The 105,837-nt window shown below is 34.2% G+C and overlaps 11 protein-coding genes, 1 long non-coding RNA gene and 3 pseudogenes across 17 annotated transcripts; 6 read left to right on the top strand and 9 right to left on the bottom strand.

The window, feature by feature from the left end:
* Positions 1–9,731: 9,731 nt before the first annotated feature.
* Positions 9,732–11,040, bottom strand: LOC129884680 (cyclin-P3-1). The gene is made up of 2 exons (XM_055958965.1): positions 10,430–11,040; positions 9,732–10,238 (listed from the first exon to the last, which is right to left on the bottom strand). Exons 1-2 carry the CDS (start codon positions 10,834–10,836, stop codon positions 9,965–9,967), a joined length of 681 nt encoding a protein of 226 aa, XP_055814940.1. The 5' UTR covers positions 10,837–11,040; the 3' UTR covers positions 9,732–9,964.
* An 8,785-nt stretch (positions 11,041–19,825) lies between these two features.
* LOC129884679 (probable pectinesterase/pectinesterase inhibitor 25) lies at positions 19,826–25,449 on the bottom strand. Of its 2 annotated transcripts, none has more exons than XM_055958963.1 (3): positions 24,708–25,449; positions 21,180–21,519; positions 19,826–20,887 (listed from the first exon to the last, which is right to left on the bottom strand). In XM_055958963.1, exons 1-3 carry the CDS (start codon positions 25,359–25,361, stop codon positions 20,190–20,192), a joined length of 1,692 nt encoding a protein of 563 aa, XP_055814938.1. In that variant the 5' UTR covers positions 25,362–25,449; the 3' UTR covers positions 19,826–20,189. The 2 variants fall into 2 exon arrangements, with proteins under 2 accessions (XP_055814938.1, XP_055814939.1); XM_055958964.1 differs by lacking the exon at positions 24,708–25,449 and adding an exon at positions 21,641–21,719.
* A 3,565-nt stretch (positions 25,450–29,014) lies between these two features.
* On the top strand, positions 29,015–30,608 carry LOC129884677 (putative UDP-glucuronate:xylan alpha-glucuronosyltransferase 5; annotated as a pseudogene).
* A 2,712-nt stretch (positions 30,609–33,320) lies between these two features.
* Positions 33,321–35,812, top strand: LOC129884676 (putative UDP-glucuronate:xylan alpha-glucuronosyltransferase 4). The gene is made up of 2 exons (XM_055958962.1): positions 33,321–34,314; positions 34,598–35,812. Exons 1-2 carry the CDS (start codon positions 33,558–33,560, stop codon positions 35,512–35,514), a joined length of 1,674 nt encoding a protein of 557 aa, XP_055814937.1. The 5' UTR covers positions 33,321–33,557; the 3' UTR covers positions 35,515–35,812.
* A 4,261-nt stretch (positions 35,813–40,073) lies between these two features.
* LOC129883988 (putative UDP-glucuronate:xylan alpha-glucuronosyltransferase 4) lies at positions 40,074–43,581 on the top strand. Its single transcript, XM_055958378.1, has 2 exons — positions 40,074–40,812; positions 42,653–43,581. Exons 1-2 carry the CDS (start codon positions 40,074–40,076, stop codon positions 43,579–43,581), a joined length of 1,668 nt encoding a protein of 555 aa, XP_055814353.1.
* Positions 43,582–44,150: 569 nt separating this feature from the next.
* On the bottom strand, positions 44,151–53,831 carry LOC129886205 (mitogen-activated protein kinase kinase kinase 2). Of its 3 annotated transcripts, none has more exons than XM_055960784.1 (17): positions 53,335–53,831; positions 53,180–53,221; positions 52,552–52,617; positions 52,366–52,476; positions 52,193–52,273; positions 52,043–52,120; positions 51,872–51,954; positions 50,796–50,877; positions 50,579–50,679; positions 50,170–50,209; positions 50,024–50,083; positions 49,897–49,946; positions 48,917–49,115; positions 48,560–48,826; positions 48,144–48,454; positions 48,002–48,069; positions 44,151–44,695 (listed from the first exon to the last, which is right to left on the bottom strand). In XM_055960784.1, the coding sequence occupies exons 1-17, from the start codon at positions 53,635–53,637 to the stop codon at positions 44,592–44,594; spliced, it is 2,046 nt and encodes a 681-aa protein (XP_055816759.1). In that variant the 5' UTR covers positions 53,638–53,831; the 3' UTR covers positions 44,151–44,591. The 3 variants fall into 3 exon arrangements, with proteins under 3 accessions (XP_055816759.1, XP_055816760.1, XP_055816762.1); XM_055960785.1 differs by having other exon boundaries at positions 48,002–48,057; XM_055960787.1 differs by lacking the exon at positions 52,552–52,617.
* LOC129886206 (uncharacterized) lies at positions 46,124–47,967 on the top strand. Its single transcript, XR_008766185.1, has 3 exons — positions 46,124–46,308; positions 46,694–46,764; positions 47,371–47,967. It is a non-coding gene; the product is annotated as an uncharacterized LOC129886206 (long non-coding RNA).
* Positions 53,832–54,479: 648 nt separating the features above from the next.
* On the bottom strand, positions 54,480–60,180 carry LOC129886204 (kinesin-like protein KIN-14S). 2 transcript variants are annotated; one of them, XM_055960783.1, is made up of 14 exons: positions 59,926–60,180; positions 59,722–59,814; positions 59,581–59,616; positions 58,780–58,850; positions 58,593–58,692; positions 58,433–58,507; positions 58,050–58,346; positions 57,662–57,941; positions 56,739–56,900; positions 56,345–56,560; positions 56,220–56,257; positions 55,802–55,965; positions 55,597–55,710; positions 54,480–55,452 (listed from the first exon to the last, which is right to left on the bottom strand). In XM_055960783.1, the coding sequence occupies exons 1-14, from the start codon at positions 59,930–59,932 to the stop codon at positions 54,694–54,696; spliced, it is 2,412 nt and encodes an 803-aa protein (XP_055816758.1). In that variant the 5' UTR covers positions 59,933–60,180; the 3' UTR covers positions 54,480–54,693. The 2 variants fall into 2 exon arrangements, with proteins under 2 accessions (XP_055816758.1, XP_055816757.1); XM_055960782.1 differs by having other exon boundaries at positions 58,780–58,910; positions 59,926–60,179.
* Positions 60,181–62,161: 1,981 nt separating this feature from the next.
* On the top strand, positions 62,162–68,755 carry LOC129886201 (uncharacterized). The gene is made up of 9 exons (XM_055960780.1): positions 62,162–62,455; positions 63,495–63,582; positions 64,046–64,159; positions 64,831–64,913; positions 65,112–65,226; positions 66,843–66,934; positions 67,453–67,518; positions 67,941–68,034; positions 68,319–68,755. The coding sequence occupies exons 1-9, from the start codon at positions 62,199–62,201 to the stop codon at positions 68,427–68,429; spliced, it is 1,020 nt and encodes a 339-aa protein (XP_055816755.1). The 5' UTR covers positions 62,162–62,198; the 3' UTR covers positions 68,430–68,755.
* On the bottom strand, positions 68,707–71,118 carry LOC129886197 (pentatricopeptide repeat-containing protein At3g05340). Its single transcript, XM_055960777.1, has one exon. The coding sequence runs from the start codon at positions 70,907–70,909 to the stop codon at positions 68,900–68,902; it is 2,010 nt and encodes a 669-aa protein (XP_055816752.1). The 5' UTR covers positions 70,910–71,118; the 3' UTR covers positions 68,707–68,899.
* A 212-nt stretch (positions 71,119–71,330) lies between these two features.
* LOC129886199 (acetylajmalan esterase-like) lies at positions 71,331–74,125 on the bottom strand (annotated as a pseudogene).
* A 3,482-nt stretch (positions 74,126–77,607) lies between these two features.
* LOC129883987 (receptor-like protein EIX1) lies at positions 77,608–79,730 on the top strand. Its single transcript, XM_055958377.1, has 2 exons — positions 77,608–78,770; positions 78,881–79,730. The coding sequence occupies exons 1-2, from the start codon at positions 77,608–77,610 to the stop codon at positions 79,728–79,730; spliced, it is 2,013 nt and encodes a 670-aa protein (XP_055814352.1).
* A 1,875-nt stretch (positions 79,731–81,605) lies between these two features.
* LOC129886202 (acetylajmalan esterase-like) lies at positions 81,606–82,852 on the bottom strand. The gene is made up of 3 exons (XM_055960781.1): positions 82,522–82,852; positions 82,236–82,445; positions 81,606–82,123 (listed from the first exon to the last, which is right to left on the bottom strand). Exons 1-3 carry the CDS (start codon positions 82,799–82,801, stop codon positions 81,957–81,959), a joined length of 657 nt encoding a protein of 218 aa, XP_055816756.1. The 5' UTR covers positions 82,802–82,852; the 3' UTR covers positions 81,606–81,956.
* A 9,257-nt stretch (positions 82,853–92,109) lies between these two features.
* LOC129886200 (acetylajmalan esterase-like) lies at positions 92,110–93,980 on the bottom strand. Of its 2 annotated transcripts, none has more exons than XM_055960778.1 (5): positions 93,680–93,980; positions 93,395–93,601; positions 93,167–93,315; positions 92,696–92,969; positions 92,110–92,342 (listed from the first exon to the last, which is right to left on the bottom strand). In XM_055960778.1, the coding sequence occupies exons 1-5, from the start codon at positions 93,963–93,965 to the stop codon at positions 92,125–92,127; spliced, it is 1,134 nt and encodes a 377-aa protein (XP_055816753.1). In that variant the 5' UTR covers positions 93,966–93,980; the 3' UTR covers positions 92,110–92,124. The 2 variants fall into 2 exon arrangements, with proteins under 2 accessions (XP_055816753.1, XP_055816754.1); XM_055960779.1 differs by having other exon boundaries at positions 93,395–93,550; positions 93,680–93,974.
* Positions 93,981–103,707: 9,727 nt separating this feature from the next.
* LOC129886198 (acetylajmalan esterase-like) overlaps positions 103,708–105,837 on the bottom strand; it is a 2,575-nt pseudogene continuing 445 nt past the window's right edge.

The raw sequence follows: 105,837 nt of genomic DNA, 5'->3' as shown, positions 1-105,837 counted from the left end.
TTGAGAGGACGAAAGGGGTCTACGATCGTAATGTTTTGATGACTAGTAAGGCTTCTTCATAAGGTCCTTCGAACAGATTTTTATGAGGGGCTTTTTAGTCTTTTCTCTATAAGTTCCTCAATGTATTTGGAAGTTTTTGGGACTAGGTTCTTAACTATTGACTACCTTAAGTATTTCTAAACTCTTATTCTTTTATTAACTCTCAAAACTCACAAGTCTTCTCTCCCAATGGCTCCTCTCAAAGGTCTTCTCCCACACTCAAGCTAGGGTCTCAAGCTCAACAAGGTTTCTCTTCAATTTCTTTGTGGATTCAATCAAGGTATGTGGGAATTGATTCATTGGTTCTTTTCATCCATGAAATCCCAATATTTTCTTTCAATTTTAATTGATTATGAACCTTAGTTTTGAAGAATTGCATTGGGCTGTTTTAATTCTATTTTTAGATATTATCAATGATCATTATATGCATGTTTTCATATGAATTGCATGAATTTAAGTCGTATTATGAATGCCCATGCATGAAGCTATTTTCAAGTATAGATTATGAAGTTAAAGATGATTTTCATGAATAGATTACGAGTTCCATGATCTTTAAGTAAAGTTTTCATGATTTGAAGTTGAGATTATGATTTTTATGATGAAAGTTATAATGATGATCAAAGTTAAGATCAAAGAAGTTATTATGGTGTGATAAGTCCATCTATCATATATGCATGTTTTACCCTAAGTTGCAAGTATAAGCTATGATCTTGCATTTCCAAGTTATATTCAACGAAAGCTTTATGAATGTTTTACAAGGTCTACAAATGAGTTTAAAGGTGCTTTTTGCAAAGAAGTTTTGTGAATGATGATTCTATAATATTCAAGCAAGTTAATGATAGGGTGAGTTAAGGCCCTAAAGATGTTTTACTAATAAAGATATGTAATGATGAAAGGTCTACACTCACATTACATGAGATAAAGTTTAGGAGATATTCTATGATTATGTTCTTATGAAGAGTGGAGGGGTAATAGATATTGCCCCTCCCACATGATGAGTGAGTTTATGTTTTATGGTTTGTTTATTCCGTTGAGAGTTTACCTAGTACTGAGTGGACTTTAGGATAGGCATTCTCTCCTATAGAAAAGGCAAAAGTCTCGTAGAAAGATCCCATTGTCCCATAACTACGTGCCACCATAGGTTAAAAGATCACCCGTAGAAGAGGCTTGATTCCTTAGACGGTCGCCCGTAGTTGAGGGTCGATCCTTCATGTAGCTTACTGGACCCACTTAGGCATATAAGAGTCTACCTTGGCAAGTAGTCTCCCCTTTTTCCTCCGATGTATGGGTAAACATTGGGACTCCATATTATAGCTCACATGGTTTATATCGGTTAACAGTCGCTATCACTAAGTTACATGGTCCTTCTCTCAACGTTTAAGGTATTTCATACTATGACTACTAGTATATTTCACATGTCCATGATCTCTTATAAGGTTAAGGATCGTATCTCACAAGTTTTATGACATGAAGTAAGTTTTACTATGATGTTTATGATGCATTGACCACAAGTTTTTAATATAATTTCAAATGATTTTCAAGCCTTATTTCATGCTTTTCATTACATTGGCCAAGCGTCTTTTATTCATATTGTTTATGCCTTATTTTATTGTTCATGCATATCTTACATACTTAGTACATTCAAATGTACTAACGCATATTTTGCCTACATTGTCTCATAATGTAGGGACGGACGACATTTGCGATTACCCCGATTATTGTTGAAGTTTGCTTTAGAGTTCTAAGAGTTGGTGAGTCCTCATTCTACCGAGGACAAGACTTTATTGCATGTTTCTTTTGCTTAGACATTCTTTTATTGCTAGGGTGAGTTAGGAGCTTGTCCTAAGCCCCCGTCGAAGGTTAAACTAAAGGCATGTTTAGATGGTGTATTAGTGTAGTCCGATTTGGACGTTTATATAGTTGGGTTTTCCTAAGTCCCTTATGTTGTGGCTACAATTGCATACGCAAGTGTACGTAGTCTCTCAAGTAGTAAAGCGGCTCTTTCAAGCCAGATATCGAACCCACAGGGACCTTGATAAGGCAAACAGTTTTTTTAAATAACTACACTAATTGTAATTGTGCAACAGTTTTAAGATTGTTTGTTAATGATTTTTGGAAATATAAAAACTTTCTATAAGTGAGAACAATGCAATAGTTATGTATATTAATCAGGTTTCAAGAGATTCCAGGGCTATAGCATAACGTGAAATCAAGTTTACTATTATTCAATCTTAGTTTCCGATGGGCTATTTAATTACTGATAAAAAAGAGTTAATAATCCAATTATGATTTCCCAACCTATAATTGCCTATCTTCATTGTCAACCTAACTACATCGTTGAGTGGTGATAGGTATGAAATAATAAAAATGCATTTAACTATCATCTTTTATCATAACCAAATATGGTAAATAGGTATGTGTCACAAGCATCCTATCTACTAATCATCCTAACACACATTAGCATGAACACATTCCTTCCATTTTTTGTACTATCTACTTGTCCTCTTCCGAATTCAAGATAGACAACATATATATCTTAAGGTTGGCCAAACATCAAAATAATAACCACGAAAATGGAAGAGTAATTAAAATTAATAACCCTTCTTCAACCAAGTTTAAATGCTATTAAACCATGTTTCGTAGCTATAGCCCCAGAATTTGGGTGTTTAGCTACTCATATTCGAATAACAAAATCAAGTAATTGAATTCATATAAATTTAGAAACACAACAACAAGAAGAAAATGAAACCTAAAATGTTTTGTTCTTCTTCTCTTGCTTTCTCTTTCTTTTCTCCTGTTTTCCGCCTCCAAAAACGTCTGCCCCTTTTGCCCTAGTACAAAAAACTATTTAAAGTGCTTCCCCCCTTTCAATTGTTTATGGGCAGAATAATAAATAATTGGAAAGTTGATGGCACTGCAGTGGGGCATCGCGCCACTATCGCGCCTAGAGTATGCCTGTAGTTTTTCACTTGGTGCTGCAGTGGGGCTGGGCGCCACTACAGCGCCCCAAACATGCCTCAGTAGTTTGTAGCTTGGCGCGTCGCGCCACTATAATCTTTACAGGGATTGGCGCTGTAGTGGGGCATCGCGCCACTATAGCGCCTAGAACATTTCTGCGTTATTTGGACTTGGCGCTGCAGTGGGGCTAGGCGCCACTATAACGCCCAAAACATGCCTCAGTAGTTTGCATCCTGGCGCGTCGCACCTCTATAATCTTTGTAGGTTTTGGCGCTGCAGTGGCACATCGCGCCACTATAACGCCATGACCATTTTTCCTGCCTTTTGCTTTGCAAAATTCCTGCATATGTTGAAACTCATACCTTATTGCACACTTGCTTGATATTCCATCCAAAATACATCATTTGGCTCCAATATCTTCTCAGAATGCCACACAAAAAATGGCCAAACATAGTGCATGGCTTATAAATGCGCCCAAGATCACCTTACCCCACTTATGATTACTTCCGCTTATCTTTATATTATTCTTTACCTTATGTATGCAATGAATGCTAAGATGACTTATGGTTGGGGTCCCTTGCATCCCAATCCCCGTGTTATGACTAGGCCCTAGGTCGGATCGTGACATAGACTCCCTAGCTTCTCCTCTTCATTGATTATTACATTGAAATCTCCCCCTATCAGCCAAGGGGCATTGATACTATCTGCCAATTCCTCCATGAATTCCCATAGCGTTTGTCTTTCACCTTGCGTACATTTAACATATACAATTGATGCCACCATTTTTGTGCCCAACCCTTTATTCTGAAGTTTGAGTGTTAGCATCTGCTCTTCATCTCCTTCTATAAAGTATTCTAGTGCTTCATCAATGAATGCCCAAATTTTTCCATTCACATTTTCCACTACATGTTTCATCCCTAGCTTCTTTCTGAAAACCTCTAGTTCTTACTTCTCCTCAAACAGTTCTGAAAGACCCACAAAATAAAATTGGTTTTTTATGAAGATTAATAAGCTTAGTAAACACCTTTTGAGTGTTTACTAATCTAATATTCCAAATTAGAGTTCTCATTGATATTTAGTATTTTTGATAATCATTCTCTTAGACCTTGAAGAAGCTTGTGCCGCATTAAGTTCTCCTCCCCCTAGGTTTGTTTGGCTTGGTATGTGATCCTTTTAGCCTGCTTATCTGTTTACGGGATAAATCCTCTTCTATAGCTCCTTTTTCTGTGTTTTGTGCCATATCTTCCTTTTCATTATTCAACCCTGTTGATTCAATACGTCCTTCTTAATTATCCTTCTGGATTGCCAGGGGCATTATTTTCTCATTATTTGGTTCATAAATCACCATGGTTCCAGCCTTTTCCTATTCTTCATTATTTTATCCCTATTTTACATCTTGTTCTTATTTATTTTGTTTTGCATCAACATCCCATTCCTCTTGTTCCTATGCAATTGTCTCCTTGTCATTTTGGTTTTCTGGTTGTCTCTCAGTTTGCCTTGTATCAGCTTCACCTTTCTCTTGTTTTTTTACAATTATCACTTGTTGCCCCTCTTCTTGTCTCCCAAAATTTCTTGTCACCCATTCTTTCGTGCTTCAGTCAAACTTATTTATATTATCAGTTTCGTCATGCTGTTCTTCCTCTTCTCTCAATGCAGTAAAAAAATTATCATCTTGTACATCCTTCCTCCCTTCTATATGCCCATATTTATCCCTCTTATATTTGTTCCTCCTTCGAACCATCCACTCCTGTTTGTTGTGTTTTGGACCCACAATCTTTCCATTCGTCAACGTTCTTCTTTCTTCCCCTTTCTCTCATTGCTTATTTTTGAGTTCTTTTTCCTCCTGATTCTGCTCTTCTTCAATCCTTGAATCATACAGTTCTGGATGGATTGTCCAACAACTGTGTTCGTTATGTCCTTGTAAGCAACATTCCTTATAATATTTGGGCATGTAGTCATATTGCACTTTGATCCACTTAAACTTTATAATCCCTGTCACATCATCTTCTTCCGTTATTCTAATCCTTTGTGGCAACTTCGCAGTCAGATCTACCTCTATTTTGACTTTAGCACAACTAGGTCTCGTCTGATTCCTTGTTGCCATGTTTATCGTTAGTGGCTTACCTATTGCTTAACTATAGAGAAAATTGCCTCCTTCGCAAATAAGTTAGGTGGAAGATCTGGAAAGGATATCCATGCTACTCCTATCGTTGGTTCAACATCTGGTTCAAACCAAGGGTCCCATTTTAGTGTTTTCATCTGCCAATAATTCTCTCCCGCTTTTACATAGAAGGCTGATGTTGAAAGCAGATGCACATAGTCCTCCAAACTTGTGAGTTTGATTAAGATATGTTTTGTGTCCAAAGCGCCAATCGTGCTCTCACTTTTAATTCCACATTGACTCGATATTGTTTGCCTCAACTCCATTATGTCAGGTTTACCATTCGAGAATTTATCAATAATGGCGAATTGTAGGTTTTCCTGAATGTTAAGAGATCTGACTTCCGTTGCTTTTCAAATGATATTCGGTTCTCCATGAATCATTACTATAGGCTTGGGGGAACACTAATCTGTGGTGTGGTGGTCAATTTTGGTTTAAGAATATTGACAAACTGGGCATTATTTGGTTCATTAGGTTTAGTATTTTATGGATCTGGATTGCTTTTCAGAAGTAAGGGTGGAAACTCCCTCGGTGGGGTAGTCCCACCGACGGTGGCTGCGGCCATGACGGTTTACTCAGCAAGGCTAAATAGCTTACAATTCCTCTAGCCAAAATCCAGCAAACTGATAGAACAAGGAAATATTAGAGGATAACAGATATCATCAAAGTAGGAGCAAAGAAAATATACCAAAGTATGCAGCCTTAATCTTGTGGTGGTGTGACGAGCTCTGCCACCGCAGCTTTCTCTGTGTCACGCCGGAACCTATATACCACCAGATCTGACGAAGGTGGTTGATCTTTATCTCCTATCAGTTGGAGGAGAAGACTGAGAAATTGTGCCTTCCAGTGTAGCTTCAGATCAGAGCTCCGGCGTGAGAACTGGACTGAAGTGTCGCTACTCGCCAGTCGTCGGCGTGAGAACTGGACTGACTGAGGGCTTCCAGTGTCGCCACTCGCCAGTCGTCGCCTCGTCGGCGTGAGAGACAGTGATGACTGATGCGCAGGCGCAGCTTTGGTCAATCCCTCCACCGTCGATACGATGAACTAGCTAGCAGCTGACTTGAGGCATCTATTTCCTTTACTAATTATGGAGAGGAATTCTAGGCAGCCTCCAACTATATAAATAGGATTCTATTTGTTCTTTACCTTTAATATTAATAATGTCGAGAATGCTACTATAATATGGCCACCAGCGTTAAGAATGTTTGCAGACTTACTGAAGATTTAGAAAGGGAGATGTTAGTAAGGTTGCCTGTGGAGTCGTTGCGATTCAAGTGCGTCTGCAAGAACTGGTGCACTCTTATCAACACCCCTAGCTTTATAAGAGAACACTTAGGTAACAAACGCCGGTCCCAGCTCCTTATTTATGACCGCTCTGCAGAGTGGATAATTCAATTCCAATGACCATTATTTAAGTAGGAGAGAGAACCCTCCTCTAGTTGCAAAATTTGATCATGATCTCCAGGGCCAGGGTTTCGGTAAATTATCGACTATGATCGGTTCTGTAGATGGCTTGTTTCTGTTGCAAAAAGGATATGTTAGTTTGTCACTATGGAATCCTGCTTGCTACCAGGGAGGTACAGTCAAGTTCCTACTTGACCGAATTTGGGTCAAGATTAGGAGTAGTATGATTGGGTTCGGTTTAGACCCTTTACTAGTAACAACTACAAAGTGGTTTGGTTTCACATTACTCAAGGTGATGATGGTGGGATTCAAACAAATGCAGAAGTCTATTCCTGTTCTACCGACTCATGGAGAATCCTTCAAAATAACATAATCATCAATAATGAATATGATTTCTTTCAATATGATGATGGTAGTGCTTACCTGAATGGAGCTTATTACTGGCTACTAAAGAAGGGACGTAAGAGCAGTATACTTTCTTTCGACTTTGGCAGTGAGGTGTTTGGAGAGATTTGTAGGCCACATATTACCTCATAGTATGCAACTAATATTGCTTAATGACTCCACCATTGCCATCTTGAACAATAATGCTGACAGATCCGTTTATGATATATGGGTACCAAGTATCCAAACACGGGTCTGGAATAAACATCTTACCTTTCAATGCCCTTACCATATTATTAACTCTTGTTGGGATTCCAGCACTCTCGTTTTCCCAATAGAAGATGAAATAAGTGGAGGAGATTTTCGACTGGTCTCTTATGATGTTAGGACTCAAGAGACGAAGCATCTTGGATATCGATACCAGGGACAGGGTATCGACTGTGAGCTTAATTATTACAAAGAGAGTTTAGTAACAATTAAACGGAGAGGGAGAAAAATAGACAAGGGCTGGGCAATTGAATAAGAACAGCTGAAATAACGTCAACTTCCTAAAGCACTTTGTTCTACAAGTTGTTGCATCTTTTGCTTGAGTTTTTTCTTTTTTTCAATTTTGACGAATTTCTTTATTGAATTAGATGGTTATTACGAGTCTCTGAGTGATTTCTTTATGGATTCAGTTTCTGTTACTAATGGAATTGCATTATATGAAAATACAAGGCCTCATTGAATTGGCTACCTATATTTTTATAGGCTTCTTGTTTTGGACCTTTGGTAATAGCTTCTATACTTGCTGTAGATTCAAGAGACTATTTTTTTTTAAAAAAAAATAATAGAATTTGTATTTGGGGTTCCAATTTGTATACATAAGATCTAGGAGGAGTTTTAACATAGCCACTACCGTTGAGGATGAGGATGATATTCACCCTATCCCTGAAGATTTAGCAAAGGAGATTTTACAGGGGTTGCCTGTGGAGTCGTTGTTGCGCTTTAAATGTGTGCGCAAGAGCTGGTACACTCTTATCAGTAGCTGCAATTTTATACGTAAACACTTCAATTATCATGGAAAAAACAAACGCCTCAAACTCCTTATTTGTGACCATGATGCATCCGATGATTCAATTAACATCATCACCTTAATTTCGGATTCCCCTTTAATTGAAACACCTGATCATCTCTCGGGGTTTGCTGCTGGTATATTTATGGTTGGACCTGTGGATGGCGTGTTTTTGTTTCTCAAAGAAAATTCAAATACTGAAGAGTTTTATGAACCTATATTGGGACTCTGTAATCCTGCAACCAGGTTGGCTACCACCCTCCCTGCACCCCATTTCCAGCTTCAAACTTTTTTTCGATGAAATAGGTGGCTATTTTGGGTTCGGATTTAACCCCTTTACGAGTAACTACAAGCTGGTTTGGGTTCGCCGGTTCTGGGATAATAACTATGATAGTATGTTTCATCGAGCATATGCAGTCGTTTATTCTACTTCTAAGGACTCTTGGAGAATCGTTAATCATAAATATCACAAAGTTCTCACCACCTCCTGTAACTACATATGTAGTGATCCTGATACGATTGGTTACCTTAATGGAGCTTATTACTGGATGATCAGGGAGGAAAATTACTGTGGCCTTCTTTCATTTGACTTTCACAATGAGGTGTTCGGTGAGATTAGAGGGCCAGATGTTCCACCTATTTATAATTGTCAGAGAGTGATATTGCTTGCTTGATGGCTCCATTAACCTTTTGGCCCATGTTTCAACACAGACTTTGCTTTGTGGGTTATGATCCAACCTGGTGTTTGGAACAAACTTCTTACCTTTCAATGCCTTTCACTTATTCAGACTATGTTTTGGGGCTTCTGGGATGCAATCCCTGTCATTTTCCTAAGTGAGAGTTCTGGGATGATCTCCTAGGATGTTAACACCTACGAGACAAGGCATCTTGGATATCGACATCAGGGGGATATTTGTGTTTGTACGGTTTATTTTTATAAGGAGAGTTTAGTAACAATTAAGCGAGGAAACAGGGAGCTAGACAGACCATTGTAGCTTACCTGACATACTTGCCTCCTCCTTAAACAACTGAAATATTTTAATGTTTGCAGCCAAGATATGGCTTATTTAAGGTCAAGTTCTTAAATCACCTTTCTTTACACAATTGCTGCTTCTATTGTTTTAATGCTGACAACTTGCTTTATGGAAACTGGTTATTTTATGAGTGATTTTTTCATGGCTTCAGTTTTTTGGTCCAAATCTGATTTGCATTAATATGCCAATACAAGGCACTATTGAATTGGCTAGTTTAGATTTAGACAATAAACACGGGCACCCCAATAAACATAGAGAAGAGTACAGTTCAGCTTTTCCAGGCCTCTTCAGGCTGTGCATTGAATTCCTACACCATAAAAATTAAGCTCTACAAGTGACTGTTGGTGAACAATTTGATAAGTCTTTATTTAAGACACTCTTTCCCCGTGAGAAAATTTGAATAGGTCGATCAATCTGTAATTTCACATTGGCTTCTGGGATTCTAGCACTGTCATTTTCTTAAAGTTCTCTGCTGGTCTCTTAAGAGGCATTTTGGATTTCGATATCAGTGCCAGAGGAGTAGGTGTAGGGTTTATTATTACAAGGAGAGCTTAGTAACAATTGAACGAGGGAATGGGGAGCTGGACCAACATATTTGACGACTCTGTGAGCAGCTGAAATAATTTAATGATTGCAGCCAAGATATTGCCTATACAATGCCAAATTCCTGAGACACTTTATTTTATAACAATAGCTGTTGTTTGAGTGTTAGCAATTTTGCTGACTTGCTTTATAGGAGAGTATTGTTAATTCTTTATGGCTTCAGCTTTTGTTCCTTACGCATTACATGAAACATACGTACAGACAAATTACAGTTCAGGCATAAAGCAGCAGTTAATATTCAATACCTTCACAATTCTCCAATGACAGGTATACAATTCAGAAGATTTTTCTCAGCCTCTTCAGGTCTGTCCATTGGATCCCTACACTCTAGAAAGCTCTACAAGTGTATCCTCCGACTGTAGGTGAACAATTTGATATGTCTTTGTTTACCAAACCCTTTCCCCATGCAAAAATTCGGATAGGTCGATCAATCTGTAATTTCACATTGGATTCTTTCTCTAGCTGCAAGCAGTACTTATCAAAGCTCTCAACACTTACATGCAGTCGGAAATCAAGGGCTGCCAGGAATTTCATCTCCAGCTTGTTCAGTTCTGTTGTGGTTATTCCTCCTACTTTTGCATAATAAGCATTGTTGTAGCAGCTGAAAAAGAGTGTGAAAATCTCATGAAATTTGTTCTTCAGTATATTTATGTTTCACTAATTTATTCAGGTGAAAGTACAGTTTTACCTAGACAATTTCAATTAGGTAACTGGATTTGGCGCAGTGTGAAATTGTATAGAAAAGACAAAATACAATATTAGGAATGAGGTCTGTAAGGCTAGAATACTTACTCATCATCTACAAACTTGACAGCCAACATGATGCTAGTAATGAGAAGGCGGTGAACATTAAGAGAGGTTAGTAAACAATCAGAGAGATTGAGGAATCTCTCCAAGTATACATATGCAACCACGAAACACGAAGGACTGCAGTTGGAGTACTTAAAAATGCGTTCAATGTACTGCTGAACAGTCAAAACAGGGGCTCTTGTCCCATGGAAGACGGTCACAATACCTCTCTTATTGGATCCCTTCAGTGCCTTCTCATTCTTTTGAACTGACCTCTCAACAACTGAAGCTACAATTGATAGAATCTTTGGATTTCCTTTATCTCCTCTATCATATTCATTCAACCCCATATTTGCATAAGTTTTCGAAATTGCAGATTTTGTACCAAAACCCTCTGCTCCCATGATCATTTTCCAGGGCTAATTGCACTGCACCAAAAGATACAGTTTTTAACACAATGAGATCACTATATAAATGACTTGTTGATTTTAGTTGGGAATAAAGGATTGCTATCAGAATTATTTTTTCCTTTTTTTTTGGTTTTCCTTTTTGCCATAGAAATTTATTCCTTTAGGCATCTTGGCGTTGCTTCTACGTTGGTTAATATTTCTAAAGAATATCAACAAGGGGGGGCAAAATGATACTACTACTAATGCTTATCAACAGCAGAAGCACTATCAACATAAAAAGGTAAGTACTGTAACTAACTTTTCCTAATACTTTAATAAATAAAGTTACAATTCAAAAAAATAAAATGATGAGTGGTAGTTAGGTAAATCCTCTTTTACAAAAAAAGAAAAGAAAAGAAAGACTGAATCAACAGTAAAGTCAAAAAGAATCCACCCCCACGGAAGATGACTACTCATGAAAGTTTTTCTTTCTAGTACTATAAAATAAATTTATAAAGAAAGAACAACCTAACTATGGTTGTAAATTGGATGTCCCTTTTTTTTACACTTCTTTTCCTCTACCCCAATTTTCTCTAATTTCTTTTAGTCAAATTTGAAATATTTAACTTTGATTATAAATAGCCAACCATTGTATACAATTCATTACACTGAGATAAAAAAAATAATTTTCTATTTTCTTTCTATCTTCCTTTCTTATCTTTTACTTAGTCTTCTTATAATTGAATTACTTTTATAACACGTTATCAGCACGAAACTCTAATTTTCTCCAAACAAATTAACTTCTATATCAGATATATCTACCAAAGAAATTTAATTTTAGTTGTCTTTGTTATTTCTAGATTAATATCTATCTCAGTTTTTATCATGTCAAATTTATCAAAACTTGAGTTTGTGGCACTTGACATTACTAGAAAAAATTATTTATCATGGATCCTTGATGCTGCAATTCAACTTGACGCTAAAGGTCTTGGTGATACTATTAAACAAAAAAATAAAGCATCAAGTCAAGATAAAGCAAATACCATGATTTTTCTCCGTCATCATATTCATGAAGGATTAAAAATTGAATATTTAACTGTGAAAGACTCTCTTGAATTATGGACTAATTTGAAGGATAGATATCACCACCTAAAACTTACGATGTTATCAAAAATTCGATATGACTGGATACACCTTCGATTTCAAAATTTTAAAACTGTGACAGAGTATAATTCTGCTATTCACAAGGTAAGTTCCATATTAAAATTATGTGGAGATACTATCACCGATGATGACTTTCTTGAGAAAATTCTTTTCACTTTTCACGCTTCAAATGTGTTGCTATAAAAACAATATCGTGAAAAGAGGTTTAAGAAATACTCTGAATTAATTACATGCTTACTTGTTGCAGAGAAGAAGAATACTTTGCTGATGAAAAATCATGAAGTCCATCCCACTGGGTCTGCTCCATTCCCTAAAGGGAATGTTGTAGCAGCACATAATCAGTCTAAATCAAGACAGAATAATTATCCTGGACGTGGTCATGGATGTGGGTGAGGACATGGTAGAGGACGAAACAATTATCGTCATCATGATAGGAATAAACATGAGAACAATAAAGTTCCTTAAAATAATCCTTCCAGAGGTAAATTCAATATTTGCCACCAGTATGGTGTGAAGGGCCATTGAGCACGTGAATGTCGTACGCCAGATCATTTTGTGAAACTTTATCAAGACTCTGTCAAAAAAAGAGATAATAATGTGGAAGCACACTTGAATTTTTAGAATGATAGTAATGAAGCAACTCCCTTAAATAAATATGAAGATATTGAGGCAAATCTTGCTTATAAAGATGATGATTTTGAAGATCGACCAAATATTATTCATTTGCAAACTGAAGATTTTATGAATATTGACTGAAGAATTGATCATCTAACTGGAGATAATTATAAAATAGTTATTGTTTTCCTATTATGTTTGATATTTGTTGTCCTTCGTAAAATATTTCTTAAGGCCGTGTAATTTCTTAAAGTTTCTTATGTTGTTAGTTTTTCACGTTCTTATAATGCATCTTTTTATTTATGAAGAATATGGAAATTCACCAGTTATCAGTTGGATCCAAAATCAATTATGATGATATGTGTCTTATTGATAGTGTCACAACACACACTATTTTAAGAGGTAAGAAATATTTCTCTTGTTTGATTATGAAAGAAGCTAATGTTAATATAATATCTGATAGCACAAGATTAATTGAAGGATCCGGATAAGATAAAATTATACTTATTGGAGGAACAAATTTAACAATTAATGAAGCATTATATTGTAGTAAGTCTCAAAGAAACTTATTAAGTTTCAAAGACATTCGTCAAAATAGTAATCATAGTGAGACTACAAATGATGAAAAGAATGAATATCTTTACATTACTACAATGATGTCGGGCAAGAAGTTTATACTTGAAAAGTTATCCGCTCTTTCATCCGGCTTATACTTCATAAATATTAGTATGGTTGAAACACATGCCATAATAAACCAAAGGTTTACTAACTCAAATGATTTTATTATTTGGTATGACCGGTTGGGCCATCCCGATTCTAATATGATGCGCAAAATAATTGAAAGTTCACATGGACACTTTTTGAAGAACCAAAAGATTCTTTAATTTAAAGAATTTTCTTGTGCTACATGTTCTCAAGGCAAATTAATTACTAGACCATCAGTAATCAAAGTAGGAATTGAATCCTCAGCATTTCTAGAACGTATACAGGGTGATATATGTGGACCCATTCACCTATCATGTGGACCATTTAAATATTATATGGTTTTAATAGATGCATCTACAAGATGATCACATGTGTGCTTATTATCAAATCGTAATATGACATTTGCGAGATTACTTGCTCAAATAATTAAGTTAAGAGCATAATTTTCAGATTATGCAATAAAGATAATTCATCTTGACAATGCTGGTGAGTTTACATCTCAGGCATTTAATGATTATTGTTTGTCCACTGAGATAACAGTTGAATATCCGGTTGCTCATGTTCATACTCAAAATGGTCTAGCGGAATCATTAATTAAACATCTACAATTAATTGTTAGACCAATGCTTATGACAAAAAAACTTCCCATTTCATTATGGGGTCATGCTATTTTGCATGCAGCAAGTCTTGTGCGGATCAGACATACAAGTTATCATAAAGTCTCCCAATTATAATTGACTTTTGGTCAACCGAAAGTTTCCCATCTTAGAATATTTGGAGGTGCAGTATATGTTCCAATTGCTCCACCACAACGCACAAAGATGGGATCCCAAAGAAGATTGGGGATAGATGTTGGGTATGAATCTCCTTCTATCATAAAATATTTAAAACCTATTACTGAAGATTTATTTACTGCAAGATTTGTTAATTGTCATTTTGATGAATCAATATACCCAGTATTAGGAGGAGAAAATAAGCAGTTGAAAAAGAAAATAGATTGGAATAAATCATCACTATCTCATTTAAATCCTCATACAAATACATGTGAACTGGAAGTTCAAAAGATAATTCATTTGCAAAATATTGTAAATCAACTACCAAATGTATTCATTGACCTATCAAAAGTTACTAAATCTCATATTTCAGCTGTTAATGCTCCAATTCGAGTTGATGTCCCAGTAGGATAATTAATTAATGCAAATGAGTCTAAACTGTATTTAAAACGTGATAGATCAATTGGTTTCAAAGATAAAAATCCTCAAAAAAAAAGGAGCGAACAATCAAGATAGTCATGATATGAAAGAACTTGCTCAAGAAGAGCGAGAAGACATAACAATTGATAAAAAATTGGAAGAAGTTAAGGCGCCTGAAAATGATAAAGAAATTTCAATAAATTATGTCTCATCAGAAAAAATATGAAATCGAAATAATGTAATTGTCGACAATAGTTTTGCTTATAATGTTGCTATTGAAATAATGCAACAAAATGGAGATTTTGAACCAAAATCAGTCGATGATTGTAAACAGAGGAATGATTGGCCAGTGGGTACAAATGGGTCTTTGTGCGAAAACGAAATGAGAAAAATGAAGTCGTAAGATATAAAGCACGACTCTTGGAACACGAATTTTCACAAAGACCTGACATTGATTATATGGAAATATATTCTCTTGATGTGGATGCAATCACTTTCAAGTATCTTATAAATCTGGCAGTTCATGAAAAACTTGGCATGCATCTGATGGATGTCATTACAGTCTATTTATATGATTCTCTGGATAACGATATTTTTATGAAAATTTCTGAAGGATTTAAAATGCCTGAAATATATAAAGATTTCCGGAAAACTTGTTTAATAAAACTTCAAAAATCTTTATATGGGTTAAAATAATCAGTGCGAATGTGGTACAATTGTCTTAACGAATATTTGCTAAAAGAAGAATATAAAAATAATCCAATTTGCCCCTGTGTCTTTATGAAAAGGTCTAGATTTGAATTTGTCATAATAGCCGTATATGTTGATGATTTGAATATTATCAGAACTTCTGAAGAATTTTCAAAAGCAGTAAAATGTCTGAAAAAGAAATTTGAAATGAAAGACCTTGGAAAGATAAAATTTTATCTTGGTCTACAAATTAAATATTTTGCAAATGAGATATTTGTACATCAGTCAACATATAGTGAAAATATTTTGAAGAGGTTTTTTATGGATAAAGCACATCCATTGAGTACCCCAATGGTTGTGAGATCTCTTGATATTAATACAAATCCGTTTCGACCTCATGAAATGATGAAGAGCTTATTGGTGCTGAAATATCATATCTTAGTGCAATTGGTGCATTAATGTATTTGCCAATAACTGTAGACCATATATAGCTTTCTCTATAAGCTTGTTATCAAAATTTAGTTCTTCTCCAACACAAAGACACTAGAATGGAATTAAACATATATTCAGATACCTCCGAGGGACCATTGATATGTGATTGTTTTACTCAAATGAATTCACGTCACAATTGGCTGTTACACAGATGCGAGATATTTGTCTGATCCCCATAAAGGTCGATCGCAGACAGGCTATTTATTCACATGTGGTGGTACAGCTATATCATGACGTTCAACAAAACAAACTATGATTGCCACTTCTTCAAATCATGTAGAGATAATAGCCATCATGAAGCAAGTCGAGAATGCGTGTGGTTAAAATCAATAACTCAACACGTTCAAGAAACATGTGTCCTTTCTTTGACAATAGACCCTCCAACAATATTGTATGAAGACAATGCTGCATGTATAGCTCAATTAAAGGGAGCATACATCAAAGGAGACAGAACAAAACATATTTCAACAAAATTCTTTTTTACCCATAATCTTCAAAAGAAAGGTGAAATAGATATTCAACAAGTTCGTTCAAGTGATAATTTAGCAGATATGTTTAACAAGGCATTGCCAACTTCAACCTTAGAGAAATTGAGATACAAGATTAGAATGCGTCATCTTCGAGATATTAAATAATCTTCATCAGAGGGAGTATAGTACGCGCTGCACTCTTTTTTTTCTTAGTCTAGGTTTTGTCCCACTAGATTTTCTCAGCAAGGTTTTTAATGAGGCAGCAATCAATGCATATTGAGAATAACTATATATATATTTATTTATTTTTTTACTAGAATTTATTTTTCTTGGACATCCAAGGAGGAGTGTTGTAAAATTGATGTCCCTTTCTTTACTCTTCTCTTCCCCTACCCCCACTTTTTCCCTAGCCCCTTTTAGTCAAATTTGACATACTTAACTTTGGCTATAAATAGCCAGCAAATGTGTGCAATTCATTACAGTGAGATCAAAAAAAATAATTCTCTCTTCTCTTTCTATCTTCCTTTCTTATCTTTTACTTATTCTTCTTATAATTTAATTACTTTTATAACAACTATGAAAAAATGATACATTTATTTTGGATCCTTTTTCTAAGTAGAAGACAAACAAAGTAAAGAATAAACATATCAGTGTAATTCTACAAGTAGAGTATGAAGAGAATAAAATGTACGCAAATCTCACTCATGTTATAAGAGGTAGGTGTCTTTTGGCCCCAAGTTCCCAAATATTCTTGGCAAGTTGTTTTTGGGAGAAATTTTGGTGAAGTTTCACCATGCGTTTGGCCCCAAGTTTTCTCAAGTTTTGGTGAAATTTTAAAAAATATTATTTTGTATCTTTAAGTTCTAAAAATTATTAAAAATATCAATAAGTTTGTGTTATCATTTTATAATGAACATGTTCCGTTAAAAAAAATCTTATAACATAATTGATAAAAATCAACAACAACAAAATAACATTATAGGTAAGAGTAATACATTAATCGAATCAAAAATAAATTATTCTTTTTTTCAAATCTTGTCATTCAAACTATTCTTTTTCGGAGGAGATAATACTAAACTATTCTTTTATAAAATATTCCCACATTTTATGAACAATCTCTTCCCGTTAAGCTTTCATTTCTAGATCAGATGACCAAGAAGATGAAGCAATATTGTTACTCTGAGTCGATTGTTCATCATTTTCATGAACGATCATATCATCACTTTTATATTCAGTGAATATTTCATAGATAAGTTTTATTTAAGTGAGATTAATGGTATTGGTTGATCATATTAATGGAGTAAGTTGATAGATAAATATTTAGTTGGAATTAATAAATAATTGGTGTTTTTTTTATAAAATATAAAAGTTTAGGATTATTTTTAAAATTTTAAAACTTTTCAAGTTCCCAAGTTTTAGTTTTTTTTTTTAGAATTTGGAAACTTGGGAATTTTGCCAAACAGTGGCAAATTATATTGACAAATACAAGTTTTTAAATTTTTTTCAAATTTTTTCCAAAAACTACTTGGGGCCAAATGCTCAAGTAAAGAGGCTTTTTGCTACTGCTTCTCTCAGAAAATCTATTTGATCAGGCAATCACAAATGCAACTGTCATTATTTCCTCTTTTTTATTTTGTCTTTTGGCACTTAAATAATTTTAATCTAAATATTCTGTTTATTTGAGGTTCTCTACACTCTAAACCTTAATTAATCAACAATGATACGTTTTTACTTGAATAAATACCCAAATTATCAAGTAAATCAATGCTATTCTATTCTGCTTTTGCTTTTATTCTTTTTGGTAATATATAATGCCAAACTAAATGTGAACAGAATAATTTAATACGATAATAATATGCACGTCAATAAATGACGAAAAGCAAGTCGACTATAACCAAAAAACATATACCAAAATAGGACAAATTAGAGATAATATTCTTTGTTTTTGTTCTAGGAGATAAAATTCTAGCTTATCTCAAGAGTATTTCAAGAGAATAATAAGTCACAAATTAATTAACAATACATTTCACATGAGTATATATTATATCCCAATGTTTTATTTTATAATATTTCTCGCAATTCTTTGATATTTTTGATACGAGATCCAAAATAAAAATAATGAAAAGGTACCTTGTAGGCCGTTTCAATAAGTTCGTAGGCCTAAAGCCAAACTTCATAGAGAAACCTTTTTCTTTTAGTTGTCATATGTAAATTGAATAATTATAACATACTCAATGTAATCCTACAAGTGAAAGTCTCGAGAAGGTAAGATATATGTAGACCTTATTAAATAAGAATATTAACAATGAAAATATTCAATAAAGAAATATAATATAAAGTTAGAATAATAGATTCTGCCTCAAAATTTTAAAAAGTTTACATAATGATACTAGTATGAATTTGTTGTAGTGCTTAAAATTTAAAGAATACATCAAAAAATAAATTTGATCTTTTTATAAACACAAAATAATAGATTTTGCATAATGCAAAAGGTTTGACCGTTTGGTAGACGTTAGAATATTGAGATAACAAAAATTGATTGGGGAATAAAAAAGGTAAATATAAAAATTGTAATGTGGGTTCATGATAATCTTTTTTTTTTGGTTTCCCACCCAGTGTCCGGAGCCGTGGAGCCCCGACTAAATCCGGATCGCGCACTGCAAGGCCCTTTCGGGAGTGTCGCTCCAACATAATTTTTGCAATTCCAGGACTCGAACCTGAGACCTCTGGTTAAGGGTGAAGTAGTCCTACTACTGCACCATAACCCATATTGGTGTGTGTTCATAATAATCACCAAAATATAAATAAGTTAACAAAATAGATAGCCACGTCAAAAAAATATTACAATTAATTAAATACTATTCAATTTTTCAATTATTACCACATTAAATAATATAAACAATTACTATATATATATTCTCTAGAAAAAATTGGAAGCCTTGAAAAATTTTACCATTGGCTTCTCGAGACGGCCTGATACCTTGGAAAATCTACTAACAAAATCATATCATGCTTTATGTTTCAAATTTTTGTATTATATTCCAGCATCGTCCAAATGATACTTTTTACGAGATTAGTTTTTATGCTTATTTCCTTTTCTTTAACTTTATAATATGTTCTTTTTTGTAGGTAATAATATATGTTTTCTTTTCATTTGTCTTGTATATTTCCTCCCTTTGATCCAAAAAAATTTCTTAAAGCCACAGTTTGGCAGGAAAAAATTAAACATAAGCCTTGATTGGATAATATTAGGCATTTGTTTAAAACTTTTCAAGAACAGACTTAATTAGCAACAAAAAAATTAAATTTCTTTTTGCAAATGCTGTTGTTTGAGCTGTTTTGTCAGATTTTCAAACTCATTTTTTCAAATCTTTTAAAAACTTTAAAGCATTGTTTTAATTTATGTAGTACGTACTTTCCTTTGTTGTCTATTTCAAATTGTTTTAATTTATGATTTTACTTTAAGCTTCTCATTTAATCTTTAATGAGAAGACCCATAGCCATACAAATATCTCTAACTTGTTTAGACCAAAACTCTACAAGTTTCAAAAGTTATTTTTAAATTCTTAAACTCTGTATACAATCAAACACCGTCACATAAATTAAGATAAAACTATTTTTTAAAACCAAAATAGCTCAAACAAACTTTGTCGTACATTTTCGTTTCACCCTCTTAAAATATTTCTTTTTACATATCTACATAGTATAATTTTTCAGCAAAGTGGTGTCAAGGGTAGCTCCGCGGTTGTACCTTGGTCGAATCTTGATAATTTTCTGAGACCATTGAATACATGGGCGTTTTCTTGGAGCATATACAAATACATTTCTTTTCTTTATCTAGTAGAACAAATGTGAAAAAATAACATGATGTAGAGACAACATCATGTTATAAAGAGTTGAAAAAGTTACATCAATTCCTTTACCCATCAACATGAGCAGAAGTGATCAGTGATACTGTGTATATATAGCTTGCATCTTCTTAGCACTAAGTTAGAGAATAAAATTGAAGAAAAGAATGTCACAGAAGTACACAAAACTATCTGATTTAATTTCCCACTAGTCCTTGAGAAAAAGGAACATTTGTGTAAGGCAACCAAGTATCTCCCATAGTGAAATTATAGACAGTAAAGTTCATTGCTTGTGAAGCATTCATTAAACTATAACCAGGCCATTGTACTCTCATTGTAGTATTAGCCCCTGGTCCATAATTCTCAAACTCCCCATAATAAAGGGTGTCCAGTCCATACGTTCCGTTCCACTCTAACCATCCAACAGGCGCTATCACGTCTCCTATATAGGACTGCATGATAACAGTCCTCGAGTAATTGTGCCAGGGTCGGCCAAGAAAACTCAACGTGAGATTTGGCTCCTGGGCCAAATCAGGGGCAGCTTGAATTGTGCAGTTCTGGATAGAAATGCCCGTGTTTTGGTTGGGATCGCTTCGACCTTGTGCTGTGAAGATATTCTTCTGGTCTGGCATTGGCTTCCTAGCAAAAAGATTGCAATTTTGGAAAATTGCAGCTGCATTGCCAAATATGAAGTCAACAGTACCATAGATATCGCATTCTCTGTAGAATTGCCTTAAAGAGTGCGTGTATAACGTGTCTTGATAGCCCTCAAAACGACATCTGTAGAACGTGGAAAGGTCTGCATTGTTCCTTAGAGCTACAGCTTGGTGCTTCCAGGGACCAGCTACGTTCTTGAATGTTATGTTCACGGCTACAAACCGCTCCCCTGAAACGGCTGCACATGAAAAAAAAAAAGATTGAGATAACTATAACTTACCTTTTGCTCAAATGTAGTAGTAACACTTGAATATAGAATTTCACCTGAGGAATTTGTTGTGATGATTTTACATTTACAAGGGTTGAAAAGTGGCTATTTGTGAATTTTACCCCAAAATGACCAGGAGAACTAGGTATAAATTTATTGAAGGAAATTAACCTTTTGTGGCTTAAAAAGTTGCAATTAATTACTACTAGCCAATTTATCCATCATGGGAATAGTGATGAGAAGGCATAGATAGTTTACTTACCAAAGGTTGCTGAATTGTATGTAGTCCAGCCGTCTATGACACTTCGATTTCCAGCAATCACAGTGTGATCAACTCCTTCTCCAATCAACATAATATTCTTCTTGTTCTTGGCCACGACAACATACTCCTCGTAGTATCCTTGCTTCGCGTAGATGAGAAAATATCCATCTTCAATCATTGAGTTATTAGGTGCAAATGCAATGGCTTCTCCTATCGATGTAAAGTTGCATCCACCGTAAGGGCTAACTGTTACAGTTTCCTTAATGTGTACTCCATTTTCTACCAACTCGTCAAGAATCTTTCCACCCCTTTGATGAGATCTCTCCAATGCTTGTTTAACCTGTTATCTACTGTAAGTTAGTTTTCTTTGAACCGATTAATGCTTAATATGAAAAATCAAAAGGTAGATGAAAAGATATGTAAATACGTAATTTGCCACAATTTATAGTACCATAACTTACCTTAATAATCTTTTTGAGTAGGTACTTTGATCTCTTATATATGTCATGACTTTGTAGTACTAGCACTAATAGTGATAGGGCTGATTTAATCATTTTGTTTAATTTTTCTTACATCAATAAATATTTGACAAGCAACTTTATTTATTTTTTCTCCAAAAAATGCACATAGAAGAGATTTGTTAAGCCATAAGAATAAGGTGAGGAAGACTTTATGACCTAGATTTTTTTCTTTTGGACCTTGACCATCCAAATTAAACAAGCCATGTGAGAAAGATAAACTTCTTTACCTTTGAAAGACAAAAAAAGAAAAGAAAGAAACACAAAAAGCACACTTCTTCTAATCAATTCCAAAGTTTGAGAATTTGATATTTGTTTTGATGATAACAATATATAGGTGGCACATCAACATCTAATAACCACTCACCTCTTTTCTTGCCTCTTAAAGATGCCTAGTTACTTAGTTTCATTTTTTTTTTTTTTTATATTTTGAATTTTAAAAACAAACTTCTCATTCATTTAAGAAAAAAGTTTGTAAGATGTGAGAAATGTATGTTAACAGGCCCACTAGAGGCAATTGGACTTCCCTGCACAAAATGTCGAATATATGAAGAAACGGCCTTTAGTCCTTGGGCAAATTGTCTTAGGAGGGCCCTGAATATGTAGTCTGACTCAGACAGTCCTCATGTAGAACTACAGTTAACTGATCACTTTTCGTTTCTAATTACTTCAAAAGAATCGTCATTGCTTTCAAATTCTAGAGGAGATTTACTTGTGGAATGCGAAACTCCATGATCGTGAATATTTCTCAATTACACAGTATTTTACTCCATAATCATTTAATTCAATAGTCCATTGTTTGAGTAGTTTTTGTCCCTTGCGTGATAATTCACAATATGTAATTTCCTTTTACACACTTACTGAGTTGTTTTTCTTGCTTTTATTATTTTAGATAAATTAGGTATTACACCATTGTAAAAATTAAATCTTACAGGATTTACATATTAATTATATTTTAAATAGTAATAAACTTATATTTTTAATATGATTGTTTTTCTTAAAGCATGTGGGAAGGAAGATGATTATGTCAGAGTTGCTTGCCTTTACCAATTGTTTTCCCCACATGCAGATTATAAGTAGCAAATTCTGAAAAAAAAGGAAGATGTAGGGACTATACTGGGACATATATTTATTTGTTTGGGATGCAATCGAATGAAGCTAAAGTAGGGACAACTGTATATTGACTTTGAAGTCATAACTGAAATTTATTTGCAGTCGCACACAAATAAATTTCCATCAAATGTTCTACTTTTTTTGGCGAGGATTTTAATTTCCAACAACTGTTAAGTCAAGAATTAGGCGCTATTTTTTCGTTTTTCTAGCTGGAATTCGGCAACTTAAACATGCCAGTAGTATAAGGGAAATAAATAAGCCAGACACTTTAGGGTGTGTTTGGTGCTAAGGAATTTTTTTAAATAAATAAGAAATTTTATAACTTTATTTTTTGGTATTTGTAAAGTCAACAAGAAATATTATAATATTTATGATATAATTTAGACAAACAATAAAAGTTGAGTCGGATAGGGATTGGTGGTGGTGTTGTGGGGGTTGAGGCTTGTGGGAGTGGGTCATGAGAAAAGAATGAAATATTACTTATGAAACTTACTATTTCTAGTCTTTTCCTCATTTTTAAATTTCATATATTTTTACAATCCTAAATGTTCTAATATGGTACCTGTAATTTTCATTTTTAACTAGGGGAATTACTATGTGTCAGGATTCACGAGGTTATCTCAGTCCAATCAATAGAAAAAGAGAAATATACAAAACTACCAGCTCTCATTTCTATCTAGTTGTTAGTAGAAAACAAGAGAGAGTGATCACTTATCCGTATTTGCTCTCCCAAACAAGATCTGCCAAACTTTTTTTTTTTTAATATAGAAAAGAGGGATATATACTTATATAACATCTAAATTACTTATATTAGTCTATAAATATCATATGAATATTTTAAAATTGATTAATGAAATATAAATTATTTATACTCTATCTATCCAACAATACTCGTCCACTATTGACTTTGCACAATTAGAACCCTTTGAATATAATAAATATAATATCTTGAAAAATATAATAGGGAAATGACTACTAATTAATGATAAGGATAAATTAGGAACTAAATTAAAATTATCTCTTGATTTTATAAATTAAACAAATATTATTGAACATTTATTTTTAGTATAACGGACAAGTAAAAATCTAATATTTTTTTTAATGAGGAGAGACCTTCTATTTGTGAGTGAAAGACAAAAGAGAGACAGTAGGTGTACAGTATTGTTCTCCCAAACAAGATCTACCAAGATACATATTCTAACTACTAAAATAATTTTTTTAATGTCTTCGTGATGTCCTTTCTCTTATGGCCAAGGTAACTATTTTGAGCTAGTTCTTGAAATAGGAGTAGTACAGGCAGCAGTACTCTTTCTAATAACGCAGCACTTTAAATTCGCACAGCGGAAAGTAATCTATCGATATTTCAATAATAGCGGGCGGTGGAACAATTAATGCGAAGGCAGTCAACTTGTAGCGAATAAATGCACACAAATTCTTTTTCATTTGGATATATGAGATGCAATCAATTATCTACACCATAAGAGTATCTTTTTCGATATATATCTTTAATTTAAGATTTAAAAATCTTTTTTAATTTCAAAAATTTATATCACGTTAAAACTTAACAATTCAATTAAAATGAAAGGAGTAACTTTCTACCTTCAATATAATGGAAGGAGGGAATGGTAATTATTTTTAATCTGACTTGATAATATTATTATTCGTGTACTACTCATTTAGTCTCTACTTATGTGATACGTATTTTTTTTTGTAAGAATCAATTCGAATAATCTTCAAAATTAAATTGTAATTTAATTAGATTAACTCAAAATTAATATATTCAAAACAATTTATGAAAAAAGATAATATTTTTTTATATAAATATAATTAAAAAACATATAGTAATATGGAAGAAAGTTGAGAGAAGAGAGTGTTATGTTCGATATGAGATAATTACCTTGGAAGCCATGAATCTCGAATGTCGTGCCCAATCTTCCTCCATCAATCCTCCCTGCTCCGCCAACAATCTACCGGTCTTTCTGGATTTCCTAACGCGTCCCAATGCATGCGCCACTAATCCAAGAGACACACTGTAGATTTCCGCGGCGTTGCTCACCGGCGCCAACAGTTGAGCCACCATACTGCTTCCAGCTTCTTTGAGTCCCTCATAACACGTCTGCTGATTCGTCACCACAGCACTAAGCAATGACTGGATTTTCTCCACTAAATCATCGGAGACATCAGCTCGTTTCAGCTCGGAGGAAATTGAATTTAAGTAATCGACAGTGAGTTCAGATAACTGGTGACAATCGCTCAATGCGTTAATCTCTTTAGTGTTTGCAAATAGCGATCTCTGTTTCTGTGTTGAGAGGAAATGCGCGATTAAATTGGATAATTTGGTGGCTTTTTTCTGGCATTGCTTGACGGAGAAGTTGGTGTAGTCATCATTTGGGTTAGAAGGAGAATGCTGAAATGCGGAGAGAAGGGAGCGACAAAGTTTTGGGTAAAGTGAGGATTTGCATGCGAGGGAAGGTGATTGATTTAATTGGCTGAAAACTGGAAGTGCTAAAGAAAAAAGAATGAGGGAAATTGTGAGGAAATGCTTCGGCATTTTTGTTTGCTATCACGTGGAACAAGGAAAGGGCAATGTGTTTTTGATCGATAATGGAATTTATAGCACAATATAGGTTCGTTCATCAAGTGGAATCATAGCTAGTACTCTCTAGGGTGTTTGACTAGCAAGAAATATAAGAAAGAAAAAAAAAATTATATTTCAAATAAGTTGTATATAAATGTGTGTCTATACTTATAGTATTAAGAGTAAAATATATATTTTAAAGTTAATTAAATATTTTTCAATTTGTTTGTATTATTTTTATTTTAATTTGTGTACATTGATAATGTCACTTTACCAATATCCTATTTGACATATTTAAAATCTCAATATTCAAAAGATATTTTGGTGCATTACATACATTTTTAGTTAAAAATTTTAAAGTTTTCTTTATTTTCTTTGAAATATTATTTTTTTAAAATTGATTAAAAAAAAAAGAATGTCTACTAGAACTGAAGGATGGTATAAAATGAGGTAAATGATGATAAATTGTAAATGCCTAACAATGAAAGTGATTCCCAAGCGGACGGCTGGAGCAGCCGGTAGTAACTACTCTTGTAACCACCGCCGGGTTTGTTCACTTGTAGGATGGACACTCATTTGCACAAAAATAGACCTTCCCCGTTGTTTCATTTAGGAGAAAGTGGTTGGCTAAATACAAAATTTAGGACCGTTTCGGCATTATGTTTTGAAATATGTGATTTGAAATTAGGTTTGATAGGAAGTGAAAATTTTATTTGAATATGTAATTTAAATTTGTTAAGTGATTTTCTTTTATATAAATATGAGACTCCAAAATTTGTAAGAAATTTTAAAATTTCTTCAATTTTTATACAATCATATAAATGAGCAAATCATAACCATATAAAATAAGGTATTGAAATAACCCACTAGGCCGAATTAATAAATCATATGTTTTTATGGTCCTTTTATAAATAAATAAATACTTGATTTTACATATTATTACAAACTTTCAAGTGCACATAACTTTACAGTGATTAAATTGGCGATAAATCAACACTAGTAGTAACTAGTTATTCTTTGATAAAATCCTCCATATAGTACATATAATTTTTTCACGTTGAGCATGTGTCTATTTTTTTTGTTGTTGTAAAATCTAAAATTATGAATTTTATTTTGTAAAATATAAATTTATGGGTCAAGTTTTATATTTAAAAGAAATTGAAATCACAATTCGAAATTTCAATTTCTACTTTTCTGAGAATTTAAAATTCATTGAAATCATGATTTAAAGTTAAAATTTTGTGCAGATTTCATAAACAAATGTTTGATTAAAATTATGCTTTCAAATTCTATGATCAAATGCCTACTTAAGTAATTCATAAATATTTTTGACATGTAAATTATTCTTTTACGGAGGTGAGTTTCAATAAATCATGTGTTAAGGAGTAAGATGAAATGATAGGATTAATTACCATTAATTTTGGAACTTCATTTTTTTCTTGAGAAGTAAAAAAAAATTATTCCATTGCAGGGACTTGAAGTTAAATCCCTGGGTGGAAGCAAGGTATTATAACCAACTAGGCTAGAACATATTATCCGAAGCTATAATCCTTTTAAATAATATTAATTCAAAATTACGAATACTATAAGAAGTATTTCCTCTATCTCAAAGTACTACTTGTGTTTTTTGTTTGTTTTCATGACATTAAAAAATCATTAATTTGGAGGGGGTGTTTGGCTATTTTACTGTTATTTATATCTTAAGACATGAGCTTTATCGTTGAATATTTGTTCTTTTATGTGCCACAACTGAGGCATTTGTAACCTTTGAGAAATTACAATAAGGATAAAATGAAAAAAAAGTTATATTTAATTTTTTTCTTGAACTTCAAAAATAACAAATATTTTTAGTAAGATCGAAAAGTATTTTGAAACGGAGGAGTACGAGAATTGCAAACATAAATGAACATCGATATTATAGTGCAATTGAAAATGAAAGAAAAGATATAGTAAACAAGAAAGAGAGTCGGAGAAGAAAAAAGGAGATGGGAAGCAGAAACGCGTATAACAGCAAGCAATTATTTATTTTTAATTTTTTGATTTTCTATTTAGCGTTCATTATTTGTATTGGAACCTGACTAAATTTGGATTCACGCAGTAAAATCCCACATTGGAAGCAAAATGTTTTCTAACAAAGATGATTCTGTACCTAGAAAAAATCAAACCCGAGACCTTTAATTAAAAATAAAAAAATACTTATACTCTACGTATTCGGTAACAGTGAGCAATCATGATATAATGTAACGGTGATGGGGACGTCAAACAAATAGAGTAAATGAGTCAATAAATGCATGCATATGCTGAGGACTTGACAGAAGAACATGTGAGGAAACCTAGATTATGGATCAGACGACATGGCACATGAACAAACAAAACCATCTAAATTTCAGCACCGAAACATGGCTTTGTGTGATTTCTTCCTTCTCTTGAGGACACACCATTCAAATGCACTATTTGGCAGTAACTTGATCGTCAGCTTCAGTTACATTATACTGTGCTAATTCAATTATTATCCTCATTATATATCACGATATTAATTAGGAGGCTTACCAAACTAAAGTAGTACGTATTGTCTTTGTTGTTATGCCATACCACAAGATTAGAGATAGCACTACTAACGAAACACTATTTACCCATTGAAATTTTCCACTTAAAAATATTCAGTGGTATTCCCACATAGATATTTTATTTGAATCAATGAGAAAAGAAAAAAAATCTGGTGGCTATTCTCAGTATTTCAATGCGGATCTATTTTCTATCATTCGTTTTTTAGAGAGCTGGTTCGGTAGGAATGAAACGGAAAAATCATATTTTATAATACAAATTTTCCATTCATTTGCGATGGAGAAACCTTTAATTCTAGTAGCGGAGAAACTAATCAATATATACATTTACTTTCCTTCCCCTTGCTATGTTAAATTTCATTTTAAAGGTTCAGAGAGGAATCGTGCATAACTTACATATGTATTCTTGTAGTCACTCTACCACACAAAAAATTACCATGAGTAAATGAAAAATATTAATGCATTCAATGACCTCGATCTTCACCATCAAATTGTTTGGAGAGTCGAAAATCATGTCCTAGATCTCTCTCTGGTCGCTTCTTTGCTTATTAGTGTACGTTGCCAGAATATGTACTATCCAATGCATCCAAATCCCGGGATAAATTTCAAACTAAGAACGTAACTTGGTACAAAAATTTCCAGATTCATGGGTAATAATTCCTTTGCCATAACTAGTTTATAATTTTACTTCATATTTCTTGCTTCAAAGTCAATAGTTGCCAATCTTCAGGTCAACCTTTGAGAAAGTTTATGTCAGGCATGCATACATGTCACAAGAAAAAAGAAAAACGAACCTACCTATCAAATATGAGATTAAAGCAACTTTGGTCCTCGAATTATTGTATTATATTATATCTTTATTATTCAACTGAGAAATAGAATCATTTTAACCCTTCAACTTGTCTCTTGATAAGAATAAACGTCCATTTAATTGCGGGTCCCAATGATCAAATAAAAGGCATCGTATAATTAATTATAATCTAGAATGTGAACGTGCGTCCATGCACTCCCTACCAAATGGTAAACTATTCCAATATAATCTTTGATTTAATTTTTCTCTTAACAATTTTTTTTTCTTTTATTTTCAAAAGTTAGATTTTATATAAATTTAGTAGAGATCACAAACCACAAAGACGCAAGAAAAACACAATGGCATCGAAGCCTACTCTGACTAAACCAAAATCCTTCACACTTTCTTTCATACTCTTCATATGCCTCCTCTACCTAACTTTAACTTGCAAATTAAGACCAAACAATCTCCCACCTTGGAAAACCACCTAATGTTAAGCCCATGCAATTTGTCAATAGTACTTGAACTCAATGGTTACAACTCTTGCAAGATACATCAAGGGAAAAAGACTCAAAAATGATCTTGTTAATTTTGTTGATGTCACGTTTTTCGACTACGTTGGATTGCACGGAGCAAAAATATGGATACGTTCGACGTGAAATTTCCTAAGATTTCAAATAAAATTAAGTGGAAAGACTTATTTCCAGAATGGATTGATGAAAACAAGATATCAGCTAAGCCTACGTGGTCAGAAATCCCAATGCCGATGTTCGATGAGTAGGTGGAGTTGGATGTGGTGGTTGCAAAGCTTCCATGTAAGCATGTAGGGATTGATGGTTCTAGGGATGTTTTTACGTTACAAGTGAACTTAGTGGTGGCTAACTTGTTGGTAAGGAGTGGTGGTTAGAATAAAAATCGTCGCCGTGTTTATCAGCGATTGTGGGCACATGTGGGAGATTTTCCGATGTGAAGACATGTTGTTGCATGAAGAGAATTTATGGCTTTATAAGCCTGACTTGAAAAAGTTGAAGCAAGAAAATTCTTATGTCAGTTGGTAGTTGTCAGCTTGCTCGTCCATTTTTAGATCAAGGTAAATTTGTTTTTATTTACTATGTTTTTGGGATAGTTATTAATATCTATCATTCGGTCATCTAGTTTACCAAACATGGCTGAGGTATATACACTCGGTTGTATGTGTTGTGTATATGAATGTATAGATATATTTATTATATGTATAAATATGTATATTCGTATAAAAAGGTACACTACCTATACCCTGTGTACATATTTTGTAAGCCAAATGACAAAGGTATTGGGCTGTACTTTTCTCTTTATTATTTTTCTTGTTATCTACTTAAATTCAAAAAGTACAGTACTAGGCAAAACACTATTCCACAATCCAAGAGAGGCTTATGTGACAGTTCATTCCTCAGAAGCCTATGTTTGTGAAGCAATTGCATTGGCACAAAGCATTATTCAAACTAACTCAACAAGAGATCTTGTCGTACTAGCAGATGACTCAATTTCTCCAAAATCCCTTCATGGTCTCATAGCAGCGGCTGGAAAATCAAGGAAATTAAAAGAATAAGAAGCCTACATGTTTATTAGAAGTAAAATTACCAAATAATGTTCCAATAGAATAAACCTAATGTAGCCCATAGATACAGAACTTCTATGGTCACTCTGCTTTTGTCAATTTTAATGAAATCCTCTATTTGCAAGAGATTTTATTAGGCCAGAAGACAATCTATCAATTATTTAGCTTTAGGTATGCCAAATTTAGCTCATGAAAGTATAACTGCTTCAAATAACAGTTGATCATAACCTGTAGTTTTATTTGTTCTTCTTTTAAAGAATTTTCGCATATAGCCACTCAAAAATAATTTAATTATGCTCCATAGTTATAGTTTGAGTAATTACATTTCGTAATTATAACTATAGCAGTGTTTGTATAATTCCCACAATATTTGTATAATTCGTTATACAATTTGCCGTTTTTGTATAGCGTTTGTATATTTCGCTATACAATTTGTGCACAGCGTTTGTATAATTTGCTATACAATTCGCAGTGTTTGTAAATTTCGATATACAAATTCGCGCACAATGTTTGTATAATCGCGCAAATCATTTGTATAATAGCGCACAATGTTTATATAATTATGCGAAATATACAAAACTCAAACTGTAATTATAGTTAGATGTTAGTGGTGAACCGTAATTAATTCAAAGTATAGTTATATTAGCTAATTAACTAGTATATGTTTGTCTATTCGCGTAATTTTTCCATTTTATTTTACCAAATCCATCTACCCGGCTTTCACTTTTTGTGATAGTGGAGATTTGACGTAGACCCCTACCTTATTTATTTATATCAAAAAAATACAGTGGAGGTGGAGACTAAAGTAACTAACTCTATCCTGATGGCTAAGATTATTGTAAACAAAGTGAGCCTACTAACATACAAAAGAGAAATTTTCATCGCCTGCTCTTCACAAAGGCTGTAGACATTCCACTGAATATAGCCCAATTTGCACTGCCAGTATTGCAGGATAGTTCTTTTCTATTCTGAGAGAAACTAATTTGAAATTATGGACAATATATAGTCCAATTTGCACTGCGCTATTGCAGAATAGTTCTTTTTTATTCTGCGAGAAATTAATTTGAAATCATGGACAATATATAGCCCAATTTGCACTGCTACAATTGCAGGATAGTTTTCAAGAATAGCCTCCCCTTATCGAAAAGAAGGGCCCGAAGGAGAGAGGACTGACCATCCTTCTATTCTGGGAGAAATTAATTTGAAATCATTGACAATAAGGGGGGAATTAAATTTCTTAATTTAACACAAGTAATTGTGGCTCGAAATTAAATTTGATTTTAAGTTAATAATTTATGTACTCGTCTTATTTTCTGTTTTTTTTGGAACACTATAGTGTTTGTTATTTTTTACTAAATACTTGACAAATATTTAGATCTGAGAAATCCACTATTAATCCATAATCTCACATTGTGAAAGTAACTTCCTACAAATTAGAGATGACCCTATTTCCGATCTTCAATTCTTTAATTAATTCATTCAAGAAAAAATTGTGAATTTATGATAATAATAGGAGTGCTTACCCATAAAAATGTTGTTAGACAAGATATTCAATTAAGCGGCAGTTTGAGAGCAATAATTATCATCTAATAAATCATTGTATTGAAAACCTACCTACTAAGAAAGTATGAGATTGAAGCAACTTTGGTCCTTGAATTATTGTGTTGTTCTTGTTTTAGTCCTTGTACTTAGGGGTGTTCACGGTTTGGATAAAAACCGATCCAAATCAAAAAATCAAATCAAATCAATCAAATAAATTGATTTTTTATTTGGTTTTGGTTTGGTTTTACATTTTTAAAAATCGATAATATTTGATTTGGTTTTGATTTCGTTCATAAGAACCGAAGAAATAATCGAACCGAACCAAAAATTATATACATATTTTTTATAATTATATATACATAATATATTATTTTTTATGTACACTTTTTATGCAAAAAATACAGCACAGTAATTTAAAACAATAAGATATAATCCATCTTTTATTTGCAAAACTATATCATTAGCTTATGCCTAAATCAATAATTTATGTTGTTTAGTGCATTGAATTAGCTAATAATATAAGAAGAAAATTAAACATAATTAAAGTTCTGGTATAAAATTATGAAATAAAAAATGGCACGATGACAATTTATTTTTTCTCTTTTGAATAAATTATTTCTTTAATTTTATTTTTGTGTATGGTTGGTTAATAACCGAATCGAACCAAATCAAAACCGATAACAACCAAACCAATGGATGTATGTTTTATTTGGTTTGATTTGGTTTTAATAATTTTAAAACCGATTAAATTGATTTTGTTTTGATTTTGACCAATGATCGACCCAACGGACCCGTAAACACCCCTACTTGTATTATTCAACAGAGAATTTTAACCTTCAACTGGTCCTTGAAACTATTGGAAGTTAAGTATTTAACTTAATCATTATTGTAAATATATATTTTAAAAAATAGAGAAGAATTAACTCGAGGTTCTTTACTAAGAATTAACATGTATCACATGTGTTTATTATACTAATTTTATCATGGTTAAGTCATAATTATGATTTAGTGTAAAAGCACATATTAAAGAAATGCATGTGTCATGCGTTCATTGGATTGATATAAACATCGTGTAGATAAATTTTATCAAATCCTTGTATAGTAGGAAACAATTCTTCTTGTAAAATCTCACCGGTAGCATCCCACAATTTGTGGTGAATTTGATTTTATTCTTTTCTCCACTACTCGAAAGCTAGAAAAGTTTTAAGATATTAAAATTGGATAACATGATTAGACTCATGTTGAATTAACGTAATTACTGAAAAGCTAAAATCATCATTTTTCTTTTAAATACTGAACCATTAAACTCTTTCTTACCTAATAAATACCAACCAAAAAAAATTCTATCCATCAAAAACCCAAAAAATAATCCATACTTGCCCCTTTATAAGAAATCAATGTGCATTAATTTACAAGGTCTCAACCAATGATGAATTAAATTTAAAAAGCATCATATTTGACTAGCTCATCAATTGTTTTATAAAATTTAGAATATGAACGTGCGTCCATGCACTCCCTACCAAATGCTAAACTCTTTTACTAATCTTGAATTTTTCTCTCCAAATTTTGTTCTATAAAAACTAAACGTTAGAAGTAATAAATATAAATTTAGCAAAGATCACAAACCTCAAAGTTGTGGTAGCCTTCCAAAAAAAAAAAAAAAACACTCACACACAATGGCATTCATAAAGCAAAAATCATACACACTCTCTCTCATATTTCTCTCCATATTTCTCCTCTACCTAACTTTAACTTGCAAATTAAGACCAAAAAATCGTGATATTCCAATCTCAAACCTAGAAAAACCAACTTTTAGACAAAATATTGTTATGCCTATGGAACATGTCACTAGTAGACCTCAATGGTTTCAACTTTTACAAGACGAAATCAAGGACCACAAAACACTTAAAATTGGCCTAGTCAACCTTGATGATGTCTCATTTTTTGACTACCTTGGATTGCACGGGGCAGAAAATATGGAGACGTTCGATGTGAAATTTCGTAAGGTTTCGAATAAAATTAAGTGGAAAGACTTATTTCCAGAATGGATTGATGAAAATGAGGTATCAGCTAAGCCTACGTGCCCAGAAATCCCAATGCCGGTGTTTGAGAAGTACGAGGAATTGGATGTGGTGGTTGCTAAGGTTCCATGTAAGCATGTAGGGGTTGATGGTTCTAGGGATGTTTTCAGGTTACAAGTGAACTTAGTGGTGGCTAACTTCTTGTTAAGGAGGGGTGGTTGGGATAAAAATCGGCCGGTTTACGCAGTGTTTATCGGCGATTGTGGGCCCATGTGGGAAGTTTTCCGATGTGAAGACATGTTGTTGCATGAAGAGAATTTGTGGGTTTATAAACCTGACTTGCAAAGGTTGAAACAAAAAATTCTTATGCCTGTTGGTAGTTGTCAGCTTGCTCGTCCATTTTCAGAACAAGGTAAATTTGCATTTTCTTTTTAATTTTCCTTGTTATCTACGACAACAACATACCCGGTGAATTAGTGACATTTTTTACTTGCCTCAAAAAAAATGCACTAATAAAATTTTTGTTAACAAAATCCTTTTACAACCATTTGGAATATTAATTGTAACTAAGTCTTTTCTTACCTGACACATTTTTGTCAAATCAATTAGTCTTTTCTATAAATGGCTACGGGCTACCTGATAGTAATATTTAAAATTACCTAATTAGTATATAATTTTGTTAAAATTACGTACAGAAGAAAAAACTTGGAAGAGTTATCCGGCATCAGGATCAGGACTGGACAAAAAGTTCCACAAGCCAAGAGAGGCATATGTGACAGTTGTACATTCCTCAGAAGCCTATGTTTGTGGAGCAATTGCATTAGCACAAAGCATTATCCAAACCAACTCTACAAGAGATCTTGTCCTCTTAGCAGATGACTCAATTTCACCAAAATCTCTTCATGGTCTCATAGCAGCAGGCTGGAAAATCAAGAAAATCAAAAGAATAAGAAGCCCACATGCCCCAAAAAACGCGTACAACGAATGGAATTACAGCAAGCTCCGGATATGGCAACTCATAGAATACGACAAAGTCCTATTCATCGATTCAGATTTCGTGGTTTTCAGGAACATCGATCAATTCTTTTCGTATCCAGAATTATCAGCCGCTGGAAACGATGGGTACATTTTCAATTCGGGCGTCATGATCATAGAACCATCAAAATGCAAGTTCCAAAATTTAATGAACAAAAGGTTTGAGGTAGGTTCATATAACGGGGGCGATCAAGGCTTTTTAAATGAAATGTTCGTGTGGTGGCATAGGTGGCCTACTAAGCTAAATACTCTCAAGATTTTTGTAAATACGAGTCATCGCAACCTTCCTGATGATTCGTACACTGTACATTATTTGGGATTGAAGCCATGGTTGTGTTACGAGGATTACGATTGCAATTGGGATAAAGTGGAATCTCAAATTTTTGCCAGTGATTCAGCGCATCAGAGGTGGTGGAAAGTGTACAAGAAAATGCCTATGGAACTTAGGGAATATTGTGCATTGACACCAGAAATGGATGCAAGGATAATTAAATGGAGGAGAAAAGCCAAGAAAGCTAATTTTTTAGATGGACATTGGAGGATTCAAGTGAAAGATCCAAGAAGACTTTCCTATTGATGATTATTTGATTGAGATTAATTCAATTCATGTATACTAACAATTTCCCTTTTTCTGATAAAGATTGTAGACATAAGCTTGCAACATTTTATTGTAACTAATTAGAAGTAAAACTATCAAAGAATGTACCAAGAATAATCCTTATTAGCCCATATATGCATAACACAGTAAAAACAAATCATATAAATTTACTATGATTATGTGATTTAATGAGATTAAAATACATGCTAATGAATCATGATTAAGTGCTAAAACTCTATGTGCAAACACATGACAAACATGTATTGGATTGGTGTAATTAACCACCTATATGGTCACTCTATTTTTGCCAATTTTTATGAATCCCCTGTTTGCAAGAGGTCTTATTTGTCTAAAAGGCGATCTAGCAATTTTTAGATTACCAGTGTCAAATCTAGCTCATAAAAGTATAATTAGTGCAAATAATTATTTGATCTCAAATTACAATTTTTATTCATCTCATTGATGAAACGATTTTATTTAGGGAAAATTATCCATTTATACATGTTATATTACCATATTTACTAATACTCCCAACTAGTTGGAAAAATATCAAAAATCCCTATTTTTTTTAACTCTCTCACTCTTTCACTGATACATCACTTTTACCTTATATCTTATATCAGTTACCTAAATTCACGCCTATTCTTCAGCCTCCTCGATGACAGTTTCTTTTTTTTTTCAATTTCAGTCCATCTATTACTCAATTTCAAGCATCTAAGTAAGGTATATGCAAGTTTTTCCTTTAATGGTATCTCACTTCATTCTCACCTTCTTCGATTTCCTCTGTTTTCTTCTGTAATTTTTTTGTACTCACATTGTTCACTGATACACATAAAATCCGCTCCATCTTTTAGTATTGCTCTCACTCAATTGAATAAAAATCAAGAAATTCGTGTTTCACCGAACGAGGTTAGATCCAAGCATCATAACGATCCATCAGTGATGGATAGCTCCGTGAGAAATTGAAGTCGAAATCTCAAGTTCAACATTCACCCAAAGAAGCCGACAAGAAGATTGAAAGGGTTTCAACACGCCCTAATCTCCCAAAGGTATGAGTTTCTATAAGTTTTTTTAATGTGATTTTTTATGAAGATTTACTGCTCCTGATACATATAATTTTATGTATCAAATTTGTATGTATCAAGATAACATTAGAATCTGATACATCCTGTTTATTTTTTTTTCTAAATGTTATTTTTCTAAAGTTTTACTGATTCCTGATACATATACTTTATGTATCAAATTCTTATCTATTTTCTGATACATCATGTTTTTGTATCAAATGCTCATATATCAGGATTTACTGCTTTTGATACATATTATTTATGTATCAGATTCTCATATATCAAGCTTACATGAGAATCTGATACATCATGTTTATATAATTTTTTTAAATGTCATTTTTCTAAAGTTTTACTGATTCCTGATACATCTACTTTATGTATCAGATTCTTATCTTTTTTTGATACATTATTTTTTTTGTATCGGATTCTCATTTATCAAACGTTAATGCTCATGATTCATCTTGTTTATGTATCAGAATCTCATGTATCAAGATATAATGCTTCTGATATATCATGTTTAAATACAAAAATTAAGTTGTATTTAATCAGTTTTCATGTCAATGCAGGGAATGAAGTACGTCATCAAGAAGATCCCCGACACTCCCTAAGATTCGGCACTGCATATACGACTAATTTTATTTATGATTTCAAATCATCAATAGGTGATGAAGCTATACAATTATTTCGACAAACCATATTTGGTCACTATCTAGATATGCCATAGTGTAATTTTCAAGGGCAAATCATCAAATGCCTCTTACTTCTTGAGGTCGAGCAAAAAAACAGAAAGGAATTGCATACCTCCTGGTCAAGGAGAACCGATGGACGTTGAGTAGTTTTTTTTTTTAATTTTACAGTAGTAGAATGTACAATTATGTTTTTGCACCAATAGTAAATATTTTTTTCTAGCTATTCAATAATTTAACAGACTTTAAAGTTTTTCTAATATTTATGTATCATATTTTGATTTATCAAACTTGAATGCTTCCGATACATCTACTTCATGTATCAAATTATAATGTATCAATATTTAATGATTCTGATACATCTATATTTATGTTTCAGAATCACATGCATCAATCTTTAAAGCTTCTGATACATATTATTTATGTATCAGATTGTAATGTATCAATATTTAATGATTTTGATACATCTACATTTATGTATCAGAATCACATGCATCAATCTTTACAACTTCTGATACATATTGTTTATGTATTATATTGTAATTGATTGATATTTAATAATTCTGATACATCTATATTTATGTTTCAGAATCTCGTGCATCAATCTTTACAGCTTTTGATACATATTGTTTGTGTATCAGATTGTAATTGATTGATATTTAATGATTCTGATACATCTATATTTATGTATCAGAATCTCATGCATCAATCTTTACAGCTCTTGATACATCTACAATCTATATCAATACAACATGTTATGTATCAACCATAATCCAGTTGAAAACTAATACAACAACCTTTAAAGTATCAACCATAATACGTCGAATGTTTATGTATCCGTTATTCTTATGTATCAGATTCAAAATTACTATCAATACCAAGTAACTTATAATAAATATAATTACCAACTATCCATGTATCAATTATTGATATTCAATTACTATTCTAGTTAATTGATATATGTATCAAAATCAACCCATAATGTAAAAAAAAACTATGTAGATGTAAGTACATGATCCAAATAGAATGTATCCTGGCATAACAAAACATCATTTCTCTTTGGGAATGAAATTATAACTCTTTCTGTTGTGGCCTTTATGGCCACAACGACTACAAGAATTTGTGCTCGTTCTTATCTTCTCACTAAAGTACTTTTTTCTTTCTTTCTTTGGTTTTCCTGCATCCTTTTGTATCTGCTCTTCAACACTGCAATTGCGTGTGAACATGGTATCTCGTCTAGTTGAAACCTGCCACAATTGCATGTTTTTCTTTCAAGACACACAATGTATCTTATACCTGACTCATAAACAGAATAAAGATATTCTGATGAAGCAACAACCTGCAGTAAATAATTATCACAGATATGTATCAGCAATGATGTATCAAATACAGAAATAATGTATCAGAACTGATATATCAGGTAATACAGATAACAGGAAATACAGAAGTGATGTATCCTATAGCTATGTATCAAGCAACTATGTATCAAGTAGATAACTACTTAAAAAAAATAACTGGTGTGTACCTCATTCTCGAACACTTCATTGTGTTTGATACTAGGATATCTTCGAATTTTCTACCCAAAGTATGTTTTGTATAAGTTGCTATTTCCCTATTTTTGCAGTTCCAAGCACCAAACACACCCTTTTTTGTTAGAACTTATGCTCTATTTTTGAATTTTCTTTCATAGTCAGATCTGTTTCTTTTTTTAAAGAATTTTTTTGCCTTAATTAGCATGGTAATTGATTGAAACAATCAATCATAGCTTGACTTACGTTACTACCCATAAATAACCCAACAACATTAATTATTTTACACCCAAAAACTGATGTATTAGCACAACAAGTAATGTATCAGAAATTGAAAAAAAAAAAAGAGAAATCGCGTAATTTCATAAAAATGAGGGATACATCATAATTAGGCCTTTTCAATATGTGATTTAGGTAAAATTTAATTTTATATATACAATTAATCTGAATGATTTTTAGTCATATCATCTCTTTTGATTTTTACTTTTCCGCTTGAACAGGTTGAGTTGAACATACATTCATTGGTGGATCATTTCATGTGTAACTCAAACTAGATAATGTAGAAGTTAGATAAATTTAGATTGCATATGTAGTTCAAATTGAACCATAAGAGAATTTATCAATACATGAAAAAATATGTTTTATTTTTAGCTTTGTTTGTCTGAAATAGTCACGATAAATGATAAATAAAGAACATTTTTATTTGTTTGATTTGAGAAAAAAAATATGATTTTATTATATAATAAAGATTATAAAATAATATATCAAAAACAAGATAGAGACTAATTTATGATTCAAATTTGAATTCACTTGCAAACTTCTATTTGATTGCAAGCTCATCCAATTACAAGCTTATATAGAAAAAATTGTAATAAACATCCGTAATATGAGATATTTATAACAAATTTAGATAGATTGAGTTATGGTACATACTTAAAATCCCGAATTAATTAGCCCATTTTGACCCAAAAATATTGAACGGGTTATAGTTCAACCCATTTCTTCATTCAATCGCCGGTCCAAATACTCTTTAATATCCCTAATATTTAGAAAGTACGACTGATACATCCTTGTATGGTTTGGATTTTAAAAGTCGAACAAACAAAGTTCGCTGCATTTTACTATATTTTTGTTGAGTGCAAATAAATTTTCTTTCTATTAAATTTCTTACCTTTTTAAGAGAAAATATTCAATTACAAATACACCTCACATCTTCAAACCAAAATAAAAAAAAACTATTATTTTTTTTTGGATAAAAAATGGGTTCTAAGCTTTCTCACACCAAACTAAAGCTTATCACCATTTCAACAATCTCCTTTTTCATGGCCTTCATTTACCTTAGTATATCACACAGCCCTAAAGGCCATGAAACCTTAATATTCCACACCTTACAAGATCACAAACAACCAACACATATCTTCCCTAGACTTGTCATCAAACCTAAGTGGTACAAATATCTCGAATACGAAACAAAAAATACAAAATTCAAAATTGGACTAGTCAACGTGCACGAAACACTTATTGAAGTCAAAGATCTACACGACGAAGAAGTTGAGCTAGTCAACGTTCATTTTCGTCGTGTCAACAAAAGTGTTATGTGGAAAGACTTATTCCCTGAATGGATCAATGAGAAGGTGCCTCAAAAATCATTGCAGTGTCCTGAAATTCCAATGCCTGAGCTCGAAGATTATGTCGATTTGGACGTTGTTTTGACTAGGGTTCCTTGTGAAAATGCTACCAATGTGTTTAGGTTACAAGTGAACCTAGTTGTGGCTAATCTTTTGGTGAAAAATGGATTGGATAGTAACGATGTTTATCGCGAAATTTACGTTGTTTTCATCGGACCTTGTAGTCCTATGATTGAGATTTTCAGGTGTGATGATCAAATATGGCATGAAGGAAATGTATGGATTTACAAACCTGATTTGAGAAGACTCAAACAGAAAATTCTCATGCCAGTTGGATCTTGCCAACTTGCCAGTCCATTTGCTGAACAAGGTATGTTAATCTTTTTCTTTCTTTTTTGAGTTTTAACTTATATATACCCAGTGGCGGAGCTGGGACACAACGGGTTCATCTGAACATCCTTTGCTGAAAAATTATATACTATAAGATTAAAATTATTTGTGTGCACATATGGTTAAATTCCCTGGACATCTTCGTGTGTTTATCTTAATATATTTAAGATCCTTATTAAAAATACTTGCTCTGCCATTTTAAAAATTTACTTCAAAATATCTGTTTGACCATAGATTTTGAATCAAATTATGAAAATCAGTCTTCAAAAAAAAATTCAAGATCCAAAAATTCGTTCAAACTAGTTTTTGAAATTTTGGGACTTCCACTCATAAAACTTCAATATTTTCTACGAGCAAAATGTTTGTCCTAATACAACTTCAAAAACTTAAATTTTTAAGTTCAACTTCAAAATCTACAGTCAAACGGGAGCTAAGTAACCTTAGAATTGAGATTTTACGTGCTATACCAAGCAAATATAATCTGATAGTGTAAAACAAAATTACACGATGGTGAATATTAGTTTAAAATAAAATAAAATGAGGTAATCTATGGTTCAAAATATTCATTTTCTAGAATGGTTATATGTTACGCGTAACGTGTTATATCTTCTATTTTTTAGATAAATTAGGAGCAAATATAGCAACTTCAAGATCTCAGGAAAAGGGAAATAATTGAAGCATCAGATTCTTGTACTTTGAATTTCTTTTTGTTATGTATATGGCATCATAGTTAATATTCTGAAACAATTGACCATGTGAATTGTTTGAGGATATATGTGTTGGCTAAGCATTGAACAAATCCACTAACTTACTTGATAGATAAAATTGCCAGATATAGAAATGAATTTTCTATCATTAATCCTGCATTTAGAAGACAATATTAAGTGGAACAATTTGGAGTATTTTTCAAGGGATATTAGCTAAAGTACATTATTAATGTACTTGGACACCCACTCAACTGTCTATAAATAGCAATCTGAATATAGGTGCTTCGAATCTATAATAAGATGGAAATCAGTCAATGAGAGTAAACCAACTTATCAAAGGACTAAATTAAATAAAATCAAATTTAATCCAATTATTCTCCAAATAATAATAATTAGTACATCTCTCCATCTCCGTGAAGAGTGTAATCCAATAATTTACCATATCAGAAAAGAAAAAGGTCCAGAAAGAAAGGGTAAAATATGGATGCAAGTGGGGTCAAAATTTCATGATCATCCATATTCTTTAAGGCCATTTTTGTACATCACATGTATAAGTACTTCATCCCTCTCAATTATGTGATATAATTTTATTTTTTAATCTATCCCAAAAAGAATGTATAGTTTGTTATTTAGAAATAATTACTTTAAACTTTTTAGTTTACCTACAGTGAGATGATTTTTAATCACAAAATATTTACTGACTTATTTTAGATCACAAATTTTAAACGTATTTCTTTCTTTCTTAAATTTTGCGGTCAGTCAATACCGCCACATATTTTGGTATGGAGGGAAACATTTCGTTTACTTTTTCTCTTTTATTTGTTTCCCATCTAGTATCTGATATCCGCATTGGAGATCCGACTAATTTGAATTCATGTCGCGTAAAACCCATTTAAGGGGAGGTGCTCCTAATAGAAACTTTTTTCTACCCGGGGATTGAACCTCAAACCTCTAATTAAGTATGGAGGAATCCTATCTATCCCACCACATCCCTTATTAGTTACTTTTTTTCATATCCAAAACTCAACCGAAGGCCTGGTTTTTCTCTTTTGCTATGTTCATTTTTAAGGATTACACCTCATTCATTGTGTTTACCTTGGTTGAAACTAATAGGTCGAGAAGTATGGAGAAAATATGGCTCATCATCCACAAATAACAAAATTGCCGACAAGCCAAGAGAGGCATATGTGACTGTTCTTCACTCCTCAGAATCATATGTTTGTGGAGCAATATCTTTAGCTCAAAGCATCATTCTATCCAACTCAACGAAAGACCTAATTCTTCTTGTAGACAACTCAATATCACAAGAAACCCTACATAGTCTCAAACTAGCAGGATGGAAGATCAAAATAATAGAAAGAATAAGAAACCCTCATGCAAAAAGAGGCACCTACAATGAATGGAACTACAGCAAGCTCCGAATATGGCAACTAACAGAATATGACAAGCTCATCTTCGTAGACGCGGACTTCCTCTTCTTCAAGAATCTTGATAATTTCTTCGTGTTCCCACAGCTATCGGCTGCTGGTAACTGTAGGCATGTTTTCAACTCAGGGATCATGATAATCGAGCCATCAGAGTGTACTTTCAAAACCCTAATGGAGAAAACCCTATCTGTTGTTTCTTACAATGGAGGTGATCAAGGGTTTTTGAATGAGGTCTTTTCTTGGTGGCATAGGTGGCCTGCTAAACTGAATTTTTTGAAGAATTTCCAGACAGATGAACGTCGAAAATATGAATATCCCAAGGATGCATATGCGATGCATTACTTAGGATTAAAGCCGTGGATGTGTTACAAAGATTATGACTGCAATTGGGATGTTTTGGAATATAGGGATTTTCCAAATGATTTAATTCATGCAAAGTGGTGGCAGGTTTATGATTTAATGCCAAAGGAGCTTCAGAAATATTGTGATTTGACTCCAGAGATGGATGCAAGGATAAGATTGGAGAGACAAAAGGCTAAAATTGCAAATTTTTCGGATGGCCATTGGAAAATCCAAGTGAAGGATCCAAGAAGACTTTCAGATTCCGACATTTGATTAAAATTATTATTTCCTTCTTTCTTTTTTTCTATCTTCAAAAGTATTTCTTTGTTGCTTCTTGTATTAGTATTATTATTTTTTCGCTCGATCTGTTACTATGAAATACTAGGAAATGAGATTAAACCTTAAAATTCTCGAAAACTCAGGTTAATGAAATGCAATATTTTGCTTTACTACGGAACTTGCTGCTAAACGTACTTTTATATGAAACACCAATAGATCAAAGGAAAAAGAAATTATATCATGTGCACATAATATGTTGAGCATGTGTAGAAATTGAGTCCTCTTTAGACAATCAAGGTCCAGACCAGTTCCATCTTTTGGTATTAAGCACAAGTTGTACTTTAACAAAGTGTCCATATAGACACCCTAGTACATATTATGCTTAACCTAGGATATTAAATGTCAAAAAATGTAAACATAATGATCAAGAGGAATTGAATAGTAACTTTAATTTTCATTTTGGTGTCGAGGCTCGTTGGATCCTTACAAGACTAGACTTGAGATTATTATTTTTTGGCTCTACAAACATTCATAACATTTCAAAAGTAAAGATGAGATAAATGAACTCGCAACAACCATCATATTTTTCAAGCAAATTACATCTGCACTTCAATATGAATCATAAAACCGGAAACAAATCCTAGCAGTAAAGTGGAACAGGACAATACTGGTGGCTACAATCTGCCATACCTATGCTGATTGTCCTATATGAAGGAATTTTACAACTCAAGAAGATGCAGTAACTCAGTTCCCCCTTCCTTGAGGAAGGAAGAAAAGAAAATTTTTGGAAGGAGGATCAATCACAAGTGGTAACATATCATTTTGTTGCCGGCTTCTAGAAGTAAGAAGCAAAACAACAGCCCATGGATCAACCCTGTGACTAGTTTTTTTGCATATCTTTTTGTCGCCAAGTGTGGTTAACATATACAGTAAAGATGCTTCATAGAAGGGGGGGCAAAATAACCTCTTCCTTGAGCTATGCATGCTGATACAGAAATATACAATCACTTTCCTGGAGATGCAAACCTTGAACGCTCTCTCTGCCGATTCAAAGCTCGATCCTTGGGAGAAGATGTTTTTCCTCCCACACCTGCTTGACGCATCATCTCTACAACCAATAATGCACCCGGTACGTAATTAGAATCTTCTATAATTCAGAACCAGAAAAATGACACAAAACATTTCTCTCCAAAAGTGGTTTTAGATTCAAAGGTATTATTCCACTTGACAAAAGAAGAGTGAAGCTAAAGATTGAACAGGATCACTATGGAGGTTACATTAGGTCATAGTTTCACTATGGAATTAAACTCAATGCCTTACAGTAAGTAGCAGAAGCCATTCAAAGTGACCTAATCTGCATGTTTTCTAGTCAGATGCAGCAGCACGGTTCTTTGAGACAGAATTTCCCACGATCGTTCATAACCAGGAATTACAAAAATTATCAGGTATACAAAATTAAAATGTTTGGGTAAACCAAGAGTACCCAACTTATGACTTTGGGCTGATTTTGGCTTATAAGCACTTTTGGTGCACACCAAACACATAAGTAAACTAAAAAATTCTTATAAGCTTACTCAAACACGTCTAAATATCACAAATGGATATGAGATGAGAGAAAGAAGTAGAAAGAAAGGTGTTCAAGTTGTGACTTGATGGTGTTGGCAATTTCAAGTAAAGAACTCATTGGAGTTGTTGTGACTTGATGGTGTTGGCAATTTCAAGTAAAGAACTCATTGGAGTTGTGTTCCCAGCACCCACATTTCAAGCCACCATAAGGCACCCTCCTAAATGTATGAGGAAAATCTTTCCCGAAAGAATACAAAAGAGATACGGTGCAAGCATTTTGCAGATAAATTCATTCCCTGATATGATAAAATTCTCCAGAGCTTTTAGGCATATATTATTCTACATATAGATAGATCCCTCAAGAATTTGTTAGCATAAGATGTTCAGAAGAAACTAGCATCAAGATTTTCAAAAGCAAGAAATAGAGTGTATTACTCAAGAAAACACAAACCTTCCGTATTCATTATTGGTTACTAACCAGTGCAATTTTTGTTACACGCATGAAACTTGAGATACAAAACACTTCATCCACCCATTTTTTATTTGCATAATTTGACTAGGTAAAAAGTAAAAACAAACTTATACCATTTTAAGAGAAATGGAGAACAACGACGAAGCAAAAGCTAACTCTATAATGATATAATGTTTCCAACAGTCGAAAAGGAATGGTGCAGGAAAAGGTTACACATGCTAGTGGACAGCTCTCCGAGAAGATTATTCTAGTTTAATGAAAAATGAACAATATTGAACCCGGGGCTACTGTAAAAAGTCAAGCACAAAACATAATACGGTGCAATCAAGATGATCTCAGTTTTTCATCCCGCTTGAAATTAAGGCGACTGTAATAACCCTTTCATTTAAATGAAGGGTTAATTAAGTGGGCTGAAATTTAAATGAAGGGTCAATTGGTAATTTCACCAATAACTTTTATTATTAAAAGAACCAAAAGGAGTGGCTGTCCTTTTCAGTTAAAAGGAGTGGTTGCCCTTGCAGATTCCTTTCTCCTCACAGTCCTATAGAGTAGAATTCTAGGAACAAAATTTGTTTCTTAATTTTTAGAAGAAAACAAACAACTCATAGAGGAGATTCTTTGGAGTTCTGGTACATCAAAGAAGAATCCTCTAGACCACTGTTTTGAGAGAGAATAAGCTTCAGGTAATGACATCAAATTTGTTCATAGTAGCATATACTTGTACTCCCTTTAAAATTTTGCAGAAAGTAGTAATCTCTTTCTACTTTTACCATAGCTCTTAAAAATAATTGAAGCAATGATTAGAAATCAATGTTGTGATAGTGATTATGGATTGAAAATCCTTAGGCAACTATGGTTCTAAGAATTTTAAGGAGATTGGAAATTTAAGCCTTTTTTTGGCAGCAAACAGAACTGCTGTTGCTATGGCTTGCTGCAATTTTTTTTATATATATTTAATTCATGGTTTAAGGGTGAAATATTAAGGTTTAGCTCTAAGCTTAAAAGTTAGGGATATTGACACTTTACCCGACTAGTATAATTGATGTTATTAATCAATATTTTGCATAGATTGAGGCATTTGGGGGCTGTTTTGGTGGGTGTTGTACGCGTGCAAAGTTGTGGAATTTGTCATTAGCGAGGTAAGTGAGACTTTAAGCTTTAGTGCTTGCTTTTCATACTTGCTTTGAAAAATGTATTTTCTTTGCCTAGTCCATGTGTTGGGACAAGCGTGTGCTTGGCAGAATTGGTGGTTTTGGATCAGCCATAGATAGGCTATTTTGTGAAGAATATCAAATATTTTTATGAGTTATATGTGGTGTAATATTGGATATCTTTCTTCATTAGCGTGACATAGTTACTAGGGGCATACATAGCTGCCGTAATATGTTAGGGGCATACCTATGCTGCCGTAATATGTTAGGGCCTTTGTACATGCTGCCGTAGTATACTTTGGGGCATTATATATGCTGTCGTGGACTTGTCGGGGTGATGGGTTGATCTCATTCACTGCCGTTTATGACAAGCTTAGAGTGTGGATTGAGTGAAAACATGTAGTACCCTTTTTGGAATATTTGGTTAGACTTATTGAGCTTTATATTATGAAATACATTCTTGTGCATATTATTATGTGTTTATGGTATAGATGAATTTTCTAACTCTTTTCCAGAGGTATTAGAGTAGCGAGTCGAGGATTTTACTGGGTTATATTTATATATAGCTAACTCCTTACTTACATGTCTATGCAGATACTGTAGCAGAGGGTGAGACTAGTGGCTAACTAGTTCGTTCGAGTGGATTCTGTCGCTGAGGTGAGCCTTCGCATTGATCGTGGAGGCTACTGTTTCAGCTATAGTTATTTATAGCTTACATCTTCTTTTCTTGGGGTTTGCATGCCCGACAGTTGGACTCATGTAATTCTATTAGTGCTCCATGGTTTTACTGTGGGATTTTGGCTAGATATACATTATTTAAGTGTCCATTCTATTCATAAATCGATATACGATTTTGGTTTGATAACTATTTTATTTTGAGGTGTATTGATGAGTTTTGGAGTTGCACATATTTTATTTCAGTGCTTAGATAATTTGGTTAAGTGTATGGATATTTGGTTCGCCCGACAAGTGGTGATAGTGGGTGCCAGTCACGTCTAGGGGGTATTTTGGGGCGTGATAGCAGCATTATACAATTAACCTATATTGCTAAAAGAGGAAACCTATATATACTGAGCGGTGGATGCACAACTACCCATGCTTGAGTTCATGCATAGGTGTTGAGCGAGGGAAGAGCATCAATCAGATAAATCAACAAACTGAAAACAAGCATCACATGAATAGAATAACAAGAGCTTATATAAACAAATAGAGAAGCGAGATTTACCTCGCTTTCTTTCAAGCTCTTGGTCAAGCTCTTCCTTCCACTTCCTTTGAATCTCACTAAAACTTGCACTATAAGAAGAAAAACTTATCTTCACATTAAAGGGGGAAAAAGAAGACAAAACAAAGTTGATTTATACACTTACATTGGACTATTTGATTGCCTCCGCTCATTAGACTGAGGTGAACTGTCATCATAGTCTTGGTTGCTTCCGCTGCCAATGCATGATGTTCGCCTGTTGCTACTTCCAGGGCTTGGACTAGTGATCATATCAATTCCTGTAGACAGACTTCCAATAGGACCCTGACTTGGTGACCTACTTTTCGGGGGTAACTTCAAGTAATTTGGTGTAGTTTCATCAATTGTAGCCTCAACTAACTGTGGAGAGTATGAAGGATTCAAACTGTTGTAGAACTCTTCATACAGAGGTGTCTGTAGTTTCTTTAGTTCAAGAGCCTAATACAGAGATAAAACAACCATGTTAAATGCAAAGCTAGAAATATGTTATATGTCATAAAGCCTCTTCATAGAGACAGGTAAAGCAACATGAGAAGTTGGTACCTTTTCGTCCAGGAAGGCTCTGATTTTAGACTCAGTAAGCTCATCCTCATCTTCTGATATGGAAGGACCACATAAAACTGCGGAATTGTTGTTAGGCGAGTCTGAACTCCCAGCACCTAAACCACCTTCCTGATTGTTAACTAAATCTGTATTCCTTAAGCCACCTTCCTGATTGTTAACTAAATCTGTATTCCCTTGTCGCGATTGAGGAGTCATGCCATAATCACAGTTCCAATCATCAGAGGGCTCAGCAATGGGATTGAAACTCTACTCAACATGAAGATATAGAAGAAATCAACTCGAGTGGAATGTATATACTTTTAGCAACAAAATAAGCAATCCAGAGAAACTTAATACCTTATTGAAGTCATCCACCGTCTTAACAGTGCTAAACGTTGTTCCTCCGTCCAAGAGCAAATTATCATTATCATCAATCTGACACATGTCATCATCACTACTGTTTCCTCTCAATATATTTCTAGCCTCTGACAAGTTATCAGTATTTTCCATTGAGATATTTAAGCTACCCAAGTTGCAGATGTCTACTGAACCAGCACTGATTGTCATTCCATCAACATGATATTAGACATAGTTGCTGAATAGTCCATATAATCAACAGAGAAATGTGTAATCCATATTGTCCATTTGAAATGCAACCAAAAGCTATTTCAAAAGAAGATATATACAGGTTTCAAATTTCAAGTTCTAAATCTACATGATTTCTTCATCACACTCTTCAATGCGATGCTTATTTTGTTGATTCAGTCATCATTTCATATCCTTAATATCAATCGGAAATAGCACAATGGAAGAAAAAGATTTATATAGGGTGATTGCAATTTAGTTGAGATTAAGTGTTATTCATGTTAGCATGTTTATTTCAGGTCCAATGTTTTCTAGGAGTCTCTTCATCCTACCAGATATTTATACGTCAGTAGAAGATGTAACGAACTTCTATTACTTGTTATTTTTTCACTAATTGTCCTTTATTCAGCGCATTAAAATCTAGAGGAGGTGGTTCCATATTCATGAAAGTCAGGTCTGACTTCTATCTTTCTTCTTTTTTAATGTGGTGTCCATGCCAGCTTGTGCAACTAAAATGAGCTTAATTAGACTGAGATAGTAAGAATTCATATAGCCAACTCTAACTTGCTTGTTGAGACTTGAGGCATAGCTATTGTTATATTACAAGTCAAAGAATTTCAAACTTTTTCTATATCTATTGGCACTAGCATTTACGTAGTGAAACTGTAAGCTTTAGTTCCTGTTAAGAATTTGAGATTACACGATGCAAATACTATGAGTCTGTGCTCAAAGAGAGCCTTTGGAGCACTTACACACTTTTCGCATTATGTCCACTTGGATAAGAGTGACCTTGAGATTTGCCCTATCAGTAAATGAAGTTCAGAATGTAAGTGCCTGAGCAATATCAATGACATTGCCAATTGATGTAGATAAACTGACCATCATAGAACTAGAACCATCAGGAAGAGACAGTTGTGCTTCACCGGTGACAAATGGATGCTACATGCAAAGATAAGAATTAACTCATTATTGCATAATACAAGAGACAAAACGATAACAGATTGCCTTAGGTCAAATCAAATCACCTGTAATAACTCACTAGCTGATGGCCTTAACTCTGGTTCCCTGCATGACATATCTTAGTTTCATTAATGGTGTAAGGAGGAGAAACCATACCAGATACAATAACCAAACAAAGGGTGAAGAAATCAGCATTAAATCTACTGGTTACACTAATCCAGAAAGCATCACTATTTTCAAGGTCACTTCTGAACAATTAAACATCAGAAACTTGGCAAGATTTATATAAGAAGGAAATTATATACAACTATATTCCCTACAATTGAGTAATATTTTCAACTCTTTATGTTGTCATATCTATGTCTACTACGAACATCAAACCACACGGTAGTTTGAAAATTAAAGCTTTTGGCACAACTGTTTATTGTGCTATTATTGGACTTCTTTAAGATCAGACAAGTGTTGACTACATACTTCTGTAAGCACTTCAGCAGAAAGTCTTTTGCTTCAACAGACACATGTTCAGGGATCGGGGGATGAGCTTTTGTTGTCCCAATATAGAAGAGTGCAGCAACCTAAAGAGACCATAGGATCAGTGCAAAGCATGAGTGGATCCATGTATAGTAACCAATTTATATATGCCAAAAGGAATACAAAGAAAAACTTAACAAGACCTGCATCAAGTGTATACCTCTTGATACTGTTGGCTCCAGGGAGGCTTGCCAGTAGTCATCTCTATTACAGTACATCCTACGCTCCATATATCAGCAGAGCTGAAATTCATAAACAAAAACATTACCATTACCAGCAGAACCTATACTAAAGAGATCGATTCAAGGAATATGTTGCAAAGGCAAATAGAACCAGACGCATACATTAAGTCAAAAACAAGAACTGCCATTTCTCCAATGAGTTTTACTGAATCAATTCAAAGTCAAAAACAATAATTGCTATTTCACCAAGAAACTCCTCTTCCATCAGAAAGTTCTGTTCACTATAACACGACAAAGTTTTGACTTTTGATTCAAAAACTGAAATACTAACTTCAATAGTTTATTTGTTTTGACCAATAAATATTAAAGTTAAAATTAACCAAAGTATCACAAGAAGTAAAAGTGACACAACGTCTGAAAGCATGTTCATAACTCAGGAGGGTGGCAAGGTGAACTATCAGAAAAATCAGCATATTAACTGGATAAGGAATGGAAATATACGGCAGTACACGTAAATACATAACACCAGAAAATTTTGACCAGTGTGAACCATTATACAAAAGAGTAGCAGCAATTCCAAAAAAGATTTAAAAAATGGATGATTCCTCTAAAAATAAAGAAGAGGCAGAAAGGTTTATGAAAATGAAATATGGAAGTGACAATAGCATAAATAAGCTATAAGTTCTTCTATCATAGAGAGGAAACTGTTAGGCTCATCATAAAGAGAATAGTAAGAAACGGCAGGGGACATTTATGAGCATAAGAAAACACTAACTCAAGTTCACAAACCATGATCAAGTTTGCAGCAAAGAAACATGGTCAAGTATGATCAGATTATTGAATTTATTCTTTTAGTATCTAACTAAATCAAGAGCTAAGACCCATTGTGAAACCAAAAGTGCACTTCCCAAGTCATCAGCAAAACAAACAAAATGTAAGCTCAGTCTAGAAATGAGATCCAAATAAGTGATACATAAAGGCTATATAATAGCAATTGAGATCAAACAAGAACATAAGCTACAGTTTATCAACAAAAAACTGTAATTATTCTTACAAGCTATGACCGGTTTGGCGAATGACTTCAGGAGCCATCCAATATGGTGTGCCCTTCATGGACTTGGCACCTGATATAGTAGCCTAATGTAAACGTGTTTCATCAATATCCTCTTCATTACATCCAAATCAAACCAAATAAATATAGATTGAGAATGGATGGTGAATATACCAGTTCGACAACCTTCTTTGATGCCCCAAAGTCAGCCAGTTTGATGCAACCTTTGTTATCAACAAGGATATTTGCCCCCTGAACCCAAATTAGTACACGATATTATTGTTGGACATATTTTGCAGAAAGAAAAGAAAGGAAACAAGATACCTTAATATCTCTATGCATTATTCCATTCTTGTGAAGATAATCCAGTCCTAGGAGCAATTGCTTAGTGTATGTTCTTATAACCTACTACCGAAGATAATATTAGATACAGTCATTCAATCAAATGAATTGGACATCAAAAGAGGGTGGAAAAATAAGGCCAACAATGAACTTACGGGCTCTGGGAAAGCTCCGAATTTTCCTAAAAGGGATGATATCGATCCACCAGGCACAAATTCCAGCAAAATATTCAATGTGTCCTCTTCTCTCACAATTCCAAGATATCTCTGACAACACAATATAGCAATTGAGTATTTCATGGAAAAACAATTCCCCAGTTAGGAGATCAAGAATTAACTTACAACAATATGTGGATGGGAGAGATTCTTGAGAAGCTTGACTTCCTCCTCAAGCTCCTTAACGTGGGACTAATCAGGACAATAAAGAAATCAGAAGAATGTATCAGACAGTAGCTTTATTATCTACTTACATCTCAAAAAAGTAGATATACAGCAGTCTGTCAGATGTCTTAAGCCCTTAGATTCAATAAAACAACCTTCCATCTTAACATAGCTATCATACAACATTGGTCACTACAAGTAAACCAAAAAATAGCTAAGAACTGAAAACCCATACATCAATGGAAGTGGAAGAAAAAAAGGAGTTAAAAGGGCATATTCTCCAACTTTAGTACAAGACACTGGCACAGGAAACTACAACGTGAAGGCAACTTCATTGTATCAAAATGCAACTACTCTAACAGACTTTTAACTTCAGAATGAACAATTTCCAACTTGACAGAAAAGAGCAGCAGAGATTGAAAGTAGAACCAACAAACATTTGTATAATCAAACGGCCCAATAATCTGACAAATTAAACTTCTGTCTCTTAAAAACTTCGATTCAAGCATTCAGTGCAGCCAATAGAAGGAGTGATTATATCATTGTTAATTCCGGACAAAACAAAAAGTATCTCGATGTCAATTCCAACCTGAGCTTTCTCCTTTGAAGCACTGTTTGCAGCTATCATAACCTGAAGAAGAAATATAATAAATCGCAAACACTTTCAGGATCACTCTACAGAAAAATCAAAATACCTAATAATCCCACTAAGAGCAACAAAATTTGAAGTCCAAAAACAAAAACCTGTTTGACGGCGAGAAGTTCTCCAGAATCGAGATTCATTCCCATATAAACCTGTCCAAAAGCACCACATCCTATCATCTCTCCTTTTCTCCACCTGATAGTAAGTGTAGCCGCATCACCGCCATCTTTAACGGCCGTTGTCGGTGAGGGCAACGCTCGCGGAGGAGGCGACAGCTTGGAGAAAACTCTGGAGTTCCGGATGCAGGAATTTATCTTCTCAACTAGATTACCGTCATCTGCGCCGTCGGCATTCGGCGTTCTGAACACCAGTGATCGCCGAACTGATCCGAAGATATCTTGCATCGGATTTTGGAGTGAATGAATTCGAAGTTCTAGGGTTTAAAGGAAGTGAAAACAAAGAGTCACTTCATCAATTTGAATTTAGTCAGTTTTTTTGCTTTCGCAATGCAAAACGGAGAAGAGGAATAGACAGAGAAAAAACAGAATGATTTTTGTGGTTTCTTTCTTCCATAGAGAAAGGGAGAGAGAGGAGGGAAAAGGTGATAGGCAATTTCTTTTTGAAAAAAGATGGAATAAATATTAGAATTACAAAATGGCCCCCCCCCCTCTAATTCTAGAAATCTTCTTTATTTTAATTTCTTTTTCAAAATCTTTGACATTAGTGTAGTATTACCTTTATTTTTTCCAATAAGTAAAATCATTGATTTTCATACTAACTCAATTAGTTGGCTACTTAAACTCTCACCCGATTGGTGAGGTTCGATTTCCCACATTGTAACCTTCTCTCCATTCCTCATTCCCCTACCAAAAAACAAAAACAAAAACAAAAAAAGAGAGATGGAGACTTTGCAAGTAGTTTGTAGTAATTATCAACTGCATGCAACACAAACACCATGTTTTGATATAAAGAACACTCTACTAATATTATTATCAATGTTTATTTTGTTGAATTGATTATCGTCTAGGAGGTTTTCTATGGAACACTCTAATAAATAACTTTATTATGTTTACAATTGAAGGCACCATGAATACTTGAGGAAAATCCACAAGTAGTTAATTCCATAGTTTAGCTACCCCTTCCATCTTGTTCAAAACGTAGTTAAGGAGAAAGTAAGCCCAGGAAATTTTTCATACTTCAAAATTTACATAGAATACTACAGTAGCCTACAAATCGGAACAGGATATCTTATAAATGCATAGATCAAAAAACACAATGATCACTCAGCAAATCTTATGGCTATGCTGTACCCTACCAAAGCAAGGGATGGGGATTGACCATAAGCAAGAGTATAGCTCATAACAGTAGGCAAGATGCATACACTGTGCAAGGAGGGGAAATAACAGAAGAAATCTATACCAAGGGCATATTCATGGAATTTTATGAGCTCTATAACATCATTAAGAAGAATACAAGGACTTTCTATTACTACTTCTCGCGACCTTCTTCAGAGGACTCCACACCAATTGCTTCTTTAATGCAACAACTGTTGGATGCTTGGGCCTCCATGAACCTGGTGCTTGTGAAGGAGGACTTCCCATGAATTTACTGCTTCGTGAACTAATTGGGGTTGCCCCTACAGGTGTTGCAACAGATGTTTCCTTCGCCTGCGCTATTGGAGAAAGCATTCTTGATGTACGCCACATTCTTTGTGGATCCCAGACAAACGATTGCCGGCCAATGAACCGGTCATTCCTTGGTCGAGCAGCAGAGTTGTTGAAAGTTGACATGCTAGACTCAGGGCGAAGGGTTGCAATAGAAGCCCGTCTTTTGGGCTGCAAAACCTGGTTTGTTCCTTGAGGTGGTGGTCTAACTGCAACAATAGATCCTCGCCTTGGTTTCAGAACTGCCTTGGTCATTGATGTTCTTTCTATATTTTCCTTATCATGTGATGCCGCTGACACAAAGGACTTCCTAGCTTTTGCAGGAGGACGAGCAAGAGGGGATGGAGGAGGGGGCACAAAATTGCTGATTTTTCTCAGTGGCAATCTCAGTGCTTTTGAAGGAGCCAGTGGTGGTTTCTTCTCTGTTGTGATCTTCTGTGCTTGGCTTAAATATGAGGAGTTTGTGAACTCACGAGAAACTCCAGCTAAAGCCTTGCTTTCCTGTTTGAGACGTATTTTCCTCTCGTCTGCCAATTGGTTTTCAAGATCACGAACCTGTTGCGAAATTGTAAAGGCTTAGCTCTTACAGAACAAGACTCGAAAAGCTTAGACTTAGAATGTGGCTACAATGTAAATGTGAAACTACCAGAGAGTCTTTAAGAAATGCCATTGGAAGAAGGAAGCTACTTTCTTTCCTACCTTATCCTGAAGACTTCTGCATGTCTGTTCTCTGGTAGCAAGTCTCAGCTGCAGAGACTGCAAACTGTCCTGCAATTTTTTGGTTTCCTTCTCATCATGCTTTGCTTTTTCTGCCTGTTGATGAACATCACAGCATTCATTAGATGGACACAACATTTTTAATGGACACTAATGTTCATTGAAAGAGGTGTTTGTTTATGACTACCAGTAGTTTATGCTTCATTAGCTCTGCAAGGTCTATCTGTTTGCGAGCAGGGCCATGCTCAACTCCTCGAACTCGACTTGCAAAATTCAGCGAGCATAGAGTTTCTCCCAAATCTGAGTTATTAGGGCTGATTTGGACAAACATGACTGCTTTGCAATCTCCTCCTGCATTTCATGTTCCAGCAATGGAAAATCCGTACACTTTAGAGAATGGGGAGAAACTATAAATCTTATCAACTGAGAAGATATAGCATGAGATATTTCGGTTAATCAAAGAAAATGATGAGCAATCATGTCAAGAGGATTAACTTGTTGTTCTCATCAAGTTAATTTGGAATTTAAACTGATGTTTAATATTTTGGACTCTTTCACAAAATTTCAGCATTTTCTTATAATACAGATGCTTTAAAGAGTCTTACCCAGAGAGCTCTGCAGCATATGTGTGAGCTTTGAATTCCTGTTGTGCATAGGGACAAATGTTATTTAATTTGAAAAATAGTACTAAATGGGGTTATCACATGCACAAATGGAAAGGGAGGAATACCTGTATGGAATATGAGATGTCTTAGAGGCTAGTGCAGAAATGACATCCCCAAGTGCAGACAATGACTTGTTTATGAATTGTGACTCTTTCAACCTCTCGCCTTCAACTGCTATTCGTCCCACACGCTCACTGCCAGCAAGGTCAACAAGCCAAAGGTGGCTCCTAGTACTCTGACCGTTAATCAAGTTGTCTCCCACAACAGTCACCCGCAGTAAGCTAAGGTAAAAGTGACAAAGAAAGTGTGATTCTTCGTTGATGAGACCCTAATAGCGAATTGTAATACTAAATTCTTTGAAATTTGTCTAAACTGAGGCATTGGCATTTGGCAGGAGAAATGTAAAAGGAAGAGAGGAATGACGAAGGTGAAATCGAGAGTAAGTTTTTAAAATCTTACCAGTGAGAGCGGCTGCTAAGTTCGTTAGCACTAGTTGATCCAACAGATCTAGCCCGACTTCCGGACTTTAGCAATTCCCATACTTCATCTGTACCATATACACGAGCCTCCACAAGTCCTGGAACTTCCTGAGTTCCTTCTGCAGATTGTTTTATCTCCAACCTGTTTCATGTTAAAATATAAGATCATTTCTTCGAAATACATACATAAATATTCTCTTTCGTAAAAAAACCGAAGCTCTAGTTTCTTGTTCACTAAACTTTGAAAAACTTTCCTCACCAGTACTGCAAACCAATTGATACTACTTCCTTCGAACGGGGACCTAATGATCATTTAAGCAATGCACCGTTTCAAATTCCATTTTGCAAAGGGCCTTTTTCTGAATTATGAAAATTGTTTTTGATTACATAGAAGTACTTAAACATAGTCAGTTGAGTTTGCAGAGGGCTCTGATGATCATTTAACCAAAGCATGGTTTCTAATTCCATTTTGCAAAGGGGCTTCTCTGAATTATGAAAGTTGGTTTTGATTATATAGAAATACTTAACAACATAATTAGCTGAGACTATATCAGTTTTTGGGTAAACGCTTTTCTTCAAGAGATACTATTCACCTGCCTTTAGCTACTGTAAAAATATATATACATTGAGATCAATTTTTCGACTTATTATATGAATGAAACTAATATATTACTTTAGTCAATTATGTTTAACACTTGATATAAAACCAAAAACAATTTCTACAAATCAAAATATGCCCATTGTAATCTACAAAGTCTAGCACATTTACTTTTAAATTCTGGTGAGAGAATATGTGCCAACCCGAAATGATGTTCTTATCTAGCCATAACCAGCATTATGGTCTTCACTTTTGAAACTTGAAAGCATAAACTAGCCAGTAAAATAAAGAGATTACGAACTTACTTCTTAGCTGGTTGATTTGAGTTCTCTACGAGGAGATCTTTTATCTTCTCATTATAAACCTCTAACATGCTGACAAACAACTCATATTTCATGATACTGCTTCTCTCACTAGATAAGCTAAATAGCTTCTCTAAAGTTCTGTAGTTGACTCCCCTATTTTCAGGTGTTCCTTCCATGGTAAATGTCTTCCCAGTTCCAGTTTGTCCATAGGCAAATATGCAGACATTATACCCATCCAAAACAGAGGTCACAATGGGCATTGTTTGAGCAAATACGGCATCTGCATTAGAAAATTAAAGGATTTGGATGTCAAATTACAATATGCAACAGAAAAATTCCTTACAGAAATATCTTAGATACACACATCAAATCACAGATATTGACTTACCCTGGCTGTCCTCAGGTTTAAACACGTAATCAAACTTAAACTGCTTTTTAGAGGAACCTGCACAACTGATCTGCAGTTCATTTTCATGAGATGGATCAAATTCGACCACAGATGTCGATCCATCTGCAATTTCACCTGCATTTAAAGGTCTACATCTACAGAAGACCCTGATATTTCCTTTGAGTTCGATCACTTCATTGTATAGACGTTTTCTTTCAGTACACTCCTCCAGATACTTCTTCTTCAGTAGTTCACACTCTTCATCGTACTTCTTTTTCAGAAGTTCATGTTGAACACCTGAAATAGTCGAATAGACCACAGATTGATCAGAATTGATAGCATACAACTGTATAAAAAGAACAGATATGAGATGTTGTTCATACACTCCTCTGTATACTTCTGCTTCAGTAGTTCGCACTCTTCATCATACCTCTTTTCTAGAAGTTCATGTTGAACACCTGATATAGATGAAGGACCAAAAATAGATCGGAATTGTTAGAATACAACTGTATAAAAAAACAGATATGAGAATGTTGTTCATACTCAAATGCTGAAGAGCACTAAAAGCTTCAGAACCAGGAAAAGAGTCCAGACTCGTGCCCTTGACTTCATTACATAATGCTGCCTGTTCTTTCGTCAAGTCCTGAAAAAAGAAGGAATATTGATGAATAATAACTCGTTTAATCTCCATTGAAACATAGATTTTAGCAGGAAGTGGTTAACATCTTACGAGTACTTCATTGCTATCTTCTATCTTCTCTAGAATTGGAAGAGTCTGCTCTTGATATGATGAACGTATTTCTGTGATACAACGTGAAGCATTACTCTCATCCACTGAATCAGAAGTTCTGTCAACTTTAACTGAACCAATTCAAAAGGCAACAACCCAACACATGTAAGAAGCAAAGCCTATTCATTGAGAATGTCTACACTACAAACCAGCTCACTTTATAGCTTTAGGTGGAATCAGGGGGCTCAGAGCTTTTGAAATTGACTTGGAGAGAAAAGATAGTGTAATTCAGAAGCAAAGTCTATTTCGTAACTCACAATCCAGGATGGAAAATCAAGCATTACGAAATTCCACCCAAATTCTACCAACGTAACTTTTTCCACATTCATAAATTAACAGGGGTATACTAGTATCAGTTGCTACCAGTTTCTTGTGTAACCAACAAAGAAGAATGATGCAGGTCTTTAAATGTTCAAACATCAAAGAACCTAACAGAGTTTACATAACAGCTAATAGAAATCTTTTAGTTATTCTCATCACACGAAAAAAAAATATGTATGTGTGGGTATATATATATCCAAACTATTGACTTAGTCATGTAGAAACAATTACAGGACAGGTACAGAAATCTGAAGTTACATTGTTTTCCTTGGTACTATCAGATCACCCATTCATAAAAAGTAGGTTTAAATAAAATACAATTCATTCCATTCTCAAATAAATCTCACAAGAAAACCCCAATTGACCATTCTTGAAGCAGATAAAATATAGCTAGATAAAAATGTTAAACACGAGACCAACCTCTATCAACAGTAGGAGAAGATTCCAGGGCTTCACCTGAAACAAGATCCACAAAGAATCAACCAATTATTCATTACCCTTAAAAATAAACAAAAACCGAAGTAAAAAAAGAAAAGAATCCAAGGAAGATGGTAAACGAACCCCCATTTGGAATGGGTGACGCCTCCATCAAATTATCCCCAGAAATAGTGACTGCTTGATCAAAATTATCGCATAGCTTTTCTAGGGTTCGATCTGAAAAAGAAAAAAGAAACACCGAAATTAAAAGTTGATACATACAAAAGATTTGGAAATTATACATCTCCATTTGTAGGAATTAGAGAGAGAAATAAAGAAAGAGTGTACCGTCCATAGTAAGAAAACCTGTGAGTGTGAAATCAGTGAAGATTAGCAAAAACAGAGTGTGAATCTTGAGGAGAGAAGAAGAAGGAGAAGAAGGTAGAAGAGAGATTTGGGAATTTCTTGAACGGTCACAATGGGGTTTGAATTTATGGTGGGATACCCAAGTTTTTGAATTTTTGATTAATCTAACCGTTAAAAGTAAAATTAGAAAACAATCTATGCCGTCCGATTTCTGGGAGCTACCTTTAAAGGCTGAATTTCTTCTAGGAGCGTCGTCTCATTTGTTATCTTTATTTATTTAATTCACCATTCCTTTGATACATTACTTTAATTCTTATTATTATTATTTTTGTTGTTCTAACTAAAAGATTGCCTACTACAATTTGAGATTGTAACTATTTTAAATTTTGATATGGATAAATCAAGTAAAGAACATAGTTATATGAGAATAAAAATCATAATTAAGTATAAAAGGTCATAATTCATAGTTAGTAAGATTTATAATCATCTTTAGCTAGATTTGAATGGTATGCTTGGAAAAGGCATATGAAAAAGTTTTGAGGAATGTCCTCTGGAGGTGTCTGGAGGCTAAAAGTATTTCGATAGTGTATATTAGGGCGATAAAGGACATGTATGATGGAGCTATTGAGATGAGACTACATCAAGGATCTGTGTTGAGCGCTTTTCTTTTTGCCTTGATGATGGATGAGCTGACACGATCTATTCAGGAGGAGTTTTCATGGTGTATGTTATTTACGGATGACATAGTACTGATTGATGAGACTCGAGACAGAGTTAATGATAGGCTGAAGGTTTGGAGACAAACTCTGGAGTCCAAAGGGCTCAAATTGAGCAGGACTAAAATAGAATACTTGAAGTGCAAATTCAGTGTTGCGATGTATGGAGAGGGCATAGAAGTGAGGCTAGCCACTAATCCTATTCCTAAGAGAGAAAGCTTTAAATATCTTGAGTCCGTCGTCTAGAGTAATGGGGACATCGACGAGGATGTCACTCATCGAACTGGGGCACCATGGATGAAATGAAGGCTTGCCTCTAGATTGTTGTATGATAAGAAAGTACCATCGAAATTTAAAGGTAAGTTCTACAGAATAGTGGTTAGACAGTTGTTATATGGAGTGGAGTGTTGGCTAGTCAAGAACTCACATGTTCAAAAGATGCATGTTGTGGAGATGAGGATGCTGAGACGGATATGTGGACATACTAAGAGTGAAAAAATTATAAATGAGGTTATTCGGGAGAAGATGAGAGTGACCTCTGTGGCAGACAAGATGAGAGAAGCGAGACTGAGATGGTTTGGCCATGTGCAAAGGAGGCGTGTTGACACCCAGTTAGGAGGTGCGAGTTATTGGATCTAAGGGTTACACAGAGGGGTAGAGGTAGACCTAAAAATTATTGGGGAGATGTGATTAGACAAGATATGGCACAACTTCATATCACCGAGGATATGACCTTAGATAAAAAGATGTGAAAGTCGCGTATTAGGTAAAAGGTTAGTAGGGATAGAGCGGTTTAAGGTTAAGCATAAAACTAGTCGTGCTTTTATAGTTGTGTTGTTATTGCTTTTCGATTATCTCATTAGTTTGCTACTGTTATTATTTTGTCTTGTAGAATTTACATTGTTTTTCGTTTTAACCGCTATGTTGTATCTATTATTTTTTTCTCTTACTTGGAGATGATACATTTGAGCCGAGAGTTTTTCGAAAACAACCTTTCTATTTCCATGAGATAGTGATAAAGTCTGCATACACTTTACCCTCCTCAGACCCATTTATGAAATTTCACTGGATATGTTGTTGCTGGTGGTATCAATCAAATGCATCACCCAAAACAATATATTTGAATGCAACATCCAAGAATAATATCATATTTTATGTCATATGTCATATTCTTAAATAAACAAATACATAAAACCTAAAAAATTAAAAAATCTATTTTGATTGATGAAAGATCAAGTTAGTTCAATAAAATTGAGTAAAATCCAACAATTGATAGTCTTAATTATTATTTCATATTACAAGCTCATTGTATAATATCAAGTATTTACACCAAACTAATTAATATAATACACATGTTTTGTATTTACACTTTTAAACACTCAATCATAATCAAAGTATCATTTTCATTAATCTTGTCCTCCAATTTCTTTTCTTTTCTTTCTTTGGGCCAAACTGTCACTTTAAGACAAGTTTTGTGGCTCTCCATGGCTTTCATATTAACAACTTATCTCTGTCTTTTTGGGAGCATTTGGAAGCTCCATGGCATCTTCTTCATATTCAAGCTTCTCATGGTGTTCTGCTCCAATACCAAAACCATCCTCCAAAACTCCCTTCTCCTCATCTCTTTTCTCCTTAAATACTCGTGGGTTTTCTGGAATTTCACTCCATAAATCCGTTTCCAGCTCAAGAGCCCATGCCAAGTTTGACAAATTTCAAGGCCAAGAAAATCTTGAACCAGTTCCTTTAGACCCACAATTGCAAACAATGGAGGAGGAGGAGCAAGAAGAAGATGACAGGTGGGTTTGAAGTTCTTCTTTTTTTTAAAAAAATCTTTCGTAGTAATATTTAATTAATCTTGATAAAAAAATATGTTTTTTATATTCATCTAGTGCTGTCTATGTAAATATTTTCTGGGGGAACGCATAGAAGTAATAATTAAATTAGTTACCTGGTTTTCCTTTGCATATGATCAGCAAGTTCTTTTGATTATTTGGTGGTCTCTTTTCTTATTGAACTAAAAGCACAGTATAAATAACTAGCTTTCACACTGTTAGGATGCTCAGAATACAATAATATCCCATTCTAGAATTTGCTAGTCATATGAAAGTGAGTGATTCATTGTGGCTCAACCGCTCGCTGGGGTGAGCGCTCATAGGGGGTTAGTTGGATTGCTTTGTCTTTAAAATTTTATAATCCTTAAGTGCATTGTTATGTGAATAAGTTTCATATGAGCTACATCACTGCACACTGCTTTGAACCATAAAAGAATTGTAATTGCCCTGTCAAGCTACATATTGAGTCTAGAAGACCAATGGATTTTGTTCTTGTATATTGTATTAGTAAGAGTCGAAAAGAATAGATTGAAGTAACAGTTAAGTAGCCTGGTGTCATGGGAGAGAGACGTCAAATCACTACTTAAAATTGAAGTTAATGTTGTATAAATCTTATCACTTGAAGAATTATGTCATTTTAATTGGTGTTGGAGGGAGTCGTAACTTATTTAGAGGGTGATGTGAATTATGTGTAATATCTACATTTATATTATTATTTTTAAGCGTTAGATGCATGATATGTGGATGATATGGTGAAGAAGATTCTGCAAGGCAGGATGTGACTCCAATGTTTCTTTCATGAGTTCAAATCACAAACTTGGAAGTGGGAAAAGTTGGAACCAGTCATTTAGGACTTAATCTCTACTTTTGCATTGTACCTCTGCAATTTTGGAGCATGCATTGCATTCATTGGCCTTTTCAATAGGCCAAAGTTGTTTTAAGCATCAAAAAGTAAAAATTTTAATGGCACACTATTTTTCCTTTTGCTTTTTCATCCTTTCAGCTGCCTGCCTTCTGATTTGGAGGGTGCCGTTCAGCAGTCGGGCCAAGCAACTGCCTCTTTTGTATCTTCAGGAGGAATGAGAGCAATTGTATGTGTTACCAAGACTACATTCTATGCTAATGCAATTTAATTGGTTGTCACTAACAATGAGATGATGAAAGTTAGGAAATGCGTGTTGTCCGATCTTAATCTGAGTCTCTTAATGAATCATGTTGCGCCTTTCTTCATTTTTGACATTCTGCCTTTGACCTTTTGTTGTGCTCCCAACTCTTCCAAATTTAGTATATTATCAGATTCCTGCTGTCTTTATAATCATGGCAACATAAAATGCCAAGTACCCCATTATAGAGGTGAGTTTGATTAACATCCATTTGGTTGAATCGGGTGGAGGAGACACATCTTTTCTGATTCTTCTACTGTATTATGGGAGAGTTATGCATAATGCTCTATGGATTCCTTGCATTATTTCTTGTTTCCCATTTATAATACTGGTTTATGCATGATGGGTTAACCATGAGTCCTAAAACTAATCGGTTGACCTTCTTCCTCAGGTTGAGCTCTTGATACCACAACTTCAGTTTCTTGATGACGAGGGTGCACAAGCTGAATTATGGGAACTATCAAGAGTATTTTTGGAGACACTTATTGAGGAGACGGGGTGCGAGGTTAGCTTGAAAATTGCCACAATACTAGTAATCTATATATGGAGGTTGTTGACTGAAGAAGAAATTTGGCACATATATTATTATAGTAATAATAATGGAAGAAAATATTATAGTAATGATAGAAAAAATCGTTTCATAGGAAAACTTCCTACTTAATTTGAAATTTTATTAATTAATGAGTTTAAAATATCAAAAGTCTTGAAAGTTGTGAAGAAAGGAATGGTAAATACATTTTGGTACTTTCCAAAAATGGAAGGCTGTCATTAAAATGGGAACAGAGGAGTAATAAGAAACTGAACCCTTAAACTTTATAACAAGATTTACAAAGAGTTCAATCTGCACAGGGGTGAAGAAACAGTTGAGATCTATGATATCATACAGGCATCCTTTTTATTATTTAACTCTTGTGTATGATCACACTGTTTGCAGTATTTACTATTCAGAAACAATTCTAATTTCAGTTGCATATAACTAAGACTGCTTCTCAGCTCATCATCCCGAGTTTTGATGGCTGTGATTGGCCCAAACTATTTCTCGGTCATCAAAAAAAAAAACTCAGTCCGCTTCTAGTTTTCAGGCCCCGTTTTATCTTGTCCCATACTGTGTCAAAGATAGATTTAGCTCCTTCTCATCCATGTTTAATTACTAAGGTCTAAAACTTTCACTGCTAGAAAGTTAAAGCCATTTTTCCAGATGCTGGAGCTGCCGCACTCCTGAAATATCGGTGGAAAGATGCTACATTTGGATTTGCCAGGTAGACTTTGTTAGATGAACATTCTCTGTTAATGATTTGATCAGTAGTGCTTCCTGAGTTATAAAAGTTCCTGAAATGGTTCCTCTTTCAGTGGAATACCTGAATACAGTTCCTTTTTTAACTATGAAATTGTAATATTATATGGATGGTAGACTGTCTAACATTTCTTTATTGTTCTTGATGTACTTACTGATCCAGTCTAGGTGATCGGAAGCCAGTCAGTAGGGAAGACGAAATTGTAGTCATGGTAGTTCCTGATTATCAGATGCTGGAATATGTAGAAAAAATTGCATCTGATCTCTCAGATGACCCGGTACCTGTTCTCTTTATATTTTGGTCTCTTATTCATTGCACAACTACTATCTCTCCTTCTCTCTCTGTCTCTTCCCATGAACAGTTAAAGTGCAACTTAGCCTCAACAGCAATGAGATGCTTATATTCAATTCATCTAGAAGTCACTATAGTACATTACCAGCTTTATTCTTGTTTGCCACAGTAGAGAAGACAACACATTACTTTTTAAAGCTAGTGCTAACTGCTTGTGTAAATGAGGGCCTTAAAATGAGGTGCTATTTTGTCAGTAATTTATACGCCGTCCATCATCTAGTTCCTCATTTTGATATAAACAAAACCTAAAAATATCTGGTTTTAATAATAGGAATAATGACTACCCAAGTTCTCAGAAAAATGTGTGGATTGGCATGCCACTAACTTTATCTTAGTTTCCTATGAGCTCCGTACCCTGTACTTTATCTTAGTTTCCTATGAGTTCCGTACCCTGTTGCTGAAAGCTAATGTATATACACAGAATGGTCAACCGTATTATCAGAATGATCTTGTATTATGCTGCATTGACTGATATTACTGGAAGGTTAGTAATCTGAAAAATCTTCAAATATATATATATATATCTTCTAGTAGGAAAAAACTAACCAACCAATTTATTAGAATGAAAAAGAAACCTTAGTTAGAACAGATTGAATATGCTAGTTACTTGGGAAGAGTTCCATTGGGATGACTTTACACTGTGATTCTTGTTGATAGGTCTTTGAGAATTATTTATGAAACAAACATAAGAACAGAAGAGTATTGCTTTCAACCTTCTTCCAAAAGATGGATAAAAGATTTCCTGCTGGCTCTAACATTGTTAGTCCAAGATTGGTGGTTATCAAAGTTAACTTAGAGACGATGCTTTTTCTTGACTTAGATTGATGTGTTCTCAGTGAGTTTATACTCATTTAGAAACAACCTCTCTATCTCTACGAGGTAGGGCTAAGTACACTCTACCCTCCCAAACCCCACTTGTGGGATTACACTGGGTATGTTGTTGTTGTTGTCTTCCGGAAAATGAATATTGGAGAAGACATTTAATTGGAAGGAGGGCAAAGGGTGGGGATCAAAGAAATTTTCAGAAACTTGCTTCAACATTTTCGCGCTGCAGTATTGTAGATTAAGAAGTATGTATGTGGTCATGTCTAAAAAATTGGTCCTTGAGATTTGATGATGGATTTTATGAGAACATTACTTCAAAACTGCTGAGATGAGAATATGAAGATAGTGTGACGTTTGGTAAACTTAGAATGTGGGAGTCGGTTGCACACAGAGCTAGAATTTTTCTCTTTCTTTACAAAGCTGGTACCTTACCAAAAAAATGGCACATGGATAGCAGGGATTGCACTTAGACTGAAGAGGCGTAGATGTTTTTCTTCTGAGGTTTTTGCTCTTCAAAGTTTTAAAAAACAAACCTATTCACATTATAGACAGTAGTAGCATCTGCTATCTAGTCAAGAGGAATACGAGTCGAAGGCTATATGATTGCATGCTGACATCTGTTTTTCGTTATTCTCACATACATTAATTGAACCTCTGTTATTGTTTCAACCTTCTTGTCTGTTCTTTTTTGTTAATGATCTGTGGTTATTTTGTTAGCCTAGGCCTCTTATCATGTGGAACCCGCGTCTGGTTAGTGAGGATGTTGGAGTGGGGATCAATGTACGTAGGCTGCGGCGTAATTTTTTAAGGTAATTTTGGATTCTGATAGGGAGGTTTTCTTTAATCCTGAAATTCGGTTAGGTATCATGTGTTACAGCTTAGTCGTCTTACAAGATTTGTTTATATCATTCAGCATAAATAGAGATCTTTATGATTAGCATTGCTATGTTTAGCTGATCTCTAGGGTGTTGACCAGAGTTCCTATTTTAAGTAGTTATAAACTCTCATGCACACGCGAACAAGTGTTATGTCTGCCTCCTTCATTGTCCTCAGGTTGAATATGAACTACTCTTATGTAAATAATGTAGTTCCTCGCACTCGCGGTAACTCACTGACTGCACAAGTTAATTCTACAACCATCCATCTTCATGCCATTGAGCAACTTCTAAGTTTCTAATAAGAATTGCTTCCTGTATGATTTCACATTCAACCTCACACCATCTTTGCTTGGGGTTGTAACTTTTCCATCTTTCTTGTCCATATGAATTTACATAACTGTACAACTTTTCCATATTTTGTCATAAAAAATCTGTATTTTTCACTGCAGCACCTTCACCGTGGCTTACTCGATGAGACCTCTACCAGATGGTGCTGTATTTAGATGTTATCCCGGGTAAGGAATCATCTACTTGATCATGCAAAACATAGCAAAATGAATAGCCCTAGTTGGAGGTTGAGATTCTGTGCAACTGTAGACACATGTTGTGTTACATGGTTAGACAATAATATCATGAAAGACAGTAAACCATTCAGTGTCTTGGCAAGCAAGCTTAACTCCCTTGCTTACAAGTTCTTCTACCAACCTGGTTCAGTTTCCTAAAATGACAGACTAGATTCCGAAAGATTGATACTGTGAGCTATCAAATTCTGACACAAAACTAAAATTGAACTAGATTGGCTCATTCTACTTGTTAAGTTGAAATTTGTCAAACATGACATTGGTTTTGGCAACTCTGATGGATTCTCTCTCTGATGCATTTGATTTGCTGGCTTAACGGATTGGTGTTAAATTATTTATTTTCTTGTTTATTCCAGATTGTGGAAAGTGTTCTATGATGATAAGGACCGACCAAACAGATATCTTCTTGCCAAGGAACAGATCAGCCGTCCAACTACAGAAGATCTGGAGGTCTGTTGCTCCACCTCTACTCTATATTCTAAGTTAAGGTGTAATGAAGTAATAGTTATACATCCTCTAGAAGTCTATATAGTTCAGTTAAAAAGATGCACAAATGGTAGATCCTGCGCTGCTGACTCCTGTAGCACTGAAATCTTGAAATTTCGTGTTCTATTCTTGTTCATTAGTTTCCCATAGAAGTACTATGGCTAGACTACAAGGTGGAGAAAACCAAGTCTAAAGAGTCGGTATGGACTATGACATCTCTCTCAAATACTTGGTGTTGGTTTTCGTAGATAATATATGGAGGTGTGGATGAGAAGGAAGATAAGGGCCCCTCGCTGTTAAATCAAGCAGCTGGAATCTTCTCTTCTATAAACCGCTTCATGAAAGTCATTTCAAGATAGACTGTGCCTTCAGTTTTCAACTCAGAGGCGTAGCGCTGAGCATTCAACTAAATGACATGAACAATCAGCTCCAGGATTTGCTTGCAATGCACCCCCTCTATCAGTTATCAGTTCGCAGATCTTTCAGAATGGATTACCAGAGTATATATTAAATTACTTCGTGCATTCAGTTTCCTTGATCAGAGAAGTTATGGTGAATTTTCAAGGCACTCTTTCGCAATTTTTTTTTTGTTCAAAAAGAAAAAGAATAAGAATATTTCACAATGGCAGCAAACAGTTCACTTTTCAGAAATCAGACAATTTGATTTGATCTGTTTATGTCCCAAGGAGCATACTAGTTCTAGCTTTCTTCACAAGAGGGTATTTTAGCATGCCAAAACATATTTATGGTCACAATTTGCAACAATGAATCAAGATACATAGATTACATAGCGATGGCCTGCCACCAACATATTCATGTTCACAAATGACTACCACATGCTGCACAGAAGTCCAGAGGAATCTTGCAAATCGGCTGAAAATTCCTTCTCATCACCATCCATGTAATAGAGAATGAACCTATTATCTGGTACATACCCTTCATCTCTCATGTGTCTAAACAACTCCAGCAGGGTAGAATAAATGATCATGGATCTGGGATGCATTTGATCTGCAACTACAAAACTATGAACTTCCTTCTCAATCTCTATCCAGCTTGTCCCTGTCTTCTTTGCTACCCCCATCTCCTTCATTTTCCTTATGGTTCTAGCTCTCTCTTTCCACCTCCCTCTGGAAGAATATATATTAGCCAGTAGAACAAATGGCACGGGATTATCAGGTGAAGTCACTATCCATTGGTCAGCTGCATATTTCCCTATCTCAGCATCACCGTGAATACTACAGGCACCAAGTAATGCCTGCCAAATAAATATGTCTGGCTTTACTGGTAGCTCCTCAATGAAACTCTTGGCTTCACATAGCAGTCCAGCTCGACCAAGCAAGTCAACCACAGCAGCATAATGCTCCGTTCTTGGAGTCATCCCATAGATACTCTGCATAGATTTAAAGAATTCCATACCCTTATTTACTAGCCCTACATGACTACAAGCATGAAGGAGAGAGATGAATGTAACATCAGTTGGATGTACACCTTCTGACCTCATTTCTTCGTATAACTGGAGTGCCCTATAGCCATTCCCATGACGAGCATAGGCTGCAATAATGGAATTCCAAGAGACTGAATTTCTTTGAGCTATACTATTAAACATTTCGACAGATTCTTCCAGTTCACCGCACTTGGAATACATGTTAATTAGCCCGTTACCTACAAACGAATTTGAAATGAAACCTTTCTTGATGATTAAAGAGTGCACTTGCTTACCAAGAGCCAACGAAGTATCGCTACCAAAGACACCAAGAATGGCTGACACTACATCAGGGTCAATGTCAACCCCAGCTTTTACCATTTTCACAAAGATCTGCAAAGCCTCTTCTTGATATCCATTTTTGGCAAACCCCACAAGCATAACTGTCATAGCAATTGTGTCAAGAACCTCCACTGACTCAAACATCTGCCAAGCGTCTTGTACACTGCCACACTTGGAATACACATCCATCAATGCACTCTCTATACACAAATCTGATTGAAACCCCAACTTCCAAACGATCCCATGAATTTGACGAGCCTCCCCGAGTGCCTTCATGCCAGAACATGCCAACAATGTACTTAAGTATGTCAAATAATTAGGTACAACAGCAGCACCTTGCATTTTCACAAGCAAATCCAAGCTTTCCTCACAAAACTCATTTTGAGCAAGACCAGAAATCACAGCTGTCCAAGAGATAACATTCCTCATAGCCATCTCATCAAACACCTGTCTGCCAGAATTAGCACAGCCACATCGAAAATAAGAAGTAATCAATGCATTACTTACAGATACTTCCCTCTCCAGGCCACTCAAAATAACCAATCCATGCATCACCTTGTTAACCATAATAAAATCAAGCCCATCACAAGCTGATAAAATAGTAGTCACACTTGCATGATCAAACATAAAACTACCAGCACCCATCATTTCTTTGAAATACCCAAGACCCATTTTAAAGTTCCCATTACTTAAAAATCCTGAAACAATTGAGTTCCACGAAACAGTATCTTTCATGGGCATTTCATCAAACACTTGGGCAGCATCTTGTGTCCTACCACATCTAGCATACATTGTCAGAAGAGAATTCCAAACTACAAGCGCGTCCTGGGTATTAGACTGATTTCCCAAATAAAAAAACTCTGGGTCCTTGAGGAGAGAAGCATGGATGGAAGAACCAATACGGACATTGCCTTCCCTTCCAGAAGTAGAAAGGAGGAGGCTTATTCCTCGTGCAGGATTGACAGGAAAACTCAGTGGGTTTACGGAGGAGAATGGTCGGAAATGGAAGAGAAGACAGGATAAGTGTGAAGGAAAACGATGCTTTGGATTCAAGAAGATCCATCCAGCATTCATCCATATAACATTCAGCAAAAAACCAGTAAGCTTATGCACAACTCTGTAATTCCCTTTGGTGGGATGTTAATCAGGTAGCTCAAAGTGTAAATGAGTTAATTTGTCTCAATTTCCCTTTCCTACTTCTTTCTGTTTGATGTTTGTATCTAGAGTTTTGTTTGTTGCAGTGAAATTATGGCAATATCTCTATATATGAATTAAAGTAAAAGCTTTGTTGTTATGTTCGTCCCTCAAGTTTGTGTTTTTAACTTTAAGAAACAATAGATTATATTTCACCTAAATAATCACAGGGTAAATTACTTTAGAAAGATCCATCTAGATTGAACACTCACAATTATGGTGTTCTTGACAGGTAGAGTTCATAACAAAACTGAGCTATGTATCTATAAGTAAAATCAAGCCTTGAAAGAAAGATTGAAGGCACTACTCAAATTGAGAGAATAGCATTCAAGAGAGTAACATTGATCCACTTTCCCAATAACGACAAATCACTTGCTGTTTCATTTTCTCATTATCAATTAGTCATCTTTCCCCCAAAAAAGAACAATTACGCTGCTTCTTCTATCAAACGGACTCCATTAGTACAACGGATTTATGCACTTTGGCAATTTAATTTGGGCAACGTATCATCAATTAGCCATCTTGCTATCCACTTGTATGCATTTTGTGTCAAATGAACTCCATCCCAACTGATGTAAGTACTTGGGTCAACACACACTGGAACTCCTGGAGCACCGCATCTTCTATGTTCATCATAATTATATTCTCCTCCTATTTCACAACATGCTTTTTGTAGATCGTTGTTGCTGAATCCTGAAAATATATTTCAATAGATGAATATGGTTTTCTTTGCTTTTTTATTTATTTCCATCCTTTACTTTTACTTGTCCACTCTTTTAAAATTAAAATTTCACTTTTAATATATAAAGGAAATATAATATATTATTATTTTTTCTCATATTTTACCTTAGTTGATATCTACATATGATATATACTAATTTGACCTTAAAGAATAGGAAAACGCAAAATATTTTTTTGCACTTACCAAGACTCACGCTATTTTCTAGAAGCCATAGAAAGGCATGGTAGTAGTCACCATAAATCAATGTAATGTTTGGGTAATCTTTCTTCAGCTCATCAATGGCTTGTTGCAAATAACGATTGTAGAATCTTGCAAAATTATTTAAGTCCTTCAAGCAATGGTACTCATTGTAGCCTGTAGGCAGTTGAATTGTTGTTCATGAATCTCGTTAGGTAAATTGGGAAACAACCTATAGGGAAGTTGCCTGGAACTATAATTCGAGTAGCCCCAAAATCAATAATCCTCTGAAAAAATGTAATGATCACTAGAAAACAAATATCAATCAAATAAAAGTAGTAATCAAGAAAGAAAAAGTTAAATAAAAGTGTAAAATCAACCCCCCACCTTGCAATTCAGAGGTGTAAGTTTGTTAAAATATGTCGATTATAATCACTACTCCATTCGTTCATTTTGAACTTTGCATGACGCTTAAGAAATAAGGATTAAAATGAGTATTTAAATTTTGAAGATTTAAAGGAATAAACTCACTTTAACACCATGAATGATGGTATGAACAACTTCTGGGACAATTCTTCGCAATTCGTCCACGGTTTTACCTTGCAATAAGCCAAAATTGAATTCGTTTCCTCCGGTTTCTCCAACTAGGAAAAGTGACTTGTTCAATTTTTCTGGACAATCTAGCAATCAAGAAGAGAATTAATTAATTACTAGGATATATAGTTAATGTAACTTGCAGAAGAGAATTAAGTGAGTATTTAACAAAATCAGTGTAATGAATTACCAGGGGAGCAGGTGGTTTGAAAATGGGAAGACATCCAATCAAGTTGCACACTTAATGAACTATTGGTAAATCCTATATTATCAATGTTGTTCTCTGCGAGGAATTCGGATGGTAAAGCAGTAGAGCCTGCTACTGCAAAATTCACACCATGTCTAAAATCTGCATTTTCATCCTCGTACGGATTTAGGAAAGGAAGACCACATTCCACAGCTGTATATTATGAGAGAGGAATTAAACACAAAAATCAACAAATATAGTAATTGGGGCGTTTATATATAATTTGCATGAATCATCAAACATAAATTGAGGTGCGTGAATCCTAATGCACACTCAAAATTGAGATAACTAATTTTTCCTCCCTTTTTCTCAATTTGGGATTTTAAAAAAACACTCTTAATGGGATAAAAATATATATAAAAAATTTGGTAGAGTACTCTGGATATTTATTTGTGTCATATAAATTGGGACAAAAGAAATAATATATTGATATTGTGTGAAAATTATGTAAAAAAGTACTATGAACCCTTTCACTCGGCGTCGAATGATCAAAGCTAAAAGCTTTAGTCATCTTTTGAGCATGTTCAGCTTCCAAAATTTCTGAGGCTTTCCCAGGGGATGTTTTCTATTTATGGACTACTTTGACTTTAGGGATTTGCTTCATCATTAGCTAAAGAAGAGAGACAAGGGGGAAGCTTAGTCTAATTGTCCATACGATTGAGTCCTTGGGTTTCTGAAATAGTATAAAAAGAAGGGTAGCTCTGAAGGGAGAGTTGAGCGGAACCAGGCATAAGGAGCAACAATCGATAAACCATAATTAGTAATAATAACTTAAATTATTTTTAAAAAACATATATAAAAAAATGTTTTGCTCCAAATTTCTTTCATGAAGTAATATATAGCACAGGCCCTATATCTAGTATATATAGTATTGAGGATTCAGAGTAAAACTTCATACCTATGAAATCAATGATGAGCATGCCATTAGAACAACGTCTGGTTACGTTCTGGTAAAAGTTCATTCCATATGGAGGTGTCTTACAGGGAGAATGAGCTTTACAAAGGGTCTCTCTGATGCAATTGCCGGTATCGGAAATTGAGTCGCCAAATTGATATATTTTATCAAATTTACAATTCATCAATCGTGGATTTTGAAGCTTTAATACTTGTTGAGCATCCCCAATTTTCACCATTAAAATGACCAAATAAAGAAGCAAACTTATTGTTGCTGCCATGACTCAATTTTAATTTGCCAAAGAAAACTATTCAGCATGCTTTAAAAGACCCACCAACGTGACATAACATGCATCTACTATCCTTTAGTACTACCACTCCTTTCACCGCTCACATTACCATCCACATATTTAGTCAAAATCAACATTAGACACATGCTAATACGTTCAGTTCAACCACCCACATATATACAATGGCCCAATCTCACTCCAATTTTCCACCCAGTTTAGATTAAACTTATCTTGTAGCCCTTACAACCACAAGTTCCAAAAGAAATACATAAAGCATCAGGAAAAGCAACATAAATATCTCATCAACTAATTGCCATGGCTTTTTCTTCTTAAATTTTAAAAATATTTAAGTGAGAAAATTGCAAAACGTGGACAGCGGCATCAGCTGTTATTTCATCTGGTATGCGCGTAATTAGGTACACGGGACAGGCATAGTTTAGGGACATCGGTAGAAAACCCGTCAAGTTTAGGTTCAGAGGATGGTCTTTAGGTATTCTGCCTTTTTTTTTATTATTTTTTTTAAAGAAACTATCTAATTACACAAATATTCTTACATAGTTACTAATTCTTTCTATATTTTAAAATAATTATATTTATATCATTAATTAATAATTTCATACTAGATTTCAAGTCAGATACACTTAGATACATATTTTTTTGTTATCAGATACGCTGAAATAGGGAGAGAGGCTAACGATAAAAAGAGGAGGGAGCTAGACGTGCGAGATTTGTCTATGTATCCCAGAAACATGCGAATCATCCTAAATTACACCAAATATATGTATTTGGTGTGATTCACATGTATCTGAGATACCATATATATATATAAGAGAGTAGCGAGCAAGATGAGAGGCAGACAAGCAAGATTTGTCTATGTATCTCAGATCTATTTTGATACAGTGTATATAGAACAAATTATATCTAATTTTGACCTCATATATCCCGAGATACATGTATCTGAACGTATCAGGATACATCAAAAACTGATAAGATTCGTCATATTGCAAACTAACGTGTATATAAGTAATGGAATTTGGGTAAGTTATCTTTTTTTTTTAATACTGTATGTCTGATCACTTAAGTTCTACTAGTATTTGTCGTTTTTGTAAGTTTTAACTCATACAAATTTAGGCCTTTAACTTTACCTAATCGAGTCACTTCTGATAATTGAATTGTAAAGTTCATTATCAGAAGAAGATCCCTACATTTACTTGGCGGCATAAGTAAATTTCCATACGGACTAAAATTTATAAACTATTAGTTTAAATTTAAAAACTCTTGAGTCTCTGCGTTCTATGAGACTCAAGAGAGACAAATGTGAGAAACTAAAGTAATGAACAGAGTGAGATTTTTCAATCCTGTTTGACTTTTTTAAAAAATGTTTTAACCCATTGTCCATCCCTATTATTCAGTGTGTTGATTCTTTGAAGCGTTACTATTAGTAATAACAAATAAATTGTGGGGTAAATTTTATGAATATACGGTAAAGTAGTTTCATTTCCATTAAATATAACCAAGTTTTTATTTACATAAAAAAATAGTCCAAAATTAACATATATGTAGTATGCATTAAAAATATTTTTAACAAAATGGTCATATATATATATGTAATGTATTGATATGTATATATAATATATCAATATTGTATAAATAGTTATACTTGTGTGTAGATGATGTATACATAAATCTACATTTTTGATACAATAAAGTGTACATTGCAGATGATTTTTTTAATTCCAATTAACTCAAATCTCCTCTAAACAATCTCAAAATTTAAATATAATTTTCTGTATTTTGATATATTATTCACTGAAAATAAATTACATTTACGACACTTGATTTTAAAATTTGAGCTTTTGAACATGAAAAAAGGAGGAGGAAGAACACTACGAAGAAATAAGAAAGAAGAAGAAAGGAAGGAAGAAGAATGAGGAGGCACACAATGAAGAAATAAGGAAGAAGAAGAAATGTCATTAATGGCTAGAAGAAGAAAGCACAAATTGTACTTGCCTGTAATTGAAAAGTACGGAATGATCATTTTTGATTAAAAAAATGATAATTGGGCTATTTTAAGAAATGATTTATGATGAAGGGATTATTTTGCTGAATTATCAACACTTTGTTTGGATGGTTGTTACGTATTGTTTCACAATGTATCATATTGTATTGTATTATACCGTATCGTATTGTTTTCATGAATATAATGTTTGAATAAATTGCATCGTTCTCTATCGTTACATAATGTCACACATTTATAATTTGAATGATAAATTTACAAAAAAGATAGGATACGGGGTAGAGCTATTATGAAAAGATAAGGTAAATTATAATTACTATTAAATAATAAGTAAAGACAAAATGAGAAAAAAATATTAAAGTATCACACGATCATACAAAATCACTAAATGGGTGTTTTGTTGTTACCTAACATGGATTTAAACCATACGATACAATAAAATTTAAATAATAATCAAAACAAATATTGTATTTAAACTAACAATACAATACAATAGGATATAACGGATTACAACTATCCAAACAAGGTGTTAATTAATTGGTTACCTAAACGACGCCTATTATTGGAATTTTGAAGCATCAATTTGAGGTGTGAGTGTTGGGTTCGTATCTACATATTATTTTAGAGTTATTTTTTAGCTTAATTTGAGCTGGGTAGTTCACATTTGTGTGGTTGAAGAGAAGGTTTTGATGGAGAAATGAAGAAGAATAAAAGGAAAAAACACAAATATTTGGCCTATAAGTTTCATCAACTTTAACCAATCAACTCATGTGTTGTACAATTGCCAATTGGACCTGGATGGCCTGTGGGTAAACTGCTTCGTCAATAAAACATTGTTGTCATGGGGAGTAATATAAACTTACGATCCATGCTTAAATAAAACATTTTTGCGCTATCATCATAATTTAACATGTTATAGTAGGCCGTGTACTTGATTTTCTGGCTAAAAATGTATTCACTTTATAAGAGACCTAATTGTGTAAACACTCTAATTAACATTGAGATTCAAGTGCTGAGCAGTCTACAGGTATTCCATTTCTATGTGGTCTTATTGCATGTTCCATAAAATCATTCATGGAGGATATTATACTACACTGTACTATGCATGTTCATTTACATCTGTTATTTTATGATATATAATGGTATCACAGAGGCGAAATCTTTTGATGACATTTTATATAAAAATTGTGTAGCTTTAATGTCAATCTTGGATACTTCAGGAGAGTCGAAAAATCAGTTCCGTTTTATTATGATTTTTTGAGATAATAACTATTAATTGAGTGACTATATGAGAAATCAACTCTGTGATTGTCTCTAGGCTCTTCAGCTGAGGTATACAGAGGACCTCAATTATCGCTAATCTTTGCCTTCCATTTCAGCTAGTTAATTAGCACTATTATTCCACAGGACTTGACTTGACCTTCAAAATATTTGCCCTTTTCTCAATTACCCAGACTACAAGTTACTTGTTACCATCTAAGACAGTAGTGAAGCTGAATCGGAGAAATGGTCATCTGTTATGGGTTGTCTTTCTATTTAAACGGGCCCAAATAATTAATACTAGCAATATACAGTACATTAAACTTACCCATCTCTATTAGTATAAGATAAACTGAAATGGCATGTTGGAAAATTTTAGTTGCTCTACTTGTTTTATTTTTTCTATGCTTTCCTCTACCTGTTTCAGTCAAAGCCATTAAAACTACATCTTTACCTCTCAGAAACACTACTGAAGCCAAAGTGAGATGTGTTGAAAGTGAGAGGAATGCTCTATTAAGATTCAAGCGCAGTCTCACAGATCCCTCTGACCGACTGGCTTCTTGGGTTGGCAAAGAATGCTGCATCTGGAAAGGCGTAAATTGTGACATCCAAACTGGTAATGTCATCAGCCTTGATCTCAATGATAGAACAAACAATTGCTATTGGAAGAAAATAGGATATTTGATTCCAGGCAATTCAACATGCTTGGGTGGCAAGATAAGTCCTGCTTTACTCGACTTGCATCACATGGAGTATTTAAACCTTGGTGGTAATGACTTCCAAGGACTTACCACTCCCAATTTCTTGGGTTGTCTTGAAAAATTACAGTATCTTAACCTTTCTTTTTCATCTCTTATTGGTGTTCCTCCTTCACTTGGAAATCTATCCAATTTGCAGTATCTAAGCCTCCGTGCATATTCCTATCCTTATAATACTGTTGAAAGAAATTGGGTCAAAGATTTGAATTGGGTTTCCTGTCTGTCTTCTTTGAAGTATCTTGATATTTCTTATGTGAACCTTTCTTCGGCAACACTTTGGCTTGAGTTTATTAATAAGCTGCCATCCTTAGCGACTCTCATTTTGCAAAACAGTAGTCTCCACTATCTCCCTCACTCCTTACCAAAATGGAATATGACTTCTCTTTCTTATCTCTGCCTTTCACAGAATTACTTTGTTAATTCTATGTTGCCTAAATGGTTGTCTAATGCCACCACCCTTGAGGCACTTGTTATGGAATACAGCAACATCCAAGGCCCAATATCAAATGTTGAATGGGGTAAACTCTGTAATTTGAGGAAGTTGTATCTAGGGCAGAACAAACTTAATGGAGACATAAGTAGAGTGGTGGAAGGATTATCCAGCTGCAGCAACATGACTATAGAGGTATTAACTCTAGGTGTAAACGTGTTGACAGGGCAATTGCCAAATTCATTAGGACATCTGAAGAACTTAAGGATTCTTAGTATTTCTTTTAATATGGTATCTGGCCCGGTTCCAGCATCTATTGAGCAGCTTTCACGGTTGGAAATTTTGTACTTGGGAGAGAATCAACTGAAGGGAGCCTTGCCTGAGAGTATTTTTAATTTATCTGAGTTAACTGAGTTGCGGCTGACAACAAATGCTTTGGAAGGCAATCTTTCACAAAATCACTTTGCAAGACTCCATCAATTGAAAGTTTTATCCCTATCTTGTGGAAGAAGTTTTTCAGTAACTTGAGCAATGAATGGGTTCCTCCATTTAGCCTCTCAGCTATCGAGCTTAGAAGTTGCAGTTTGGGTCCCAAGTTTCCAACATGGCTAAATACTCAAAAGCAACTTCAGTGGGTCGTTCTCTCTAATAACTCCATTTCAGATGCTATACCTCCTTGGCTTTGGACGCTGTGCTCACAATTGCAATATCTTGATCTATCAGATAATCAAATTGGTGGAAATCTTCCGAGGATAGTAAATTTTCCATTGACATACCAAAGCTGGACGATGGGTTTCTATTTTAGTTACTATTATGGTGTCGTGGTAGACTTGAGGTCCAATCGGTTCCATGGTTTGTTGCCTCTTTGGCCAAATGTGACACATTTGAATCTTGCTAACAATTTGTTTTCAGGATATATACCCTTAAACATTGGTCATGTGATGACAAAACTTCAAGTGTTAGATCTTTCTGGAAATGCTTTTATAGGATCTATACCACATTCCATAACAAGAGTGAAGCAGCTATTGAGATTGGACCTTTCAGACAATCATTTGTCTGGAAAGATTCCTGATTGGTGGTATGATTTGCAACAACTTCAAGTCATAGATTTGTCAGGGAATAATCTTTCAGGTAGTATTCCTCCTTCAGTTTGTTCACCACTTTCACTTTTTTGGTTGAGATTGTGCCGCAATAACCTTTCTGGAGAGCTTCCACAATCATTGAGGAATTGCAAGAGCTTGCTTGCACTTGATATTGGAGAGAACAAAATCAATGGCACCATACCGGAGTAGTTTGGAGAAAGTCTCTCATCTCTGCAAAAGCTCAGAATAACGGGTAACATGATTGATGGACACATTCCACCACAAATATGCCAACTTTCTAACCTCCAAATTCTCGATCTTTCACATAACAAATTGACAGGTTCTATCCCTTTTTGCCTGGGAAGCTTGAGAGGTCTCAAGTTGGTGAAATTTTACAAGTGGTATCCCAATTACTACTATTTCAACTATGTTTTTACGCCCAAGATGGTGTTGATTAAGAAGGGAACATGGATGACATACACCTCTACCTTAGATCAAGTGAATCTTATTGATCTTTCCCGCAACAATCTTCAGGGTGAAATCCCGAATGAGATAACAGGTCTGTCAGCCTTGGGCACTCTGAATTTATCTTGGAACCAATTATCAGGAAGAATTCCAGAGGACATAGGGATCATGCAGCAATTGGAAACACTAGACCTTTCATCTAACCATCTCTCAGGTCCTATCCCGTTAAGCATGACATCCATCACTTATTTGAGCTATCTCAACTTGTCACATAACAACCTTCATGACCCTATCCCATCAGCAAATCAATTTGGAACCTTTACTGATCCTTCGTGTTTTGAAGGTAATCCAGAACTTTGTGGGAAACCATTGACAACTGATTGCTCCGTACCCAGGAAAAGAGAAATAGAAGATGATGCTGAGCATGAAATAAGGCTTTGTTTTTTTGTGAGTGCGGGTGTGGGATTCGTTGCCATGTTTTTGGCGACATTTATTAGCTTGATGATAAAGAAGTCGTGGGCGTACTGCTGCTTCCATTTCATGGAGGAAGTTGGAGAAAGAATTATCAGGTGCTGTTTGGCCTTCATGACTTGCTTGAATAGGATTTTTAGCGTCAGAAGGAACTAATTTCCATTGCATTATTGTTCTTTCTGTTTGGTGTTTATAACTGGAGTTTTGATTTTGTTGCAGTGAAAATATGGCAATGCATTATTGTACTTTCTGTTTGGTGTTTATATCTGGAGTTTTGATTTTGTTGCAGTTAAAATATAGCAATCTCTGTATTTGAGTGAAAGTAAAAGCTTTGTTATTATGTTCGTCCCTAAAGTTTGTGTTTTTTTACTTAATGAAACAATAGATTATATTACACCTAAATAATCGAAGGGTAAATTACTTTAGAAAGACCCATCTAGATTGAACACTCCAATTATGGTGCTATTGTCAGATTAAGTTCATAACAAGTCTGAGCTATGTATCTATAAGTAAAATCAAGCCTTGAAAGAAAGATTGAAGGCACTACTCAAATTGAGAGAATAGCATTCAAGAGAGTAACATTGATCCACTTTCCCAATAAAGACAAATCACTTGCTATTTTAATTTGTTATCAATTAGCCATTTTCCCCCAAAAAAAGAACAATTACTCTGTTGCTCTCTATCAAACTCAAATAATGATAATCAAAGAAGTCAAAAAATTATTCATGCGTAAAATTAAAAATTAAAAAAGTAATTTTTTACTTCTTTTAGATGAAAGGGGTATATGTGAGTCATTTTTTGTAACGGTGGGGTATAAATGAATCACTTTTATAACGGTGGGTATATGTGAGTCATTTATGTAATGATAGAGGTATATCTAAGTCACTTTCATAATGGGCGTATAAAGGGCAACTCGGTGCGCTCCCGCTATGCGCAAGACCACTTTCATAATAGGGTATATTAGCTTTAAATGACAAAGTTGGGGGTATATCATGACATTTTCCCTTATTATTATTTTTAATCTTTTCTTAATATGTTAAAAGTGAAAATCTATTTTTAAAATTTTTGGGAGGTAAAACTAAACGAAGTATTATGGCTTTCTTAATTATGAATCTCTAAATTTAAAAAACAAGTAAAATGATCTTTTAATTACTTATATTAGGGTGGACAGAAATACTGAAAAACCAAAGAAATGAACTTCGGTTCGGTGTCTATTCTATTTTTCGCTTGAGGTGTCCCGAAGAACCCAAATGTTACCGGTGAGAGGCTGATTTCTATTACAGTGACTGATCGTTGCTGCTTAAGAAGTGTGTATTTTTAATCTGCGAGTTCAATAATTAGTTTCTACTATTATTGACCGATGATAATAGGTATCAGGAAATTGTTAGCAGAGTATTTTTTCAGGTTCTCTTCCATGTGATAAACCTACTTTGATTTCTTCATCACACCAGGCCTCTTACCATCACGAGATTGTGACAAAGGCTATTTAAATTTTGAAGATTAAAGGAATATACTCACTCTAACACCATGAATGATGTTTTGAACAACTTTTGGCACCATTCTTCGCAACTCGTCCATGGTTTTACCTTGCAATAAGCCAAAAATGAATTCATTTCCTCCGATTTCTCCAACTAGGAAAAGTGACGTGTTCAATTTTTCTGGACAATCTAGCAAGCAAGAAGAAATTAAGCAATTATTTGGATATATATATATATATATATATATATATATATATATATATATAGTTAATGCAACTTGCAGAATCGAATAATTAATTACCAGAGGAGCAGATGTTGAGTAAATGAGAAGACATCCAATCAAGTTGCACACTCAATGAACTATTGGTACATCCTATATTAAGAAAGTTGTTCTCTGCTAGGTATTCGGCTGATAAAGCAGTAGCCCCTGATACTGCATAATTCACACCGTGACTAAAATCTGCATTTTCATCCTCCCACGGATTTAGCAGAGGAAGACCACATTCCAGCGCTGTATGATCACACAAATTAATCATCAAACATATATATAAAAGTAGTGTTGAGGATTCAAAGTAACCAATTCATACCTAAGAAATCAATGATGAGCATGCCATTAGAACAACGTCCGGTTACGTTCTGGTAAAAGTTCATTCCATATGGAGGTCCTATACACAAAGAATTAGATCCACAAAGGGTCTCTCTGATGCAATTGCCGGTATCCGACATTGAGTCGCCAAACTGATAAATTCTATCAATTCTGCAATTCATCAATCGTGGATTTTGAAGCTTTAATACTTGTTGAGCATCCCCAATTTTCATCATTAAAATGACCAAATAAATAACTAGGCCATCAACCAGTCTCATCATTGCTGCTATCCCAAAGAAAACTATTCAGTGTTTTACACACTATTCTACATATATGCATGTTAACCATAGCCTAAAATTAGCAAGCTGTCATGGTTAAGAAGCTGTTAGAATTAGTTAGAAGTTAGTTATAATTTGTTAGATATGGTTAGAAGGTTGTTAATGAATGGTTAGAATTAGTTAGTACATGAGTGTACAAAATACATAAATACATCACACTATACAAAGTGTGAGTATATAAGGATATAACAATACACTGTACAATTACATTTCTACATTTTACTGATATTTCTTTCTCTCTCTAACTTTACTCTCCCTTCTCTCTTCTCCCCTTCTCCTCTCTTCTCCTCTTCGTCTGCATCTTCTTCTTCTCTTCTTTTCTCTTTTCATCACTTTATCTTCATGTCAAAGCTCCACTGATGGAGTCATCATGATATCAGAGCCTACAAGGATCGTAGGGTAAAAGAAGAAGCTCACAACCGGCGACCTAGATTCCAGTAGAAGAAGTTAATCGGTGATCTAGGGCTCAAGCTGTCAATAGAGATGTATACAGCTGAAGCTACATCGGGAGCTATGGAAACTGGTGATGCAAACCTGAACGGAGCACATGCAACTGCTGATCCATCCAGCTATGAAGCTTCGATTATAGGCCACAATCACCCTATATATCTTCATCAAAATGACACTCTAGGTAGTTCCCTAATTTCTCTTCAGCTCACAGGCTCCGAGAATTATGCTGTGTGGAGTAGGTCTATGCGAATTGGACTCTTAGGTAAAGGTAAATTGGGCTTTGTTGATGGAAGGTTCCCTGAGTCTCAGTTTGCACCTGAGCTGTCTAACATCTGGGAGAAGTGTAATGTTGTAGTTTTGTTGTGGATAATGAATGCTGTTACACCTGGTTTGCTGAGCAGTATTGTTTATGTTGGTGATGCACACAAGGTATGGAGTGATCTGAAAGAGAGATATGACAAAATTAATGGTGCTCACGTATTCCAACTGCACAAGGAAATTCACAGTTTTACACAAGAAACTATGATTGTTACTGAATACTACACACATCTAAGAGGTCTGTGGAATGAATTTGACTCTATCATGCCATGTCCAGGGTGCTCCTGTGCTGAATCAAAAAGGTTCCAAGAGCACTTTAAGTACTAGAGGCTGCTCGAGTTCCTTATGGGACTCAATGAGTCGTATTCAGCTGCTCGAGGTCAGATACTATTGCAGAACCCAATCCCTAACCTAAAAAAAGCATACTCCTTGATAATAGATCATGAAAGCCAAAGAAATCTGGCAAGTACAGGTTATGAGAATGTTCCCTCTAGAATTGTTGAAAGCACTGCTTTATTCACTAAGAAATGTGGATGTGGTCCTAATTAGGGTGGCAACTTTGGCCATCAACCAGGGGGTGATGGTAACTCAGGAAGAGGACACTACGATAACCAATATAAGCCACCAAAATTCCAGAAGTCATTGCTTGTATGTGAGGTGTGTGGTTACAAGGGGCACTCCAAGGAGTAATGTTTCAAAGTGAAAGGCTATCTAGCTGGATGGAAGTCAAAGAAGAAGAGGGAAAACTCCAACTCCAATTCATATGCTAATCAAGCTGGAGTCACTCAATTTACTAGCCCACATCCTACTGTTGACACACCTACACCTTTAACATTCTTCACACAGGATCAATATCATCAAATCCTGCAGATGCTGGCCAAAAGAAGTGAAAATGAAGGTGATTTCTTAGCTAAAGCAGCTACTGCATGTAGTTCTCTATCTGCTTTGGTATCTAAATATGTAGATAAAAGCTGAATAGTTGACACAGGAGCCACAAATCATATGGCTCCTAAAGCTGATCTGTTAACTAATTGCCACACAGTACCACCATCTAAGAGGAGACAAGTACTTTTACCCACTGGAAGTGTTGTATCAATTTCACATATTGGCAGCACTCACATTCTTGATAATCATCGTGTTGACAATATCCTATTTGTTCCTGACTTCAAATGCAATCTCCTATCTGTATCACAACTCACCAAAGAACTCAACTGTATGGCAACCTTCTTTCCTGACTTCTGTATTTTTCAGGATCTCTTCAGTGGTCAGGTTAAGGGGATTGGTAAAGAGGATCAAGGTCTCTACATTCTCAAGGAAAGTGGTCTAAAGACAGCAGTCAATGGTGCAGCAACTCAGTCTCCAAATGTAGTCCCTGCTCTCCCTACAAAGAGCAGTGTCACCTCATCTTCTAACTCTGCTTCTGCTTCTCTATGGCATCTAAGACTAGGCCATGTACCTGTAGATATAATAAAGAAATCTTCCAGTATTGATATTCTAGAAATTGATCACTCTTCTTGTACAGTTTTCCCACTTGTTAAGCAAACTAAACTCCCTTTTCCTGTAAGTTCTCATGTTTCAAATGCTATACTTGAGCTGGTTCATTGTGATATTTGGGGTCCCTACAAAGTACCTACTCATGATGGGAAAAAATATTTTATGACTGTGGTAGATGACTACTCCAGGTTTACTTGGGTTTTCCTTATCCCTTCTAAATCTGATGACATTGTGGTGTTAAGAAACTTTTTTACACAGGTTCACAATCTTCACTCCATAATTGTTAAGTCTCTGAGAACTGACAATGGAAGTGAATTCTTCAGTACTGCATTTCAGACCATGTTGTCTAACCTTGGCATCCTACATCAGAGTACTTGTATATACACTCCTCAACAAAATGGTATTATTGAGAGAAAGCATAGAACTATCTTGGAGATGGCCAGGGCACTCAAGTTTCAATCCTCTATTCCCTTGAAATTCTGGGGTGAATGTATCACCACTGTAGTATATCTCCTCAATAGAATTCCCTCCAAATTGCTGCAGTATAAGCCTCCATTTGAACTACTCCATTAACATCCTCCCTCCTTCACACATCTTAAAGTCTTTGGATGTCTTTACTATGCACATGCCCCCATATACCTGACAAATTCTCTCCTAGAGCTATATCTGCTGTTTTGATGGGCTACTCCTCTTCACAAAAAGGGTACCTACTATATGATCTGCACTCACATTCCTTCTTTATTAACAGACATGTAGTGTTCAAAGAGGATCTTTTTCCCTTCAAGGATGTGCAAGTCTCTCCTAATCCTATATTTCCAGTCCTCACACTGCTAGAATCCTCCACTTCCCCTCCCTCACCTATAGTAACTCCTGAGCACCCCCAGCCTCCACTACCTTACCCTGATATATCTCTCTTTCCCTCTGCTCTTGTCTCCTCTAGGAGATCCTCTAGATCTAGTAAGCCTCCCTCCTGGCTGCAAGATTATATTACTACTCCTTTTAGTTTCTCCTGTTCTTTTCCCATTGCCAATCACATCTCCTATGGTCATCTATCTCCATCCTACAGCTCTTGTCTTGCTGCCTACGCAGCTCTCATTGAACCTTCTTTTTACAAAGCTGCTTCTCTTGACCCTCAATGGGTTCAGGCCATGCAATTGGAGATTGATGCTTTGGAAGCTAATAACACCTGGTCCTTGGTTGACTTGCCCCCAGGCAAGAAAGCTATTGGCTGTAAATGGGTCTACAAGATCAAATATAAATCCACAGGTGAAGTTGAAAGACTGAAAGCTAGACTTGTGGCCAAAGGGTTCAATCAGCAGGCAGGCCTTGACTACAGTTAAACCTTCAGTCCAGTTGCCAAAATGGTTACTGTCAGGGCTGTTATTGATCTTGCTGCCTCTAGGGGATGGGTCCTTCATCAGATGGATGTTCACAATGCCTTTCTCAATGGGAACTTATTAGAAAAAAGTCTACATGTCTATACCTGATGGGTTTGCTAGACAGGAAAAGTCCACTACTAAGGTCTACAAACTCAATAAATCACTGTATGGACTCAAACAAGCCCCAGGCAGTGGAACCTGAAGTTGACTGAGTCCTTGTTGAAGTTGGGATTTAACCAAAGTCACTATGACTACTCCTTGTTCACCAGGAAAGTTGACCAAGATATTCTTGTTGTGCTGGTTTATGTGGATGATCTGTTAGTCACTGGGAGCAACACATGCTTAGTAGAGGACACAAAAAAAGATCTACATTGTCAATTCAAAATGAAAGACCTAGGTGAACTGAAGTTCTTTCTAGGCATTAAGTGTGCTAGATCCAGTCAAGGAATACATATCTCTCAGAGGAAATATGCTCTTGAACTGATTGCTGAATGTGGCCTAGGAGGAGCTAAGCCTGCAGGAACACCATTTGAGCAGAACAAGAAGCTTACATCAGTGAAGTATGATGAACACATTTCACCTGAGAGCAGTGTTGATGATCAGATACTACATCAGCCTGAAAGATATCAAAGACTTGTGGGAAGACTCCTATACCTCACTATGACCAGACCTGATATAGCCTTCCCAGTCCAGGCACTAAGCCAGTACATGCACAATCCTAAAGAGTCACACATGGAATCAGCACTTAGAGTTGTCAGATATCTCAAGGAAGCTCCAGGTTTGGGACTGTTAATGCCATTTGTAAATACAAATGCACTCACTACCTACTGTGACTCAGACTGGAGAGCTTGTCTTGAAACAAAAAAGGTCAGTCACTGGATATCTGGTGAAGTTTGGTGGAGCACTAATCTCTTGGAAATCAAAGAAACAAGAGACGATGTCCAGGAGCTCAGTAGAAGCTGAGTTTAGAAGCATGACCAACTGTGCAGCTGAGATCACTTGGCTGTTAAGCTTGTTCAAGGAGCTGGAAGTTCACATTGAGACACCTGTTAACATGATGTGTGACAGCAAGGCTGCAATCCAAATTGCTGCAAATCCCATCTTCCATGAAAGGACCAAACATATTGACATAGACTGCCACTTTGTAAGAGAAAGAATCTGCTAAGGCATGCTGAAGACCAGCTTCATACACACAAAGGAACAGTTGGCAGATATCCTCACAAAAGGCTTAGGGAAGGTTCAACATCAACATCTGCTGAACAACCTTGGAATGCTGAATCTCTTCAAACCATGAGCTTGAGGAAGAGTGTTAACCATAGCCTAAAATTAGCAAGTTGTCATGGTTAAGAAGCTGTTAGAATTAGTTAGAAGTTAGTTATAATTTGTTAGATATGGTTAGAAGGTTGTTAATGAATGGTTAGAATTAGTTAGTACATGAGTGTACAAAATACACAAATACATCACACTATACAAAGTGTGAGTATATAAGGATGTAACAATACACTGTACAATTACATTTCTACATTTTACTGATATTTCTTTCTCTCTCTAACTTTACTCTCTCTTCTCTCTTCTCCTCTTCTCCTCTTCGTCTGCATCTTCTTCTTCTCTTCTTTTCTCTTTTCATCACTTTATCTTCATGTCAAAGCTCCACTGATGGAGTCATCAATGCAGTAACCACAATGTGTTATTACTCTGGTGTTCAAATTAGGAAATCTGAAAAACTTTTATAGATCGGAAAATACAAACTTTTGTTTAGAAAAAAAAATTAATTTTTTTTAGACCACAGAATTTACCCACGTGACATAAAGATACATGTACTTAGGGTTGTTCACAGTTTTGATCCAAATAAAAAATTTAACCAAACTGAATAAAAAAACCGATATTTGATTTGGTTTGATTTGGTTTGATTTTAAATTTGAAAAACCGATAATATTTGGTTTGGTTATGGTTATAGTAAAAAATAACTGAATAAATAACCGAACCAAACCGATAATTATATACATAAAATTTATAATTATTTATATGTATAATATTAGCTTTTCATAAATAATTAAAGATATTTTATACTTTTAATTAGTAATTTAATTTTGATATACTTATTTTTAAGGCCTCTTTTTTCCTTTTACAATTCTGATTTCTGTTCCACTTCTAACTTAAGAACAAGAGAAGCAGAAGCTCACGTTTCTCACAAAGTCACAGTCATAGACTCACAGTGAAGTCTCAAGAGCAACCTCAACTCCTCAAGTACAAGACTGTCAAATTTTGAGAAGGTTTGTACGAAATTTTTCAAATTTTAAGTTGATTTTAAGTTGTTTCCTTTTTTGTTTCGAATGTTTAAGTTGTTTCCTTTTTTATTTCGAATGTTTAAGTTGTTTCCTTTTCTGTTTCGAATGTTTAAGTTGATTTTAAGTTGTTTCCTTTGCTAGCTACTTGATTTTAACTTAAGTTGTTTCCTTTTCTGTTTCAAAATTTTACCTTTATTTTTTCTTGTCCGAATGGGTCCTAAACTTCTAATATTTTTCAGATGAAAAGGACAGTTACAGAGGTTGAACATTTGGAGGTTCCTAAAGATAGTTCAGTAACACCAACATCTGCTGTAACTCAAGCACATGGTAATACTCTTAATACTTCTTCAGTGCGTAAACCTCGTAAAAAGCAAAAAAGAACTACTCCTTGTAGTCGATACCCTAGCCCTAGGGATAATGGTAGAAGAACATCTGAAATTTGAGATCATTACACACGGTTTACTAATAAAATGGGAAAACTGAGGGCAAAATGCAAGTACTGCCCCAAAGACTGGTCTTGCCTTTTTAATTATAGGACTTCTAATCTTAGGGGATATTTGCTTAACAAGTGTGAGAAATACCTTTTTAAGACCATTGATAGGAAGCAGACAACACTCAATATTAAATCTATTAAAGGAGGGGGACAAGGAGATTTGGAAAAGGTTGTTTATAATGTTGTCGAAGTTAGAAGGGCCATTCCTGAGTTTGTTATAATAGATGAAAAACCGTTTAGAGTCATTGAGGGGGAAGACTTTAAGAGGCTAATGACAGTTGTTTTGCCTAATTTTGAGTTATCTTTTCGCATTACTGTTGCTAGACAATGTTTAAAAATTTATGAAAAAGAGAAACAAAAGCTTAAAAGGCTTGTTAAAGATCAACGTGTTTGTCTTACTAGCGACACAAGGACGTCAATCCAAAATTTAACTTATATGGTCCTTACGATTCACTGGATTGATGATCAGTGGAATTTGCAAAAAAAAAATTCTTAATTTTTTTCAAACTCCAAATCATAAGGGTGAGACAATTGCAAATGGAATTGAAGCTTGTTTGTTAGATTGGGAGATCGAGAATATATTCACGGTGAGACTAGATAATGCACCAACTAATTATGCTGCAATCACGTACTTGAAAGGGAGAATTAATGAAAAGAATGGTGTCATCTTGGGAAATGATTTTTTACACGTTCGGTGTAATGGTCATATCTTGAATTTGATTGTAAAAGAAGGATTGAGTGAACAAAATGAGTCCATTTCTCGGGTAAGGTGTGCTGTGAAATATGTTAAGTCTTCTCCTCCAAGATCTACTTCTTTTAAGTCATATGTTGAGAAGGTAAAACTAGACACCCATGGCCTTTTGAGTTTGGATGTTGAGAGGAGGTGGAACTCTACATACTTGATGTTAAATACAACTGTACAATTTGGAAAAGCCTTTTCAAGAATGTATATTGATGATCATAAGTACTTTAACTATTGTCTTGAATTGAGTGGAACAACAGTGCATTCATCTTCGGAAGATTGGAAGAATGTGAAAGTCTTTCTCAAGTTTCTTGAGATTTTTTATAAAACCACTTTGAAGTTTTCGAGTACTTTGCATGTTACTTCAAATTATTTCTTCCATTAGCTTTTTAATCTTCAAAGCATAATTTTCCAGTATTCGAATTGTAGTGTTCAATTTTAACTGGTATGGCTAGGAAGATGAAAATTAAGTTTGATAAATATTGGGGTGATTTTGAGGATATGAACATGTTGTTATTTGTTGCCATTGTGTTGGATCCTCTCTATAAAATGAAGTATGTGAAGTTCCTTTTTAACAATTTGTATGATCCTGTGAAGGAAAATGGAAAGTCTACTAAAGTGGTGAACACTTTAACTTGCTTGTTTAATCATTATAAGAGTTCTATTTCTGGGCCTTCTAGTGAAAATATTGGAGATCAAACTAGTGTGATGAGTCAAATTGGTGCAATCAATAGCTCTGATGTGTGGCAATCGCAATGGAAGAAATTTCTTGAAGATGAGAATGATGTTGATAATAAGTCTGATCTTGAAAAGTATTTGATGGATGATCGGGAGAAGATTAAGGATTTCAATATCTTGACTTGGTGGAAATCTTCATCTGAAAGATATCCTATTGTCTCTAGGATTGCAAGAGATGTGTTTGCTATTCCTACATCTACTGTTGCCTTGGAATCAGCTTTTAGCACCGGTGGTCGGATACTTGATTGTTATCGAAGTTCTCTATCGACAAAGACATATGAAGCTCTTTTTTGTTGTCAACAATGGTTGCGGTCAACATCTAAAGAATGCAAGATTGAAGACCTTTTAGAAGAAATTCAAAAAATTGAGATTGCTGAAAAAGGTAATTTTACATAATTAACTATATGAATATTTGTTTCACTTGCTGCAAATTACTATCTTAGAAAGATAGTTGTTGAAACTTTGAGCTTTCTATGGTATTTTAGCTAATTGTTGTCACTTTAATATGTGTTGCTATACTTTAATATTGAGAGGTGATTACTGGTTTTGAGCCTTAAAATATTAAATTATACATTGTTTGTTGTTGGAAACTGAGCAGTTCCTGGCTGTACTATCATTAAGTACTACAACTCCTTTCACCGCTCAAATTGCCATCAGGGAGGCCCACATATTCAATATCTTGGTCATAAACAATCAAAAATGTCCATTATGTCCCCGTCATCTCAAAATAGTGCAAGGTCCAACAAATCTCACAGGATGTCGAATGGAGCACTAATAGGTTGGTTATTAGATTTTACTAACACAGAAATTAACGAGAGCGGGCCTAATTTCTCAAATCTACTGACACAAAACATATTTGTTGACTTGGGCCTTTTCCTCTTGGCCCTTAACATATTTGGGAAGGCTTCATGTATATCTATATACATTTTTGATTAAATGTTTTTGAATCATAATATAAGCTCACAATATACATGTGTGTATCAATTTATGAAAGAAGTATCTTTTATGTCTCCATGCTCACAATTTGTTTATTAATAATTTTGCTTTATGACTACCAAAATAATGAAAATGAGCCCGTTTGGATGGACTTAAAAAAATAACTTTTAGGTATGAAGTGCTTTTAGAACTTTGAAGTGCTGAAAGTTATTTGATATAATATTTTTGAATTATATGAATACCAAATAGTGAAAATAAATAGTTTTGTTTGGAAAAATAGTATAATTATTAGGCTGCAAAGTTACAAGATCAAAAGAAAAAACGAAATAGAGTTGGACTTCATTTTCTAAATAGCGTCTTAATTTTGTAAAAAAAAACGCTACGATTATGAAATACAAAAATAATCAAAAGAAATTAAAAACTTGCATTTAAACATGACAATTTAATTGGGGTACTATATCATTGATTAACCATTGTGTTATCCAGTTATATGCTTTTTGTGTCAAATGACCTCCATCCCAACTTATGTAAGTACTTGGATCTGCACACACTGGAACTCTCGGATCCCCGCACTTCATACCTTCTTTATAATTATAGTTTCCTCCTAATCCACAACATGCCTTCTGTAGAGTATTTTTCTCGAATCCTGAAAATTTGTTTCAAAAAAAATGGAAGTTAGTGAATTGCATGTCTTTCTTTACTTCACCTAATCGTCATATGCATCTTGTTTTTTTTTTTTTTTTTGTATTTATGCTTATGGAATATAACATATTTTACAATATTATTACTATAATTACTTTTTCTTCCTCATTCTCTTCAATTTCAGATAGTTAATAAAGCATAACAAATTGATAACTAATTTTTTCATATTTCTAGATTTCGGTTGCATACTGATAGTTTTCATAGGCTCTGCAATAATAACTATATCCACAATGATATGTTCTCTTCATTATCTCTCACTAATTGCTTCCACTAGTTCTTAAATTATTATCCACTTACCAAGAGCGACGGCATTTTGTTGAAGCCAGAGATAAGCGTTGTAGTAATCACCATAAATGATTGAAATGTTTGGATATTCTCTCTTCAACTCATGAATTGCTTGTTGCAAATGATTGTTGTAAGAAATTAAAACATTGTTCCATTCTTTCACGCAATGGTACTCATCGTAGGCAGTTGAGGGATTGGTCATGTAGAACGATAGTATAATTGGGAAACAACCTGCTGGAAAATTGCCTGGAACTATAATACGGGTAGCCCCAAAATCAATGATTGTCTAGAAAAAAGAAAACAGAAAAGGGTTAAAAACGATCTTAAATTATGCAAATTGAATAAAAACGTCCTTGGTTAATAATTGACCCAAAACTATCGAGGGCATTTTCTGGAAAAATAATAGTCATGGTTAGGAATCCAACTACAAGCAATGAAAGGTAGTGTGGTATTCATAAAAGATAGGAGATAAGAAGCACTTACTCTAACACTATTAATGATGGTGTGAACAATTTCTGGCGTCATTCTTCGCAACTCGTCTATGGTTTTACTTTGCTTTAAGCCATAATAGCTGTCATCTCCTCCTATTTCTCCAAGTATGAAAAGTGACTTTTCCAAATATTTTGAGCAATCTAGCAACAGGCGTTAATTAGCTTATTATTATTGTAAGTAGAGAATAATTAAACCACACCAATTACATAAATTCCTTACCAGGGGAACAAATGGATTTGAAATGATAAGACATCCAATCAAGTTGCACACTTAATGTACTATTTGTGAAGGACATAGCAATGTTATTCTCTTCTAGGGATTCCACTGATAAAGCAGTAGCCCCTGATACTGCGAAATTTGCACCATGACTAAAATCTGCATTTTCATCCTCCCACGGATTTAGGAGAGGAAGACCACATTCCATCGCTGTATTTAATATTATGAGAGACATATAAAACATAAATATATTATATAGTACGCAATTGGTGATTTAAACATATATACCTATGAAATCAATCATGAGCATGCCATCAGAACAACGTCCCGTTGCGTTCTGATAAAAATTCATTCCATATGGAAGTCTTCCGGTTTTAGTTTGAGCTCCACAATAGCTCTCTTTCAGACAATTTCCAGTATCCGAAAGTGAATCACCAAACTGATAAATCTTATCTATTCCGCATTTCTGCAGTCTTGGTTTTTCAAGCTTTAGTAATAGTTCTTGTGAATCAGCTTGAAGAACCAACAAACTCATTGCTATTATTATTATTAAGAAATGAAGCGCCATTGCCATAATACAAGTACCCGAATTTTGACACTATGGGATTACAAGTAAAATTATTGGGGTTATATAGATCGAGAGGGATAGGAAATTAGGAATTATTAAATTGCACTTTTTTATCTGAACGCAATGTGAAAACGGAAAAGGGTCAAATATATCCCTGTACTATTGAAAATAAGTTAAATATACCTCTTGTTATACTTTTAGGCTAAATATACCCCTCATGTTATCAAATATACTCCTCTCATTATACTTTGGTACAAATTCACTCTTATATTTAACCAAAGAACATTTGAAAAATTAAAATTAAATAACTCATTCCCAATTTTAAATATAACCCTAAATCTTCATTTGTTTTTTTTTCACAAAAGTTATTTCTATTTTAAAAATAAAAAGGTGAGATGTGTCACTTCAATAAAAAAAAAAATGTTCAACAGGAGTTTACATTTTTGATTATCATGACTGTTTGATTGCTAGGATGATTATATTATAATTTATGTATGCTATTTAATCATTATTTTAAATAATATTTGATAAATTTTGACACGCTAACAGTGTATTCCTTGGCTAAAGGAATTCTGCATCTATATTTTATATCTTATTAATAAAGCTACATTAATAAGAAATGTGAGTAAATTTTTTAAAATTTTACAGCATTTTCTATCTTATCATTTTGTAAGAAAAAAAAACTCAAATTAATACTTAGAAATTTCATATATTAATACTTAAAATTATGCAGCGCATTCTGTATTAACAAAATAATTAATTGTCTGAAGAAGGGGCCATTGAGTATGATCCCAAATGTCTAATCGTATGTATACGATCTCTCAATTACGTTTTAACCCATTAATTTATTAATTTCTATGTGTGAGAGATCCAAGAAAAATGGAGGTAAATCTAAATGAAAAAGGAGTGGAATAGAAACAATAAAAACGTGTAATTAAAATATGATGGAGACAACAAAACCAGAATGTACGACTACTTATGATAAATGGATGTAAAATTTTCGTGAATGACAACAAAACCAGTGGTCCACTTGCTATTTACTTTATTTTGTGGCTATAAAATGGTCCTTTTCCGCGTAAAAATGTAAAAAAACATAGATACGACAACTTCCTCTTGTTGTCTCACTATCTGTTTTTCTAATTAATTTATAAAGTTAGTTTATTTTATAACACGTTATTAGCACGAGTCTCCACCGCTTTGAACTATATTTTTAAGAAGGTAACAAAAAGGGTAAGAATTTTATTTTTTTAAAATGTCTAATATCTCAAAACTTGAATTTGTTGCTCTTGATATTTCTGGAAAAAGCTACTCATCATGGGCACTAGATGCCGAAATACATCTAGAATCGATGGATCTGGCAGACACCATCAAAGATGACAATACGGCATCTAGGTAAGTACTATTTGTGTACCTTATTTTAATTGTTAAGTATAATATTTCTACTAAATACATTAAATAAGTAACTGTTGCTCATAAGATGTTATATTAGAGATACATACATTAATGATAGTCGTTATGTATCAGATATATTTATTATAAATTCAAATTTATGTATCATGTTCAAAACTCATATATATCGAAAAATGATTAACAACAAAAAATCAAAAAAAAAACAATCAGTTGTTCTATCAATGTTGTGTCATATACATAACTATGAATATGATACAAACTCATATTGTTATAAAAATATTAGTGTTTATATATCAACAATTATATTTGATAATGTCTATAGATACATAACCTTCTAATTGAATAAGTTAATATGTATGTATCTAGTAATAAAAAATAACAAAATTTGTAACAATTATGTATCAAAGAAATAACTATGAACGTGATACATACTAATTTGTGTTTTAATAAATTAAGGTTCTGTATCAAAACTAATATTTGAGCACAATATATTATGCATGATAAAAATGTAATGTATCATAATATTGAAACGAAAGCATGATATATTAATTTAAGAAAAAAAACTAGATACATTAAAAATCTGAATCTATATGTATCACAAAAAGATGAACAAAAAATTAAAAATAAAATCAACAATCTGATTTGTTGAAAACAAAAAAAACGTGATGACAAAATCCTTCTGCTCATTCTTCTTTGCTCTGTACCAACTCCCGTAACTTCTTTTCACTTTCTACAATGGCACCATCCATAGATCTTGACTCAAAGCCCTTATCGGAGCCACCGCCAACTCCCGTATTTGGACCAACAACAATTTTTTGTTGTGTATTATATGTGCCTATAGCACCACTACAACGTACAAAAATGAGCTCTCAACGAAGCTTGGGCATATATGTTGTGTTTAATTCACCCTCCATAATTCGATATCTTGAACCGTTGACTGGAGATTTATTCACTGCTCGATTTGCAGATTATCGGTTTGATGAAACAACATTTCCACCATTAGGGGGAGAGAAAAAGGAAACCGAAAAAGAAATTGCGTGTAACATTTCATCACTATCTCATTTTGATCCACGCACCCGCACATGTGAGCAGGAGGTCTAGAAGATCATCTATTACAGAAAATAACAAATCAAATGTCAGATGTATTTACTTATTTAAAACGGATAACTAAGTCACATATCTCTGCAGTGAATTTGCCTATCCGAATTGATGTCCCAAAAGGACCATCTACTAGTATCATAGTCTCTGAATCCCAAACACGCTTGAAGCGTGGTAGAACATTGGGTTCAAAGGATAAAAATCCTAGAAAGAGAAGCGTGAGAAATAACAAAAATGATGCTACAAAAGAACCTCCCGAAGAAGGTCAAAATTTGAGTAATCCTGATATTCCTGAAGAAATTAGTGAACCCGAGATTCAAGTGAATGAAGAAATTTCAATAAGTTCTACAGGTGATGAGATAACTGTAGATCGATCGAAAATTATGGTGGATAATATTTTTGCATATAATTTTGCACTTAACCTGATGCAAGATAGTGAAAGTCTTGAGCCTAAATCTGTCGAAGAATATCGACATAGATGTAATTGGACAGAATGGCAAAAGGCAATTCAATCAGAATTAGACTTACTTGCTAAACGTGAGGTTTTTGGACCTATAGTCCAAACCCCTGAAGGTGTAAAACCAGTTGGCTATAAATGAGTTTTTGTGCGAAAATGAAATAAAATTGTAAGATACAAGGCACGCATTGTTGCACAAGGATTCTCTCAAAGACCCGGGGTTAACTATGAAGAAACATATTCACCTGTTATGGATGGACTAACTTTTCAATATCTCATCAGCTTAGCTGTACATAAAAATCTTAAAATATATCTAATGGATGTAGTTACAGCTTATCTTTATGGTTCGCTTGATAATGAAATTTACATGAAAATTCCAAAAGGATTAAAATTGCCTGAAGCATGTAATAAGTCTCGAAAGATGTACTCAATGAAATTGCAAAGACCATTATATGGTCTAAAACAATCAGGGCATATGTGGTATAATCGCCTTAGTGAGTACTTAATAAACGAAGGCTATATAAATGATGTCGTTTGTCTATGTGTTTTTATTATGAAAACGGAATTAGAGTTTGTTATATTCGCCGTTTATGTTGATGACATAAATCTCATTGGAACCTCTGAAGAGGTTCAAAAGGCAATTGAATATCTAAAGAAATAATTTGAGAAGAAAGATCTTAGAAGTACAAAACTTTGTCCGGGTCTGCAAATTGAACATTTAGTAGACGGGGTCTTTGTCCATCAATCTGCCTAAACTGAGAAAATCTTAAAATGATTTTACATGGATAAAGCACATTCATTAAGTACTCCAATAGTTGTTCGATCACTTGAAGTGGAAAAAGATTCATTTCGACCTCCTGATGAGGATGAAAAACTTCTTGGTCCTGAAGTACCATATCTCAGTGCTATTGGTGCACTTACGCATCTTGCTAACGCAACTAGACCTGATATAGTATTTTCTGTTAATTTGCTAGCAACGTATAGTTCATCCCCAACGCGAAGGCACTGAAACGGTATCAAACATATTTTGCGATACCTTAAGGGTACTATTGATATGTGTTTGTTTTATACTAAAAAAGGTTGTGCAGACCTTATTGGTTATGTAGATGCAGGTCATTTATCAGACTCATATAAAGTTGATCTCAAATAGGCTATTTATTTACACACGGAGGAACTGTTGTATCATGGTGATCTACAAAGCAATCTATTGTTGCTACTTCTTCAAATCATGCTGAAATAATAGCAATTCATGAAGCAAGTAGAGAATGTGTGTGGTTGAGATTGATGATACAGTTCATCAAAGAAAGATGCGGCTGGAAAATAATGTCAAAGTACCACAGTTATATTCGAAGACAATGTTGCGTGTATAGCTCAATTGAAATGTGGCTTCATAAAAGGAGACAGAATGAAACATATTACACAAAAATTATTCTTTATACATGATCTCTTGAAGAATGGTGATATTGATATACAATAAGTTCGTTTGAGTGATAATCTTGCAGATTTATTCACAAAGGCATTACCAACATCAACTTTTGAGAATCTAAGATATAAGATTGGAATGCGTTGTCTCTAAAATATCAAATGAAGTTTTCATCAGGAGGAGTAAAATACGCGTTGCACTCTTTTTCCCTTAACCAAGGTTTTGTCCCACTGGGTTTTCCTGGTAAGGTTTTTAATGAGACAACAATCAAGGCGTATTACCATATGTGTGTACTCTTTTCCTTCACTAGGCTTTTTCCCATTGGATTTTTTCTAGTAAGGTTTTAACGAGGCACAACATCTATGAATTTTGAAAATAACTATATATGTTCTTTCAGTAGAATTTTTATTTGGACATCCAAGGGGGAGTCTTATGATAAATGGATGTCATTTTTGTGGATGTCAATTGTATGTGGGGCCCACTTAAAGTGGGCCAGCTGCCCACTTGTTATTTCACTCATCTTGTGGCTATAAAATGACCCTTCTTAGTGCAACTTCCTCTCTTTCTCTCACTATCTGTTTTTCTAATTAATTTGCAAAGTTAGTTTATTTTATAATACGACTAAGCAATATATTAAATGGATTTGTTAGATATATTATTGTTTTGTCAAATTAATTATTTAAACCTTATTCTTTATGATATATAAAACTTATATTTTAAATTTGAGATTATTAAAACTACATGCAAGTGTTGATTCACTATTTAAAAATGCCTAAAAAAGGATGGTCAAAAGCGTTGCTTTTTAATAAAAACAAGGGTAAAACTACGTAGTCATTTTCTTGGTAAAGCGTCTCACCGCTTTTTAATTTGCGACGGACAAGGACACAAATATAGAAAAGAATAAATAAATTCAAATAAAGCGGCATATCATTTTTTCTTGAAACTAAACATAAAAATCATATCAGTAGTTTTGGATATTTATATAGATATACCTATGAAATCAGACGTTGCATTCTTGTTATATTGACCTCTGTCTTGAATATTTGAAGTTCCTCGTTTCTATGTTGTATTCTCAAGAGAACATTTTGGTTTACCATATTCCTTGTTTATCAATTTTGTTTAACAGGTGAGAGTATCTAAAAACTCCTTTAGTTCTAGTAGCTTACGCTGCTTAAACGATGAACCCTCTTGGTCAAAAAATTACATTGTATATATATGTCATGATTCAACCTACCGAGCCGTGCGGGCACCCACTATACACCCTAAGTAGGAGAATCCTTAACCATTCTAACAAACATTGCGGAAATTAAATCAAATTTGAATAATTGAACCAAGGTTCTAAAGAAAACTATATCAACTTAGAACATCTCAATTATACAAAAACCCACACGGATACTAGTCTAAATAGGTACAAGAGCTTTTAAGAATAGTAATAAAATAAAAGATCAATGACTCAGCTTCCACTATAAGGAAGAAAAATTAGAAGCTACTGGATGATTGCCTTCGTCTTCACCTAAGAGACATAATTGACCCTGCAACCAGATTATGTCAAGTGGCATAGCAAGAGTAGTATCAATACAAACAACACATACTGCATAATATATGAACAGAAAAAATAAGACATATCATAATAATTAAACTTTATCAATTTAGCCATCCCAACCAAATAAGTACACTCCTTACTCCACCTTAAGGTGTTCACCACTCTAAACTTCAGAATTACACTACTATTCTAGTTACAACTTAAGACATGTGGGTTATGAACCCACCATACTACTGTTCATTCACTATAACAGTCCCTACCTAACAACCTTAACTACTCAGTGATTTCATCCAACCATCACTAGTCCTAGTCCAACTGTCGTACAACACCAGGCATATCCATCTCACAACCACACTTTCTAACTCACCCCGAGTTCTAGTTAGCCACTACCCCTACCACAGTTACTCGTGGAAATCACAATGGTAAAACTCTCTGGCGGCTAGAAACCTCAACTTCTAAATCTATAAATATAGAATACGATTATACCATATAGATCACATCCAAGCTTAACATGGCCCATTCTCTTAGCCACCAATAAGTTTATTCAAGATCATGATTCCTTATAACTAACACACCTCAATTCAAGAGTTCACTTACTGGTCCTTAGTCTGTGGCTCATCTACCACTAACCTTATTATTAAATGAAAATACAGATATCATCAAGTCCTCTTATGGGACCATCCACACACACATACTTGGACCTCTCGGGGGACCCAATTCAATCATATTTGTGTTGGAGCGTGATATTCGATCCAAAAATATGTCGGAACATGACGTCCGATACACATATGTATCGGAACGTGAGACCCGATCTAGTTATACAAATCAACCATAAAATACCATCAATTGATAACATTATATCAATAGAACAGGTTCATCACAAACAAGCCAGTAAGTAATCATTTATATAAAAACTAACATGTTTTCCTTATCGGTACATATTTAGGCATATCATAAGTAACACAATTACACTCTTAAGACAATTTCGGGAATCCAACGAACACCCACACTACCCTATCTTTAAGGTTTATCATCAATCTCTACTTAGTGTTATATTTTGTAGCAATACTACGCCCATTGTAAAATAACTATTTGTATGCAATAATATCATCACCAAAAACACTTTCCCAAATCATTATAGCACCTTTTTACCAGTTCACATTCGAATCAGACACTAACACAATCGAATTTCTACTTGTGACCCACAACTTAGTTATATGATTTTTCATTAAATTCCCTTCTATACTACACAGTAGGTATATATTTACTACTCAGAAAAGAAAAGCCTAGCCTACCTGGGCGCCAAGCAACCGTGGAGAGATAGTGTTGTTGAAACCATTGATTTCCAATGTTCTACGAGAAAGACCAGATTAAATTCCACCGGTTGAAACCTTCTGAATGTAGAGATTCCCCCCCTCTACTCCACAGGTCAAGAGCAACCTTTTTGGAGGGTTTTTGCAGAAACCCTCGCCTCTAACTTCCACTTGGGAGAAGTGGGGGAAAAAAATTCGCGACTTAAGTTCTGTCCCACGACCTCCCGCTCTGACGGCCATATTCCCGCTCTGGCGGTCATATTCCTACTCTGGCGGCACCGCTCAGGCAGGACTATCCCGCTCTGGCGGGGTGATGGGACCAGTCAAACCAAACTCTTGTGATTTTTTTTTAATCATAACTAACGACGGTTTGGATTGTTACAATATAAGGTCAAATTTAAACATTATAAATATATAATCTTAAATAAACCCCATCAACACTACCAAAAGGTGTAGCCCAATGCTTAAAGGGTCTAATTTGTCTTTTAGTTTGTGAGTTCAATTCCCTCTAACAACATGTATTGAAGTTTCTCCTTTTTCATTTTTAATGGTGACTGAACCACAAGGGACTTTCTCCATTTTTAGTTAGCGTACATTTGTATGTACTTATTATTGGAATAGCTAGTTTTTTTCTATTTTGCTCAAGTATAAATATTAGATCTAAAATATTATGTGAGGATTTTTCACATAATTGAAATGAAAAATATTTCAATTCGTTCTCTTTTTATGCTCTCAATATTAGTTTAAAGCCCTAGCTACATTTCAATAATTTCTAATTGATTTTCATTATTAACACACTTCTCAGCTAAGAAAAAATCACAATATATATATATATAATATATATATCTTTTTGTATGTTTTATGTTTTATGTCACGCTATATTTGACTAGTTTTATCTCTCATTTTTTTCACCTATATTTTTTATCGTTCAACCTATAAATATTGATGTTATTCAATACTTTTTACTTTTATTTTTTACCGTTATTGAGTACTCAATATGTATTATAGTATTAATAATTCAATCCTTATCTCTCTTCTTTAAAAAAATATGTTTTGGGGGGTATAATTTGAAAGGAAAAAAATTTAAAATAAAGTAGGACACTGTGAAGTGAGAGTTTAAAAAAGACACATTATTTTTTAAAAAGGGCTCGATGGTGGAGAGCAAAAATGGGAAAAAATATTAGAAAGGGAAGGTGGTTAAAATTTAGCAGGCACCTCACTTTGTTTTTCATCCTGTATTTTTTACATATTTACTTCTTCATATCTCAAACCCCCATAAATGAAAATTCTGATTCTGCCATTGCCTTAAACACATTTTGAGTTTTGTTTGTGGATATCGTCACATAATTAGTATTAGGAATGCCTTAGAATTATTAAGATTGTCTTTTAAGTTGTCTGTGTACGGATTTTCTTAGTATAACATATGATGCTCTGCCCATTTAATTGCTCTCATATTTTACATAGTTGCTAGTAATTAACTTGTATTCAATGATTCAACTTTAATAAGTGTTTTCTTTGGTTTAAGCCCTTATCTGCTTCAAATGAAATCATCATGTTTACCAATGGATCAGTAGCAAAATGTTTTTTTCTTTCTTAGTTTAAACGATAGAATCCCTATAGTATAATACTAATTCCTTTTATTTTTCTTTCTTTGACATAAGCTCCACTCAGTAAGTCCAGATTCAGCCTCTTCAATCCGGAAACAAATCCGATATACAGCAGTTATACCATTGATACACATGGTGATATAGGACAGCAGAAGTGGCCTAAAAGCCCAAGACAAAGTAGAAGCTCTCAACATATATGAATGAGTCAGATGAAAAAGAGAGAACATAAAGAATTATATTTTTACACTAAAATAGTATCAATACCATTTTTAATGTCAACATCATTTTAGGGTGTCTCCGACCCAAAACATCAAATTTTATACTAAATTAGTGTCAACACCATTTTAGTGTCACTTCATTTTAGTGCATCTCCAACACAAAACATCAAATTTTATATTAAAATAGTGTCAACACCATTTTAGTGTAAATGAACTCCAATGCTCTACACTAAACATTAAAAAAAATATTCTCTTTGTATTCTTCTCTCTCTTTAGTATTATATTATTATTTTTATTTTATTTATATTTTAAAAATGTTATATATTACAAATAGTAATAAATAATGAAAAAGTGGTTTAGTATTGATGAATAGAAAATAGTTGGGTCTCAAAATATTAATTTTTACACCAAAATAAAATTTAATGTAAAATATAGAGTTGAGTTAGTGTTTTGGGTAAAGCCACCATCATTTTCACACACTGAGGTTCTACATTAATATTTCTGCATGCCGAAACTATCCCCAAAATTCAAGAAGTGAATTTAAGAAGGAAGTGAGTTAATAGAAATAATTTTTTTTCGGGGAAAAGTGAAAAACTCTCACGAAACTCATGCCAATAAGATTTTTGATATAATATTTTTGAATTATATGAATACCAAATGAAAATAAATAGTTGTGTTTGGAAAAATAGTATAATTATTAGGCTGCGTTGTTACAAGATCAAAAGAAAAACAAAACAGAGTTGGACTTCATTTTCTAATAGCGTCTTAATTTTGTACAAAAAAACCCTACGATTATGAAATACAAAAATAATCAAAAGAGATTAAAAACTTGCATTTAAACATGACAGTTCAATTGGGGTAACATTTCATCGATTAACCATTTTGTTATCAAATTGTATGCCTTTTGTGTCAAATGAAATCCATCCCAATTTATGTAAGTACTCGGGTCTGCACACACTGGAACATTTGGAATCCCACACTTCATACCTTCTGTATAATTATAGTCTCCTCCTATTCCACAACATGCTATCAGTAAATTATTTTTGTCGAATCCTGAAAAAAAATATTTTAAAAAACAAATTTAGTAAATTGCATGTCTTTTTTCAATTTACCTAATTATCATCATATTATATTAAAAGTTGAAAATTCCTATCTTCAAAAATAGATTACAATTTTGTCTTTTCAAGTTTCGATCGATATTTGCGGAGTTGATTATCCCTTTTGAAAACAAAGATTTACTATAAATCAAAATGTAATAAAATATCGGTCGGATACATCACTTTACATGATGAATTAGGACATACGTGATGTATCCGAAAGTGACCAAAAAGAGGGAATTTCGAGTAATTTTTAAAAGAGTAAGAATAGAATATAATTGAAAAAAATCACTATGAGATTTAGGTAAAATTTACTTATTTCTAAAAATGTTACTTTTATTATTTATACTTTCTTTATAAATATATATACACACAAATATACATGTATATATAAATTTTCAATCGAGATCAACGGATGGCATGACACCCCTCCGTGCAACATAGGTCCGGCCCTGGGTCCAACTATCCCTCAAATCCAACCCAACCTTTTCTATTTTCAATTTCAGGTAATTAATGAAGCATAACAATTGATAAGTTATTTTTTTATACTACTATTTTCCATATGCTCGGTTATATTTTTCTTTTTATACTTTGCAACAATTATTATCTCTTACTAATTACCTCCACTATTCTTAATTACTAGTCACTTACCAAGAGCGACAGCATTTTGTTGAAGCCAGAGATAAGCGTTGTAGTAATCGCCATAAATGATTGAAATGTTTGGATACTCTCTCTTCAACTCGTGAATTGATTTTTGCAAATGATTGTTGTAAGACATTATAACATCGTTCCATTCTTTCGCGCAATGGTTCTCATCATAGGTAGTTGAGGGTCTAGCCATGTAAAGTGTTAGGATATTTGGGAAACAACCTGCTGGTAAATTGCCTGGAACTATAACTCGGGTAGCCCCTAAACCAATGACGGCCTTATAAAAAAGGTCAAAAACCAATTGAGATCATATTTGTTCAATTTCAATTTAATGACATTTTTTACTTTTTTTCAAAAAATAAATAATCATTGTTAGGAATCAAATTTCAAGCAACTTTGATATTCATGAGAGAGAAGAGATAAGAAACACTTACTCTAACACTGTGAATGATGGTGTGAACAACTTCGGGAATCATTACTCGCAACTCGTCTATGGTTTTACCTTGCTTTAAGCCATAAGTGAATTCATCTCCTCCAATTTCTCCAAGTATGAAAAGTGACTTTTCCAAATATTTTGAGCAATCTAGTAACTGGCGTTAATTAGCTTATTATTATTGTAAGTGGAGAATAATTACACCACACGAATTAAATGAAATCCTTACCAGGGGAGCAAATAGATTTGAAATGAGAATACATCCAATGAATTTGCACACTTAATGTACTATTTGTGTATGACATAGCAATGTTCTTCTCTGCTAGGGATTCCACTGATAAAGCAGTAGCCCTGATACTGCAAAATTTGCACCATGACTAAAATCTGCATTTTCATCCTCCCACGGATTTAGGAGAGGAAGACCACATTCCATCGCTGTACGTACATTAAATTATATTATGTATGAGTCAGAAATTAAACAATATATATATATATATATATATATATATATATATATATATATATATATATATATATATATATATATATGTATCTAGTGTTGGAATATACCTATGAAATCAATGATGATGAATCCATCAGAACAGCGTCCAGTTGCGTTCTGAAAAAAATT

This window comes from Solanum dulcamara, chromosome 4 (assembly GCF_947179165.1).
Source record: "Solanum dulcamara chromosome 4, daSolDulc1.2, whole genome shotgun sequence".
NCBI classification, from domain to species: Eukaryota; Viridiplantae; Streptophyta; class Magnoliopsida; order Solanales; family Solanaceae; genus Solanum; species Solanum dulcamara.
This window is presented reverse-complemented; position numbering and strand designations above follow the sequence as displayed.

Coding starts and splice junctions, on each gene's coding strand:
- LOC129884680 (XM_055958965.1), bottom strand. CDS start 10,836: ATGATCATGGGAGCAGAGGGTTTTGGTACAAAATCTGCAATTTCGAAA. Junction 10,239..10,429: donor GTCAAGTTTGTAGATGATGA/GTAAGTATTCTA, acceptor ACTCTTTTTCAG/CTGCTACAACAATGCTTATT.
- LOC129884679 (XM_055958963.1), bottom strand. CDS start 25,361: ATGCCGAAGCATTTCCTCACAATTTCCCTCATTCTTTTTTCTTTAGCA. Junction 21,520..24,707: donor CGAGATTCATGGCTTCCAAG/GTAATTATCTCA, acceptor AGTAGATAACAG/GTTAAACAAGCATTGGAGAG. Junction 20,888..21,179: donor ATACAATTCAGCAACCTTTG/GTAAGTAAACTA, acceptor TTTCATGTGCAG/CCGTTTCAGGGGAGCGGTTT.
- LOC129884676 (XM_055958962.1), top strand. CDS start 33,558: ATGGCATTCATAAAGCAAAAATCATACACACTCTCTCTCATATTTCTC. Junction 34,315..34,597: donor TCGTCCATTTTCAGAACAAG/GTAAATTTGCAT, acceptor AATTACGTACAG/AAGAAAAAACTTGGAAGAGT.
- LOC129883988 (XM_055958378.1), top strand. CDS start 40,074: ATGGGTTCTAAGCTTTCTCACACCAAACTAAAGCTTATCACCATTTCA. Junction 40,813..42,652: donor CAGTCCATTTGCTGAACAAG/GTATGTTAATCT, acceptor TGAAACTAATAG/GTCGAGAAGTATGGAGAAAA.
- LOC129886205 (XM_055960784.1), bottom strand. CDS start 53,637: ATGCAAGATATCTTCGGATCAGTTCGGCGATCACTGGTGTTCAGAACG. Junction 52,274..52,365: donor TCGGAGCTTTCCCAGAGCCC/GTAAGTTCATTG, acceptor CTTCGGTAGTAG/GTTATAAGAACATACACTAA. Junction 48,070..48,143: donor AGGCAATCAAATAGTCCAAT/GTAAGTGTATAA, acceptor TTCTTCTTATAG/TGCAAGTTTTAGTGAGATTC.
- LOC129886204 (XM_055960782.1), bottom strand. Junction 58,911..59,580: donor TTCTCCTACTGTTGATAGAG/GTTGGTCTCGTG, acceptor GAATTGGTTCAG/TTAAAGTTGACAGAACTTCT. Junction 55,453..55,596: donor GCAGAAGTCTTCAGGATAAG/GTAGGAAAGAAA, acceptor ATTTCGCAACAG/GTTCGTGATCTTGAAAACCA.
- LOC129886201 (XM_055960780.1), top strand. CDS start 62,199: ATGGCATCTTCTTCATATTCAAGCTTCTCATGGTGTTCTGCTCCAATA. Junction 62,456..63,494: donor GAGCAAGAAGAAGATGACAG/GTGGGTTTGAAG, acceptor TCATCCTTTCAG/CTGCCTGCCTTCTGATTTGG. Junction 66,935..67,452: donor CTGCGGCGTAATTTTTTAAG/GTAATTTTGGAT, acceptor TTTTCACTGCAG/CACCTTCACCGTGGCTTACT.
- LOC129886197 (XM_055960777.1), bottom strand. CDS start 70,909: ATGAATGCTGGATGGATCTTCTTGAATCCAAAGCATCGTTTTCCTTCA.
- LOC129883987 (XM_055958377.1), top strand. CDS start 77,608: ATGGCATGTTGGAAAATTTTAGTTGCTCTACTTGTTTTATTTTTTCTA. Junction 78,771..78,880: donor TCTATTGAGCAGCTTTCACG/GTTGGAAATTTT, acceptor ATGCTTTGGAAG/GCAATCTTTCACAAAATCAC.
- LOC129886202 (XM_055960781.1), bottom strand. CDS start 82,801: ATGATGAGACTGGTTGATGGCCTAGTTATTTATTTGGTCATTTTAATG. Junction 82,446..82,521: donor GCTCATCATTGATTTCTTAG/GTATGAATTGGT, acceptor GTGATCATACAG/CGCTGGAATGTGGTCTTCCT. Junction 82,124..82,235: donor ACTCAACATCTGCTCCTCTG/GTAATTAATTAT, acceptor CTTGCTTGCTAG/ATTGTCCAGAAAAATTGAAC.
- LOC129886200 (XM_055960778.1), bottom strand. CDS start 93,965: ATGGCAATGGCGCTTCATTTCTTAATAATAATAATAGCAATGAGTTTG. Junction 93,316..93,394: donor CAAATCCATTTGTTCCCCTG/GTAAGGAATTTA, acceptor GCCTGTTGCTAG/ATTGCTCAAAATATTTGGAA. Junction 92,343..92,695: donor ACAAAATGCCGTCGCTCTTG/GTAAGTGGATAA, acceptor ACAAATTTTCAG/GATTCGAGAAAAATACTCTA.